General features: G+C 42.9%; 1 protein-coding gene across 5 annotated transcripts; it reads right to left on the reverse strand.

Annotated features, from left to right (window-relative positions):
• Positions 1-63,094: 63,094 nt before the first annotated feature.
• SNX19 (sorting nexin 19) lies at positions 63,095-103,073 on the reverse strand. 5 transcript variants are annotated; one of them, XM_037841974.1, is made up of 12 exons: positions 102,902-102,925; positions 100,829-100,962; positions 97,937-98,075; positions 96,800-96,900; positions 96,573-96,692; positions 94,577-94,707; positions 93,311-93,407; positions 92,647-92,827; positions 90,260-90,389; positions 66,758-66,942; positions 65,772-65,859; positions 63,095-64,735 (listed from the first exon to the last, which is right to left on the reverse strand). In XM_037841974.1, exons 4-12 carry the CDS (start codon positions 96,851-96,853, stop codon positions 64,603-64,605), a joined length of 1,119 nt encoding a protein of 372 aa, XP_037697902.1. In that variant the 5' UTR covers positions 96,854-96,900; positions 97,937-98,075; positions 100,829-100,962; positions 102,902-102,925; the 3' UTR covers positions 63,095-64,602. The 5 variants fall into 5 exon arrangements, with proteins under 5 accessions (XP_037697902.1, XP_037697899.1, XP_037697901.1 ...); XM_037841971.1 differs by having other exon boundaries at positions 100,829-103,073; XM_037841973.1 differs by lacking the exons at positions 97,937-98,075; positions 100,829-100,962 and having other exon boundaries at positions 102,902-103,073.
• Between the last annotated feature and the right edge of the window lie 41,106 nt (positions 103,074-144,179).

The following is a 144,179-nucleotide window of genomic DNA, read 5'->3' on the forward strand; positions in this document are numbered from 1 at the left end:
ACACAGGTCAGGCCAGCTCAGGAGAAGGACCAGGTGAAGGCCAGGAGGGAAAAGGGTTAAGCAGAGAAGGCTATTAATAAAAATTGTGAGGAAGAGGTAACTTGTTTTTCCAGTGGCCTCTCCTTTTCTGAGCATCCAATAGTTATATGATTTTCTCTTGCCATACTCTATTCCCTCCTCAATCACAACCCCTCCACACTCATAGAAACCCAAAGCTAAAAACCAAGCCAGCAAGCAACAAACACAATAAAAAAAATTCTGCTTTGAGGAAAGATTGGGTCAGTTGTGCGTAACTGTGAGTTTAATTCAGCATTCCTCTCTCAGGACACTTATCTTTAAAGTTTCATCTTGACTTATGGAATGCAATGCTTTGTGCCAGTTTGGCTGTATTATGTCCCCCAAAACACCATTATCTGTAATGCAATCTTGTGGGAGCAGGCTTATTAGTGTTGATTTAGGTTGAAACCTATTGGTTCAGTGTTTCCATGGAGATATGACTCAAGCAACTGTGGGCGAGATCTTTCATTGGATTATTTCCATGGAGGTGTTACCCCTCTCATTCAGGGTGGGTCTTTATTGGATCACTAAAGTACTTTAAAAAGAGCCACACAGGTCCAGAATCAGAGCAGCTGTGAGTGACATTTTGGAGAGCAACTTAGAGTGACCTTTTGAAGAGAAGCTAAAGCTAAGAGAGGACAAAACGCCCCAAGAGCAACACTTTGGAGAATGCCATTTTGAAACCCAGCCTGGGAGCAAGTGGACGCCAGCCACATGCCTTCCCAGCTAACAGAGGTTTTCCGGATACCATTGGCCATCCTCCAGTGAAGGTATCCGATTGTGGATGCCTTACCTTGGACACTTTATGGCCTTCTGACTGTAACTTTGTAACCAAATAAACCCCTTTTATAAAAGCCAATCCATGTCTGGTGTTTTGCAAAACGGCAGCATTAGCAAACTGGGACATGCCTTATATTCTGAGAGAAATCCTAGGTGCAGGGAGTCTGTTTCCTCCCTTCAGTCATATCAGGTGCTGCAGTCAGGCAGGTCCTGGTACTGGGGGGAGGTCAGGTGAGGGTGGGCAGGGAGAGAGGGGCCCATGAAGACCACTAGAGAGTGGAGAGTGGGGCAGCAGGAACCCTGTGCTCGGACCTTTGAGCCACACACCCTGGCCTCTGGGATGCTAGGTCAGAGGTCACTGAAAATCTAGGTGGAATAGCATTTCTTCCCTGGATAAGAAATCAAGGTCAGTAAAGCCTCTGGATGACACTGGTCAGCTGAGGCTGGGGGGCAGAGTGGCATGACATTGGGAGTCGCTCCTGCAAAATCAAAGCAGGTTTGGGGAAGAGGGAGGGAGAAGAACTAAAGGAGGCTGAGTGATAAGGCAGAAAGGAAAAACCTTGCCTCATCCCCCCAAAACCCACTGACATCTTGATTTTGTGTCATCTACTTCCTGTTCCCCAAAGAATGCCTCCTACCTCCCCATACCAAGCAGGAATGGATTGGTTGGCTTTCCTGAACAGAAGGGCCAGCTCCTCTCCTCTGGGGCTTGTGCAGTCAAGCTGCTGACAGTTTTTCCTCTACTGAAGCAGGCTGCAGAGTACTGGTTGTGGTACCAGCATCCAGGTTAGGAGTGAGGGGCTTGAGGAGTGGGCTCTTCCCTGGAGAGAGGTCCGTGGGGCACCCAGGGCTGACCCCCTCTCAGCTCCCTCCTTTTGAAAGTGGCCCCAGGGGATTCTTTCCACAGGCAGTGGCTGTGGGGGTGCGAGTTGACCGAAACCAACCCTGCTATCTGGGTCACAGTTGAATCCAGAATAGAATTTTACTCAACAGTGCAAAATTGCAACGTGTAAACCAATCGAATTCTCTGTTGGGAAGTGGGAGCGTGTGAAGCACCCAGAGAGGGTGGGTCGGTTCAGCCCAGACTCTATCTCAAACAGCAGCAGGATATTCTTCCGGTTCTGCAGGAACTGCTCACCCCAGGCGTGGGAAAGCTGAAGCCAGAGGATTTACAGATGCTCCGAGGCCCTTCCCTGCCTCTCCAGTGCCTCCTGTCTCCACACAATAAACCCTCCTCCCCTCCTCTATGCAGAGTTCACTCATACGATCTTTCTTTTTTTTTCCCCCTGAAATTTCTACTGTGAGGTTGCATTCAGCCCTTGTAGCTTCTTGAGATCACCCTCCTCTGTGTACATATGCCTGTCTTGTCAGCTGTATCAGCTTCTAGAACGCTATCTTAGCTTTAACATCTTAAATATTTTTTTTAAACTATGGTGAGGAGCTGGAGCAGAAATGCTGGGTAACATTCTCCTCCATTCTCTCCAACTAGTGGTTTTTTTTCAGAGAACTGCCATCTTTTTGACAAGGAACCCAATCAGGCTTGGATCCCCCCCTCTCTCCTGAATGAGAGGCTGTGGAGAAGCTGTGTTCCCCTCACCTTACCTTGCCCGCCCCCGAGGTGGTGAGCAAGTGGGTTTGACCTCCAGAAGGCCCTCATATTTGTGCTCTTGGCCCAAATTTACCTTGATGTGACTTAGCCACACGTACTGTGGGAAAAAAAGTTTGTCCTTGTGGGAAAGCCCACCAGGGGTGGAAACTGAAGTGGTTTACTCTGAGAGCTAGTCTGGTGGGATCTCTGTTACTGGTTTGGATGCAGGTGGTAGACCCCCAGGGCTACTTTCCCCTCATGCTCCTCCTCTTGTGCCCATCAGGGAGGAAAACAAAAATTTTGCCCATATTTATGCAATATACAAATCACATTCAAAGCCATAAGTCTAGGACATATGACTAGAATAACAGAGTTAGCAAAGAAATGCCAATTATTATGAACTGTGGTCATGATGTGGGCTTCTAAAGATCATTTCATCCATTCCCCTGTCTCTACCTATCCTAAGATTCCCACAGAGAGACAGTGAATAGAAATAATCATGATTTTTTTTAAAAAATATCACAGTTTATAAAATGAAGACTCTCTAAGTCTTTTTGATAAGACTTTAAAAGAAGGATTTGTGTTTATATTAATTATGCAGAGAGGAATTTTAATAACGGAGAGGCAGTGGGAGATGATGGAGGCTGAGAACATGACTCAGAGAGCAAAAGGCTTCTAGGAGGGATTAGAGGGGAATTCTCCCGGTCACAAGAAAGCACTACCCGTACAGGAGTTCTCTACCAAATTCATGTACAGGCATTGCGCAGTTAATAAAGAATCCATTGCTCTTCCACTGATAATAATAGAAATCTGAACAGCTATGAATCCCCGCCTTGCTGGATTTCTAATTTGATTAGATCAGCATTTCTCAACCTTGACTCTACTGACATTTTGGGTTGGATGGACCATTCTCGTTCATGGGTAGCTGTCCTGGGTGTGGCAGAATGTTGAGCAGCATCTCGGGTCCCCAGTACATCCCAGTACTACCCCCAGTAGTGACAGTTGAAAATGTCTCCAGATATTGACACATGTACCCTGGGGGCCAACCCCTCCCACCCAGCCCCCCTCCCTGTTGGGAGGCACTGATGGAGAGAAAGGACATCTTTACTCTCTAATGCTTCCCAACAGTTAAGTTGGCTCTTGGGGGGGTTGCAGAGGGACAGAAGATGTCATTTCCAATAATGCTAATCCCCAGCAGGCTAAAGGAAGAGGGAAAGTGCTAACTATGTGTGTGCCTTGAGTTAGTGGTTCCAGAGTGGGCTGGAGAGGCCAAAGGTCGTCATGGCAACAGTGAACCCCAACCCCCACCCCAAGACCAACCCTGACCTCGTAGCAAGTGGGCGGGGCCTTACCGAGCCTCTGAGTCCTGCTGAGGCTTCAAGAAAACATGAAGTCTGGCTTCAAAACATTAAAACAACTCTGGCAACAGGCAATGACTAGAGCAGAGATGAATAACAACACTGTCCTTCTAGAAGAACCTCTCTTATTTTTGTAGGAAAGAAATCTCCATAAGCTGAGGTAGAGGCAGGGGGGAAAATGCTGTCTACAAAATGCTCACTATACATGACGTTATCCCAGGGGCTCTGAATAGTGGGATATAAAACAAAACAAAACAAAACAAACAACGAAAATCTCTGGGCTATTTAGAAATAGCTGGTGTATGCTCTACATGTGAAAAAAAAATGCTTCTGTGGCCAGTAACAACTGAATGTTGTTAGATGAGGTAACCCCAGTTGCCAAGGAGACATGTTTTCCAGTAGTGCCTGCATCACGGAGCGTCTCTGAATTGCCTCTTCTCTGCAACTGAATGCCTAGATATTGAGGGAGGAGGGTCAAGCACAAAACTAAGGCACACCCCAAAAGAGGACAAAGCTGTTGCAACAATGGCAAGGGCTTGCAACCCAGCCCTTTCTTTCCAAGGATCCCAAGATTTGTATGTAAGAGGACCAATTTGGAGATAGAAGTGGTTATTGAGCATGCAGCAAAGGTGAGGCAAAGACAGGGTAGAAGAAGACATGCATGAAACTTGGGCATGTGAGACTCCTCCCATCTATTGTCCAAGTTCAAAGAAGCATCTCTTTTGGACACTCTTTCTTTGAAGTGGAAGCTGGCTACCAATGCCTCACCTTGCATTCTTCCCAGAAGAGGAGAGACTTTTATTGCCACAAATAGACTAGAAAATACTCTGGAGGATAATATTTGGCTGGATTAATCAAGTCTGAATTCTACTAGAATACATTTCATAAGCCATGAGAACATGGAGTGAGACATAGAGATATCAGGCAAATTATGCTAGGACCCAGTATGGGGAATTTTCACCAGAAGCTCAGGTGACATGGGAAACGTGCCCACACATTTTCAGGTAAAATTCAGGCTTCTGTTCCCAGTGACTTTCTCTCCAAGGATGGACTCGCATCCAGAAGAGGCTGAGATCAGTCTTCAACAAGTAATGCCTCATGATTGATGAATCTGTTTCCAATAAAGCCAAGTTTTACAGTCTGCCAGTGGGATGACTGTAGTCATAAAGGTTGATCTCATAAAAGAGAAACATGAGTGGTTGACACATTGTATCTGTTGACATGAGTGGAAGGACAAATTGTATCTGAGCCAGTCTTTGCTCAGAGAGCAGGACTGGCCTTGACTTTCTGAAAAGGAAGTGACGGGGAAGTGTAACAGTTGGATTTTAATTATAGTAGGGAATTCTCCACCTCATGGGCTTTGGAGGGCTAAGACTATTGTGCAACCTCTGGTTTCCAGGGAGTTATATTTTTCTCTGTCACAGCTAAGACATACCTGGTAAATGTTCCCAAAATGAATACTACAGAATGGAATGGCTTCTGGCTTCTTTAATAACTACAGTGAGAACTAATAAGATAATTGAAGGAAACAATAATGGAGGCAATGAAATAACCTCAAACTAACACAATTTAAGAACTTGAGATTTCATCTAATCACAATGTTTGTCTGAAAAATATTTGAACCTCACTTTAACTTTATCATATGTCTAGTTGCTGGAGGAAGTAGAGAAAAAAGAGCTCATCTCAAAAATAAAAAATACCATTGTGACTATCCACCCCATTTGAGGTCCCACCTCTCTGCTACCACTCCAGGAAATCTTCTCATCCCTTGTTACTCTGCTTCTTTTCAAGATTACTCTACCTAATGTTCTAGCTAGGAATGAAAAGGAGAGAGTCATGTGTACACCCAGATGTGGAGACAGAGCTGCCCACAAACTGATGCATGGACTGAACCATGTATAACCTGAAGAGGAGCCAGACCTTCCATTCCTGGTGAGTGGCAGAACCATCCATTAGCTGGAAAGGGGCAGGTTGGGTCAGACCATCTAGAGCTTAAAGAGAAAGGGAATTAGTCATAAACTTTCACGTGAATGGGAAAGTCATCAGGTACCTGTCACCTCTGCTTGTCTGCTCTTTTCTCCTCTTTCTCTGCCAGCTGTCCCCTCTCTCTCAGTTCCCACAGCACCAATTTGAACCTGACTCTTGCTTGTCCTGGCTCTGACATAGCCTCGTGACTCCCTTTCACCTCCATCTGTGCTGCTAATGCCTCAATCTGTAGTCCCCCCACACCCTGCCAGTTGACCACTTTCCCAGCTCACCTTTCCAAGCCCACTGGAGGTCTTTGTCATCTTTTAGAATGGCTGCTGTAGGTCCTTTGCCTGCCCCTCAGTGTAGTCAGTATGGGGGTGGCACTGCAGAACCAGGAAGCAGTCAGGCCCCTGTGGCAACTCCTCTTTCTTCCTTAGCCCATTGGATACAATCCAAGATCTTAAATGTAACACTCAATCCATTCCATGATTCAGTTCTAACTTACTTCTCCAACTTTCTTTCTGGCCCAAATGAAATACTTGCCAGTCCTTTACATACCCTTTAGGCTCCCTTGCTTCTGTGGCTTGCTCATGCTCTTTTCAAATTTTGTAAACCTGCTACATGTCCCAGTCTTGGACACCTTGCAAGGTCCATCCTCTACAATAAACTTTCTGTTTGCAAAAAAATAAAATTAAATTAAAAAAGCCAGAAAGTCCTCCCATCCCTCCTTGCATGTCTGTTTGCAATGTGATATTGTAGTTCTTCCCAACAAACAGTGGAGTCTGATTCTCCATTCCTTGAATCTTGGGCTTTACCATGTGGCTTGGCCATTTTGGCCAATGGAACATGACCAAATGTGACCATATTAGTCAGGGTTCTCTAGCAAAACAGAACCAACAGGAGATATCTGTAAATATTACGAGATTTAATAAAAATTGTCTCACACAACTGCGGGGATGCGCAAGTCCCAATTCCGTAGGGGAGGCTGCAAGCTGGCAACACTGATGAAGGTTTATGGTGAATTCCCTAGGAGAAGCTGGCTGGCTGAAGGAGAGATGGAAATTCTCTCTTCTGACTGCTGAAATCATCACTGCTCCTTTTAAAGCCTTCAACTGATTGGATGAGATACTTCTCCTCATTTGATTGTAGATGTAATCAGTCATAGATGCAATCAACTGACGAATGATTTAAGTCCACAAAATGTCCTCACAGTAACAATGAGGCCAGGGTTTGCTTGACCAAACAACTGGACACCATCTCTTGGCCAGGTTGACACATGAACCTAACCATCACAGTGACACAGGCAGGGGCTTTAAAGGTGTTTGTGCATTGGGGCTGCTCTCTTTCTGTGAGGAAACCTCTGCCACCATGTGAGCAAGACTAGACTATCTTTCTGGGGGATGACAGACCAAATGGAAAGAAGTCCCAGCCTCGCAACCATCTCAACCGTTCCACACATGTGCATGAGGCCACCATAGATCATCCAGCCCAGTGAGCCAACCCCAACAGAACTAACCTGCCAACCGCAGAATTGTGAGAGATAATAAATATCTGTTGTTTTAAGCCACCAAATTTTGTTTTGGTGCTTTGTTACGCAGTGACTTGTTATGCAGCAAAAACTAACCAATACACCATCCTTTCCCATTCCCCCTTGTTGGAATCTTTCTCCTTTCTTAAATCCCATAATATTTTACTAGTACCCCTCATTAAGCCTCCATCGTTTTCTACTTTTTCTTATGGCCATTCATGGAAACACCTAACTTCTATGGGAGAATAAATCCCTTGAGGGGTGAACTCATGTTTGATTCTCTTTTGTATTTCTTCCCATCTCCAGTCCCACAGAATCTCATGTGATCCCTGGCATGGAGCAAGCCCTCAAAAGTATTTGTGGGGTGAATCAGTGAACGAGAAGTAACATAGAACAGTGATTACAAACACAGATTTGGGATCTCCTGCTTTAACAGAGTTGTTTGTTGAATAAATCAGTGAGAGTCTCCCAGCTATGTTCAGCCTATCTAGCATGTGAAGCTACTCTAAACATGTTTCCATTCTCCAGTGCCACCAAATGTCACTAATATAATAATCTAGTGTATGAAAAGATGGCTGCACTCTTCAGCACTCTTCCCACTTTGCAGCAAGTGCACACAGCTGGGCAGCCCCACGACTGCAGACTCGACTCCATTCAGCCATGACGTTGATCCATCCTAAGCCAGCCCAGGGCCAATGCAAATGCCCCCAAAGCAAGAAAAACTCTTCTTTTATAGTTTCTTCTTCTTCTTGTTTGGCTTTCTTTGGAATTTGTGTCTGAGAGGACTATCTTGGGAATTCTATAGATGAGGCTTGTGGAATATGACCTTGGGGAGAGATGGAGAAAGAGGATAAGGAAATGGGAAGAGGGTCATTTGCGTAAGATGAGGAGGCAGTGATAGTTTAATAGATGATGAAGAATTAAAATGGGATGGTGTTTACAGCTGGGGGTGAAACTCGAACTTGGAGCCTGGTTTGTTGGATTTGGGTGGGCTCTGGGATGGGGCAGGGATTCAGTACATTGGAGGCAAAGATTTCTCACTACAGGAGTGTTTCCCTCTGCACCTGACCCCAGCTTGCTTTCACCTGTTCCTCTATTCATTCAATCTCTATCGAGCATTTGTGGTGTACCAACTTCCGAGCATCCAGCAGTATGAGAGGCAGGCTCATGCCTTCTCCCCTTGGGGCTTTCTGTGTGGTACCATCGCCATCACCTCTCTGAGGAAAGGTGATGGGAACCTGCTGAATCATTCTGCTCCTGGAATCGAAATTCACCACTACGATCTGATGAAGCTGCCAGGTGGAGAGGGTGCTTGTCGATGCTCACAATGACTGTGGGGCCCCAAGGAAGGCAGGATGGATGGTTCTGGAGAATGCACAGCAACAGACAGGGGCCCTGCCAAAAGCTGGCCTTAAATGGAAAAGACCCAGGCAGCCAGTGTCTTTTTAAATTGAGGTGTTTGACAAACCAAGAAATCTAGCCCGAAGAAGGGCAGATGTGAGGTGGGCCTGGCATGTTAAGTGCTGCCATCAAATATCTGAAGGGATGCCATAGGGAAAAAGAAGTGGATGGATTTATAGTGGCTCCAGCAGACAGAGTTTGCGATGCTGGCTGGAAATTATAGGAAAATTAATTTCGGCTCAATGTAAGGAAAAATTATCTAAAAAAATAGAACTGCCAAAAAAAGCATGATCTGCCCCACAAGGTAAATTATACTCAGTCTTCAGAGGGGACAAGCAGCATCTGACAACCTGGTTCTGAGGCTGCACTGGAAAGAAGGTACATCTCAAGGATCTCCAGTGTCCTGCTAATCTTTTTTTTTTTTTCTAAATCATTTTTATTGAGATTGTTCAGATACCATACAATTATCCAAAGATCCAAAGTGTACAATCACTTGCCCCTGGGTACCCTCATACAGCTGTGCATCCATCATACTTAATTTTTGTTCAATTTTTAGAAACTTTTCATTACTCCAGACAAGAAATAAAGTGAAAGATGAAAAATGAAAAAAAGAAAAGGAAACTCTAATCCTCCCCATCCCTAACCAACCCCCCTCAATTGTTGACTCATAGTATTGATATAGTATATTTGTTACTGTTTATGAAAAAATGTTGAAATACTACTAACTGTAGTATATATTTTGTAATAGGTATATAGTTCTTCCCTATATGCCCCTCTATTATAAACTTCTAATTGTATTGCCATACATTTGTTCTGGTTCATGGAAGTGATTTCTAGTATTTGTACAGTTGATCATGGACATTGCCCACCATAGGATTCAGTTTCATACATTTCCATCTTTTGACCTCCAACTTTCCTTCTGGTGACATATATGACTCTGAGCTTCCCCTTTCCACCTCATTCACACACCATTCGGCGCTGTTAGTTATTCTCACATCTTGCTACCAACACCCCTGTTCATTTCCAAACATTTAAGTCATCTTAATTGAACATTCTGCTCATACTAAGCAACCACTCCCCATTCTTAAGCCTTGTCCTATATCTTGGTACCTTATATTTCATGTCTATGAGTTTACATATTATAATTAGTTCCTATCAGTGAGACCCTGCAATAATTGTCCTAATGTGTCTGGCTTATTTCGCTCAGTATATTGCCCTCGAGGTTTTGTCATCAACCCATTTTTTTTAATATGGTTTTGTTCACTCACCATACATTCCATCCCAAGTAAATAATCGATGGTTTTCTGCATGGTCATACATTTATGTGTTCACCACCTTCACCACTATCTATGTAAGGGCATCTACATTTCTTCCACAAGGCAGGAGGGAGAGTCAAAGAAGGTAGAGAGGCAAAAGAAAGAAGAAAAAAAAAATGACAGCTAGGAAGCAGCAAAAGGAAAAATAACCTTAAATCAAAGTAGAATAAAGAATCAGACAATACCACCAATGTCAAGTGTCTAACATGCCTCCCCTATCCCCCCCTCTTATCTGCATTCACCTTGGTATATCACCTTTGTTACATTAAAGGAAGCATAATACAATGATTCTATTAGTTACAGTCTCTAGTTTATGCTGATTGCATCCCTCCCCCAATGCCTCCCCATTTTTAACACCTTGCAAGGTTGACATTTGCTTGTTCTCCCTCATAAAAGAACATATTTGTACATTTTATCACAATTGTTGAATACTCTAGATTTCACCAAGTTACACAGTCCCAGTCGTTATCTTTCCTCCTTTCTTGTGGTGTCTCACATGCTCCCCATCTTTCTCTCTCAACCATATTCATAGTTATCTTTGTTCAGTGTACTTACATTGTTGTGCTACCATTCCCAAAATTGTGTTCCAAACCACACACTCCTGTCTTCTATCGCCCTGTAGTGCTCCCTTTAGTATTTCCTGTAGGGCAGGTGTCTTGTTCACAAAGTCTCTCATTGTCTGTTTGTCAGAAAATATTTTGAGCTCTCCCTCATATTTGAAGGACAGCTTTGCTGGATACAGGATTCTTGGTTGGTGGTTTTTCTCTTTCAGTATCTTAAATACATCACACCACTTCCTTCTTGCCTCCATGGTTTCTGCTGAGAGATCCGCACATAGTTTTATTAAGCTTCCTTTGTATGTAATGGATTGCTTTTCTCTTGCTGCTTTCAGGATTCTCTCTTTGTCTTTGACATTTGATAATCTGATTATTGAGTGTCTTGGCGTAGGCCTCTTCATATCTCTTCTGTTTGGAGTACGCTGCGCTTCTTGGATCTGTAATTTTATGTCTTTCATAAGAGATGGGAAGTTTTCATTAATTATTTCCTCTATTATTGCTTCTGCCCCCTTTCCCTTCTCTTCTCCTTCTGGGACACCAATGATACGTACATTATTGTACTTTGTTTCATCCTTGAGTCCCCGGAGACGTTGCTCATATTTTTTCATTCTTTTCTCCATCTGCTCCTTTGCGTGTAGGCTTTCAGGTGTTTTGTTCTCCAGTTCCTGAGTGTTTTCTTCTGCCTCTTGAGATCTGCTGTTGTATGTTTCCATTGTGTCTTTCATCTCTTGTGTTGTGCCTTTCATTTCCATAGATTCTACTGGCAGGTTTTTTGAACTTTTGATTTCTGCCATATACATGACCAGTTCTTCGTTTACAGCCTCTATCTCTTTTGCAATATCTTCTCTAAACTTTTTGAATTGATTTAGCATTAGTTGTTTAAATTCCTGTATCTCAGTTGAAGTGTACGTTTGTTCCTTTGACTGGGCCATAACTTTGTTTTTCTTAGTGTAGGTTGTAATTTTCTGTTGTCTAGGCATGGTTTCCTTGGTTATCCAAATCAGGTTTTCTCAGACCAGAACAGGCTCAGGTCCCAGAGGGAAGAAATATTCAGTATCTGGTTTCCCTGCGGGTGTGTCTTAGAAAATTACTCCACCCTTTGATGCCTTGGGTCACTGTGCTTTTCTGCCCAGCAGGTGATGCCTGTTAGCCTATAATTCTTGACTGGTGTGAGGAGGTATGGCCGTGTTCCCCCAGGCTCTGGGGTCTGGTTCTGAATGGAAAGGGCCCCACCCCTTTCCTCCTAGAGAAGACAGACCCCTCAGGTGGAGGTCATTAGCATTTCAGTGGTCTTGCTTTCTGCTTGTGCTGTCTCCGCCCTTCCCTGAGTCACAGCCCTGGAAACTGAAAATGACTGGGGCTTTCTCCACTGAGCCAAAAAAGAAACAGATAGTCCCCTTCAGACCCAGTCCAAGGCGACCCTCCGGCTTTCCCAGGTCAGTCGTCACCCAAAGCCTCTGTCTGTTTTCTGGGGATGCGTACCTGTAGTGAGCAGTTCACACTCGCTACTTAAAACCCCAGTTGGAGCTCAGCTGAGCTGTATTCACTTGCTGGGAGAGAGCATCTCTGTGGCACCACGCGGCTCCGCAGCTCGGGCTATGGGGGAGGGGGTCTCACGACTTGGATCCGCGGGTTTTACTTACTGATTTTATGCTGTGTTCTCGGGCATTCCTTCCAATTCAGGTTGGTGTTTGATGAGTGGATGGTCTCATTTGTCCCCCCGCAGTTATTCTGAATTATTTGCTAGTTGTTTCTGGTTTTTTGTAGTTGTTCCAGGGGGACTACTTAGCTTCCACTCCTCTCTATGCCGCCATCTTGCCCGAGTCTGTCCTGCTAATCTTAATGCTTTGTTAGTCTATGAACTATTGAGCAACTTTACTTTAAAAGCCACAACAACTTATTTTCACTTTGGGGATTCCTTTTACCATAGATTTTATGTAGGGTGGGGAAAAATTTTTCCAAGGTCCTTCCCTATTTTGCTGCCTCTGAAAAACCATCCCAGGGCAGGTTTTTACTTGAGTGCTCTACCCTAGCAGCTCGGGGCAAACAGGTCCAATGCTTTATCAATATCAGGACATCATGCTGGCTTCTGGGATCCTGGAAAGCACTTACTATCCTTATCCATGTTTATGGTTCATTTTTAGAAGGTACTCCGAAGTTGAATAAATTCGGTCTTCCCTTTCTCAGTGTGAAAAGGCAGGAATTAAATGGCAGAGGGTGGGTTGCAAGAAGAAGGCTGTAACCTTGGACTCTGGGAAGGTTGCATGGATCAGAGTGACAACTAAAATTGTGTGCAGAAAGGGGATCCCCGTGTGGGTCTTTAGAGAGTGGGTTGGGCGATGCCTACACGGCAGCCCTACCAGCAGGGATGTGATGCCCTGGAGTCCAGCCTAGCCTGGCTTCCTGGTAGAACGATGTGCTTGTCTATTAACACTGCAGAATGCCACCTCTGAGCTCCTTGGAAGAAGGAGCTCTTCACACACTGGGGGTTTGCTGTCTGTTTTGGCTTAGCTGTGGCCGAGGCATTTGACCTTCCATCCTCCAGGCATCCTCTGTGCAGCAAGCTGGGAACCCTCCTGGCTGTAACTGCTGGTGGTTGGACAAGGTGCTTGTTCCCAGGCCTGTGTGCTGGGGTGGGGCCAGGGGGCGGGGCAGATCCTACTCAGAAACTACGCTCAGCTGCCACCTCCTGGAACTTGTCATCGCCCAAGCAGCTGCCAGATCCTAGGCTTTTCTTGTGATGGCAGGGATGGAGGGGAGGGGGAAGGGAGGGAGTGGGTGTCTTTGATGGCACGCTGTCATGTGCTCTGGGAGCCCCACGCTGGAGGTTGTTTAGCTCTGGGTGGCTCTAGCGGTTCATGCCAGCTTGGCTTTGCCCTGGCTTGCTCTTCTCCTCAAACAGACCTGAACCACCTTGCAGGTTTGTAAAACAAAGCCCAATGGCAGGAAAGGGCATGTCCTTACTGTCACCTTGAACTTTCCATGCCTCTCCTTCTCATGCACACCGTGGTCCAAGTTGCTAAAAACCTCTTCGTTTTTCCATGCAGATTTTTCTCTCTGTTTTGGAGCAGAGGTACTGCTGTGGCTGCTTGTGAGAGGTCCCTGTATTTGCCCCCGTGCCCTGGTATCTTGACGTACATGCCTGCAATAGAAAAGGGGAGACACTCAGAGACACTGGCCCATTATAAAGACTCTGAGTCTCTCTGGAGCCAGAATTGTACAGCTGGATGGACCAAGGTCACCCTCTCCAACTCCCTGTCTCCAAAAATGTAACTGTTAATGGTCCCCCAAGGATGGCGATCGGACTCTTAGTAAACATCCTGGATTGGCATCTGGCAGCCCCCACTGGCAGTCCCAATGCTTCCGGGCATCGAGCTTTCTTCTAACCCTATTTGACTCCACCTTTGTTGGGGATCAAATCATGCCCCCCACAAAGACCTGCTCAAGCCTTAACCTGCATTTCTGTGGGTGGGAACCCACTGGCAAACAGGACCTTGAGGATGCTGCTATTAGTTAAGGTGTGGACAAATTGAGTGAGGCTGGGTTAATCCAGTATGGCTGAAATCCTTATGAGCAAAGGAAATTGGGCACAGAATTAGAAGCCAGAAGTCAGCAGAAACCAGAGTTGCAGGCACAAGGAGAGAGAGATGGAGGATTGCCAGACAACTGCAGATCCTTGGAGAAATCATGGTGTATCAAGTCCTTTGTGTTGGACTCCTAGCCTCCAAAGCCATGAGACCATTGATTCTGGTTGTTTAAGCCAACCAGTGTGTGTTATCTGTCATTGAAGCCCTGGCAAACTCAGGCAGCCTTGATTGGAGCCTTAGCACTCAAGCTCTTAGTGAAATCCTCTCCTTGACTTTTGTTAGTTTATGATGCATCAACAAAGCCTGTGGGGACCCAGAGCGACCTGGTTTTTGCACCAAACACCAAAGCACCATCCCCAAAGCCTACAGGCCAGTGCTGCTAGAAGCCTCTAGAATGCCAAGTGACCTGCTTGCAAACAGGCAGCCAAGAGTGACTTTCCTAGCTGACACTGCTGAGGGGGCTTGCCATGAAGTAATGTATTCTGTTGTTCTGCTATTGACCTGGTTCACACTTGGCTGGGGGCTGAGCCCAGGCAGTAGGGCACACTCATCTCTGTCCCCTGGCCTCAGCCCAAGATGTCCGTCATGAAGTGGGGCAAGGGATTGCTTAATTCTTTCTCTTACTTCAGGGTAATGGTTGGGTGGGGAAGGAGTGATCTCTGGCCAGCCTATGGGGAGGGAAAAGTTTGAGGCTTATAAGAGATGGTTTCAGCAGCTGTGCAGGCAACCAAGAGCTTGATGTACAGGGAAAGGAGAGAAGTCAGCCCAGCTTCTAAGATCAAAGACTCAAAGACACATACAGCAGTTAAGGAGTCAGCAGGGGCAGAGGGATTTCTGCAGGACAGCCTGGAGAGACTGCCTAAGTCTTATCAGTAGAGTCTTATAGATGGTCAGCTCTCCCCCAGGACACTGAGCACCTCATATATTTGCTAGAAAAACCCTCCTGTAACATAGCACAGTACTTTACCCACAGCATGATGATCAGGAGAAGGCAGCCTGGAGCCAGTCACCCTGCTTCTTAGCTGGGCGACTTGGACAAGCTAAAGACCCTCTCTGAGCCATGGCATCCTCATCTGTTAAATGGGGACAATAATAGTATTTACCTTGTAGATTGTTGCAAGGATTAAATGAGATGACTGATTAAAACAGTGTCTGGCACATTAACTAGTATTATTGTGCACTCACTAGGCACTGCTGCATGAATGAATGAAGTTCAGGTGAAATTGTACTGTAGGATGGCTAAATCCCTAATCTACAGTGTTTAGCCTCATCCTGGTATTTGATAAGTATTTTATAGACTGGGGAGTTTTAAAAAAAATTTTGTTTTAATCGTGTAACCAAGATAGCTCAGCAGAAACTAGCACATACATTGAAAACTCTCCAAATGGGAAGCTGTTAGCTTGGACCAGGTGTGCTCAGGACAAATGGACGTTCAGGACAGGTGCAGTGCTTTGCAGTTGTTGGAGGTGTTGATGCTGGGTAGTGGGCTTCAAGCTCTTTGCCAACACCAAGGAGGGTGGGCTGCATGGCTCAGTCCGATGCTACACTGGCTGTTTCCACAGCAGAAGCAGCCTTCATCAGGCCGTCGTCAGCATCTGAGTGCCCACCCTCCCTGGGGCCTCACTGTGAAATGAGGCCCATTTATCCCCTCAGAGTTTGAGCGTAGCCTTGGCCTTACTGTCCCTGTGCTCTGGCCACCTGATACAGAGGGCCCTGGATGGCAGGAAATCATCAGTTATGTTGCAGTTCTGGTATCCAGGGCAGGCTTCAGGACTGGGCGGGTTGGGAGGCAGCCTGGGCTGTAAGAACGGAAGGGCCGAAAGGGGATTGTCAGCAGCCCCTCCTCCCAAAGCTCCCACCAACCCAAATCACCAAGAAGTGGCCCCACGATGGTGCTCTCTCCTCCCTCCTTCCCTGCGCTGAGCTCATCACAGCTCAGGCTTGGCCTCCAAGTTCCGCTGCCAAGTCCCTTGGCTTCACCGAGCCCTCAGCTGGCTGTGGGATACGGGTGGAATGGTCACCATCCCAGCTGTAAGGAATCATTTTGAGGATGAAAACAATTAAACTGGACAAGAAGCTCACGCCGAATCCTGTCCCCACTTTCCTACCCTCAGTCCGTTGTTCTCCTTTCATCCCTTTCCTGGTTACCTTTCTGTCCATCTTCAGAAAGTCGGAGCATGTCAGCCACCATTGCACGGGGGCCTGCTTAGCCCTGTGAGTTTGGAGATCATGGGGAGGGGTAACTTGATCCTGGGGATCAGGCCAGATCTAGCCAGGGTCCCAGCCATCCGTGAAAGGCATGGCATTGCCAACTGCGGGCCCTCCTGGAGCTATCCTCCTTGCTTTCTGGGCAGTGGCACTCTCGGCACTCAGGTGACAGATGTGGAAACTGAGGCACAGCCACGGGAGACTGTGAGCTGCTGAGCCACCCACCCCAGGCAGGGATGCTCACAGCTGCTTCTAAAGAAGCTCCTCGGAGAGTCTGGACCCTCCCTGCAGGGCAGGACAAGCCAGAGCAGGATCTGGAGTGAGAGAGGCTCCTGGGGTTTGGGACTTGGGCTGGAGGAGCCAGCAGAGGGGAAGACAAGGTCACCTGTGATCCCTTTTGGTGCGCTGCTTTTGGTGCCAGTGTCCCCACCCCTCCAGAATTCCTCTGAGCAACGTCTTTGGCTCCCCCGGCTCCTACTTTTCCCACCCTGTGTCCCCAGAGCCATGCCTGGCTCACAGTGAGGGCTCCGCTAAGTGTGTCTGAACAAGGGACCACAGCGCCCCCTTCTGCTGCCTTCGCTGGGGCAGGCGCAGTGTGGGGCTTTTGCAGCTGCAGGGTCCTTTCTGCTCCAGTTCCAGGACGGCCCTGGGGGTGGGAGGGAGACATGCGAGGGGAATGCAGTTTGTCTCCAAGGTTCTCAGCCCCACTCCCACTATCTCCCTGCCTACCCCCGTGGTCACGGAGACTGCCCGCTTCCCTCTCCTCTCTGAGCTCTTCTTCAGGTTAAGATGGTCATGTTCATTCTTTGCCTTATTTGTACCAAGGGCTTAAGCTGAAGAAACAAAACTCGAAGCTGGTATTTCAGGCATGAAGAAGGGAGAAGATCCGTCTTGGGGTGCCAGGGGACAGTGAGGCCTTCCGGGGCATAGAAATCCCCGTGAGATGCAGCTCTCAGCTGGCCTCACCCAGCACCCCTTTCACCTCTGAGGTGCTGGGGAAGGGATTCAGAGTCTGCAAGATAGTTCCCAGCAAGGCCCTTCCTTGAGTGTGAGACCGACGACAGGGGTATGGGGGAGCTGAAAAAAAGCAGCCCAGCAGCTCATTCCTTCTCAGTGTATCACCTTACACAGCCGTTCCACTCTGTCAGTCAGGGGGGCCACCGAGCCGCCCCATTCCCAGCTGCTGGGTGGGGCCTGTGGGGGTGGGGGAGGCAGGGCAGCATGAACAGATGATTTCAATTTAATGCAGCATTTGGGGAGAATACTGTTCCACTTGCTCATTTTTCTTAGTCCACCCCCCTCCCACAGCCCCCAAACTTTATTCCATCAGTGGTGGATGAGAAAAGCCTGTTTCCATAGCAACCCCACTGTGCAAGGAAAATCAGCAACCCAGGACTGGCTGGGTTTGCATCTGGAGATGTTCAGGTGGGTAAAGACACAGGGGCCCAGCAAACTCCAAGATGCTCCTAGTCTGCCAGGCTCCTGGATCCTCAACCTGCCTGCCCCACTGTGGGACCTCAGCACCCAAGAAGGCATGGAGCACAGGGCAGCAGAGAAGCTGATACATCCAGAGAACACATCTGCTCCCTGCCTGGGTTCCATCAGAGCAGCCTGCTCTTTTTGGGCCCTAGGCCTGCTGGCCTGTATTTATTTTCATGGCTGATGTAACCCACCCAAACGGATGTGTCTGAATCTTTCTCTTTTTCTCATGATGTTTCCTGTTTAGTTGAATGTGGTCTGTATCTCTGTGCATACACATTCCCACCTGACACTGCCAAAGAAGCCCATGCTCACTATTTCATCTGCCTTGGACCCCGATCCGTTGATGGGGATACATGACTTGTATGTCATTCGTAGTCAAAGGGCTCAACCCAAAGTGGGGGGATTTGGGGAAAGATTGAGGGCTTCTGTTCAACATTCTGTGCACTTTTTGGGTTGCTGAAGTTGGGTTTCTGCAGAAGAAATTGTTGGCTGGATGTGGGGTCTTAGCTTCAGGCTAGAATGAGATGTCCAGGAAAGGTGTTTCTAGGAGGCACGCTGCTCTGAAATTTCCAAATCTGGCTTGAGGATTTGGGATAAAGTGACCCTTATACCTCTCTGAGGTTCTCACCCTGCTGGTTTCCTTGGAGATCCATATACCAGCCTAGCTCTGGCCAGAACTAATGGTCCTGGGTCTGGAAAACTCTCCAAATATAACCTCCTCTATGGGTTTAGCCCTCACTCCAAACTCCACTGGGTCTTTTAAAGTACATTGAATCCATATGTTTCTGATTCATTTACACTTAACTCATCAGAATGATCCCTTTTTTATGAGTGATGTGTTGTCTTACGATTTCTTTGCAGTCTTGTTTATAGGCCTATCTTTTCCCCTTAGAAACAAGATACCATGCCTTGTCAAAGGATTTGGGGTGGTGGTAAAAACCTTACAACTTCAGCTCTGAGTCTTGTTTTGGTTCAGAAGAGGAAATGCAATGTTCCAGAAGAGCTGCTTGGTTTGAGTGTCAAAATATTTCTCTTGCTCTGAGTGTGGGATTGAGAGCAGACACCTATGCCCCACCTCTTAGGTGGGAAACACAGCAAGTGCTATCACTGACAGGCAGCGTAACCTGGGGCAATTTACTTCATCTCTATGGTCCCCAAGGTCTTCATCTGTAAAATGGGGATGATAACACACCCTACCTTACAGGGCTGTTGTAGTAATAATGCTTCTGAAATTGTCATAAAAAACATGACTCATATTGCATTAAAGTTCCTCTCTGTGGGTCTGAGCCAAGGTTTTGCTCTTCTTTTCATTCTCTATTTCTCTAGTACCTTAATTCAAATTAATCCTTCAAGACTCAACCTTAAGTTCAAACATTACCTATTCTAAGGATTTCCCTGCCTACAGCCTTGAACCCCAAGGACTCTCCATCAGTCTCTCCTTTGTCCCTGCAACATCTTGTTCATATCTCCATTGTCAGATCATCACCTATTAGCTATTCGTTTCTATGTCTGATTTTATGCCTGTCGCTCCATTGTATGTTGGGAGCTGGTAACTTGTTCTCTAGGTTTCACAGGCCCATAGATGGAGAGGAATTTTGCCCTAGGATGGACCATGCCCATGACTGATTAAAATACAATTTTGATCTTAGACATGTCACTGAAATGACTTAAGGCTTTTGGGATGTTGAAATGGGGTGGGAAGAATGTGTCTTTTTGGCGTCCAAAGGGCAAACTGTTGTAGATTGAATCATTTTGCCCATTCAAGCCTTAACCCTCAGTCCTGTGGGTGTGAACTCGTCTGTAAATAGCATCTTCAAAGAGCCAATTAAGATGAGGCCAAACTGAATTAGGGTGGGCCCTAATCGAATATGACTGAAGTCCTTATAAGGAGAGGGAACTCAGATGCAGTCAGTAGATACAATCCACAAGAAGAGAAGGAGAGAGACAGATAGCCATGGGACAGAGGCAGAAATTGAGCTTTGGCGTGCCGGCAAACCACCACCAGAATGCTACAGACTTCAGGGAAAGCATGGCCTTGCTGATACCTTCTAGCCTCCAAAACTGTGAGCCAACACGTTTCTGCTCTTTTAGCCAAGCAGTTTGTGGTACTTTGTTTAGCAGCCCTAGCAAATCAGACATATTCCTATCTCCTCTGTATGAAACTGAGAGCTCCTTGAGGGAGCTTGGTGCTTCCAAGACCCATGGCAGAGTCTAACTCATAGGAGATTCTCAATAATAGTTTGAAATTGAGAAGATACAGACAAAACAAACAGGGCTCAGTGTCACCCATTCTTTTTGGATTCAGGATGAATCCAGTTAACTCTACCTGGTCTTCTAAGAAAGTGAAGCTGAACTAAAAGTGATTAGTGAGATTCTCTTTTTACTCTGAGCATTATTACGTTAATATAAATTAGAGAATAGCTTCCAAAAATCACAAACAGACATGCGTTTCTTCACCGTTTCAGCTCCTTTGGTCACTCCCAATCTTTTGAGACAAAACTAGGGATTCCCAACACACAGGACCAGATATAGTGATAAATATCAAAGTCCTATGGTAGAACTCAAGCTCTTCCTCTCGTTAAGGTTTATCAGGTGTAACAGGTAAGAGGAAAGTCCTTTCCCAATTTATAAAGAATTTTATCATTGGCGCTGACCCTCTCTCCTCCACCTCAATTCACATCCTATAGGCAAAACTATCTGTACAAGGGGTGACAGCGTGATTGTGAAAACCTTGTGGATCACACTCCCTTTATCCAGTGTATGGATGGATGAGTAGAAAAATGAGGACAAAAACTAATAAAAAATAGGGTGGGATGGGGGAGATGACTTGGGTATTCTTTTTTATTTTTATTTTCTATTCTTATTCTGAATCTTTCTGGTGTAAGGAAAATGTTCAAAAATAGATTGGGGTGATGAATGCACAACTATATGATGGTACTGTGAACAGTTGATGGTATACCATGGATGATTGCATGGTATGTGAATATATCTCAATAAAACTGAATTTTTAAAAAGTAACTATCTATTAGGTATCATCAACAGTCATTGAATGTCAGATATGTGGGAAGTAAGGTAAAGGGCATTGAAAAAGTCACTGCCTTCCAGGAGTGTTTGAGACAAAGGATCAGGATGCACAACAATCTGCACAACAAAAAATAGGGCGATAATTGCTACTACCAAGGCACAAAGGATAAGAATAGAAGAGGGAGAAATAAACTATGAAGTGTGTGTTCTGGGAAAGCTCCACGGAGGATAAGGCCAACATGGGACCAGCAATCTCCAGCCAGGGGACAGCCTGAGTGTACTTCATGGGGGGCCCTGTACACACAAGACTATGAACAGTGAACAGACCAGTGGAGCCTGGAGGCACACGGTGAGAAATAAGTGCAGGAAGGCAAACTTGAGCTCTGAAGCAAGACTCTTTTCTTTAAACAACAGGGAACCGCTCTTTCTGATCATGGTGTGAGCTTATAAGGACTATAGCTTAGAGAGAACTGGCTGCAATGTAATAATAATAGTCAACCTTGACTGAATTCCTGCAATGTTCATTTCATCCTCATTTCAATCCACACGCTAAGGACAATTATAGTCCCCTTGACATGTGAGAAAATGAGGCACAGAGATGCTAGGTGACCCACCCCAGGTCAAGCCTCCAGCATACAACAGAACTAGGATTCAGATCTTCATTTTTAGCTCCAGAACCCTGCCTCTTAGCACTTAGTAACCTCACAGGAAAGAAGCAGGAAGCGGGCAGCTCAGTTGGTAGGCTGGTATCCAAGGGAGAAATTCCAAGGGCCAGATGGGAGCAGGGCTTAAGGGATATAAAGGAGACAAATCATGCAGTGGTGGCCTGTCCTCAGTCTGAATGCCTGGGAGACAGTAAGGGCAAGAAAGGAGTTGGAGAAGACTTGGCAGCTTGGGATTTGAACCTCAAGAGACGAAGCTGGTTTGCTGGGGTAGGTGGAGAGTTCAGTTATGGACATGTGGAAATGACACTCATGTCAAAACATCCTGTGGCCTGGAGATAGGTTGGACTTACAGGTGTGGAAACACTGAGGTGAACATCGAAGCTAGAGTAGATCACAACATCTGGAGAGAGCGGGGTCCCATTCAGGTCTTGGCACACAAACTGTCAGCCATTGCCATTTGGATGACTCCTTCTGGCAGCCTCTGGCTGCTGGAGGTCCTTGAGAGACCAAAAGGCAGGCAAAGCAGAGGTGAAGTCTGTGTTCCCTCTCACCGTTATGTGTTATCATGAAGGACTTCCTCAGTGAGCAGCAGGAGCTATGAACAGTTACTGCATGTGAAACAGAGACCTCGGGCAGGCCAGTTTTGCCAACCCTAACTGCTGTTCCCAAAGAGCAAACAAGCCCACCTTGCAGTGGGTTAGTTCCAAAGCATGTCTCCCTCTGGACAGCAGCTATGGGAACACTGACTGCCTTGCCTTAGGACCCTGAAAGCTGAGCCTCAGATAGAGGCACTTATGCAGGTACTTGACTTGAGAGGTGATTCCAGGTTGCAAATATGAGGAATGAGAGAGAGTAAGAAACAGAAGGAAAAGTCAATGTTAAGTGTTACATAGATGCTGCCTCTGTGGACACTGGGGCTTGATTTTGCATCTGGAATTGTTAGTCCCCAGAAATTGCTCCCAGGAAGGCTCTTGTCCCAAGTGGTTTGCCCTTGGGGTATCAACTCTTCCCTGCATCCCAGCTCCGAGCTGCATTTGCTCTCTGGGAGAGTGAGCACCTCTCTGTCTTTGAGGTATTATCCTGCAAGCAGGCAGCAAGGGCTCTGCTGCTGTTTAAGGGTGTGTGTGAGCTGGCTTAGCAGTATTCTGAGAGGCTAGGATGTCAATGAATGGTGGGCAGTGGCAAGGAGCCCACAACATGGCAGTCTCGTAGCTATATGTGCGTGTTGCTTTGCTCCAAAGAACCCATCTCTTGTCTTCTCCTCTCTCTTTCCCTTCTCTCCTGTTCCCTTGTCAAATTTCATCTCTTTAAAGAGTCCCAGTGCCATAATAATGCAGAAGTGAACCCCATGTTTTTCCAAGTCACAGCCACTGTAGAAGTCCCCTTATTTTCTTAGTTTCCTGGTAATCAGAGGTATATACATCTCAATTCCACAGGAAAGTCCTTAGCGTATTCTTGGGCTTTTCAGGGTTCCTTTTTGTGTGTGTGGAGGAGGCAGGCAGTCAGATCTGGCTGGTGAGTCGGCACTGGTTTGCATCAGCCTCTGTATGGGAAATGCAATCCAAAGTGGGCTGCCCAGCAACCCTGCACGGGAAGTGCAGCCATTCATTCTGACGACTCTCCCTGAGGGTTTCTCTTGGCTGAACAGCAAGCTCTTGGGGCTCTGCAACCAGAGAACATCCCTAACATCACATCAGCGCTGGGCAGCTGCTGGAAGCTGGACATGGCCCATGACGAACAGCTGTGCGAGGACTGACCTTGGAGAAATGCTGCAGCAAATCCCACTGCCACAGGCTGATTTCCATTTGGATTTAGTGCAAATGGGGCATCTCACAGGGGGAGGAAATTAAAAAGACATTTCATTTGGGGTAATGAGAGGGGATAGAAGAGAGAAGGGATTTTATGGATGACAGTAGAGAGGACCTCTTCTAGAAAGTTAGGGGCATAAAGTATAATGAGTTGTTACTCTTAGGAGATTAGGGACCTTCACATTCTCCTTTACTAGTGCTGTACTGTTCAAGTGAATTTGGTTCCCACAAACATGTAATGCTTCTCTAGCCCACTCCTTATAGAACACAGAAACGACTCTGTCGCTGTAAAAGTGTGGCTTAATGACAGGAGAGGGGTTTACAGGAGGCCACCATTCCTAAGACAACTGGGGACATGGGCTAGAGTTTGGAATGTTTGTTTGAAATGGATATTTTGTGGTCTACATCTAGGCTAAGATGTTCTGGGAAAGGCTTTCAGGACCTGGGGCTTGAAAAGTTCTTGGGAGAAGACTTTTATAAAAAAATTTGAGATTCCCCAGAAATTGCTTATATCACTATAATACAAGGAACAACAACAAAAAGTTGACACAAAAACATTAATCATAGGAGGTTGGAAAGGCAAACACATTAGTGGCCATGGATAATTATAAATAAATTTTGGTTGCCGTCTTTAAGCAATGCCAGCTGTGGGACTGCTTTTCTCAAACCAAGATGGACTCTAAGAGAAAAAAGGTTTCCCCCAAGACTGCTAGTATGTCTTGGATGAGGCCACTACATCCTATTATTTTCTATTCCTGCAATCACTGATGTTGTGCTTGGCTCATAGTAATGGGGCAATAAATGTTCAACTAAAAATCTCAATGACCAAATGTCTACTTGAAGTAAGCAAATTAAAGTCATGTTCAATTTTCCTAGTGAAGTTGAATTCTGTGACTTTACTAAGCTTTCCCACTGTCTTTAAAAAGAGTTTCTAAGAGAAGTTTACCCAAAGGCTTTAAGAAGCAAACATGTGTGTTCTATGCCATAGCTTAGTGATAGAAAGTGTGAGAGCTGGTGTCAGATTGGCGCGGCAGTTTCCACCATTTACTGTTTTTTTCTGGGAAAATTGCTTAGCTGCCTTGAAGCTCTGTTTCCTCAGTTACCAAATGGGCATAACTGTCCCCAATCTATGGAATTATGGAGAAGATTGACTGAGCTAATCTTCACAGAATACCTAGCTCAGCAACTTGCACAAAGAAAGCAATCAGTGTCAGTTGTACTTGATCCACACCCTCTTCCTCCTACTTCCCCTTCTCTTACTCCATCTCATCAAAAACAGGGGTGGATAAACCATGGCCATCACCATTTCTTTTTAATTGTGGTGAAATATATAGAACATAAAATTTACCATTTTAACCAAGCTTAAATGTACCAATCAGTGACATTTAAGTATGTTCACAACATTGTGTAACCGTCACCATTATTTACAGAACATTTTCATCACCTCAAACAAAAACTCTGTACCCATTAAGCAGTAACTCCCCATTTCCCCCTTTTGCCTGCATTTTATAACCTGTAATCTACTTTCTGGCCCTGAGTTTGCCTATTTTAGATGCCTCATACAACTGGAATTATATAATATTTCTCCTTCTGTATCTAGTTGACTTCACGTAGCATAATGTTTTCAAGATTCATCCCTGTTGTAGTGTGGATCATAACTTTATTCCTTTTAGGGCTGAATAATATCCCATTGTGTGAATGTACCACATTTTGTTGATCCATTATTCATCTGCCGATAGACACTTGAGTTGTTTCCATCTTTTGGCCATTGTGAACAATGTTGCTATGAACAGTGGTGTGCAAATATCTGTTTGAGTCTCTGCTTTCAATTATTTGGGGTATATTCCTAGGCATGGAATTGCTGGATCACATGGTAATTCTAGGTTTAACTTTTTCAGGAACCATCAGATTGGTTTTCACGTTGACTGCACCATTTTACATCCTATCAGCAATGCTAGCCAGCACTTTTTTCATTTTTTAAATAATAGCCATCCTGGTAGATGTGGAGCAGAATCTTGTTATGGCTTTGATTTTCATTTCCCCAATGGCTAATAATCGTGTGCATCTTTTCACCTGCTTATTGGCCAATTGTCTATTTTCTTTGGAGAAATATCTATTCAAGTCCTTTGCCTATTTTTTAAATTGGATTGTGGGTCTTCTTATTGTTGAGTTGCAGGAATTCTTTATATATACTCTAGATGTTAAACCTTTGTTTGATATATGATTTGCAAATATTTTCTGTGGGTTGTCTCTCCACTTTCTTGATAGTGGCCTTTGATGTACAAAGTTTTGAATTTTGATAAAGTCCTATTTATCTATTTTTCTTTTGTTGCCTGTGCTTTTGGTGTCATATTGAAGAAACTATTGCCAAATCCAAGGTCATGAAGATTTTCCTTTATGTTTTCTCCTAAGAGTTTTTATAGTTACAGCCCTTAAATCAGGTCTTTGATTAATTTTGAGTTATTTTTGGTACATGGTGTGACGTAGGGTACAACTTCATTCTCTTCATGTGGATAGAGAATTGTCCCAGCACCATTTGTATTAGTCAGGGTTCTCTAGGGAAACAGAACCAACAGGAGACATCTGTAAATATGAGATTTATAAAAGTGTCTCATGCAACTGTGGAGATGCACAAGTCCAAATTCCACAGGGCAGGATGCATGAGTCCAAGTTCCATAGGGCAGGCTGTGAGCTGCCAACTGCAGCTGGAGAAGAAGTGCAAGTTCTCTTCTTCCTTAAAAGTCTTCAACTGATTGAATTAAATCCAACTGATTGGATTCTCTCATTGTGAAAGACACTCCCTTAGTTGATTGTAGATTTAATCAGCCACAGATGCAATCAACTGACTGATGATAACAAAACCAATCTTCTGGTTTATTAACCAGCCATGAAATGTCCTTGCAGTAACAGTTAGGCCAGTGCTTGCTTGTTCAGACAACTGGGCACCATCACCTGGCCAAGTTGACACATGAACCTAACAATCACACCATTTGTTGAAATCAGCATCAGTTTTTGTCAATAAAGTTTTATTAGAACACAGTTTGTTTGTTTACATATTATCTATAGTGGCATTCATTCTACCACCTCACACTTGAGTAGTTGTGACAGAGACTGTATGGTCCACAAAGCCTGAAATACGTATCATCTAGCCCTTTAAAGGAAAATTTTGCTGACCCCTCTAGAAGCAAGAAAATCTAGGGAGGTGTGGATACCTTCCTTAAGGTTAAATTGCTGGGAAGTGACAGCTCTGACTGGGAGAAACCAGATGAGTTTTAATGCTCCCTTAAGTCAAAAGAATATTATGCTCTCATCATAGATTTCCAAAATATATTTTGAGGCAGAGATGAACAAATGCTGAGAGAAAGGTGGTACTTAAAGAGAAAGAACAGAGGTAGAATCTTCTGGCTTAAAAGAAAAGCTACAGAAGCAAGCAGAAAAAACTCTAATGAGTTAGGGGAAAATTATTTCCATGAGCTTTGATCATGTCATAAGTTATTTCATTAAAATAGAAATTCCTATTTCTGAGTCCAGAAGTATAAATAGAGAAGGGAGTAGAGCACGTGTAGCAGGGAAGTATTTGATATATTAACAGATATAGTTTTGGTTCCCAGTAATTCTTTTCTTTAAACTCAAGAGTAACAGCCAAATATAGAGTAGGGTAGAGTCCTGGTCTTTAATTGTAAAATGAGTTCTTTAGACTCGTAGCAGAGAAAATAATCTTAAAAGTCACTTGGAAGAAAGGAATGGCTATAGTTTATACCTTAACAGAAACACCAAAAAGCAGCACCTCAAAGGTTAGCTAAAAACTGGGTCATGTGGGTCAGTGGGAGAGGGACAGAAATAGAGGTGACTTGTTCAGGGGAGGGGTTGGTATGGCTCAAAATGAGAGACCAGACCAGGAGGGATCACAAGGACAGGGAGACGGTTGGCTTCAGGAATCTGCCGAGCCTCAGCCCCAAGCACTGATCTTCACCTGGGTAAGGGAGTCCTGAGAGTTAAGTCCAGATCCCACCGCCCTTTGGTGAGTATGCACAACTCTTGTTCCAACAAGCTGTATTAGAAGACCTTCTTGAGTCCCATTAATTATCCAGCAGGAATGATGGGTACCCTTTGAAACCCTGAAATTTTGCTCATCTCTCTTTTTTTTTTTAAAGGAAACCATATATAACACAAAATTTGCTATTTTAGCCATTTTTAGATGTGCAACTCAGTGACATTAGTTCCTTTACAATATTGTGCAACTGTCAACACTATTTCCAAAACTTAAAAAAAAAAATTAACAGCTTTGTTGAGTTATGACTAATGTAAAAGAAACTGCCTCTAGAGTGTACATTTTTATCAGTTTAGGCACTTAGACACACCCATGAAATCATCAGCCCAATCAATAGAATAAACACATCCATCACTGTGAGAAGTTCCCTTGTACACCTTGGTAATAAACTTTCCAATTTTCATCTCCCTACCTCACCTCTGTCACTGTCCCTTTTGTCCCCAGGAAACAAATGACCTGTTTTCTGTCACTATAGATTAGTTTACATTTTCTAGAATTTTGTATAAATGGAGTCATACAGTATATACTTTTGGGGTCTGGTTCCTTTCACTTTTGCTCATCTCTTTTCAAATGACTCCATAAGTTCCCCAATTTTAAAGGTAAGGACCTGGCTGAACAAAGGATGGGGCGCTGGCCACTGGAGGACAGGAAGTGGGAATGAAAGAAAGGACCCAGGTCTGCCCTGGGACGGGGGGGTTATGGGGAGAGTAGAGTTGACATCAGCTCTAGGTCCCCCTCAAAACTAAGACTGTGGAGTAACATATCCCTGGGGGCACAAGCGATTGCTAGAAAGTCATTTGGAGATGGATAAACAAAGGTTGCAGTGTATTTTTCCCTTTAGTCTATTAGAGTGTTCTACGGTGTATAATAGTAATGAAAGTGCTGAGACAAGTGCTCAATAAATGGCAGCTGTGATTATTTGCATTGTTGAAACCACACTCTAGAAACTCTGTTTTTTTCTGTTTAATAAAGAAATTCTTTTAGTTTTTCATTAAAACAAACAAAAAGTTTATAGCCTGAAAAGTTGGAGTAGATGTCAGATTCTCACCTCTGAAAATGTCCTTGTCCTAATTGCACCTTCTCCCTCACTCGATGACAAATCCCCTATGTGGTTTATAGACGACAATTGCTCAGGATTATCTGTGAGCTAAGCGTGAACTACCTCTAATCTGCTTTTTGTTCCTAATTCCTGAAAGAGCAACATAAAATCCCCCAAGTGATAGCATTTAGCAACTCCTTCCATCAGCTCTCTCTTTTCCAGAAACACCATGCTTGCTCTTTTGTATGTTTGCGGAATAAAAGAAATGCAAACCTTTAAATGACAGTGTATTTTAAAAGCCATAATGGGGTTAGTTTGGGTAAAACAACCCATCTCATATAATCTGCAGAAGAAATTTAATAAGTTTTGGAGTTTGTTGGGGAACTAGAGAATATTCAATTTTATGAGAGGATTTAGTTTTTATTGAATTACGTCTTTATTCAAGGCTCTTTGGTTCATATGCTGAAATGGGAAGTTTAACTCAGTGACCCTTGGGCTAGCAGAATTCAAACCATGATGAGACTTTTGTTGAATCGATTATTTTAGCAAAGACCCTGTTGGGACTTGAGGATGTTCGTAGGAGAAGAGTAGAGGATGCTGTTGGCCTTTAACAAATTGCCAAAGCAAATGTGCTCAGTGCCCTTAAGTGACCCAAGGATAGGGGACTGAAGAGCACAAGAGGACTCAGGAGAACCAGGTTCTAGTTATGGTTTTGGCACTAATAGTTGAGGCCCCCAAACTTCGCTGGACTCTTAATTTTATACTGTGTAAAAATAAGTGTATAAGACTATTGATGATTCCAAAATACTGATCTGGTGTCAAGCTGGTTACTTAACACTTACCCAGAGGATGTTGTTAAAAATACACATTTCTTAGCGAAAATCTGGAAACAACCTAAGTGTCCATTGGTGAGGGACTGTTTAAATAACTTATGGTGTATCCAACCATCATTGCACTTTAAAAAGAATGAGGCACATTATATGGATATTTCTTTTTAGCATCTAGTGTTTTAGAATAGTCAGAAGGAAATATCTGAAGTAGTAGAACTGTAATCCAGTAGCCCTGATCTTTGATAATGATTGTATAACCATAGAGAAAAAAAAAAAAAAATCAGTTGCCCGTGTTTGTATGTATCTACTTCTGGATGTTTCGTTCTGTTCCACTGATCTATACTTCTATCTCTGACAATACTATACTATCTTAGTTAACCCACCTCTGTTGTAAGTCTTAAAATTGGGTAGAGTACAATACTAGTGGTCAATAAGAGGGAAGGGTAAGGGATATGGGATATTTGGGGTCTTCTTTTATCTTTTCATTTTTTTTTCTGGAGTAATGCAAATGTTCTAAAAATGGTCATGACGATGAATACACAAATATATGATGATAGTGTGAACCATTGTTTGTATACTTTGGATGGACTGTATGGTGTGTGAATACATCTCAATAGAATTATGTTTAAAAAAAAAGAATGAGGTAGATTTGTACAGAAAGATCTCTGAGGAATATAATTAAGTGAAAAAAGCAAAGTGCAGACTAAAATGCAAGGAAAAATTCCTCTTGTGTAAGTAAAAATTCAAATATATTTGTATATACACATAGGCATTGACTTATTTTTGTTTTTCTTCTTTTACTGAAGGATATACAAGAAGCCGTTCATGGTGTCTTATCTTTGTAAATTCTAAGAACTCTACATATTTAAAGTATTACTAAGAATATTAGCAATTATGTTATTAGTTAATCAGGGAAGGGTTGATTCAGCTCACCTGTTTTTGATGTCATCTTTACTTTGTACCCTTCAATATTTATCTACTAATATGTGATAATAACAAAGAACAATGGGTGAGCAGCAGGTGGAGCTGAGTTTAAATCCTACACAGGTTGAGTGACCTTGTGCAAGTAACTTCACTTCTCTGGATTTCAGTGTCCTCGTTTTTAAAATGTAAAATTTGTGGTTTTATTTTAATTTGCACATGGTGTTTATAATCTGTTTGGGGAGACCCAGACACACAGAAACATACACATGCATTCACACAAACATTGACAGATGGGTAAGGAGCATGTACTAACTCTCAGTAAATACATTAAAGTACTTTCTTTGCTAGACACCATGGGGAACAGAGAAGAGACAACCTCTGTCCTTGAGAAATATTATGATCTCACATAGGAGACAAAACACATTTGCACAAAACAACTAGGAGACAATATCAGGCCACATATAAACATTCTCATGGAGCTAATATTTTACCCCTCTCCTAAAACTAAAGAAACCCAACTCAGCAATTAAAGTAAGACCCCAGTCCCTTGACCACATTTGCATTGATCTGTAAAATAAAGGGCTGGGCAGACAATCACTCAATTCCTCTGCTGTGATAAGATTCTCTGAGTCTACCATCTCTGAAAGCAGGGCCAAACTAAAGCATTTTTTTCCCCCTGAAACCAAAGTCATCCCTGTTCAGTAGGATCTCCATGTCCAACGTGGGACTTTGACACCCCCAAACAACAACTGTGCACAAAATTCCCCAAAGATAAAGCCAAGGAGAAGGCCATACATTAAGATTAGGTCAGCCCCATTGTCTGCATGGGAGTGTCTCTCTCGGCCTTGCCCTGTCTGGGCCGTGCAGTGGGAGAGGGGGTAGCTGGGGCTGTCAGCTGGCTGTCTGGCGTGCCGAGTCACAAAGGCTCCTGTGAGTGCAGAGGCCAGCCCTGGGCAGGAGCACTGGGCAGGTCAGACTTGACGCCTAACTTGACCCCACAGGCAGCCAGAGTCTGATAAAGACATGATTGAGTTGGGGATTTCTTTCCGACAGCTTAATGGATGGCTATAATTAGGGGGCCTGCTCCAAGGGCGTGGAGATATATAGACTCTATTGTATGCAGACTAAATGCTATAATAAAGGTCAAGGCCAAAATATGTTATGAAAGAAGCTCAAAGTTTTCCAATTGGTAGGGGAGTGGGTCTGCAAGGAAATGCGTTTACTGAGCATGATCCAGCACACCCATTTCCTGGTTCCTGAGCCTGTGAGTCTTCACCGACGGCAGGTCTCTGTGGCAGAATCTCAAACCCTGAGGTTTTGCCTACAGAGACTAGCACCATAAAGGTGGAGCAGAGAAGGTAAACTTCCAGCCAAAGAGGTTGTATGTGGAAGATCTCAGAAACCAACTGACCTTCTTTTCTTCTCCGAGAACCCTCGCCCCCTACTAATAAAAACAATACCCAAAATGCATGCATAGATTTTCTTAATGTTAAATCTAATCAGTATCTTTCTGATCAGTTTATGTTTCATTGTCTAAATGGTGATTAATGAAAGTGGCTTGAAGCCCAAAGACAGTTTCTGGGACTTTTATTTTTTATTTTTTTTTTTGAGGCCTTTTTCTTAGAAGCAAGAAGTCGCAATGTGCCAGCCCTAATGAGATCCAACTTACAATGATCAAAACTGCAGTGAGTAATGGCAAGAATGTTCTCAGAAAGGAAAACAACAGCTCACGATTTGGACAGAAACCCAGAGAGTTAGTGAACCTCCCGTCCATGGAGGGGTTAGAGGCTGGACTTGGAAATAACTCTTACCTGGTTCCAGTACTAGCGAGTTCACTTCCTGGTTAACTTGGTAAAGTAGACCTCTTGAGGGAGAGTCATTAATCAAAGAACTAGATACCCTCAGGTCAGAAGGGATTTCAGAGGCCATGGAGTCCAACGCTTGAGTGGCTCTCCAATACTACTGCCAAGTAACTGACCCCTTCTATTGTAAGTCTTCTGCTGTGGGAAACTCTACCTCCTTACATGCCCTATTCCCTTTTGGGCAGACATGAATTTAAAAAAAATCTGCCTGATATTGAGCTAAAATCTGTTCCTTTCTACCTCATAATGGTTGGTCCTTGTTCTACCCCTTGGGGGACACACAGTACCTGACTAAATCCCTCTTATACATGCAACCAGGACAGGCTATATAATTTGTGCAGCCCAGTGCAAAATGAAAATGTGGAAATTGTTAGAATTTGTTTAGAAATTGTTAAGAATTTCAAGATGGCGACAGCAGAGCACTAAGCCAAGCGTGGGTTCCTTCTAAATGCATGGCACTGTGTGATTGCACAGGGAGCAGGTCTTTGGAGTTGGCCCTGGAGGTAATTTTTTTTTTGTTTTGGAATGGACCAGATTTGGTAGAGTGCAAAAGGAAAGGAACTTTGTTTTTCTTCCACTTTTTGATAAACTCCTTTTCAATTCCTTCTTCCCTCCTGTAGATCCCACAGAATATTCTGAGCATTTTCAGATATTAAAGGTCCAGTGCAGTTTTTTTTTTTGTAAATCAAACCTCAAGCTCTCATTTAATCACTGTTTTTGCCCTTCCCCAGCTAGGACCTGGTTGAGTCTGGGAAACCTGCAGAGATCTGCTCTTTCTCTCTTTGTCCTCCTTGCTCTTGAGCCTTCCTCCTCACTCTTTATGTTGACTCGGCTCCTTCAGGGCTGTCTGAGGGCAGGAGGGTGAGAGGCAACAGGCAAATGGTCTTTCTTTCTTGACTGGTACAGATGTGATCTGGTACATGTGTTTTCTGTGTTGAGGATACCCAAGTGCTGCCTCTTTCAATCATGGGTTCCTCTGAAATGCCCTCACCGGGAAATTTCAGCCATAGCTTTCTGTTGTGGTTGTTGCATTCTTAGCTGGTGGTTCACCTCAGTGATCCCACTGGGATCCCCCACCTCTCGCCCCCCACTTCAGGCAGTCCCCTTGGATGGAGAGATTTTCAAGCTGTTTCATATCTGGTCTCTTCTGCAGAGTCCATATTTGGATCCTAGGAAACATATATTTTTGTCCTGCCTTTGGTACAACTCACTTCAACACAGCTTTCTCTTCCTTCTGCCATCATTGCATCCCCACCCCACCCCCCAAGACTTATCCTCTCTCCTTCAGACAAGTGTGAGACAGACACCAGTTCCAGCATCTTCCCAATACCAAGGGACATATGCCAAACCCACTTGGAGTTTCTCTGAAGCTCCCCTCAGCTGGTCAGATTGGTGGAGATGAGGAGCTCACTTTAGCACCAGACCTCTTTCCAGAGAAACCTCCTCTTCATGGATCCTTAGTCTTCTCTTCTGTTACCTGGAGGTGGGCAATAGGCTAATGAAACAGGAAAAATTCTTGGCCTAGCACCTTTCTTTAAACTGGGGGGATGTTGACAACGAGTTATTGCACTTAGTGCCAGAGTTTTAGCACAAATTGCAATGATAGGAGAAGCTCCACATTAACACCCTGTTAAACAAACGATGGCTCATGGAGTATTAGGTTAACCGCCATGCACTTTCCTGAGTCTTGCCTTTTGTAAGTTGGGTGTCTTCTGTTCCTTTAACCTTCCTCAGCAGGACCAGAATTTGACTGCTCTCCTCCCGGAGGGGCTCTCACTTGTTTACGTTGAGGATGGAGTCGCACCTTTCACAGGGTTTATGTGCCCATGTTGGGAAAGTTGTGTTGAGTCAACTTAACCTTGAAAATCTCTTAGATTGCTCATAAAATAGGAATGTACAATATGAAGATAAGGTGATGAGGATGTGCTGGGTACATAAATACATAACTAAGCTTACTCTCTTGTCAACATGATTTTTCTCTTTTGCTAAGGTTGTAGAGAATTTGGGCAAGATACATGTGCTTTTGATGCAATGTAACTGTGGTGCCAACCCTCAGTGGTGTCAGCTCGTAATGTACTATACCAAGGTGGTCTGATGAGTCAAGGTGAACAGGATGCTAGCAGGCTGCAGCTTGGCAAAGGTTTCCTGAAGCTGTGTAGACTCTCTTGGCCTAAATCCATCCTGCTGACTCACTCACCTGGTGGCTCATTTTCTCGATTTTAGCTGTAATTCTACATGTTTTAAAATGCAAGTGCAGAACTTACACTTACACCCTTTGTTTCAGTTTGCTAAAGCTGCCGTCATGCAAAATACCAGAAATGGATTGACTTTTATAAAGGGGATTTATTGGTTACAGATTTACAGTTCTAAGGCCATAAACGTGTCCAAACCAGGGTGTCAACAAGAAGATACCTTCAATGAGGAAAGGTCAATGGCATCTGGAAAACCTCTGTCAGCTGGGAAGGCATGTGGCTGGCGTCTGCAGGTCTTTTGCTCCTGGGTTGTGTTTCAAAATGGCTTTCTCCAAAATGTTTCTGGCTTCTCTCTTAGCTTCTCTTGGCTCTCTGCTTGGTTCTCCCAGTACATTTCTCTCTAAGCATCAGGGGGTCCTCTCAGCTTCTCCAGGACAAACTCTGGACTTCATCTTTCAGCTGAGCATCTCCAAACGTCCTTCTGTCTGCATCTCTCAGTATCTCCAAGCATCTGGGGCTGTGTCAGCTCTTAAGTTCCCTTAAGTACTCCAGTGAATTATGCAAGACCCACCCTGAATGGGCAGGATCCACACATCCATGGAAATAATTTAATGAAAGTTCTCACCCACTGTTGGGTGGGTCACATCTCCATGGAAATATTCAATCAAAAGTTTCCACCCAACTAGATTGGGTTAAAAGATCATGGCTCTTCTGGGGTCCATAAAAGCTTCAAACAGGCATATCCTTTTAATTATCTTTTCTTCAGATTTAGCCCTCTCTTCCAACATTCATTTATTTATTCAAAAATATGTAGTGATTTTAAAGTGACTCCTCACAAAATAATTATTAATTTCAGAGGGAAAAAGTACTAAGTTGACAGTTGGGAACGCTGGCAGTCCCCATCTTAACCAAGCGGCCAACGTTGGCACCACCAGTGATAAGCGACATGGCACCATGTACAACCAACGTGATGTACTGAGAAAGACTCAGCATCATGTCTGTCACATTCTTGCCAAAAATGAGCAGCCACGATCTAACCACGAGAAAACTTCGGGCAGACCCAAAGTGAGGAACATTCTAGAAGACAACTGACCAGTACTCTTCAAAAGTGTCCAGGTCATGAAAGACAAAGAAAGAAGAGGAACCACAGATGGGAGGAGACAACAGAGACATGACAACTGAGTACCACGTGCCATCCTGGACTGGATTGGGAACAGAAAGAGGACGTTAGTGGGGGAGTTGAGGATATTGTATCCATGTTGCTCTCCAAGTTTCAATAACTGTACTATGGTCTTGTAAGATCTTAACATAAGGGGAAGCTGGGTGAAGTATATATGGGAACTTAGTACTATTTTGCAAGTTTTCTTTGCATCTATCATTATTTCTAATTAAAAGTTGACACAATGCATTTGTCGAGGGTTTCTTTGGTGCCATTCTCTGTGTTGGGGAGATAGCAGTGAACCAGACACAGACCTGGCTGACAGTCTGGTCAGATAGAAGGACGAGTAAGCATGCATTTTTAGTAGAGCCATCAAATTATGATAGGTTTATGGAGATGATACAGTGAAGGAGCACCTAATAGGGGCACCTGGCCCAATTGTGAGGGTTAAAGAAAGCTGGAGTTAATGTCTAAGCTGAATCTCGAAAATTGGGTAGAAACTATCCAGATAAAGGAAAGGCTTCTGGAAGGAAGATATGGGGAGCTGCTTAAACAGAGGGGATGAGTTTGTACCAAGGCCAGAACCATCTGGGGAAGTGTAAGTCTTCAGTGAGCTGGTGAGCAGGAAGGGTGGGTGGGTGGGAGTGTTGGGGGGGAAGAGGCAAACGATATCTGCTCGTGACAGCGGAGATGAGGGTGGAGCAGTGGCCATCCATGCAAGGCCCCCTAGAGCCGTGCCTGGGAGCTGAGGACGGGGATCCCCTGGAGGGTTCCAAAGGGTTCTGAAATGAGGTTTATGATTTAGCAAAAGCACTCTGGCTGCTGAGTGCCCTTTTTTAGAAGGTGCAAGGGAGGACCAGAGAGACGAGAAGGGGATATGGAAGCCATCCAGGTGTGTGGACAGTGACCTGAACTGGCGGTAGAACTCAGCAGATAAATCTGTGTCATTGTGAACCCCACTTCCATCCTGAAGAGGAGAGAAATTAACCTGAGTCCAGTTCTACACTGGACTCAATGCTCATCATTTCACTTAGGTGCCTACAGAAACCATAGGAGAGGCAAAGGTGTCCTCATTCAATCTGGAGGTCTCAGTGGTTGACCCTGGTCATAGAGGAGCAAAGAACAGAACTGAGACTTAAAACCAGGTCTATATGACTCCAGAGCTCACCGGCTCTTTACTGTAAAACATCACAGAAGATCTGACCTTCTACCATTCCCTGCTAGCTTCATGTCACTGGCAAATTGTCATGTGTAAGATTTACAACTGATAATTCCCTTTTTAGTCCAGCTAGACTATAAATACACAACGGGCAGGAGTCTGTTATTCCTTTGGGACCCCTGAGTTTACCTGGCTCCGTGCTGGCCACACACTCATCCTGCGTAGCCGGCTCTCATTTACGGAGACGACAGCATCATCCTTCTCTGCACCCCTTTATTTTGCTTCTTAGGGCTCCAAGCCTCTAGAGGAGACAAGCTTTGAAAATGTGTTCTGCTCCTTTCACATATTGTTCCAGTTATGGTTTTATTGAATTGCTGTAAATTATTTCTCATTTGGATTTGTGGCATCATCATTCTTTTTCACACACAGCTGTGTTTTCATCTTCAACTTAAATCTGAGTTCAAAGAATTTCACAAGATAGTCTTGGATTATGAACTAAAGAGACCAAAAAGGCAGGAACATTCAAAACAAATTAGGCTCAAATTACATAATTTCATGTCATCACTAAGTCTATAAATATATCCTCAGGTGGCCTTTCCTTTTGGGGGTCACCATAATATCTCCTCGGTTTCTTAAAAGTGAGTTCTGGATATTTATTGTCAAGACTCTCTCTTTGAGTTCCAACCCCTTACCACTCCCTCCCCACAAAGAAACCACTCTTCCCCTCTAATCCTTTCATCCTCTCCTCCAGGCTGCATCACTTTCTAAATCTTTTCCTTACTGACCCTTCCATAGGTCCGTGGTCACCTCTTTCTATTAAAATGCTCCAACTTCCTCCCACATCTCCCACTGCCCACTGACTCTAAGAGAGGAACTCACTTCTCACAGAAAGATTTAAGTGCAAGCTTAGGGAATCCATTTAACCCTAGGTGGCCATTAGGGACAGGCAGAGGTAATTTGGGTTCTATCCTGCACTGCAACAATTCTTAGAACTTAGCCTTCTTGAGAAGACGGGATTCTGTTCCCTCTCCTCCCCACCGCAATCCAACAACAAAGCCTCTATCTCAGCTCTTTTGGGGCCAAGCCATGTATAAAGAGAATGCCCTGGAGAACATTTTTAACCTCATAATTGAGATATTTATCATCTAGAAGCATAGCCATTCCTATGTTGCGAGGTTCTTTGGACTATTTGATCAGATCTCAGTGCTGGGGTGATTATTATGAATTCTTAGACTGGTCATTTGTATTTGTAACAGCATTAGATTTTATAGAACAGTCTGGGTAGGTCCCAGGCAAGAGGAGAAATGTGTTTTAACCCAAAGGATTGGATTTTTAATGGTAGGAAACCTTGTGCAGGAAGCTACTCCTTTCAAGTATTTCCATTTTGCCCTGGTGTGATATGACCTTCAGAATTTTCTATCATGTCCGTGTGATTTGGTACAGGCTGAAATACAGCAAGTAATTTTTGACATTTAGTTGTGAATAAAATATGGTTTTCTCAAAATTCCTTTCATTCCTCTGTTCATTCATTCATTTAATCAGCAAATATTTCTTTACTTGTGTAACAGAGATTCAAACATGAAAAAATAAGGCTCCTGCCTTTGAGGATTGTACATGTTATCAGAGAGAAATGCATTTTAGTGGTTAACACATAATGACAATACAACTCATTAAGTGCTATTGCTGAGTTAGGTAACATTTGTCATGAGAACATAGAGACGAGAGCACCTGCTGCTTGAGGGATCATAGAGGGCTTCCTGGAGGAGGTTGCTTTTGAACCAGCAGTTTGAAGCCTTCACCAAGAGATAAAGTGGGAGGTGAGACATGGGAGGAGAGCATTTCAGGCAGAAGAGGAGTGACCAGCTGTTCTGATTTGTCCACGACTGAGATGTTTCCCGGTGCACGATGTTCAGTGCTAAAATTAAGACAGTCTCAAACAAACCTGGACAGGTGATCACCTAAAGAGGGGAAAACATATACCCAGCACCAAAGTGATCTGGCCTTATTTTTTATTATAATGGTCTGATCTATATCTCCAATGTTCTTTTACTCTTCAGGACAATTTTATTTTATTTTTCTGGGCTAGACAGAATTTAGCAAATTACGGGATATTTATAGTGACAGTTCAAGATCTGCTTTCTATAACTAAATATGCTTCCTTTGCTCTTCTAAACATATAGAAATAAAAACTTGAGACCTGTTATTACCTCTCGCCCTTCTGTTCCCCTTCTCCCTTTTATCTGCTCTTTTACTTCTTTGACCCGGTCCCCTCCCCAGTTTCCACCACTTTCTTCAGCACCATCTACCTTCTAACATTTTTTTCTGGAGAAGCAGAGAAGAAGCCATTCTAATCCAGAGATCTCACTCCTGGGTTTTGGAAGCAGTGATGCAAGAATTAGCCAAATAGGCATCAGATGAACCCATTTAGACTCTCCAGAGGGAAATATCTAACAGTAGAATAAGAATAATGACAATATTTTGCTTTCTTCAGAAGCACTCCAGTTGCTTTACCCACATGAGCTAATCTTGCATGGTAAGGAGGCACAAATACATCCAGCCCAGCGGTTTATTTTCAAAAATCATCTGCCCACAAGAATCCTATTTGGTCACAGTATTTATAGTGGTTCCTTTTCAGTGTCCTAGTGCCTGCATCTTCCTCTTTATGATTCCCACTGTTGGTGAAAATACATGTATACCCTCCCTCTTTCAAAAACTAAATAGAGTTGAAACAGAGGGTCTCTTAGTTCCAGGAGCCCATTTTCACATTTATGAAATCCTATCTCTATGCTGCATCCCCAGATGAATATTCCTGTCGCTGCACCTTTCAAACAACCTATGAAACAGCTGCTTGAATGAGTAGGGCTCTGGACGGATAAGGAACGGCACCACACAGACGTTCAAAAGTCATGCCAAATATTAGGAATAATAGGAGGTGGAGCTGGGGTTGACCTTAGTTCACCTGACTTGAGGCATGAGCCTCACAGCAAACACCTGTCCCATCATCCTTAGCAGGTAAAGGCCATTTCCTATAGGAGAAGTCGGAGAGGTCACCCCTTAACATCAGGGTGTGGCTGCTGGATTCACCAAGGTGCCCAGCGTCCGGCTCCTGGTAGGCACACACTAGATAGCTGCTGCCTTAGTGGTTGACGAATCTGAAATAAGAAAGAATCAAAGCAAAAATCAAGTGTTCTAGCTCCCCCCGAAGTGAAGCTATGAACTGGGAGAATGGCATCTTTAGCACACGTCCCTCCTATATACCAGTGCTTTGCATCCATTTCCCCAGAAAACCAGTTTCCTCTTCACTCCTCTTGACTCCCCAGAGCTCAAACTCGTGGTACTTTACAGAGCTTCTGTCTACCAGGAAACAGCTGGTATTCCCACTTTCTTACTACTTATGTGCTCAATAAAGGGATGGCAGAGAGAGTAAAAGTAGGGAAAAGTTGTGGGTTCTAGCATCAGACAGGCTTGGGTTTCACACATGGTTCTGTCACTCACCAGGTGTATGATCTTGGGCAAATCATATAACATTTCTCAGCCTATTTCTTCATCTGTAAAACAATGATAGCACTAACTACTTCAAAAGATTACTGCACCGATAGATGGAGCACGTGTATATCAGTCAGAATAGGCGAGGCTGTGCAGCAGTAACAAGCAATCCTAAAATCTCACAAGCCTGAATGTGTAAGCCACACATTCACTGTGGTTTGGGTGGACCTGTCTGGGGCTCTGCGGCTGCTCTCCTCATCGTTGCTCAGAGAATCAGGCTGACAGAGTAGCCGCCACCTCAAAGCTTGCCCACTGGCTGAGCCAAAAGGAAAAGAGAGCTCCAAAGGGTCTTTCATTAGCACTTTAAATGGGTAACAAGTCCACTTACATCTGATCAGGTAGAACTAGTCCCATGATGCCACCCAGTTGCAAAGGGTCTGGGAAGTACAATTCTCAAAGGTGCCAGGAAGGCAGAGAGCTGGAAGTATTTGGCAATCAGTACCATGTGCCAAAGACCTAGCACTAAAACTAGCATGTGCTAAGTGCCTAAAATGTGCTAGCTGTATTTTAGTTTGAGTCTTATATATAAAATGTTGTAAAGACACTATCTTTAGTATATTTAAATTGATAATAATTGACAATTAGATTATTAATGTATTATGTCCTCCCTTTCAGAAGTACCTACAGTTTAACAGAAGATTCTCAGAGACATGATATGAAAACCCAAGGAATGATGATTGACCAGTATTCTGGTTTGCTAAAGCCATTGAAAATGCAAAATACCAGAGATGGATTGGCTTTTATAAAGGGGATTTATTAGGTTACAAATTTACAGTCCTAAGGCCATAAAAGTGTCCCAACTAAGGAATCAACAAGAGGATACCTTCACTGAAGAAAGGCGTATGGTGCCCCGGGGTTCCTCTGCCATGTGGGAAGGCACATGGTGACATCTGCTGGTCCTTCTCTCCTGGGCTCCGGTTTCAAAATGGCTGTCTCCAAAATGTTTCTGGGAGCTTTTTCTCTAAGCATCTCTCTGCTGTCTTCAAAATGTCTCTGCCTTTTATCCTCTCATAGAGGATGCCAGTAAACTAATCAAAACCCACCTTGAATGGGCGGGGTCATATTTTCATGGAAACAATAATCAAAAGATCCCACCCACAATAAGCCTGCACCCACAAGAGTAGATTAATAGAACATAGACTTTTCTGGGGTATGGCACAGCCAGTAACTCAGATGGTGGAAGGATGTGGATGGTTTCACAGAGAAGGTAGGCTCTGGCTTGGATTTGGGCAGGGAGCATCTCTATAATGAGTAGTAAGGGAGGCTCTCCAGCACATGGCACTAAGTATCTGAGCTCTTAGCTTTGTGTTTGGGAGTTTTTTATTTGCTCATTTGTTTATTTACATCTTCATCAAATATTTACTGTGTCAGATGCTGGGACATACCAGTGAAGAAAGCAAAGACTCTGCCTTCAGGGAGCTTACATTTCCATAGGAAAAGACACTAAACAAACAAATGAGTAAACTTCTGGTGAGTAGATGGTGATATCTGTTATAGATGCATAAAGCAGAGGAGGGAGACATAGGACATACCTGGGCTGCAGGGGGTCAGAGGGTGTCGCTATTTTAATTAGGGTGGTCAGAAAAGAAATTGAGAAGGAATTGAGGGAGTAGACTCTGTGGATGTTTAGGAGAAGAACATTCCAGACAGAGGGACTAGCAAGGGCCCTCTTTGAGGAAAGAACGGAATGGTGGACGGAGCAGGGACTGAAGCCTGGGATGCTTGGGTTTTAGTTCCGGCTCTGCTACTGATTTGCTTTGCTACTTGGAGCTGGGCAACAGAGCAAAGTGGTTACAAACATGGGCTTGGAGACTAGCATGGCTGGATTTGAATCCCAGCTTTATCCCTTCCTAGCTGGATCACTCTGGGCAAGTAACTTAACCTCTCTGAGCTTCATTTTACCCATCTGTAATGATGGAGGGACCTCCTACCTCAGGCAATCTTTGTGCGAGAGTAAATGAGCTAATTCACATAAAGCATTGCTACTGGGGCTGGACACATTGTGAGACCTCTTTAATATTAATTATTTCTGTCAGAGCAAGTTGCTTCACCTCTCTGAGATGCAGTATTCTCATCCACTCATTTTGAGCTTTGTAGAAATGTTCTCTTTAGGCCTTCTCAACTCAAAGATTCTTTGGAAAAATGATGCTAATTTATACTCTATTCTGCAGACAACTTGCATGTCATTTGTTTCTTCCTCATGAACTTCCCCCTACTATTTTTTTTTTTTCATGGTCTATTCCCCATCACAGACCTCTCCCTGGATCTAACTTCTTTCCAGTGAAGTCAAGTATAGGTCCTTCACTTGTCTTTGCTAAATGTCCATGTCCCTCTGCTTCAGTGGTGATCTTTATTCCTTCCCAGAACTTTGCACATCACTCCAGTGCACTGTGTGGATTAAAAACACTCTCCATAAACTTCAATGCACTGGCAATGGATCTTGTAGCAGAAACTGTAAAAAACGAAGTGGCAGGCTGTTTTCGGTTTGGGACCGAGTGTCTGGAAAAGATGTCATTTCTAACTAAGGGTACACCAAGCCACAGCTACTTGCCATGGTCCATAACACCATCACAAATACCAACAGGGCACTGAACCACCAGCTTGCTCTAGGCTCTACCATGATGCCCTGGCGACTGGTCTTATAAAGTAGTGCACTTGGAAGTCTGCTGTTGCTTTAAAACCCACGATACACAGTGTGACCTATCAGTGTCCAGGACCAATTGAAGTGCATTTCGGATTCACAGGGGATCAGCATGAAAACGGAAACCAGAGATCCGACATGTCTCCTCTCTGTGAAGATCGGCACTCTGCGTGGGACGCCAGCCTCTATCTTTATGCCCAGCAGGCACACAGTGCAGGGTCTTTCACAGGATGGGTGAGTGTACCCGGTACCAGTGATACTCCATTTCCCTTCCTCAGCTGGTTTGCAAACTCTGCAAGGATTCAGCCAGAGGGTGAAGCGGCCTGGTATGCACTGAAGGCGGTGCTCGAGTCAGAACATCCAATCCAGGTCCCAGCTCCGCCATAATCTAACTGCGTTTCCTCGGGCAAGTCACGTACGTGCTCTGAGTCTCAAATTCCTTCTCTCTAAAACGTGGGGACACACCTTTGTCCCGATGAATAAATGAGAATATATGCCTTTATAAATCAAATTGTAGAGCTCTCTATTAATGCTGGGGACTTATCTTGCATAACCAATAGACATACTTCTCTGGCTAAATATATGGCTTTTTTTTTTTATTTTTTTATTTTTTTTAATTTTAGTTCTTAACAAATTTACGTCGTGTCACAAGTTTGCTGTACCCTTGGCCAGGGAAGACAGAGAGAGAAACAGCCCATAGTGACGAATCCAAGTCAAGGTCAAACTTAGCCCAAAGTGGCCGTTGCTTAAATGCTCCTCCAGTTCTCCTTCACCCTTGGAGATTATTTCTTTATCTCCAAATAAGTATAGATTTATGCACCTATAAACAAATGCATCTATTAGTGACCACATTGCTCTGTGTAGTCCTACTTGTTTCAAAGCATGTTGACCACAATTATTTATCTCCTGTAAAACTTGTAAAGGAACATTGAACATGGCCTGCCAACACCCCCCTCCCCTACCCCGTTTCTGCCTCCTCCCGCAGCTCTGCTTCTTACTGCCCTCTTCCGTGAGAATCTCTCCCCACCACCGGTGCCATTCCTCTCCTCACTGCCTGTGCTCCGGCTGTCCTGCCGCCACTCTATTTTCCACGGTGACTCCTACTCAGCTTTTGAAACTCCAGCCGGAATCACCACCTCTCCAGGAAGCCTCTATTGACCATATCCGTGCTCCCCGACCCCCGGGCTGGGTTAGTGCTGGTCCTGTGTGCTCCTGCGCTTGTCTCCATCCTTTCACCTCCCTCCCTCCCTCGACTGCACGTTTCCAATCCTGTGCCGCCCCCACTCCCTAACCCCCACCCATTCTGGAGGGCTGTGAGTTCACCCAGGGAAGGGTTAGTTCCTGACTCCCAAGCCCACCTGGTGCTACAAAGCACAGTCTTTAATTTACCTCTGGTGAACACATAGAAGGTCAAGGGAGCTGTGGGAGAGAAAGGTCAAGGGAGCTGTGGGGGAGAAAGAATAAATGATCTCCTTCAAGGTCTCCTAGCAAAGCAGCAGTGCAGCCAGAAGTGGAACCCAACCCCCTGCTTCCCTGCTAGCTCTTTCCCCTGACGAGGCTTCTCGGGGCGGGGCGGCGACTGTCTGGCAGCCTCTCCTCTGGGACCATGTCCAGCCCGCGGGGATACTGCGGTCGCCAGGATGCTGCCTGTACCCAGCACGCAGGGATGCGCCGGTCCCCAGCCTGGCCGCTCGCTTCCCCACCCCGCCGCCTTCCTGATGGCTGAGCCAACAGCGCCACCCTCTGGCCTCAGCGCCGCCCGGTGCAGCCTGATGGCGCGATCCCGGGCGCCCTCTGGTGGGTTGATGAAAAATGACGTGCCAAGCGACTTGGTTATCACCAAGCCACAGATGAAAATGATTCTCCCGGACTTCCACCTTTTCTGTTTGCGTTATTCTGTGGGCCCGCGCACTGGAACCAAGCCTAGAGACTATGACAACTGAGGGGGAAGTGGATCATCAGGCGGACAGCTGGCATGCCATGCTCTCTGGTGACAAAATGCCCAGATACTTCCTCCAGGTGGCAAATACAGTCAGGAGAATGGCCGGAGGTAGTGAGGAAAGTATTATGGAGATTGATGGAAAGGAGTTGAGGAGTGAAAAGAAGTGGAGGGAAAAGTAAAGGGATGTTACTCTGACCCACACACCCTGCCTCCCGGACATTTAAGAGCAGCGTGCTGGAGCAGAAACAAGATTTTCCCAGAAGGAGTTCTGTGGCATTTCCAGTTATACGTGTTTGAACCCTCCAGGAACTGCTCAGCCCCGAATCATCCCTCGACTCCTAGTTATTGGCCATCCTTCGAGGTCTTTGGCTCTGGCTCAACCTCTGCTCCTGTGTCAGCCAGGTAAGAATCTCCACATCTTGGGAACACGACTTGACTTGAAATGCACTTCCCTGCAAGGCTTATTTTGTTTTGGGACAAGTCTCATGCCAGTCTGTCCTGCCAAGAGATTACTGCTTTTAAACTGTAGTTTTTCAGTGCTGTCAAACCAACCTTACGAGGGGAGCAAGGGGGTGCTCAGCCTCGAGGGCCAACTAGGAAGGAGGGCTTTGCCTGAGTGGAACCCTCTGGAGAATTAAAAAAAAGAGGAACACCTAGAAGGCTAGATGAACTCAAACTGTGGGAAAATGGCCTTTCCTTAACTTGAGGTTACTTTTAAAATCTGGACCAAAAGAAAAGGAATATTCGATGGGACTTGAGATGACGCCAACTCCAAAGAAGGCTTCACTGAAGAGACAATGCATTTTAAGATTAAAAAGAATCTTGTCAGATTCTATTAACACTTAATAGTCATTCATGCAGAAGTGTATACAACAGAACACTGTTCTTTTTTATTTTATTTGTCCTTTTTGGCCTGGGATATTGGTTTTAAATGGATATTGTCTGTACCAGCTTCACTAAAATAAGCAAAACATTTGTGAAAACCACCCACAGACCTGCTGAACCACTGGCCAGTAGCGTACTGAATGGGAGTGGTCCATCTTCAACAACCACCGTCAGTGTTTCACCTGCACTCATGGGGAAGGGACTGGAATTACAGGCCAGGTGAGGAGCCCCAACTGGAGCTTAGCTGTGGGCACGTGCTTGGACTTCCTCTCTTCCAAACACAGACAGTCTCCACAGTCCTGCCCCACACACAAATGACTGGAAGAACAAAGAGTATCTGGAAATGCCACAGAACTCCTCTTTCCCAGGAGGAGTTCCGTGGCCTTTCCCGCTTGTTTCTGCTCCAGCCCGCTGCTCTTAAATGGCCCGGAGGTGGGATGTGTGTGTCAGAAGAAGCAGTGTTTGTGCAGACGGAGCCTACGGAAGGAATGCTGCCCCAAATCAGTGTAGTTGCTTCCTCTTCAGTAATGCTTCAGTAGTCTGTCCTCTTTGCATTACAACAAGGAGAATGTGTAGGCTACTGGCTGTGTTCTTATTTGTTCTGCCTTTGATTATGAGAAAAATTATTTTAATGCAAAACCAGTAGGGGATTGGTAACTTGGAATCCGTCCAGATGAATTGTCATGTTGGACCATGCTCTAAGAAGAGTTAACTAGTTAGAAGCCACAGTGTTCATTTCCATTCATTTTCCCTCCTTGGGATTCAGTTTCCTTCTCTATTGACATTTATAGTTCTAATGTTCTTTGGTTCTTTGAACCATCCTGTGGTTGACTGCCTGGTGCATTATCACACATGGTGTGATAACTTTACAGAGAGACATCTGTGTTTGTTTGTTTGTTTGTTCATTTATCCATCCATTCATCCAACAATAGTGAACACCTACAATATCCTGACACTGCAGTAGGCGCTGAGGATAAGCCATAAATAAAGCAAGGTCTTGCCCCTCATGGATATTGCATTCTTATGGGGTTCATACAATATAAAAAATTTTTAAATATATAATGGAGTATATATATTATATAACATAATATATAATGTAATAAAATATAATGTAAGGGAATATAAGTCAATTCATAGCAAGTGCTTTGAAGAGAAATACACCAGGACGAGGTGGAGAGGTCATTTTTTCAGATGGGTGGCCAGACAAGTCCTCTCTGGTGACACCTCAGTGTGAGGGAGGGAGAGACACATCTGGCAGAGAGAAGAGCAAGTGCAAGGGACAGGCATGTGCTTGCTGTGTTGCTGGAAGGAAAGGAGACTAGTGTGGCTAGAGCCCAGGTGAGAGTTAGGAGATGAGGCTTCATCAGCAGGATTCCATCTTCTGTTTTGGCTCCCAGTGTGATGCAAGGGTGTGTGCAGAGCAGGAGCTTTCCGAAGAGTGAGTGTTGTGTGCAGGGCCCTTTGCTGAGAACTGGGAGTACAAAGAGGTAACGTACGGTCTCTGGCCCCAGGGGACCCTACTCACAAACAGGCACTAATCTGGAAGCGTGCTGGTGAGTGAGGGTGGAAGGAGGGTTACGGCAAGTCTCAAACGTAGGGTGCGGACACTCCATTCTGGGATACCCGAGGTGCCATGCCGAGCAGGTCAGAGTTAATCAGCACCTTGAAGGAAGGGCAGGACAAACTGAGAAGAGGCAGGAGGCCTTTTCAGTCAAGGAAGGGGTGAGCATGGGAAGAAGCAGGAGTGAGCATGTCCTGTTTGGCCAGTGCCTTGGCTGGGATGAAAGTGTCTCATGGGAAAGCAATGGGAGCTAGGTGGTAACCACAAGGAGGAGAAGAAGGGACCTCCCCTCTTTCTAGGGCTGAATAAGAAGGTTCTTCTCTTAATTCCAAAGGAAGTTTCATGATCAGAATTGTTAGGTCTCTGTTGCTCTCTGAGAGAGAGAACTGGGCTGAAAAGGATGGTTACCTCTTAAGCCACTGGCCCCCACTGCCCTCTGGATAAAGCAGTCCACCCCCAGGGGCTCAGCCAAGGGAGGCAGGCAGCTCAGCTGAACCCCATGCCCTGGCCGGGGATGGGTGCTCTCTGTACCTGACCCCGCAGCTCAGGCCTCTAGAGCAGGGATCACCTTTCTGCAGACCTATGCAACTTGTCCAGAAATGGGCCCGTCTCCATCTCAGCCTGGGCTTCCTGGGTATGAAGACTTGCAAGACCCCAGTTCACCGGGGCACGGTGAGAGCCCGACCCCAGGCTGTGCCCCCATCCATGAGATAACGTCTCTCCATTTGGGGACTGTGACATAGTCACATCAGACCTCAATGGCCAGTGTTCACATTCCAGGCCTGCGAGCAGTGGGACGGCAGAGAAACCTGAGCCACGAGGGACATTCTCAGGCTCGGAAATCACAAACCCGACAGGGAAAGGAATTTGATCAGAAAACAACACCATTCAGGTTATTTTAATGCCCTGGATTTGAGCTGCCCTTTACGCAAAGCCCCTTCTGCCTCAGGCCTTGGCACATGGCTTTCGCTTGTTTTTAACTGTAGGACAAGGTTACGTTGGTTCGGGTGCTCGCGATGGGGTGCAGACTTTAGGCAGGAGGAAGACGCTGGTTCTGGGATGTATTTTTCTGTGCACAATCTTCAGTCCCACGGGGGCAGGGATGAGGCTTTGAGGCTTTTTAGCAGATGACAAGTATGAGTGCAAGTAGCACTTCTCTCCTCCTACCAGAAGTTTCTCCTGAAACTTCTATCTTTGTTCAGGCACCAGGGGGCTGAATCCCATTTAAGCACGTTCTTCCATCATTCTGAACTTGCAGCTAAGAGACAGGGCCAACTGTTAACTATTCTGAAAGGTCTCTTTCGGTCCATTAAACATTCAAGTCACGATCAGGAAATATCAAGAAATATTTATGAACCTACTATTTACCAAGCATTTTGCTACGTGCAATGGGAATATGAACCAACCTATGAATAGTCTATATTCTCAAGGAGTGCATGACGAAGGTTCAAAACGCAGGGCTCAGACTCAGGAAGCCATAAACAAATGGTCAACTAGTCAATGGTCTGGTACTGACAATCATTGCAATAGGATGGAAAAGAAGGGAGACCCTACCAGGGGAAAAATAGCATGTGAAAAAGCTGCACGTAGTAAAAAGCATGTGCCCAGAGAAATGAGTCACCCCTAAGCCCTTCTAACTCCAAAGAGCCGAGGTAAGAGCCTTTCCCCAGGAGTGTGGGAGAGGCAGACTTTTTGCTGGCAGTAATGTTGGGCGAGAACACCTGGTTTATAAATTTTAAAAATTTAAGAGGGTTGACACCTTGTACAGGGCAATGGAGGGCTGCCTGGTTTAACGGTGAGAGGACTAAATGGAGAACCAGGCAACCGCAGTTCAAGACGTGATTAATTGAAAGACTGGCTCGCTGTGCATTTAAACTTGGAAGACTTGAGGTTCTCATCTGTGCATGGAGGATGACACTGGCGTGGGCAGCAGAAACCTCACTGAGCTAAAAGTTGGAAGACCCGGGCTCTTTGCCATTAATGATAGCAAACACTTATTACACAGTATGTGCTAGAGGTTGTTCTAAGGATCTTATATATTAACTCATTTAGTCCCCCCCCTCAACCCCCTCCCATCTCTGTGAGGAGAGACCATCCTTATTCCTACTTAATGGACTAGGAAACCGAGGCATAGGGATTTCAAATCACTTACCTGAGATGCAGGGCTGGATTCACACCTGGTCGTCTGCAGAGCCCATGTTCTTGATCCTTTGCTGTCTCCCTATAAACTGGGCAAGTGACCTTGGCCAAGAGACAAACTCTGCATTTCAGTCTCCTCATCAGTAAAAGGAAGACATCACTTAAAAAGTGATTGTAACAGGAGTCGGGCAAGATGGTGGCATAGAGAGGAGTGGAAGCTAAGTAGTCCCCCTGGAACAACTACAAAAAACCAGAAACAACTAGTAAATAATCCAGAATAACTGTGGGGGGACAAACGAGACCATCCACTCATCATACACCAACCTGAATTGGGAGGAATGCCCGAGAACACAGCATAAAATCTGTAAGTAAAACCTGCCGAACCAAGTCGTGAGACCCCCTCCCCCATAGCCTGAGCTGCGGAGCCTCGTGGTGCCACAGAGAAGCTCTCTCCCAGCAAGTGAATACAGCTCAGCTGAGCTCCAACTGAGGTTTTAAGTAGCGAGTGTGAACTGCTCACTACAGGTACGCAGCCCTAAAAAACAGACAGAGGCTTTGGGTGACGACTGACCTGGGAGAGTCGGAGGGTTGCCTTGGACTGGGTCTGAAGGGGACTATCTGTTTCTTTTTCGGCTCAGTGGAGAAAGCCCCAGTCATTTTAAGTTTCCAGGGCTGTGACTCGGGGAAGGGCGGAGACACCACAAGCAGAGAGCGAGACCATTGAAATGCTAATGACCTCCACCTGGGGGCTCTGTCTTCTCTAGGAGGAAAGGGGTGGGGCCCTTTCCATTCAGAACCAGACCCCAGAGCCTGGGGGAACACGGCCATACCTCCTCACACCAGTCAAGAATTATAGGCTAACAGGCGTCACCTGCTGGGCAGAAAAGCACAGTGACCCGAGGCATCAAAGGGTGGAGCAATTTTCTAAGACACACCCGCAGGGAAACCAGATACTGAATATTTCTTCCCTCTGGGACCTGAGCCTGTTCTGGTCTGAGAAAACCTGATTTGGATAACCAAGGAAACCATGCCTAGACAACAGAAAATTACAACCTACACTAAGAAAAACAAAGTTATAGCCCAGTCAAAGGAACAAACGTACACTTCAACTGAGATACAGGAATTTAAACAACTAATGCTAAATCAATTCAAAAAGTTTAGAGAAGATATTGCAAAAGAGATAGAGGCTATAAACGAAGAACTGGTCATGTATATGGCAGAAATCAAAAGTTCAAAAAACCTGCTAGTAGAATCTATGGAAATGAAAGGCACAACACAAGAGATGAAAGACACAATGGAAACATACAACAGCAGATCTCAAGAGGCAGAAGAAAACACTCAGGAACTGGAGAACAAAACACCTGAAAGCCTACACGCAAAGGAGCAGATGGAGAAAAGAATGAAAAAATATGAGCAACGTCTCCGGGGACTCAAGGATGAAACAAAGTACAATAATGTACGTATCATTGGTGTCCCAGAAGGAGAAGAGAAGGGAAAGGGGGCAGAAGCAATAATAGAGGAAATAATTAATGAAAACTTCCCATCTCTTATGAAAGACATAAAATTACAGATCCAAGAAGCGCAGCGTACTCCAAACAGAAGAGATATGAAGAGGCCTACGCCAAGACACTCAATAATCAGATTATCAAATGTCAAAGACAAAGAGAGAATCCTGAAAGCAGCAAGAGAAAAGCAATCCATTACATACAAAGGAAGCTTAATAAAACTATGTGCGGATCTCTCAGCAGAAACCATGGAGGCAAGAAGGAAGTGGTGTGATGTATTTAAGATACTGAAAGAGAAAAACCACCAACCAAGAATCCTGTATCCAGCAAAGCTGTCCTTCAAATATGAGGGAGAGCTCAAAATATTTTCTGACAAACAGACAATGAGAGACTTTGTGAACAAGACACCTGCCCTACAGGAAATACTAAAGGGAGCACTACAGGGCGATAGAAGACAGGAGTGTGTGGTTTGGAACACAATTTTGGGAGATGGTAGCACAACAATGTAAGTACACTGAACAAAGATAACTATGAATATGGTTGAGAGAGAAAGATGGGGAGCATGTGAGACACCACAAGAAAGGAGGAAAGATAACGACTGGGACTGTGTAACTTGGTGAAATCTAGAGTATTCAACAATTGTGATAAAATGTACAAATATGTTCTTTTATGAGGGAGAACAAGCAAATGTCAACCTTGCAAGGTGTTAAAAATGGGGAGGCATTGGGGGAGGGATGCAATTAGCATAAACTAGAGACTGTAACTAATAGAATCATTGTATTATGCTTCCTTTAATGTAACAAAGGTGATATACCAAGGTGAATGCATATAAGAAGGAGGGATAGGGGAGGCATGTTAGACACTTGACATTGGTGGTATCGTCTGATTCTTTACTCTACTTTGATTTAAGGTTATTTTTCCTTTTGCTGCTTCCTAGCTGTCATTTTTTTTGTTTCCTCTTTCTTTTGCCTCTCTACCTTCTTTGACTCTCCCTCCTGCCTTGTGGAAGGAATGTAGATGCTCTTGCTTAGTATGAGCAGAATGTTCAATTAGGATGAACTTAAACGTTTGGAAATGAACAGGGGTGTTGGTAGCAAGATGTGAGAATAACTAACAGCGCCGAATGGTGTGTGAATGAGGTGGAAAGGGGAAGCTCAGAGTCATATATGTCACCAGAAGGAAAGTTGGAGGTCAAAAGATGGAAATGTATAAAACTGAATCCTATGGTGGGCAATGTCCATGATCAACTGTACAAATACTAGAAATCACTTCATGAACCAGAACAAATGTATGACAATACAATTAGAAGTTAATACTAGAGGGGCATATAGGGAAGAACTATATACCTATTACAAACTATATACTACAGTTAGTAGTATTTCAACATTTTTTCATAAACAGTAAAAAACGTACTATATCAATACTAGGAGTCAACAATTGAGGGGGGTTGGTTAGGGATAGGGGAGGATTAGAGTTTCCTTTTCTTTTTTTCTTTTTTCATCTTTCACTTTATTTCTTGTCTGGAGTAATGAAAAGTTTCTAAAAATTGAACAAAAATTAAGTGTGATGGATGCACAGCTGTATGAGGGTACCCAGGGGCAAGTGATTGTACACTTTGGATCTTTGGATAATTGTATGGTATCTGAACAATCTCAATAAAAATGGAAAAAAAAAAAAGTGATTGTAACATCCCAGAGTAATTTGGGCAGATAAAAAATATATTTACAGCCTCCCCCTCCCCAGCCCCGAGGATCTGGGGGAAGGTGTGGATGTGTTGGACATCCTCACCTGGACTGGTGTTGATGTTGTCACAAACATTGGGACTGGTGGTTAAATATGTGCTGAGCCCTCGATCATGGGTCTTGCCCTTATGAAGCTCGTTACTGCAAAGGAGAGTCTAAACTTGCATGTAATTGTGCCTAAGAGTCTCCCCCTGAGTACCTCTTTGTTGCTCAGATGTGGCCCTCTCTCTCTCTAACTGAGCCATCTCGACAGGTGAACTCGCTGCCCTCCCCGCTACGTGGACTGAGAGTATATTCTTGACCAAAAGGGGGATGCAAAATGAGATGAAATAGTTTCAGTGGCTGAGAGATTTCAAATGGAGTCGAGACGTCACTCTGGCGGACATTCTTATGCACTATATAGATAACACCTCTTAGGCTTTAATGTATTGGAATAGCTAGAAGTAAATACCTGAAACTACCAAACTCCAACCCAGCAGTCTGGACTCCTGAAGACAATTATATAATAATGTAGATTACAAGGGGTGACAGTGTGATTGTGAAGACCTTGTGGATCACACCCCCTTTATCTAGTGTATGGATGAGTAGAAAAATGGGGATAAAAACTAAAGGACAAATGGGGTGGGATGGAGGAATGATTTGGGTGTTCTTTTTTCACTTTTATTTTTTATTCTTGTTCTGGTTCTTTCTGATGTAAGGAAAATGTTCAGAGATAGATTGTGGTGATGAACGCATAACTATGTTATCATACTGTGAACAGTGGATTGTACACCATGGATGATTGTATGGTATGTGAATGTATTTCAATAAAACTGAGTTTAATTAAAAAAAAAGTGATTGTCAAGTTCTAAATAAGATATTAGCTATGAAATACTTTCTAATTTAGAAAGTCCTATACATATAGTGTGTATATAATATACATTATATAGTATATATGTAAAGTTTTATATTCCTCAGAGAAATGATGGCATGATAAAATGAGATGGCTGTTGGAAAATCCTCTGGAAAATGGGAAATGGAAGTGTTTATCAATTCCACCACCATCCTTGGAAAGGCTAATGGAGGGAGACAGGTTCTTGGACTGCATGGGGGTTTGGGGCCATTACTTATTCTTCTAATCTGGATGGCATCCTCAATCAACTTGATCTGGCGGGTTTAAAGAGAGAAAATATAGGAGAGGAATGTTTAATCCTAGGAGCCCAGAGAAAGGGAAGGAATATCCTTCCCTCCTGCCTCTCTTACCTCATGCTTCCTTCCTTCCTTCCTCAAAGTGAGACCCAAATGAGGTGGAAGCAAATCTTTGAGATAAAAGTTGAGATGCAACATCCCTTTGTTCATGTTCACGATAAATATTCAAGCACGGTCTCTGTTCCAGAAACTGTCCAGAAACTGGAAGACACAGTCTCTGCTCTCTAACTGATGTCATAAAGCTGGAGAGGGTCTTATCCATTATGCAGTCCAGCCTCCTGTATGGAAGGAAATACACCGAAACCCAGGGAAGCGAAGAGATCTGCCCACGATACTCTTGACCCAAGACTAGAAGCCAGCTCTTCCGATGCCCAGGAAAATGAGCATTTCTCCCCAATCCCTTGCTTCCTTTAGGGGTGGGTTTGGAGTGAGTGGGAATTTGTTCAATAGCCATATTGTGCCCCTGTGACAATTCCAAGCATGAAATTATATATACACACACACACACACATATATACATATACATATAATTTTTTTTTTTTGAGCTCATCTCTGAAATGGTTCCATCTCTGACTTTCCATTGCCTGGAGAGTTAGATAGGCACACTCTCTGTAGGGGTCTCCTTTTCATTATGGGAAGGAGGTGTGTCCCTTTCAGATTGAAATCACTACCCATTCATAGGGTTGTGGGTTAATGTTCCTGTGAGTGGGGCAATCAATTACAACCAGTAAATGTCAACAAATCCCAAGAAGTTAACTCACTCTACCCCTAACCCCCCACCCCAACACCACCACCTGCCTTCCATTTGCACCCACTGGCGGCAGAGGCTCTCCCCTATTGACAGGAAGGCAACTCAAACCTTTTGGTATTGTCCCTCCCTCCCACTTGAGCTCAGCGTTTCAAACCACACAATATTTAAAAAAGAAAAGAAAAGAAAAGAAAAAAAAAGCCCTCTCACCAAGGGTTGTGCTGGGGATTGGAGTATGTTTGTGGAGGGTGAAAGAATCCCCTTTTCAGAACTCAGAATTCATCAGATTCCCCCTGTGGAGATAAAGAGGCCCCTTCACCCCAGCAACCAAGAGGCTGCAGCTGGATATGTGCTTGGGAGGCAGGTCAGAGCTGAGAGCTGCCCATCTGAGGTCAGCTTCAGGGGATGCTTCTTCTTCAGCTTAGGCAGTCTCTGTAGGCATTAGAGCCAGGAGCTGGCTGGTTACTGGGCAACAGGCTGCGAGAGCATCACAACTTTCAGAGAAAGGCTGCTGCAGCTATGAAACTTGGCCCCGGCTACCCTCCCTCGGGCTTTCTTCTCAGTTTGAGGTTAAGTGGCCCCCCGGTATGTTTTCACAGCAGAGGGGTGGTCTGGGGTGACAAAAGCCTTTGGTTTCACCTTTGCTCACTTGGAGCTTAGTCTTCTCGCTATCGTCTGGTTTAGTCGAAGGGGTTGGGAGGGGTGTGGGCTCTGCTGTGTGTACAGAAAGGCAGGAGGAAAATTGCCAGATGGCCATGAGTTCTCTGAGCCCATCAGCAGAAGAGTTACAGGACACTCACGCCACAAAGCTGCCAACTTCATCTGTAGGGCAAAATCTGTGTGCAGGTAGTCTGTCACCAGCCTGTCCCTGGCTTCCGTGGAGAGAACAGGGGGCTGCTACGGCATCAGGGATTGTGGGAGGTGGCAGAATATAACAGGAGGAAGCAGTGAGGTGGCAAGGCATAGTGCCAGAGAAAATACAGCCAGCAAGACTGTTTGCCTTCAAGGGTTGACATAACCAGGCAGGTCTTGAGGGGCAGGTTGGGATGAAGCTTGACCACATGAGGTGCTTCCGAACAGAGGCAGCTGTGAATTTCTCTAGCATGTGTTGCTAAATCTGCCAATTTAAGCTATACTTTCATTTGATCAAATTTTATTAAAAAAAAGTAACCTCTTTATTACAGATTGCCATCAGTGCAGGTTACATAAAAGGCATGGAGGACTATGAACAGATGCAATTACAAACAGTGTGGTTTTTTTGTGTGTGTTTACACATATCTTTCCTACGGGAGCATCAATTATTCAGCATTTTCTCATTAGCCTTCTCTAGAAGGCCAAACATGTAGAGGTGATTTGGAGGAGAGGGAAGGTTTAACAGTATCTAGAATCTGTTTTCTATTTTCTAATGGCTGGACTGTTTTTATCGCAGATATTCCACGGAAAGATATTCTGAACTCTCCGAGTCTCAGAATCCTGACTTAAAAATCAGGGGAAGAGATTTACATGGCTGAACTGTCTAGTCATGTGGATTGTGTGACATGTGAAGAGTTTATCAAAATGCTTAATCTCAAGGTTGGTGGCTATGCTGATTTCACAGATGGGAACACCAGGTCAAACTTCTCAGAATCTCTGACGTAGAGTCAAATACAGGAAATAGCATGTATTTATAGCTTACGGAGACCCTTATGTTGATGTCCGTATTAATTTAACTATCAAAAAGACAATTAGACCTGTAGGGTGGCCAAGTCATCCATGAAGACTGCTGAGCTGACGTAGGGAAGGAAATAACAGGGATAAAGAGAAGACAGTTTTGGAGCTGCACAAGGAAAAGAAGTGATAGAGATATGAAGAATTTTTAAAAAAGAATATTTTTCTGGTGCTGTTTATTTAGTTTTGTTTTTTAGAAAAGCGTTTCAGAAATGAACATACAGAAGGAATTGAGTGAGGGGAATTATTGGTCCAAGGCTGCTGCTATGAAAGAAACTAGATCAGGAAACTAGATCTATCCCTTGTGGAAAATCCTATAAAGAACTCAGGTCAATCCACTCCGACAGTGTGTGTTCTTCCGTGTCTGAATTCTTGGTAGGTGGAGCTTACTGAAACACAAGCTCTTGCCTCAATACTCTCCCGACTCCTACAAGGAGGTACATAATCCTGCTCTTGCGAACATAAAGGCCACAGATATTATTACTGTATTCATCCACTCATGTTTATTTGCCCTTGTCTTCCCAGATGAGTGCTTTATCTGTAAATACTGACATCCTATGCAAGGCGCACACCTGTACACGGGACTTGGATCTTGTGCACAGACATTACGACCACAGATTTCTCTAGTTCCTCCAAACAGAACCACTGGAAAGGACTTCTGGGGTCCTCATCCATAGGCAGGATGCACAGAGCTGTGGGGAAGCCATCTGGTATTAATTGCTCAGCGCTCTACCCTGGAATAAGTGGTTAATCCCAAGGCAGTTTCCACTGGAGGCCAAACAGCCTGCCCCAGGGTGGATATAGAATCAGTCTTGGCTCAAGAGTCTATTCCACATCATGTGTTGTGCAAATGTGCACTGGCACAAGTAAAGGACTCCAGTCCACAGCAGATGGGATCCTTCTAAGGAAGGCTGCTCTAAAAAGGAGGTGTGGCTCAAGCACCAAAGTGTCTCGAGTTCCTTCTTTTCATGACATGCATCATTGCTTTAATTCCCAGGCTGATCTGCTTCCTCCTTTGCTCCTCTGCCTGTTCTTGCCTCTTTCCCACCTGGCCTGGGGGCCTCAGCTGTGGGCCCAGAAACAACAGGCAATGCTATCCCCAGGGGGCCAGGCTGACCTGCAGCTAATCCAAATGTCTGAAATTTCTCAGTTTTCGTTCTTACGCCAGCTGCCCATTTTTCATGTTGGGTTTTGGCATATAATTGTAGCAGCAAAAGCAGTGGGGGAAGATAGCAGGTATCTTATAGAAGTGAGGTATTGATACTAGCCTTTCTTTTTGAAGAGTTTTCCTTATAGTATCCAAGACACGGCTTAGCGACTGTTAGAGAAGGTGTGAAATAAAAATTTAATTTATAAGCCTGGGACCAAACAAATTCAAGGATAACTTTAAAGAAGTCAGAGAGCAAGTAGAAGAGAGAATTGTCTTTACGTTCTCTTCATGGTAATTGCATTCCTTACGAATCTGTGTCTGGGGCAGGAGGGAGATGAGAATACTTTTTGCAGGCAGATTTTTTTTTTTTTGCTTTCTGAACCCAGTGAAATGAAAAGTAGGTGAAGATGCATAATTGGAAAGTATACAGAGTACATTGGGAATTTGTTGTGACTGGATGATTTTGAAAACCATTTTAAAATCAGGAGCAACTTTCTTTAAAAAAAAAACTTCAAGATTTTTTAGACTCCTGTAGTCCAGTACTTGGATTGCAAACAGTACTGTTAGGAAATCGTGTGGTTTTTGGCCTAGGAAATATAAAAACAAACTTTGTTCATTTGATATTTTCTGTTGAATGAAGATACAATATGGTTGTAAAGATGAAAATTTACCGCCCCACCTCCATTCTTCTATCTTCTGTCTTCAGCAAACTGTGATTCCATTGGATTTATTCACGTATGTTCCTCTTAAAAGTTAGTAAGCATCATTTTTCTTAAATTAATGAAATTCAGTATTTGTTTTGCACCTACCATGCACTAGGGAAGGTGGCACAATGCGAGTAAGAGAGATACAAGATATGTTCCTTGTTCTTTTGGAATTATAGACTCTTACTGAAGACCCCATATATATGCACACTGACCTGAATGACAGTGTGAATAACTCAGGGAAGGAGAGAGAGTTTGGGCTACTATGATCAGATAAAGCTTCATGGAGAAGCTGGACCTTGAGCAGGCCCTGGCCGATGAAGGGTAGGCGCATGTGCACAGCTTGGGGAGGAAGGTGATTAATCTCCCTGGTGGAAACGCCAGCGTGAGCCAAAGGACCGAAGCAGGAAAGAGTATGGTGGGTTGGGTTCCTAAGTTTTATGAAATGATTCTGTTCAACTTCCTGCCTCAACCTGCTCCATGATCCATCCTGTCCCCAAGGAAAAATCCTACTGCCAACCAAGCCCATGTGATCCCCCTAGAGCCATATGAGGCCTTAACAAAAGGTGCCCTCACTGTTCTTAAAAGAATCATTTACATTTATAGATAATAGTAGGCAAACTTTCAACACAAACTGCACAAAGCTGGAAAGGAACTGGCCTGCCATCATCACTGTTGAATTTGGATGCCATATGAGCAGCATTTGTAAAGGTTGCAAACTCCAAAAGGGAATTTTTTTTTCCTTAATGAGGTCTATCCTCCCGAATGGCAAGATATGAAATACAGCCATCCTGCTAAATCGTGGTTCATCTTTTTGATGGTGAGAGGGGCACCAGCAAAGGCTATCACCTGGGCTCATGGGTCACCAAGTCCAGCTGCGCCTAGTACAGCCAAGGCATTGCTTCTGCAGACATGCTAGGCCCTTTATCTGCAATCAGATTTCTGTTTATCTAGCTTAGTCTTCCCCCTCATAGATTAATCCAAGTCTCTAGAAGTAATTATATGTATATAGTAATTATAATAACAGGGTAGAGCAGTGACATGGAACATAAAGGGGAAAAAGCCAAAGTGTAGACTACTTATATACTGACATCACAGCACCTTAATAGTCAAGTTTGTTTTCTAAACAAACACTGACTATTGGCAAAGACATCTGCTTTGGGTTAAAAAAGTAGATGATGCCACTTCAAGACATGTTTTCTAATTTTAAGTTTGTATCTTGATACTGTTACTTTCTCTTTGTTTTTCTTTCGTTCTTCCCTGGCAATCTTCCATGTCCTAAAAACTATGCTGGTGACTTGATACAGAAGCCCTTTTAGGTAAGGTTCGAAGATTCAAGACGTGGGGAGAAAGCAGATTTTGTCACGTTGTGACTAGACATCAAAGCCAGGAGTGGTTCTCTGTATCCTGTCACATGCTTGCTTCCGCTCCAAGAAAGCAGAGTTAAATTGTGCGTTCAGACCAGGGACAGGTGAGAAGTGATAGGGAGGCGGCAAGAAGGCTCAGTGAGTCTGAGAATAGCACAGTTTATCTGCCAAGGTGACGTGGGTGCCCAAAGGTTGTTCATCACTTCAGAGTGGCCTCTGCTTCACACACTCTTGCTGCTGGGGTCACAGCAGTGAAAAGGGTCTGACATTTTCACTTGTTTCTTCCTTGACACTTAATCGTCTTTGTGTACTAAGCAATACCAGGCAGGTCATAGGGTGTGGAAGTAACGTTTGGGCTGTGTCTGCCCTCCGTGGCTTCTCCTGAGAAATTCTATCTGGTGTGTGTGCTGCAGCGTCTCCTGTCTTTACTACCACAAGAGTGATGAAGTATTGCTAACTGAAACCCATTCCTCAATGATTTCATTCTCTTGTACACAAAGGCAGAATGAGCAACTGCTGCCCTGTGATTTCTGGCAGCCCCAGTGGAAAGGAACCCAAGGTGCCAAGTTGTGGCAGAGCTTGCCCAGTTGGGCCTTGAATGACGGCATCACGGTTTCCCTTCCCCTCCCGTGACCACTCCTTCCCTGCTTCCTGTGCCCTCTCACGTCCAGCAGGGCTGGCTGGCCTTCCTTTCCTCATCCTGCTCCAGCGCAGAGGAAGCCTGGGGTCTACAGCAGGCTCCGAGGGGACTGTGGGACCTGAGGCTTGCTGCATGACTGCTTGGCCGAGTGGGGTTCTTGAAGCAAGTCGTTGCCACTGGCTCCCTCAGCACAGGAGCGGGATGATGGTACCGTTATCATCTCCATAGCACAGCACTTGGATTTCCTAAAATCTGCTCATATACCTATCATCTCATTGTAATGTGGGGTTTTGTCTCATTTTCTAAGAGATAAACTAAGTCTCAATGAAGTTCGGTCACCCATCTATATCCTCATGGCTGGTTAAAGTGGCAGAGCTTGGATTTCAATCAGGGTTTTCTCATTTCAAGTTCATTGTATTCTCCAGACCCCTAAAGCCACCTTGCCTATGATACTGTGAATATGCTTGAAGAGCCTAAGGGGGAACCAAGTACCCAGGAGGCTAAGAAAGGCTGTCTACACGTGTGACCCAATGCCCTTGTTTCCTACAAATGGGAACTGTCAACCGTGATGATAGACACTTCCTCAGGAAGATTCTTCAACAGTTTCCCACTGTGTAGAGGGAAACAATTCCAGGTTTTCTGAGCAGGCCACGTGGATAGGTCCATCTCTGACCTGCCCCAATGTGGCTTTCCAGCCTCGCCTCTCACCGCTCCCTGGCTGCCATGCTTCTGCACTGGACCACTGCAGTTCTCTACGTCTTCACACACATTGTTTCTCTGCCCAGATGTCCTCCTCGTTTCCCCTGGCTAATTCTTAGGAACTCTTTAGGCGTTAACTCAAGTTATCACCATGGCAGAATTTTCCATGGTTCCCCCAGTCTCAAAAGAGTGTCCTTTCTGTGTATTAAGTAACACATTATTTGTAAACAGTTGGAACAGTCTGTGTTCTAACTCTTTGCTACTCCAAGTGTGGTCCATGACCGGCAACATCACTGGCCTACAGCTGGAAGCTGGTTCAAAATGCAGCTGTTCAGGCCTGACCCTACACTTAGGCAAAATCTACATTTTAACAAAATACAAGGTGAAGTTTTGAGAAGCAGTTCTATCTCAGTAGATAAGAACTTGACAAGCTACAGTCCATGGGCCACATCTAGTCTGTGCCTGTTTTCCTAGTAATGGTGGACGGGACTCAGCCACGTTCATTTGTTTACATATTGTCTATGGCTGCTCTAATGCTACAATATTACAGTTGAGTAGTTACTAAAGAGGCTGTGCGGTTGCAAAGCCTGGCCCTTAACCGAAACTTTGCAGACTCTTATTCTTGACTATAGCTCCTGAAAAGTGGGACCCTAGTCTTATTTTACTTTCTAAGGCAGAAAGGCAGCTTAGTATTGTGGTTATGCAAGCAGGCTCAGAGGCAGATGAACAAGATTTGTAGCTGGGTTCTGCCACTTCCTTGCAGGTGACTATGAGCAAGTCAACCTCTCCATGCCTCAGACTCCCCATTTATAAAAAGGGAATATGCATGTCATGTAATAGAACCTATCTTACGGGGTTGATGTACAGGTTAAATAAGTTAATACATTCAAAGTGCTTCAAATTATGCCCCCAGTAACTGTTAACTGCTAGCTGGTACCAGGTATTTTTAAGAGTGCTGGAGGGGATGTGCTGAATGCTGACAGAACAAGCCCTGAGCAGGCACTATCAACACCCATCCTTTGCTTCTTCTTGGCTAACGTCTTATTACTTTTCCAGGTAGCTAACCCTCCACGGAGGGTTACCTTGCCCAAAGGACAAATGCTACTTCAAGCCAGTCGTGGCCACACCATTCTGAATGCCAATGAGTTGCTTAGGGGTGGGCACTTCTGGCCAAGGAGCTGTTAGAGGAGGATTCTTGAAAGGCTTCTAGGAAAAGGTTTCCTTATTCTTTAAAAGAAAACATGGGAGAGATGCCCCTATTCTTTCATGGATGCTATGTCTGGATTAGATGCCTGCAACTGCAGCCTATGAGGCCAGTGGTCTGAGGACAGGGCTACCATGCTTAGAATGGCAAAGCAGGAAGACGGACAAATCGAGGCCCTTTATGAGAACAGAGTTACTGAAATCAATCCACCCCTGGGACTCACCTATCCATGTATTAATTTGATGGAACAAAATAAAGTTTTCCTAGTAGTTTAAGTTTCAGTCCCAAAGCATCCTAACACACAGCCAGGGCTGATGTTTACACATATTTTTACTCTACCCATGACCTAACAACTACTACTGGATGCTTTGACCAAATGAACTGTGGCAGTTGGAAATAAATAGGTGGGCAAGGCAAAGGAAGAGTCAAGAATGTTCTGTGTTAGTGCAGGTCCAATTCTTCATTGCCTTTTCCCACCCCTTCTCAGCAGAGTTACCTTTTCCTGATAACCTGTGGCATCTCTCCCAAATGCTGATTTCCCTTGTTGTCTGAACCTATCCAAACTTGGCAGATGGTTTCTCAAGGCCTGATGGGTTTTGATTGTTTCCTTGGTGATATCTATTATTTCCCTCCTGGGCAGAAGGAGGGTCTGAGAACAACTTATCTTTTTGGAGGCAGGTGGAGCAGAAATGGGGTCTCTTATATAACATGAAATATAGGAAGTTTTCTTTGGGTTGGAAGGGTCAAAAACATTCCTTACAATTTTTAGCCACAGGGAGATTATGCTATGTTAGTTCCTTACTGGTTCTGTGCCACATATGAGCAGAACTGGTACCAGACATATGGAACAATATAGGTGACCTTGAGGGTAAAGTATGGGGCAAGAATGACGGCAGGAAACAGGGCTGGCCACCCCACCTCAACAACACAGCGAGCTGGCCCCAGCTGAGGTAGCTAAAGGATCAGCCCCAATGAGTCAGCGTGGACTCCTGCAAGCCCATGCCTCCACAAGCACTCACCAAAGGCAGAGCTCCTGCTGCCTGGGAAAATCTAGGGTAGGAGATGTTTTGAGAGCCTGTGGAGTCATAAAGTCACTATACTAATCACTTTTAAGGCTGGAAGGGGCCATGAAATAATATCTCACTTATCTTCTTGCCTCTGGGCAATAATTACACACCTAAAGTATCAAAAATACAACAGAACACGTTTTGTGGTTAAAAGCTTCCAGAAGACAAAAAAGCAAAAAGATTTCACAACTTTCTTCCACAACCAGTTTACTGTGTGCTCATTACCGACTCCAGAGTCTAAGGGAATCTTGATGCTTATTCCAGCCCCAGCCTGTTCTCAGCAGCCTAGCTCCAAGCCCTTCCTCCAGGTGGGGGGTGCCTAACCCAGCAGAAGCAGGGCTGTCAGGCAAGGCAGAAACTAAAGTGCAGAGGGGAGAGCAGAGGCCTCCCAGCGGTGCCTGTTAGCCCACCTTCCTCGACTGTTCACACGTGTTTAACTCGTACCACTTTCCCGTGATACTCCTCTGCCTCCTTTCCTACCAACTCCTTCTGATTGTTCCATCTTTCTAACAGACACTGTGGCCTGACACGGAGCCTTTGCCTTCATTGCTGGCATTCTTAAAAATTAATTAGACCCTAAGAAATAGTGAGTAGAAAGTTTTTTTGTGGGTAACCAATTCCCTGCAGGTTTGCTAATATTTTCTGTTCTGAGTAAAAGTTCCGTGCCAGGACTGGTGAAGACAGCACACCTCACTCATTCCCCTGGGGTGCATACTGTTTGGGTATTCTCAGCCATGGGCAAGTGTTTTTTCCTTCTTTGGAAGGGCAGAGGTGGAGTATGCCACTTGTCATGAAATTTTGTTGAAGACACACAGAGAGAAGGTCATAAAGGCAAAAACTCAATTGCTCCTGGGAAGGGGGTCAGGAAAAAAGCTAATGAATAAAATCTGTGATGCAACTCCCTTTCAGGAAAGGGTGTGAAGGGTGGGGTGCATTTACCAGAAGCTTTGGCAGGCTTGTTTGAAGTCTTCTGGGCAGGAAAAGTGTAACCACCCAGGGAAGCAGCCTTCACGGCATCCTCCATAAGGCTGATGGGTTGGAAAAGAGCCAACAAGCAAAGAGGAGTCCCTGGAGAAATCTCTCCCCCCAACCACCTTCTCTTGGAACTGTTGGGAAACCAGGTAGGACCCAGCGGATTGGCTGTTGAGGGTGGACCTGAAGAAACCTGCAGTTCCCTGGTGGGAGCAGAGAGCTCAGAAGACTGTCTTCTCCCCCAAGCACCTAGTGATAGTTTTTCCTGTTCTATCTCAAGTTTATGTGTTGGTGGGTCAGGCCCATGTGTACATAGGGCCAGGTTACAGGAAGACCACTATCTTAGGGAAGGGGGTGATGGGAAAGGCAAAAGAGGGCTCATTTCTTTAACTCACAGTGTCCTGTTCCACAGGAAACAGGATCTACCCACCAGCAACAATTTGGACACCTCAAAAACACTATGGAAATGGATATACATGAAGTGGTACACATATCCCTCCTGTGGCCTGCTACAGATGGAGTGGAGCTGGGGGAGATCCCAGGCATTCTCAGAGGCAGCCCCGTCCCCCAGGGTACAGGCTTTCTGACTGCTTTCTGGGTGGCTAAATAACCGTCTTCCCTGACGTTTCTAGGATGTGTGAACAGCCCAGAGCTAAGGGGAGACACCCACACTCCTGGGGTTGCCTGGGGAATCAGCGGCAGAGGTGGCTGTGGTAGACTCCTCAGCAGAGGCAGAGAGATCCAAGAATTCCAGGATGATGTCCCAAAGGCAGTAAATCAAATGCCTGAAACAAATGACAGAACAGCTCAGAGGAGGGTCTGGCCCAGTCAAGAGACACCAGATCATCTTTGCAACATTTCCTTTTCCCTCTTCCCTCCCCCGCCTCAGTGGACCCTAATCTTGGCTTGACCAAGGCTCTGTCATGAAATAAATGTCTGTTGAACAGATAAAGGCTACAAACCCCATAGCAGCAGAAACAGTACTTGAGACTAGATTTTAGCAAATTCCATTTCCCATTTACAGTTAATTAGCCAACTGGCACTACTCTGAAGAACTGCGAGGGGAAATCCCTGTGATGTCAGGTTATTGGGAATTTTCAGAGTTTCTGACAACTGCTCTCTCTCATCATCAGTTGCTGCAGGCACTAAGGCAAATCCCCGGGCCCTCGAGAGCGGGAGTTAATAGATGCAGTCTACTCGGGGAGAGGGTTTGAGAGAGGAATGGAAGAGCATGCAACAACTTCCAACAGCATGCCACCCCGAGGTCCCAGCCAGAGAAGTATCTACCACTTCTGGATTGTTCTCAGAGTCCTAAGCCAGCATTTACCTTGTCCTCCTCATACTAACCCAGCGTCATTACCTTGTCCTCCTCATACTAATAAAGCAGACAACCCCTGATCATTGCACTAATAAGGGCTTTGTTGGCCAGGCCATAAGCCCAGGCTGACCCTCATTATAAGGCCTGTACTACAAAGGGCCAGGTGCGCTCAGTGTTCACAGGAGCTGATGTGGAAAAGGACACTAAAAAGCCCTGAAGATAAGGCATTTTCATAGCTCACGCAAGAGCCTGCATCGAGTTCTCCCCAGTACAAGCAGTGGCTGGTAGATGGTCACTGCCTGCCTCGCGGCCCTGCTTGAGCCTGGCAGTGCGGGTTTCACTTGGTGTGGATGGACCTGGCCGTCGGAGGCTCAGCGGTGGAAGAGACTTCAATCCCTTCCTTTGGAAGGTGGATTTTTCACTTAGAAACCTGGGATGCCTCTGAGACTGGAGGCAGCTCCAGCTGTGCTGAGGCTGATGCTATGCACACATTTTCAGCCTACCTGTTGATGAGGGGTTGCTGTAGTGACTCCAGGACGAGACCCCAGCTTAGCCGACATTTGTTCACCCCAAGGATTTCTACCACAATATCTGAGGAGGGGAAAACAGAAGGGAGTAAAGGGTTATCAAGCCTTAAGCCTCTCCTCCAAGCCCCAGGTTCCAAGGAGACCACCTCCCTAGATATCTGCCGTCTTTGCACAGATGGGGTATTTCTGGCATATAAGGCCACACAACTAAACTACAATCCTCATCAAACAGGGAAAACTTAGAAAAGTATGTTTCGTAAGTTGTGTCTAAATTAGAATGGACCTCAAGACAGTGCAGCTACCTCTTCTAATGTAACAGTTTAGGCTGGAGATCAGAGGTTATTAAGAGTAAAAACTGAAAGGAGAAACCTAAAATTGACTCTCCAGAGCTAAGAGTGCACTACCGTCCTTGCTCACCACCGCCATAGGCAACCAAGTGCCTTTCCTGCCCTCTATAAAGCAATAGAAAGCAAAGAACAGACCCTCCTTAGGCTGGTTTTACTATTGCCAAGGACCATGAACCTTACTAAGGGGCCTCTTCATCAAGTCTCAGCTTCTGCAGGATGTACTGTTTTCTTTCCCGGTCCTGAAACGCCATGATGGCAGAGACTCTGCAGTCTTCATTTGGTGGGAATGGCTCCGAGGCCTGCCCCTGTAGGGCTGCCAGAGCATCCCCAAATCTTCCCCAAAGTTATTTTCTCAAGTATCTGCAGGATTCTCACCTAGAATTTGGGGTCTGGCCATAGTGATCCCTTCCATTCCCTCAGCATCCTGAGTGAAGGATATAAAAATCCCAGCTCTGACCATTTTCCTATGGGCCTGAGAGATGGTGGGTCAAACAGGTGAGTCTGAGCCATATGCAGCGTCCTTTGATTAAAAGGTTCGGAAGCATGTGGGGTGAGGATGGCAAAGCAGGATGGAAGGGAAGAGTCACCAGCCTGCCCGTCTCATTGTCTGCTCACCTGGCAGGACCCCCATGAGGCTCTGCAGGGCCTGCTTCTCAGCAGCCGCCCGCTGCTCCTGGGTCCTCACAGGCCGTGGTGCCTCAGGAAGAGACCCGCCGGGCCAGATGGCCTCCTGAAGGAGCCGCAGGTACTGCACCCAGCGCTGTGGACATGTTAGATTAGCAACCTGCACCTCTAGCCACCTGTGGTAGAGGAGAAAGAGAGCTCAGATAAGCCTGCAGGAAAGGGCATACAAGGTGCAGATCGTGTGTGCAATCAGAACAGAGCAATACAAAGTTAGCACGAACACTCGGAACTGAAACCAAGCTGATTCAACAACTTGGGGTCACAGAATTTGAGGCTGAGTGATGGTAAGAGTAGTGTTATTTACTAAGTATCCACTGCAAGACCCAGCTGGTGCCAGGCAGGCTACGGAACAGAACACCCTGTCTCTGGACGAAGCCGTGCCTGGCCCTTTGCAGCTCTCCCCAGGGGGAGCTTTATAACCTTCTTGGTGAGGCATCTGCACAGCCTTCACGGTTAAGGTTGGGTAATTTTGTACAGGCCCCCTCCCTCACCACCCCGACCCCGCACAGTTGGCCTTCTAGTTCCCGTGATCCGTCCCAAGGATTTCCTCCAGCTGCCCTTTGCTCATAACAGTTCTCTCACCAACAAGGCTGGCTCCTCTCCATCTTGCTGAAGTCTGTCCTTCTGGAAAGACCTGCTTAATCCCCACCCCTCCCCGAGGTCCTCCTGATCACACCAGCTGGAGGTGCGCTCCCTCCTCTAGTTCTATGGCACGGATTTGGGACTATTTTACCATAGAATATGTGCTTTTCGCTTGTGTTTATTTAGGGAGTAGGAACTGTGTCTCACACTTGGTGTCGTATATATTGATGCACAACAAATGTTTGTTGACTGGCAACTGAATGAAATTTTCCCCTCTGTTTTACTTTCAAAAATAAGTGAATAACTCTAGGAGGCAGATACATCAAATGTGAAGTCCCTGGAAGATCACTGGGTTTCAAAGCTGTTTATTCTTTACCTGTCCCTGACTGTTTTTCAGTGATACACTCACTGGTTGAGTGTGAGGCTTCCGCCAAATGCACTGTGCCGGGGTGGGATGGTGACGCGGGTCACGGATGGCTCACTTGGTCAACCGTGTCTACGCATGCGTGAAGACTCCCTCAGGTGCCCCGCCACGCAGCAGGGCATGCCGCCACTCCTACACTGAGGTGCCTGCTGCCCATCCAAGAGCAGAGGGGGCTGCCAAGGCTAACTTTATTTAACCTCCACTCTGCCAGACAGTCTGCATTCCACTCCAGCTGGGCTGTAGTACCCTGAGCCCAGGACTCACGAATGATTCTAAGAATAGGGAGTCAGAAAGGTAACAGCAGGGCAGGAATGGCAGACGTCTTTGGAGATCAAGGGCGGCACAAAGCTGCTCTTGCCCAAAATAGCCATCGCCATCGTATCCGTTATTATTAGGGCTGTGTCGCCTTTTCATAGGGCTTTTCATTCAGCGAGCCTAAGACACCTAATGAAAGGGATCCATTAGCAAGAATTCCTGTCCCTGTTTATAGAAGAGGGTAACCAAAGGGAGGCAGATGCAGTGACCTGACTGGGCCTCTGCAGGGAATTAAGTGACCCAACTCTCCTAGTCCAAGCTCTCCCTTCCTCACTTCTGCGACTTCTGCTGAGGTGAATGATGGGTCCCAGGTGCTCGACTAAGGGACTTGAGGGGAAGAGACAAGGTCTTGCAAACCCAAAATTTTAAGTCTTCCAAGAGCCTGGAGAATTGCAGAACAAGAAAGAAACCTTGTGCTAGAATTAGTTCTAGCTCAGTTTCTCATTCACATTTGCATATAATACACTGATCTGTCCTTATTTCTGTCCTCTGAAGCTAATAATGCCTGGGACTCAAACTCTTCAAAGGTATCTCAGAGTCTAGTCAATCCTTCCTGGATAAAGTATAATACACAATAGCAAATCTGGGTACATCAACCATGTTCTGGGTATGTCTTACAATCTGATTGTTTGGAATTCATGTTAAATCATCCAGTGGGAATGGACCTCATGCTGCATCACAGCAAGGATGTCCTTTGTTCTCCTCACGGTGATTTGGCATCTCATGGACATACGATGGGAGCAAAATGGATTTTTGCATATGGTAAAATACAAATTCTTAAATTTACACAAATCTATAAGATTACAGCTATCAAACTCTAAAGGGGAATACTGAGAAGAAGAATCAAAGTTTAAAAAACAAAAATAAGCACTTGCTGATGAGGATGAGTCAGTGAATCAAATAAAGGTGTGGGAGTGGAGCACAATGAATTGTCAAAGAGGCCTCAAGTCTCCAAGTAAAATATCAACTGCTCGTAAAACAAAGATGCTGCCAATCACTGTAAACCCTGAGGCATAGAATTGATCAACAGAAGGTCCTGGAAGAGGCAGTCCCAGGAAGAGGACTTGTACAAACTGGCAGAAATAAAACAAACTTCAGTTCTAAAAAGAGGGATATAGATCAGAAAGTGGCTTCTCTTTGGTAGGTGCTGCAGAGTTTTGGTTTTCCTTATTCTTCATCATACCCCAAAGATAAAAGACATAAACCACACGTACCTGCACCACACATGATTTAAAATCCACTTTCTTCAGGAATCTTGTCTTGGCCCATTTCTTCCTAGCTCTCTTCTAAGAAAACCGAGGTGAAACTTCTAGACATTTGGGATTAGCCAGGTTTCATCTTGTAGTCTCAGGCAACCCATGGGGAAAACTAAGGGCTGCAAAACCTTTCTGTTCACAGAACTTCTGAGGTATGGTGACTGTCATGAATAACAAGTATCCCGATCTGGGAAGGAAAAGTAAGAAAGCCCCAGCCAAGAAAACCACCACCACCACTACTGCCACCAGCCAAACAGTCCTGCTCCTCACAAACGCAGCCTCTAAAATCTGTGAGCTGTCATACAATTTCTAAGACTTGATGATTATACACAATGCCTTTCTTAAATTGTAAACGGCCAGATTCAGGGATTTGGTAGAATGTGCCTTGCCTAATACCTGGCAGAGAACCAAATGGCAAACCGTTCGTGATAATGACGAAGAGGATGGAGATTTCTTCATCCAGGTTCTTTTCTCTCCTTGACATCTCCATCTTCCTATCCTTTTATTCTATCATCCTTCTCTACAGTGAAGCTCTGTATATACTGCCATTGTTTTATATAACTTTTACATTCCCTCGGACCTTCTCAGTGTATTCTGAAGGCCAACGGATTAGGGGCATGGGCAGTAAAAGACTGACCCCTTGGCTCCCCCTCATTAATTCCCTTCATCTCTTTATTTCACATATGTCATCAAACAGGAAAGTTAAAAAGAAATCTGCATCCTGATAGCTCTCTTGAAGCAAAGGGAATGGAATTTATGTGTCTGAAATCTAATATATCACTGAAGCTTTTCCAGCACCAATGCCTGGAATTTTGTTAGTCCTCCTTACTATTATGTTAATAGAAATCTAAAGTTTCAAGGTAGACACACACACATCTCCCCTCACCATTTATTATAAATTATTTATAACAGATCATTTACTAAGCATAAATGCTATTGCTTATGTAATATAAGAGGCATGAGGTAAGTATGTTAAAATAAATATGGCAGCTTATAGCTTCAAATAGCATTGGTTTTATTTTCCACCACTATTCTGATATTTCATTTAGAGATACTCCCTTCTACCATCCTCCCTTCATCCCAAAGAAAAGAAAATAATAAGAAAAAACAAACAAGCCAGGTCTGTTCCATCAGACCATCTCTGAATGATGCAAAGCACATAAAGTCTGACAAGGGGGCTCAAAGTAGCTAAAAAAAAAAGGAAAAAAACAACAACAGACTGACACTGAGACATTCAAGAGCTTCTCTGATGCCAGGTGTGGAGGAAGGGAGGATGAGGTGCTTGGGGCAGGGGAGGGGAGGGTCACTGCACTGGAGTGCACATCCACTCCACTGTAAGGGAATCTGGTCTGAAATAGCTGCAGAGAGAGGAATGAAGTAGTGGCTAAAAGGAGATGGTTTAATACTAGGGCTTAAGATGGCACTCCAAGGCCAGCAGAAGGTCACTTCCCATCAAAACAGCAGTATCAAGAAATTTCACGAATAAGAGAAGGCTTTAGGGACCATGTCTAATCCAATTGGCCAAATTTCCTTCACCACTTCTTTTCCAAGAGAGCTGCTATGGCTGAGGAAGGAAGAGTCCTGTACAGCTCAGCAGTAGGACAGGAGGAGAAGGATAGTGAAATTATAAAAGAGAAACTATTCAAGGGAGCTGTAACAGTATTCTAACAATAACGCCTGGTGCGGTCTAAATGAAAGAAAAGAACAGCCTCTTTCCTCACGGTCTTTCTGTTTATACCCTGTAGACTGAACTTCTACAGACAACCCAAAGGCGATTATGCTCCACCCTCAACTGTACAAGTAGAATTCAAAGATAAAGGAAGAGAAAAGGAAGATTGTGTTCAAGTTTCTATCACTCTAAATGGATCTACAGCAGATTAGAAGTGTGGACTCATTTTCTACACTTAGAGCATGGTTTCTTAACCTTGCCACTATGGACATTTTGGATGGTAATTCTTTGTTTGGAGCTCATCCTGGGCATTGTAGGATGTTGAGTGGCATCCCTGGCCCCTACCTACTATATGTCAGTAGCACTCCCCCTAGTGTGACAATCAAAAATATCTCCAGACATTGCCAAATGAACCCTGGGGGTAAAATCACTGCTGGCTGAGAACTACTGACTTTGGCCCAGGGTCTTTTGGACACAGCACTTCGGGCCACTTGCATAGTCATTTTACACCTGGTGGTTACAGCATAGTATTTTTCAAATTGTGGGCTGCACATCATTAGAGGTCATGCAATCAGTTTTATTTAACAAAATCTAAACAGAAAATAGATTAGAATAGAAAATACACAAGCTTCTTGTTCTGGGACACTTGTTTCTATCTATCTTTATATTTGCATATATATCAGCTATGCATTTGTGTGTGTGCTCCTGTGATCACAATGGGTCACAATGGGAAATGCATACTTAGCATGGGTTGAAGGTTAAATAAGTTAGAACACTGATACAGTGTAAGGAATGAGGAATTCTATTCAAGAGAAGTGGGGGAAGCCCGAACAACATTTTTAGCTTTCTGGAATCCCTGACCTCCGGGACTCTGCAAAACATTCACAATGGCATAAACCATGACTACCTGTTCTGTACCCCGAGTCCTCCTTGCACATTATTATGAGTATTTGCTCATCCAATCAACAGGCCCAATCAACAGGGGGAGAGAGAAAGGAAGGCTCTGGGGTGAAGTTGTTTTTGCTAGTTTCACACCTGATAAAAGTCACACTTCTCTTCCCCCTAGTTCCTTTCCCAGGCCTCTGCCTTCCTGTGCATGGCCCCTTCTTGTGTTCACAGTAGTTCCTCCTGTCAGCTTTCAGCTCTCGGCTTCTCAGCCCTGTAACTAGCCAGACCCAAGTTACTCAGCTGTGCCTGAGAAAGTTCAACACTGTTGCCCTCAGACTGTAGTCAGGAGTCCACTAGGCAAGTATCATGCATCATGGTAAAGGGAATTAAAAGACCTTCCCCTGGTACCAGCTAGATAATTAGCTTTCATTTCATATTTACCCCTTTCTTCCCAAGACAGAACTTATTGATGGAAAAAAAAATGAAAATTCAATCTTGAGTCCCACATCCTCAAGTGTTTTATCAAAACCCAAAATTATTAGAGATACAGTCTCTGCTTCTTTAGGTGTCATCTATTTTTACACAAATCAAAAGGAGATAATTTATTGATTTAATAAGCAATGAGATTTTTAATCATAACTCAGATATATTGTTAGAAAGTTACTAAACCCTATTAGTTATGTTCCTCAATCCACAAGGTAAAAAACTATGAGTCATTCTTGATTTCTCCTTTTTTTCAGACTCTAAACCATCCCCCACCACATAATCAAACAATTACCTAATGTAGTTGATTCTATCTCCTCCATATTTCAAGAATCTTCAATCCTTCCATCCCTTACAATCCTGAGAGAAGTTATCTTGGTTTAGGTCCTCATCACCTTCCATCTGTATCAATGCAACTCCTTCCTAATTTGTCTTCCTGGTTCCAATTTTATTTCCTCCAGTGAATCCTCCACAGCTCTATTTAAGTGATTTTTCTAAATTACAAGTTTGATCATGTCATCACCTGTTGGAATTTTTTCAAAGTCTTCCCACCAAATGAGGACCAAACTCTGTGTTCTCTGAGTAGGCTCTCAGTAAATTCTTCAGGATTACCTTCTGCCTCTCTTCTTCTACACTGTGTATTCTTAATTATGTTCAACTTCTTTGAGGATCCCAGACATGCTATGCTGTTTTACTGCTCTACCTTGAAGGCCCTATCCTCTGTCTGCCAGCCAACTCCCCCTCATGCTTGAAGTCCCATCTTAGCAGGATTTCCTCTCCAAGGTCATCTCCTCCATGAGCCTTCTGTGAACCCCTCAGAATTGACTGCTTGGTTTCTTTTCTGAATCCTATAGGGAGTTTTTTTTAAAGCCCTAATTTTACACTAGAACTCCTTATTCGTTAAGGTAGGGATTTTGGGTCTTTTTTACATTTTGATCACTTAACGTTGTGCCTGGCACAGAGTATGTTATCGATAAATATTAGTTAAATGAATTAATATGGCATATGGGACTAATGCTGGTCTTAAAATATGGAAAAGAGCCCAATGTTTAAAGCAGCAAATTAATAGTAAGCTCTTAATTATTTGTGCGTATAGAGGACAATAATAGATAAAGAAAGAGTGGACAATATAGCAATCACTTGTATTTGTTATTTTATATGTATTTATATGAATATTTGGCAGACTCACCTTCCCAACAATCTTTTGTTTAGGCTAATATTAAAACTAAACTGTGTGCCAACACACCACAACCACCATAGGGTGGATGTTGTAAAGAGCATGCTGGCTAGCAAGTAAGCTCATCTAGAATTGAGAGTTCATCATGAATAATCCATGACAATGGGTAATTCACACATGGTTATACATCCCCCAGGAAGGAGACAGAGGGGAAAGGCAAGGAAGGGGGCCAGCCATGCTTCACTTCTGGGATACTATGAATCCCGGAGAAGAAAGGTAGCTACCAGCAGCGTATGTTCTGGTCACTTCTCCTGGAAAACAGCCCACAAGGTGTCCTGGTGGATCGAAAGCATCAAATTGATTCCAACCTGTTACTCAAACTAGTAAGAGTAAAAGAAGAAAGGAAGGCAGCAAAATGTTTAGGCAAAAATGAACAAAAACCAAGCTCTGGTTCATTCTCTAACAAATAGAGAATGAGAGGGAGACACTTGGGGGCTCTTTGTTCTTGCAGAGGGAGAGCTCTAGAAATTTCTTCTAGATTTGCGTCCTGTGACAACCTCAGGATTCGTCTGGATATTTATTATCCAAATCCAGTCACTATCCTCAGATCCACTTTCTCCAGCCCTACACCTGTTGCTATCAATGCACCTTAATCTGACTCTGAGAAATTCAGGGCTGGACAAAATCAAAGGCATGCTTTTTGAATGACTGCCTACTATGTGATTCATGTAAAGGAGCAACAGGAAACTTTATCACAACCACCAGCTCAGAGTCCCTTTGGAACAGTCAGTGCCTCTGCTCCAGGCCTGTAATCCAGACAGATGCCTCTGCTAGGAAGAGGCCACCATTGCTTTCTTCCCAACATTATGCATAAAAAGTAGTTCATGCACTTTCTCTGGGGAAAAGATGATGGCTGGCAGCCAGAAGAGCTATGAAGGCTTCACAGAGGCAGTGTGTTATAATAAGTGAAAACAACACTGAAAAGCCACAGGTGGGTTGGAGTCTGCCTTGACCACTTAGAAGGTAAAAGAATGTTCTGAGTCCTGGCTTCCTTCTTCATAAAACTGGCTAATTCTCACCTTGCCTTCTTCACTAAGTTATCAAAGTCAAATGAGAAAAATGAAAATATTTTTTTCAAATGCTTGTGTGTTTCTGCATGTGTCAGAGAAAAAGACCCCTATGAATCTCAAATTCTACCAGGTCCAGGGAAATAAACGATGGCAGGATCTCAAGTGAGCTTTGCATTTCATACCTCAGTATTCTCTTTTGTAAAACTTAAAGTCTCCTCCAGGCATGCTCAGGGAAGTAGACACTGGAACAGTGAACCATTTTAGTACTGAAGGTTTAAGACCAGGGAGGGATCCCACTGGGTTGTGGGCAATTTGAAGGCTGTATTTCTGAATCCGTCTTAAAACTAGAGCTCTATACACTAAACAATGAAACTTTTGCTCCAGAAACTGGAGGATCCTAAATGTCTCCTGCTTTCCTTGTCCCGTGTGAACAGCAAGCCTGGCTCATTCTCAGCCTCCAGGTAGTTATCTTGACCCTTTCCCTTCTCAGCACCTAGGGTAGGGAATCGGGATGGAGAATGGGAAAGCTAATTAAAATGGCCACCCGTTCAGAAGAAAATTGAGTCTGGTGGAGGGCAAAGGGCAGAGAGGAAGAGAAGCTGTTCCAGTTGGAGCAGTGGGAAGAAAGGCAAGACACAAAGGAGGGGTGAAGGCAGTAATTTAGTGGTTGTCTTGACAACCAGAGTCCCTACTGTTCAGGTGACTTGACCTCACAGGGTGCTCTCCTCGCTCTGATTTGGCTATAGAACCACCACTGCAGGAGAGGAGGATGGGAAGGAAAGGGCTGGTGGAGGGAGAAATGATGGGTAATTGTGGGCTCTCTACTTAGATGGTGCTGACCCCCAAACTTGTACAAATTTTATAGATAACAGATGTCAAGTATGCTCAGCCATAATTTGGAAAAGAAGAATTAGGGACTGTAACTAAATAAACAGACATGGGGAGGCTCCACATTATATTGTGAAAATGGCTAGAAAAAGCTGGAAAACACTAGCTTCAGAGAGAACAAAGGATGAAGAGGAGAAGCAGATGACAGAGTTAAGAAAACAGGAAAAATATTGGTGGGGGGAAGTATAATGGGAAAGAAGAAAAAGTGATTATAATGAAGAGTCATCATCATTGGGGTAGAAGAGCTATCCTGCTCAAAGGTATTTTTTTCCCAGTCTCCTGCCTAAAGGCTGAAATTTAAAACCTTTCTGTTCCAGTTTGCTAATGCTGCTGTTAAGCAAAATACCAGAAATGGATTGGCTTTTATAAAGGGGGTTTATTTGGTTTCAAAGTTACAGTCTGAAGGCCATGAAGTGCCCAAGATAAGGCATCAATAATGGGTACTTTCATTGGAGAGAGGCCATTGGCAGCAGGAAAACCTCTGTTAGCTGGGAAGGAACGTGGCTGGCGTCCGCTTGCTCCCAGGTTGTTTCACAACGGCATTCTCCAAAATGTTGCTATTGGGGTGTTTTGTCCTCTCTTAGCTGCAGCTCCTCTTCAAAATGTCACTCTTAGCTGCTTTGAGGTCCTTGTCTGTGAACTCCTTTATACAACTCCAGTGATCCAATTTACACCCACCCTGAATGGGTGGGGTAGCACCTCTATGGAAATTATCCAATCAAACGTTTCACTCACAGTTGACTGAGTCACATCTCCATGGAAACACTCAATCAAGGAATTCCAATCTAATCAACACGAATATATCTGCCCCACAAGATTGTATCAAAGATAACGGTGTTTTGGGGGACATAATACATCTAAAATGGCACACTTTCCAAGTAGAAGGCTCTCCTCCTGATACTAAGAATATAAGGCTAGAGCTGTGGCAACTTCAGAATCTCACGCAGTAGGGACTTTGGGGGAACCAGTTGTGGTTAGAAAACCTGGGCTGTTAAGGGCCTTATCTTGAAGCTGCAATTACACAATGAGTATAGCATTTACATAGAATGTATACTTACTAATACCGAGTATACAGTGTTTACATAGAATGTGTATTTACCAGAGGACGGCAGGCTAATCCACCCCCTCAAAAAATCTTTTGGTGCTGTGATTACATCAGAGATAGACTAACACATATTTCTCACCAACTCACCCCTATGTCCTCCCTGCTCCAGTCCCAAATGGTGAAGACTCTACCTGAGAATAGAGGTAAAGATCAAATTTGAGGCATTAAAATATAGTTGCTTCTCAAAAACCAAGTTAATAGGAGAGAGTCAAATGATCTCCATCCATGGCTGAAAACAGGAGGAAATGTCCTTCAGTATGTAAGAAATTATAAGATTTCCCAAATCAGGGAAAACTACCATTGCCAATCTCTACCTAGTGAATGGGCAACAACTAGGGATTAGGGTACAAAAAGGCTTAGAGTAGAGCCCCAACCAGCTTAGAGTCCCAACCAGCTTAGACAGTAGAGTCCCAGTTAGCTTGGAGAGTAGGGCACCAACTAGCTTAGAGAGTACTGACAACATTCTTCCCACTTCAGATGCCCAGCTGGTTTTATCACCACCAAGGACTCTTTGGTCCAGCCTGTGTTCCTGGGTCAAAACTGCTGTTAATGGATCAGCTCCAGAACTGAATACCTGAGGGATGGAATGCACTGAAAGGGCCCACATCTGGCAGTACCCATAGTTCAGAGACGCCTGATCAGAATGGGGGGGAGAAGAGTAATCTATGAAAGAAACCGGGCTCATCTAAACATCAGTGGATGAAGGAGAGAGCAGATGCGTGGCCCCTGCATCCTGGAGCAACTAGCAAATGGCTTCGATCCACTGTTACCACCAAAGCAGGGGACTGAGAAATGCAAAATAAACCTGTCTCCCTCCAAGGTAAATGGGACTGTTTACCCTGCAGCACCACCTGGTGCCCAGAGAGAGAACATTCTCTACCCTAAACCACTCTAAAGGATACCTATTTTACAAGGTCTAGCTTTGCAATGAGGAAGCCTTCCCTACATACCCCCCCACAACCCCAAGAATCCTTCCTCTAAATTTCTTACTGTGTTCCTGGCCTGCTCTGTGTCATTTGGCCTCATGCTGTCATATATTTCTAATTGATTTGTGTGAATTATCTCTGCTCTTACACAGAAAGGGGCTTACAGTAGTAAGTGCCAGCCTAGAGACCTAAGCACAAAGTAGGTACTTAATAAATGTATGATAACCCCAAAGGATACATACTGTATGATCTCCCTAATACGAAAATATTAGAATAAGCAAATTCACAAAGTCAAGAAACTACATACAGGTTACCAGGAGCTGGGGTGGGGGCGAGGAATGGAGAGTTAATGCTTAATGGGTACAGTTTGTTTGAGGTGATGGAAAAATTTTGGTAATGGATGGTGGTGACAGCAGCACATTGCGAATGCAGCAAACACCACTGAATTGTATACCTGAAGGTGGCTACAAAAAAGTGGTTCAGTTCATTAATCTCCCTTTGCCTCAATTACTATATTCTCCAAATGGGAATAACAGCACCTAGCTCATGAAGTTGTTTCCTGAGAAACTCTGAGTTTAACTCTGACAATGTTTTCTCTGATTGGGAAGAGGAAATGGAGTAGGGATACCTAAGGGATATTATACACTCTCCGGCCCAGGAGTGCTTTAACAGTAAGATCAGACCATGCAGACAGGGTGAAGTTACGAGCTCTGGAAGATAAGTATGTCCCTGGGCCCAGGCAAGAGAGATGAGACAGGAATAAGGGACAGGGACTTTCCAGTGAGGCCAATTTTAGTGGCCACTGCTTAGTGAAAACTCTTGTCCAGTGGGGAGGCACAGCAGAATGGGAGAAAGTGCATGGGCTTTGAGGCCAGGATGACTTCAGTGGAATCCTGGGTGTCTCACTTACTAGCTTTATGTTCCTGGGAAAGTTATTTAATCTGAATATCATTTTCTTCACCTGTAATATGTGGAAACTTCTGTCTATCTCATAGAATCCACATTAGTACACAAAGTACAGAGCTGCCTGCCTGGTATTGTCAGTATTTAGTAAATGTTAGGTCCTTTTCTGTTGCAATTACTTGTTCCCTTTTGGTGGTGGGCCTGGAGTTGCCCTTAAGAAATAACCAAAGTTACCCAGCTTCTACTGAGACATGCCAACCAAGAAAGTGGCCCTTGGTGAGTGGTGTTCTGCCTAGGGAACACCTACGATTTTAGGGTGACACAGGGAACAGGGGAGGCGGGAGAGCTAAGGCCAACGGCTCCTAACTGTCCAGGAAGGGGGTGAACAACCCCACCTTACAGCCCACTGCTCTCCAATAAAGTCCCAGCCTCTCTGCCTGGACCTTCCCCTGACCTTTGTGGGAGATGGTACATATGGGGAACTCTTTTTTAAGAAAACTCTTCTATGGCCTGGCCCTTAAATTTTCTCCAGGGTCCACTGCTTGCTGAGCTCCCTGAACCTGCCTTGTTCTTTCTTTTCTCCTTCCACCATGTATCTTTCATGACTTTACATATTTTTCTACTCTTCTGCCCACAGATCACAGAACATTCTCCTCTCTTCCATTCTCTTTCTGAAGGCTACTCCGATCCCATGTACCCCCAACACACACGTATCCACACTCATGCATACAGACATGTGCACTCTTTAAGAAATCCTGATGCAGATGCACTCGTGCCAGGAATGTGTCTGCTGTCCTTTTGACACAGGATCTGGTGCCATCTTCAGGGCCATGGGGAGGGCAGAACCACAAGATGTGGCATCTGTGTACTCTGCTGCTGGCTTGGCTTATATTTATATCATGGCATTGCTTGAGGCGTCCAGGTAGGGAGCTGGTCCAGCTTCTTTGCATTCCTTCACTCAGCATCAGGCCTCATTGTTATAGCCTCCCTCCTTCCCTGGACTGGATCCTCCTGCCAAAACCTCCCACCATCAATGGAGCAGTTATCTCCCCTCTTTGCCTTCAGCCCAGACTCTCTCTGACCACGTGTCCAATTCCCTAAACCTGACTCTGATGTATGCAGGGATGCTGACTAGTTTCTTCTGTTTTCGGACATAAGCAGAGTTTACACAAGATGGATTTGCTCTCCGGCTTCAACTGCTACTCCCGCTCCTCTTCCCCTCCCTTTTGTTTCTGCCTCCAAAAAAGGAGGGCTTCTCATTACATAATTGAATGTTACCAGCACAGAAGCTGACATAGGAGGCCAGGCGTGCAGGCGTGCAAGGCTTCCCTTTGACTTAACTATGCCTTTTTTGGGCATCTAACTACTCTTAGCTCCCCTACCCTACTCCCTCTGCACTATCAACAATCAACGGAGATTTATGGAGCCTCGCTCAGAACAGAACTCTTCCAACCTTGGCTTAGAAGAAGGGTCAGAAGGTTGAATTTACTCTTTTTTTGTCCCTTGCACACTGGAGAGCGAGCTTACAATTTGGCAGAAGTCCCTGGAGTCCAAGGCAGTTATGTATATAGGTCTTTTAAGGGAGCAAGGAGAGTAAAAGGAGCTGGAAGCAGAAGAAATAAGCTTATCTACTTGGAGATAATGCTGGAGGATGGAAAATGAGGATGCTTTTAGGAGATGCACCTCAATCTAGGTGGCTGTGCCATCCCTGAGGCCCAAACTGCAACGTGTCCAAGAGAACCAGGAGGAGAAGTGGCGGCAGTCCCTGCTCTTTCAAGCACATGGCTGTAAGGGGAGAATCCAAGTATCCTGCATGCACAAGGATATGGCTCAGACACCCATGGTTTCAGAGCGAATGGCACGCTGCCTCCTGGGCAGCAGAAGGGGACAGTCTCGGTGAGGGCAACACTGAACAGGGAGGGACCTCATTTCATAACTGTCATGGAGGTGGGAGTTGAGGGAGCGGTTGCAGTTTTGGGGAGATATCCAGTTTCCAGCTTTTTTGTTTACCAAAGCAAAGAAATCCAAAAACTACAGCATTGCCTAAGCCTCTTCAAAAACACAGGGGCCAAGTAGCATGGCTGCCTTCAGGAGGCTGCGTGTGCACATCCAGAGACAGTCAGGGTTCTACAGGCTGCCCAATAATCTCTCAAAGAAGGTCTACTACTCAGAACAAAGTATTTTCGTTTGGCTTTTCTCCCTCCAAACCACAGGGCAAATACAGGAACTTTCTGTTCCTGGAAGTTAGAGAGTCATCATAGCTCAGTATTCAGTACCACTAGCTCTGGAAAACAGACAAACAGGGGGTTCAAATTCAGCTTGTGATACTTATTAGCTCTGTAATCTTGACAGAATAACCAAAATGCCTGATAAGACTCAGCTTTCTCACCTTGGAAATGGGTTCACAATACCTGGCTCACAGGGTTTTTGAGAGCATTAAATGATCTAAGGTGCCTGCAGGTGTCTGTACCAAGTGAACGTGCAAGAACTGTTTGTCGGGTAGTGAAGGTAAGTTACCTAGACAAAGAGTTTCCCAAAAGTTACCTGGCCACAAAATTCTGTTCTTGCACAATATTCATGTTAGTTTTATTCAAATTCACCATACACATTCAGAATTTCCTCCCCTTCCTATATAAAGATGCCGTTCCATTAAAAAAAAAATGGTGAAGAGAAAAGAAAGTCAAGGGCAATTCAGCTGAGCCCTCTCTCTGATTTGTTATGGTATGAGCTACATATGGTTTTGCTAGTTTTCATTTGCCAGACAGCTATCCATCTGGCTAACCAGAGGCATAGTTCTGGTGGAAGTGTCAAAGGAAGGAAGGGGGTGGTCAGGGGATGGAAAGGTGAGGAACTCAGCTTGATATGAGCTCTTTCCATTCAGATTGGAGCCATCTGATTCCAGCAGCTCTCCCTACCCATGTTACCAGGAGCTCCAGTAACCTGGAGGACACTAGTGAGCTCTGCACTTAACCTGTGCTGGAAAAAGGGCACAGAGATGGGCATGTTCTGGCTGCTGCTGTAACAACCTCCTGGCACAAAGTCACCTTGACAGGCCTCACAAAGCCTTTATTGTTCAGAAGCCCTCAGAGAGAGGCACGATAAGGGTGGTGGCAGCTGGCAGAAGGAGGCTGGTATGGGGTGGGTCATCCTGAAGATGTAAAAAGGGGAAGTGATTTCCACTAGCTGGAGGCAGTAGGAACTTAGCCTGCCTGTTCTGAAGAGCAAATATTAAGACCTAACCTTCAAAGAACAGGTTCAATGCACCTAAAGAGATAGACACTATTACTATTCCTAATTTATACATGAGGACACCAACGCTCAGTGAGGTTAAATACGGTATTGTGATAGTATACAGTTGTGGACAAGAACTGGGGGGCTGGAGTCTATCTACCTGGGTTTGAATTCTGGCTGTACCACAACTTAGTTTTATGATCATGGATGAGGTCCTATGGACCTTGCATTTCAATTCTCACCCCCATTAAACTACAGAATATGCAAAAGAGTCTGTTTTGCTCCCTACTGACCATCCCTTAATAACGTTTATTTTAATGAATAAAGAATAAGACCAAGATGAATCTGTAGTGGATAGAGAGATACTAGCATTTTCAGGTAAAATGGGATGAATGCTACAAAACAGCCTGAGAAAATTTCTACCAGTCATGTCAAGAAATAACTTAGGAGGGGAAAGGGATGTTTTGGATATTCTTTTTTATTTTAATTTTCATTTTATTTTTTGGAGTAATGAAAATGTTCAAAGTTTAATTGTGGTGATGAAAGCACAACTATATGACGATACAGTGAAAACTGTACACTTTGAATGATTGTATGTTATGTGATTATATCTCAATAAAATTGCATTAAAAAAAAGAAATAACTTAGGGAGACTTCTGGGGTAGAGTAGGGGGCTCCAGGACTCAGTCCTTCCTCCAAAACTGCTAGTAAATAGGCAAGAACTGTCTGAAACAAATGTTCTGAGGCTCCAGAGGCCAGGAGAGCACTTTACAGCATCCAGGAACGAGCAGGAGGAAGAAGCTGCTAAATTAATATAAAAGACTATAAGTAGTTCTATCCATTAAGCAGCTGCTGATGCCCACCCCCCACTCTTGCCACCTTGGATCCTATCCCTGGCTAGCTACTACTGACAATAAGGGACATACAAGAGACATACAAATCCTCTTCACCAAGAGCAGCCAGGGGGTGGGGGTGGGAGGAGAAGACACTAGAGGCACACAACAGCAGACTTGAACAGTCAGAAGAAAGAATCAGTGAACTATGAACTATAAGACAGGTCAATCGAAATTTTACAGACAGAAGAGCAGACAAAGAAAAGAATGGAAAAATTAAGCAGGGTTTCAGGAATTTGGAAGACAGAATGAACAGCACAAACATACATATCACTGGTGTCCCTGAAGGAGAAGAGAAGGGAAAGGGAGTACAAAGAATACTTGAGGATGTAATGGCCCAAAATTTCCCAATTCTTATGAAAAGTGTAACTATACACATCCAGAAAGTGCAATGTATCCAAACAGAATAAATCCTAACAGACCTAATCTGAGACACATACTAATCAGAGGGTCAAATGACAAAGGTAAAGACAGAATACTGAAAGCAGCAAGAGAAACGTGATTCATCATATACAAGGAATCCACAATAAAATTAAGTGCCGATTTCTCATCAGAAAGAAAGGCTGAAAGGAAGACAGGAGATAGAGTCTTGGAGGAGACTGAAGAAATGAAGATTATCAGTAAGGGTAACTAAAATGATAAAGAGAGACCAAAAAAAAAAAAAAAAAAAGATCTAACAAATAAAAACCAAAGGTTAAAATGGCTGATATAATTACTGGATTTATGGTAATTACATTGAATGTTAATGGATTAAACCCCCTAATCAAAAGACAGAGATTGGCAGTATGGGTAAAACAGTATGATACAATGATATGCTGTTTACAAGAGACTTACCCTAGACCCAAAGACACATATAGGCTGAAAGTGAAAGGTCAGAAAAAGATATTCCACACAAATAGCAACCAATAAAGAGCTGAGGCTGCTATTCTAATATCAGACAAAATAGACTTGAAATACAAAACTGTCATAAGAGACAAAGAAGGACACTAAATATTAATAAAAGGGAGAGTACACCAAAAAAAGAAATACCAATCATAAATATTTATGCACCTAAACAAGGGTTTCCCAAAATACAAGAGGCCAACACTAGCAAAACTGAAAACAGACGTCTCTACAATAATATTTGGAGACTTCAATACACCAATCTCATTAATGGACAGAGGATCAATAAGGAAACAGAGAACCTGAATATGATAAATGAACTAGATCTACTAAACATATATATAGAACACTATACTCCCAAACAGCAGAATATACATTCTTCTCAAGTGCTCATGAAACATTCTCCAGGATAGATCACATGTTGGGTCATAAAACAAATCTCAATAAATTTAAAAGGACTGAAAATATACAAGGCACTTTCTCTGACCATAATGGAATGAAGCCAGAAATCAATAACAGGCAGAGAACTGGAAAATTCACAAATATATGGAAGTTAAACAATATTCTCTTAATCAATGGGTCACAGAAGAAATTGTAAGACAAATCAGTAAATACTTTGAGACAAATGAAAATTAGAAAACAACAAATCAAAACTTACATGATGCAGCAAAGGCAGTGATGAGAAGGAAATTTATAGCCCTAAATGCTTACATTAAAAAGAAAGAGCTAAAATCAAAGACCTCACTGCACTTCTGGAGGAACTAGAGAAAGAACAGCAAACTAATCCCAAAGCAAGCAGAAAGAAAGAAATATCAAGACTAGAGCATAAATAAATGAAATTGAGAATAAAAAAATAATAGAGGGAATTAAAAAGACCACAAGTTGGTTCTCTGTCCCTTAGCTAGACTGACAAAGAAAAAAAGAGAGAAGACGCAAATAAATAAAATCAGAATTAAAGGGGGGGGGGGCATTACTACTGACCCCACAGAAATAAAAAAAGATCATAAGAGGATACTGTGAACAAGTGTATGCCAACAAGTCAGACAACTTAGATGAAAGGACAGATTCCAAGAAACACACGAACCTACACTGACTTGAGAAGAAACAGAAGACCTAAGCAGAACAATCAACAATTGCAAGAAAAAAATAATGAAGAAAAAAAATTCCATTTATAATAGCAACAAACAGAATCAAATATCCAGGAATAAATCTAACCAAGGATGTAAAGGACTTGTACAGAGAAAACTACAAAATGTTGCTAAAAGAAACCAAAGAGGACCTGAATAATTGGAAGGGCATTCTATGTTCATGGATTGGAAGATATTATTAAGATGTCAATTCTATCCAAATTGATTTACAGATTCAAAGCAATCCCAATCAAAATTCCAACAGCCAATTGGAAATGCCAATTATCAAATTTATTTGTAAAGGTGAGGTGCCCCAAATAGTCAAAGACATCTTGAAAAAGAGGAATGAAGTTGGAGGACTCAGTGGTACCAACAGTACAGTACTGGCCTAAGGATAGATACACTGACAAACGGAGTTGAATTAAGAGTTCAGAAATAGACCCTCACATCTATAGCCAACTGATATTTGACAAAACTGCCAAGTCCATTCAATTGGGAAACAAGAGTTTCTTCAACAAATGGTATTGGGAGAACAGGATATCAATATGAAAAAGAATGAAAGAGGACCCCTATCTTACACCATATATAAAAATTAACTCAAAATGGATCAAAGATAAAAGAACCAGGACTATAATACTTCTAGAAGAAAATGTGGAGAAGCATCAAGATCTTGTGGCAGGCAAAGGTTTCATAGACTTTACACTCAAAGCACAAGCAACAAAAGAAAAAATAAATGGGAACTCATCAAAATTAAAAACTTCTGCACATGAAAGGACTTGGCAAGAAAGTGAAAAGAAAACTTAGTCATTGTGAGAAAATATTTGGAAACCACCTTTCTGGTAAAGGTTTAATACCCAGAATATATGAAGAAATCCTATAACTCAACAGTAAAAGATAATACAACTTTAAAAAGGGTAAAAGACTTGAATAGACACTTCTCCGAAGAGGATATACAAATGGCTAAAAAGCACATGCAAAGATGCTTACCATCACTAGCTATTAGGCAATGCAAATCAAAACCACAATGAAATATATCATTTCCCACCTACTAGAATGGCCACTATTAAAAAAACAGAAAATATAAGTGTTGGAGAGGATGTGGAGAAACAGGAACACTCATTTATTGCAGGTGGGAATCTAAAATGGTGCAGTCACTGTGGAATACAGTTTGGCAATTCCTCAGGGAGCTAAGTATAGAATTACCCATATGATCTGGCAATCCCACTACTAGGAATATACCCAGAAGAACTGAAAGCAGGGACTCAAACAGGTATTTTCACATTGATATTCACAGTGGCATTATTCAAAATTGCCAAAAGACGGAAACAACCCAAGTGTCCATCACCCATGAATGGATAAACAAAACGTGGTACATACATAAAACAGAATATTAACTGGCTGTAAAAAGGAATGAAGTCCTGATGCATGTGACAACATGGCTAAACCCTGAGGACATTATGTTGAGTCAAATAAGATAGACACGAAAGGACAAATACTGTATGATAACACTATTCAGAATTAATTATAATAAAAAAACTCATAGAGTTAGAATCTAGAATATAGGTAAGCGGGAGACAGATTTGGAATAGAGAATGCAGAGTTGATGCTTAATTCCTACGGATTTTCTGCTTTGGCTTATGGTAAAGGTATGGAAATGGATGGTGATGACGACGGTACATTATTGTGAGTATAGTCAACAGCATTGAACAGTATAGGTGAATGTGATTAAAAGAGGAAACTTTAGGATGTATGTATTACTAGAATAAAACTTAAAAACAGGATTGTACAACAGTGAACCCTATTGTTATACAATAGTAATATAACTATATACTATTTATATTAACTAAAGAGTATATAGTTAATATAACTATTAACTATAGTTAACAGTACAAGAATGTTCTTTCATGATTGTAATAACTGTACAGTACTAATACAAGGTGGCAACAATAGGGTGGCATATGGGAAAAAGATACACCTAATGTAAATAATGGACAATAGACAGAACTATTTTAATAATCTTTCATCAACTGTTAACAAAGGTAACTACTGTTAAAAAAAAAGTATAATTATAAAAAAAGTGCTATCATCAATAGTTACAAATGTTCCACACCAATGCAAGGTATTGGTGGTGAGTTGGTACATAAGAATACTGTATTTTATGCATGATTGTTTCGTAAACTCACAACTTCTTTAGAAAAAAGAAAGAATTTAGACACCAGAGCACAGCAGAATTACTTCTTTGCATCCCCTTCCCTACACCTTATTCTTGTCTCTTCCCCATCAGTAGAGAATTTATAACCATTGCCCACAGAGGTAAAGCAACCTGGCTTGGAATTCTCATAGCCAGCACATCCCTTGCATCAACTATTCCTGACTTAGCCCTCCAAGGACCACAGCCATGGGAAATGGCACTTAGCTTTCTTCCTTTCACTCCCAAATACATCTCTTGCTCCTTTATCTGCTGGTTCAAGCCCTTAACTATTCTAATTTATTCAAACATAGGTAAACTTCTTTGTACCTTTTTATATAAGGATTTCAACTTTTAAAAAATTTCTCCTGACTCATCTGTACTTTCCTACTCCTGCTGAGTACTTTCTTGTATCCTGAAACCAATTCATCACATACATGACTCCAAGGAAGAGGGGATAATTAATTACCACAAACTAGCTAGTTTCAGGATCTTCTCATTTTTGAAAGCACTTAGAAGATCAGCAAAGGTAAGCCCAATAGAGGGAGAAGAGAAATGAAGGCCTAATCAGCAATACTCACAAGTGACTGAATAAAATCTAAGATTATACTTTCAAGTACTTTCTCAAGTACTGAGAAGGAAAATGTTTATTTTTCAAATATTCAATGAGCATCAAACTATGTCCTAGGACTTGGATAAGATGCTGGGATATAAAGCCAAGTCTGGCCCTCAAAGGGCTTCTACTGCAGGGCAGGGCTTCTCAACCTTGGCCCTACTGACATTTTGGGCAGGACAGTTCACTGTTGAGGCAGGAGTGGGGTGAAGGGTGGGGAGTGGGGGCTGTCCTGGCATTGTAGGATATTTAGCAATATCTCTGCCCTTTACCCACTTAATGCCAAGAGCATTCTTCCCCTCTCCACCCTCCAAAAATGTCTCCATATATGGTCAAAAGTCCCCTGGAGGCAAAATTCCCTCCTGGTTGAGGACCACTGGTCTAGGAAAGAGGCCAATAAGTTACAATACATTGAGGTAAGTAGCATTATAAAAACTGGGAGTAAAGATTAATTCTGAGCGAAAGTAGGAGAGGATGCCATAGAAGGTTCCAGAGAATAAATCGCATTTAATGCTCAGTCTTTGAAGTTTAGTGATAGACCAAGGAGATAAGGGTGAAAGTTAGGGACAAAGGGAGGGAACAGAGAAAGGCCTTTTAGTTTGAGACAACAGAATGTGCAAAGGCCTGGAGGAAGAGAGACTACAGAATGTTCAGGCAAGGATGGAGAGTTTGAACGGGGAGACTGGGGCCAAGAAAGAAAGAAGGTGGAATCTTATCGTCTAAGCAAGTCCCTTTAGGCGTGTGTGTGTGAGTGTGTGTGTGTCTATTTTTAACACAGTGGACCCCCTCTTTCAAATAAAACCTTATCTAGATTCCTAGTCTATTAAAATAAACAGAACGGATTTACTTTGTTTGGATCATGGTATACACAGTTTCTCCCTCAGCCTCTAAACTGGCTTCAGAAGCACCTCTGTGGAATCCTAGAACTCTGGGAAACATATTGGAGAAATCACTTTTGTAGGCAGTAGGGTACCACTGGAGGATTTTAAGTGGAGAATATATGTTCATATTTGCTTTTCAGAAAAAGCACTCTGGTGGCAGGGCAGCAGATGGATTAGGGACAAGGGGGGAAAGCCTGAAGGCACAGAGACCAGTAAGCACTGTACTTGTGTGTCTCACTCAGAGACTATTCTTAGGGAGAAAGTACATTGGCTTTGGAATCTATTGGGGATTGAATCATGTCCTCACCAAAGACACATTCAAGTCCTAAGACCTGGTCCTGGGTGTGTGAGCCCATTTGTAAATAGGACCTTTGAAGATGTTATGAGTAGTAAGGTGTGGACTCATTTGTGAATGAGATCTTCAAAGATCCTATTTAGATGAAGCCAAACTGAATCAGGCTGGGCCTTAATCCATGCCTGAAAACCTTACAAGTAAGGGAAATTGAACAAGTAGAAACCAGAAGTCAGAATATGCCAGAAATCAGAGAATGAAGCAGACTACCATGTGACAAAGGCAGAGATGCAAGCCAAGGAACCCAAAGATTATGGCAAGCCAGCCGACTCCATGAGAAAGCACAGCCTTTTGAGACCTTGATTTTGGACTTTTAGCTTCCAAAACAGTGAGATAATAAATTTCCACTATATAAGCCAACCCACTGTGTGGTTTGTCATAGCAGCCCTGGCAAACTAAGACAGAGTTAAACCCAGCTTCAAATTCAGTTGTGTTACCATGACCTTTGGCATGTTTGTTGACCTTTCCAAGCTCTATTTTCCTATTCTCTAAAGTGGGGATATCTACCCTACTGGGGTATTAAAAAAAAAAAAAAAAGTAAAAAGAGGCCCCATGCTGGGATACGATAAGCATTCAGCAAATAGAAATGCGCATCTTCTTCTTTCACTTAGTCTCTTTATGATTAAAGCTATTTAGCCTCCCTGATCCTAAGTAACTTTGAACGTGGGAAGGGAGACTTAAATGCTTGTTGTTAATGGCTTTTTATACATGCTGTTCCTAGATTATGGACAGATACATCATTATTTTCTTAAAAGAAGATATTTTTTGAGTGACCTGTTAGCACTGGCCACATGTTAATGAAAGAGGTCAGGATCTGCCGGCTTCTTACTTTGGGATCTGCTAGGGTGTCTCACAAGGAGAGGGAGATCAGGCAAGAGTGGCTGAAGCCCAAGCACCTGTGTGTCTGCCTGTTCAGAGACTGTCTCAGGCCTTCTTCAGTCTACTAAAGCCTACATCTACTTTAGCTGTTAGAGTTAACAGCTAGAAACTCCTGTGCACAGAACTCTCAGGAGATCACAACATCTGGATTAAAGTCTAAATTTCAAAACCAAGTATCCTTTTATTCTTTTCATCCTGTGTTAGTAAGTCTTCCTTCAGTTGTGAATATTTATGTACGCCATCCCCCCAAGAAACAATCTTTATTTCAGTAACATTGATCTGTTTTAACCTTGTCTTTTCTACTGTTTATTATTATAATAGCTATATATTCTCAGTTAATAGAAAAAAACATCCATGGTAAAAAGGTGAAGGGTAGAGGGCTGGGGGTATAATTGGTTGGAGAACTGGTCCTGGTACAGAAGAGGTTCCCCTAAAGTACTTTAAGACCACAAGCACTGTCTGTAACAATAGCGGGTATGCCCGAAGTCTGAAAGAACTAGCCATATTCAAACCTTAGACAACAAGGCGGTTAGTGAAAGCTCTCTGACACCTGCCAGGCAGTCTGCACCTCCAAAACAGAGGACCTCATGTCACAGGTCCCCTGGACTCTACACTTAGCCTTCCCAGGGAAAAATTCAGTGTCACATCCAATTCCTGTCCAATTTTAGACTCTAATGTGGAGGAGAACTCAGTAGTCTTACCTCTGAATTAGGGTCCCAAAGACAAGATGAAGAACTTTCTGCATGTTTTCAGTACACAGCCACCTCCACTGTTCCATCAGCACCAAGAGGAGCAGATCCAGGGCTGTGTCAGCTAACTCTGTCTCTGTCCCTGGAGACAAACAGGCAGCAAAGGGAGCCAGAAGAGACCACAACTTGAGGGATGTATTTCAGTGCACACAGTGGCACCCAGTCTTCTCTATCTTGGACTTTTATAACCCTTCTGATACAAATCAAGTTCAGTGCTAGGCTCTGTTTTTCTTTATATTTTTTTCTGTTCATGTTCCTGATATTCTGTCACTTAGAAAATATTTTAATCTTTTTAAAAGATCTGCATATAACTATTTTGCCTTGCTGGCTCCTCTTTCTTCTGTATTTCCTTGGGAAATACAGATATTTTGTTCCAAGTAAGTGTTCATCGTGGGTGACTAACCAGAATTGGCAAGGCCAAATCTCTTCCACCCTCCCATTCCACTCAACCCCACAAAGCATCGTGGAAATGCCGACGGCAGAAAATTTGGACTTCACTCTTGGGTAAAAACTTACACTGAAAGCACCTTCATTTCAGATTGTTGGGTCAAGATTCAGGAGGCTTCAGTTTGATTTGGGGATAGCATGTGGTTCTACCAGACTGCTGTTAAAATGCCTTGACAATTACTGATCTGTCTCCTGTTTAGTGAGCTCACCCATGACAATCTTAATTTTCCTGAAGGGATGTATTTTATAGATGGAAGCACCTGTTCTTTAACCCTGTTCAGAGGGGCCAACATCACCTCTGATTTGCTTCCCAGGTGACTTCCCCAGAAGTACAGAATGTTATAGAATGAATCTGAGATAGCTGGTGCTATTGCTGTAATGAATATCGTAATTAATGATCAATAATAATTTTGCCAGTCTAGGACCAATGGGTACTCTCTGGGCCTGCCCTCCCCAACCTCTCCTCAAGAGTTCTTTAAATCATGAATAACTTCAGATTTGATGGATTTGCTAGAACTGAATTCAGCTTCCCTCTTCATCCTGTCCAATATAGATTTTCTTTATCTGCACTGGATATCAAGGAGGCATAGGAGCTAACACGTTTGCTTTCCAGTTATGTGCTCAATGGTAGGCTATTCAGTGCCTTGGGAAATATCAGCACCTGGTGCCTGAGCCATCCTCCTCAATTCCATTATTTTCTCAGGGCTCACATGTGCCCGGAGCTGCCACCATGTGGTGACAATAAGTCATAGCAGTAAAAATAAGAAAGCAAAAGACACCAAGTCCTCTTGGAAGACCTTCCCCTTCTTATGAATACTGTAAGCCTTCAAGTCTCTCCACACTGGCGGAAGGGCTCAGGCATAAACCATCCTTTCAGAGATATGACGGTTTGAGTTCCAGGCCTGATTTTTGGCTGGAATGGTATTATTTTACCCATCTTCTTTATATTTAAAATTCTCTGGTACATCTGCCACCAGACCACTTTATTTACTCTCCAATGAGATGTGTTAAGGAATGGGGCTAACCCTTTGTTCCACATCATTACACTGAGGTCCCATGGAGGAGAGATCAGGCGATCTGTTCATGGGCACCTACAGACAATGGTGAAATTGGCTTTATTTTTCCCTTCTGAGCCCAGGATTTTGTGATCTTCCATTCCCAGCTGGATTCTTTTGGTCTGGTTTAAAAAAGAAAAAAGTTGTTCTTCCAGGTCCTACTTCAGAAACCACACTGGTTAATATCTCGGGCTCTCATTTTTTTCCTTTGTAGAACACATCTGCGTATCTCCTGGGAAGCCAACAAACCTGATCTCCCTCAAATGCTTATAAGGAAGACAGAGGCATTCTCATCTCCTCTACCTCCCTGTTCTACTGTCGGTAGCTAGGTAGTGTCATTTGCATGGCAGTAGGCAGTAAATAAGGAAGAAGGAATAGATCTGAGGAAAAAGATGAATTCCATGCTGACCATGTTGTATTTGAGTTGCCCTACGGGATATGCAAGTGGAGATTTCCAGTAAGCTATTGTGTATATACACAGGGATGAAGACATATAGGCATCATAGAAGATGCGATCACCCGGGGAATGTGTGGAGAGTAAGAAGAGAGAGCCAGCAGTGAAGCTCTGGAAGGCAAAAACAGGGAGCTAACAAAGGAGACTGAGAAGGGACCACAAGAGAGTCCAAAAGTAAACCAGGGCAGTGGTATCACAGACACAGGCAAGGGAGGAAGTTTCTAGATAAAGGGAGTGGTCCATTGATAGGCCAACATATGCCAAAGGCGATAACACTGGTGCTCAACATGTGTCTTGCTTTGTTGAAGAAAACTGAGATGGAAGCCCCAAGTGAACTGGACCCTGGATCCCTTCTCTGGGAGAGCAGAGACTCTGTCACTTACCTGGATCACTGTTGCTGAGGTCTTGGGCAGGTGCAGGTGCACCTGAGAAGCCGTGATCCACACATCCTTTGGGGATTTGTTCAGGATCTTTTTCTGGGGCTTCCTCTGGCTGTGTTTCTAGTAACTTGCTCTGGTTTTCAATAAAGGATTCCATTCCAGACAGGGATAGGATCTCTGGCTCCTGAAGAAATAGCCAGTGTCACATCACATAAAGAATGCAGTAAGTAGGAGAGCACATGCAGTACTCCAGGTTCCTCCCCTGCAAAAGTGTCATGGGTATAGAACCCAGTTGATGACAGAACCACCTGAGGAAAGTTTTTATCCTTTACCCAAGTCGCAAGTAAAACAAGCCTGTTTTAGACTATCACTTGCAGCTATCAATTTTGAGTCATCTGTGCTCTTCCAAGGATTGCCTTTCTCATCCTGTCATCCATTATCCCAATCTCACTACCCTTGAGAAGCCAACTGGCCAACCCAGAACTAGCAGGAATTCCAAATCACTCAGGGAAAATCTTTTTAGCATAAACATTAGCAATCCAGATGTTGGTGAAGTCCTTTAGCAGAGCACCTAAGTCCTTTCTGGCTTTGGAGAATGTGTACCTGCCTACAACTGCAGGATCTACATCTATTAATTCCTAAAGTTCTCCAGGTGTGGGGCTCTTACCACATTGCCTTCTCGGAAACAATAGAGAACCTTCTCATGTGCTTCAGTCGTATTCAGGGCTGGAGCAATTTTACTGGATGAGAACCTCAGTCTGGACCTGGTACAGAAACAGAGAGCAGGAATAGAACATAATTCATGGTTTTGGTCCCTGCAAAAAGGGCTGACAAGAATTAAACATTGAAACAAGAACACCCATTCTTATTCTTGGGAGCTTACTGTGGTTACGGTTGCCAGGGGAGACTTGGCCCTGAAATCTCCCCTAAAATGTATATCGGGCAACTCCACACAGTTCTAGTACTAAGCTCTATCTCTATAATGCATTTGTGAAAGGGCTTTTGCCAGCATAAAGAAGGGACCAGCCTGTCATAGGTGTATCCCTACAGGGATAGAAGAGTGGTTGGCACATAGTAGACACTCATTAAATATCTGGTGAAGAGACAAGTGGCATGGATCAAGGATTTATTAATTTTTCTTTATTGGTACCATTTCTGCACCTCTATTTATTACCCTAGTGCTCCACATGAAACCAGAAAAGGGATTACCAGTTTCAAGGAAGAGTGTTCTCATAAGCAAAGGCATTATTGTCACACTTCAAAATACGGGCCCGTTAAGAAAAATCTAAGAACTGTTGAGTCAGTTATTGCTGGTCCATGAAACATGAACACAGAGACAAATAGACAGAAACACACACACAAACACACTTTCCCTCTCTCTTTGTAATGGCCCAGATACAGATGAAGTTTCCAGAATAAGTGAGTGTGGTGATCTTCCACACATTGGCTTTGAATGCTGCTGGGAACATCTGGGCTTGAGTGCGAGAAAGAGTAGCAACAACCAACCTGTTACAAAACTAGGCCCTGTAGGTTTCCAATCTAGTCCTTTCCTGTTTGTTGCTAGTATATGCAATTTCTGAGCCAAGATTTCCAGAAATGATGGCAAACAGAGATGAAGTATAAGCTTTAATTCTTAATAGGAAAGAAACAACTCAATTCCCCAGGAAAACAGAGAAGTGGGAATATCCAGATTCTAGGAATTTTCCTTCTAGTCAAAAATCCCTGGCCATTTTGGGCCCTGGGTTCCCTGGCAAGAGCAAACACTCAGCACTGCTATGCAGCATCACAGGCTCCTTTGGGTTTGCATAAACACTGGTACAAATGACTCGCCTCCTCCCTCAAGGGCCTGAGAGTGGGGAGAAGCTTTGGCTGGGGGCTGGGGATCAACTTGAGAATTGGGAAAGGGTCGCTGGGCGATGGAGGGGCTTCTCACTTGTTAGCCTTCTTGCCTTCTGCGTGAGGCTTGCTTTCTGTCTCAGCCTCACTCAGCTCCTCGGTGGGACTCTGGGGTTCAGAGCGAGGAAATGCTGTCTTCAGGGTGTCCACGATAGCACTCACCACCATCTGCAGAGGCCAGAGGTGAAGGATCAGTAAGGCCCTTTGTCCCCCTAGAGAGGAACAGCTGGACAAGCAGTGACTTCATGGATCCTTGTACCATCAGGACAAAGAGAGTCATGCGAGCCACCAGAAAAGTCAAAGTGACCAGCCACTGACTTAGGGGCAACTATCCTCCCCCTTTTTTTGTGGCCTCCCCAAACAAGACAAATGACACTACGGGAAAAGAAGCCAGAATGAAGAGGGAGATAATTAAAGACCAAGGCATTCTGTAGGCTGGGAAAGTACTTTGCATTTTCGACTTCTTTTTATGTAAAAGCCTGGTTTTCAGTTCTTAAACTCATAATACCTTCACCAAGATTTGAATAAGTAGAATTAATAAAGGCAAAAGTATATGAAAAAAGGGAAGAGTGAAGATGATTAAAACTAAGAAATACAGTCTAGTGGCATATATAGTAAAACATGCTCAGAGTAATTCACACAGAGTAAGAATTTGTTGTTTTGTCTTCCAGTTAATTCAATTTCTCTTCTTTAGGTACAGAACACAAAAATCACTCAGATGAAAATTAAGGTATCTGGAATTGTTATAACACTTCTCTACTCATAAAGACCAAAGCCTTTTTAAGCCAAATAAAATAATCCTCACTAAAGAAGACAATTATCTTTATTTCTCAGAATAGGAAAATGACATAGAGATATTTGCTAAAAAGGAAAATATACCAAAAAACACTCTAACACATCAAAGAAACAGAAGGAAACGTTTCTTTGTCCTTTGGTGTCTCTCATCAATGAGGGCTGCTGGCCTCTGAACAGCTCCGCCCCTTCTCTAAATCCTTCCATGCTAATTCTTGCTGTGTTGCATGGCTGGCACAGCTAAGACAAGGCTGAAACAGCCAATTCAGTCCTTAGTGAAGTCTAAGAGAAAACAGTCAAGGAGAAAACAACAGAGGAAAGTAAGAATGTAGATTATGAGGCTTAGAAAACAGAACCTGCTCTCTAGACTGACAGGATTGCAGTTTTTGCACTTCTTGAGGGGAGGGACTTGCCCACCTTGCTCCCTGCTGTATCAACAGCAACTAGTACAGTGTCTGGTACAAAACAGGCCTCCAGCAAACAGATGTTGACAGAATCAAGGAATGAAATGATCTGTACAGGACCCTGGGGATTTTACTGAGTCCAATGCTTTCCAGTTTGCAGCTTTTCCCACATAATACAGCACACCTACCATGGGAAATTCCAATTTATTCCCTGAAGTCTAGAGGTGAGATAGGCCCTTCTCCTGCCAATGAGCCAATGTTTTCCAACCTCTTAGAACACATGCCATCTTTTGATAAACCTCATCCTTCAGCTCTGGAGACTGATATATGGTTAGTAATAACTGCCTACAGGCTCTTTAATATGCTACACAAATGCCCTTCTCCTACTTCCAAAGGTTCTGAGACACCCTCTTAGGTGTCTCTAGCAGAGAATCACTACATTGCTCAAATCCAGCTTCATTTCCTGTCTTAGGGTTCTCTTTCTCAGTAACCAACACTAGGGATGACCTTCACCTCCAGAAGACTCTCCTGCCCCCACCTATCTGTGGAGGGACAGCGTGATCCTGACAGGCATCTACTAGAATAACACAGGCTCGACATCCCCATGAGGTGTGTGTACAAGGAGAGCATCAAGACCACTGTTTCCCAACAATATCTCACTGTAATTCAGCAAGTTGGTGACCTAACCAGTATTTGGTCTTGAAAATTCTAGGCCATGATCTGTGAGCAACTCTCTGCTGCTTCTCCAACCCCCAACCATGCATCCCCCCATTCTGGAGAATGGATTCCATCTTTATGGATACAAACTAAAGATGGGCGTGCTGGCCCCGCTGGTACCTTGTCTATTCTGGAGACCACGAACGGTTTCTTGACAAAAGCAATTCGAGCATCTGTATTCAGAGCAAGGAACTCTTGCATCTCCTCACTGTTAGCAATCTCAGGAATAGCACATAGTTGCTGCAAAAGTAGGACATAAGAAGAACTTGAGAGAGAAATTACAGTGCCCACACCTCCCCACCTTGGTTGTGGTTAGAATGTGAGCAGAGCCAAGGAAGGACACCGACTTTTAGGAATGATTCTAGGAGGCTCTTCCGGGCTTCTACTCTGTCACTATCCATGTTTCCAAATGGAAGGTCTGGAAAGAGTTTCTTAGGACCTTTCACATCTGAAAAAAAACAAAAACACAATAAAAAGTTTTTTTGCTTAGCATTTACTGAGTGGTATTCCACATAAAACACAGAATACATAGAAAGAAAGCAGAACTGGGATTTTTTTAATTTTAGGAGTTCCAAAAATGCCCCAGGGATATAATATATACATCCTACTCTTACTATTAATGTCAATACTGAGGTATAAGAGGCCACACAGTACAGTTTCTATGAGAGGGGGCTCTCCAGTCCAACTGCCTGAGTTTAATTTTGGCTTCACGCCCTAATAACATAATAACTTTAGGCAAGTTACTAAATCTTTCTTTGACTTCATTTTTTTCTGTAAAATAAGAATACTGATCGTATCTATCTCATAGGCCTTTATGAGAATTTAATGAGCTAAACCACGTAAAGTGCTTAGAAGAGAACCTGGTACATTTATTCAAGTCTGGCTCAATATTGGCTATTGTTATTAGGAAAGAAAACATACCTGAAATTCACAATATATGCCAAAAATTATTATAATGTTTATTTGGGTGTTCATGAGAACAATTTTTCTTTTTTTTAGTAAATAGCATTTACTAGCTTAATTCCTGAGTTAGATTTTATCACATTCTCTTATCTTCCCTGTGTCCTACAGGTGTCAAATAGCAGAAAAAAAAGCCAGGTTGTTAAAAGAAAGAAGTGGACAAAGGATTTCTGGATACTATTTTAATATTTAAGAGAGAGCAATCTATGGAATGGAAAAGTTAATGTATCTCTTCGCACTACTTCATGGATATATATAGAGATTCAAAAGCTTCTTTCGTAAGTCCAAATACATGGGGCTCCAGAATCAAGCATCTAGTGGCATACTCCTCAGAAAGGATAGGATCAGTGCTGTCCAGACTGAAGCCCAAAACTCCTGAAGCAAACCAGGAGCACAGGACTTTCGAGAATGTGCTTCCACCCCCTCTACCCCTCTCCACAAACCACTAGGCCACCAAGCTCTCAGATGAGAGTGGCTAGATGTAAAAAGCAAACAGGCAGTCTAGAACTGGGGAAATTCCTGACTTTTGATGAACTTTCGTAGCTCTGGTTTCTCCTCCAGACGGGTCTGCAGATTCAAGAACTCCCGGTAGCGGCGATTCACGGTGTGGTAGGCCAACTGTTGCAGGCCGCTATTGTTCTCACTGTCCAGGGCTGTCTCATACTGTCGAATGAAGAAATTTGTTGGTTGAGTAAACCAGGTTTAGGCAGTCTTCTCTTCTGGTTTTAATGCCTGTTTGCTCAATGGGCACACAGTAAGAGGAGAGTAAGGGTACAGGGAGGGGAGATTTTCCTCTTCTGTTCTGGAACCTACTATATCTGATTGCTGCCCTTGGGATGTAATGAATAACTCAAATTCCAAGGGTGGCTGAATTAAAGAATGAGATGCACTCCTTATGTTTGTGGCCCAGAGTCAGAAATGAGTTTTACTGCTCCCCACTCCTACTTCTACTCCCAAAGCTCATTCTCTTAGATATTTTCTTTTACTTATAAAAATGGCTACATAACTATTGCTTTTCAAACCCCAATGGCAGAGTATAAAACAGAAGGCATAAAATCTATAAAAAGTAATCCCACCTCTTTCACCCCTAAATTACAGAGGATATAACATTGTAAGAGGCTAACCATTTGACATTACACTCAATCACTTACTATATTACTTGAGGGAAGAACAAATAATCCAAAATACCAGATGAATAAAAATCATTTGTGCCTGGAATGCATAAAGGATATGTGTTTTTGCCTTGCAGATCAATCTTCCTAATTGCTATTCTTAGAGCTAAACTTATTTTTCCCCCTAAGTATACAATATTTGTATGATCAAAAGTCACATGAGTATTGTAAGGGGTCAAAGTTGGCTGTCTTCCTATATTTGGAAGACTAGTATGTGGGAAGAGATGACTGTACTGCACGTCCCTGAAGAAGACGGCAAACATCTGACAAGCACAAGGGCCCCAACTCAATATATGGGAACACTTTTTGAAAGAGCAGTTCAAAAATAAGAAAATGCTGGGAGAGAACTACATGTGTGCTCACTCTTAGTAAGAGTAGGTTATAGTTACTGGTTGAATGAGGTATTGTACTGTGGGCAAAGGATGGAAAAAAAAACTGTCTCCTTGTTGGTGGGACTTGCTTTACACTTTTTTTAGAGCCAGAGAAGGTGAGGTTTTCATTCTGTGTTGCTGTGAGGGAGTGATCCCTCTGGCCAGTACTGAGAAGAAGGTAAGAGAGATGGGTGGAATGCAGAGGAGGGGGGCTCTCAGACTCAAACTGGGAATTAAGATCCTTTCCGTGGAATACTGTGCTCCTTGAGGGATTCATTCAGTACTGGGGGCTTCACTTCCATCCTAAAAACTACAAATATGTTTTACCATCAAAAAGTGTGATAACACAGATGTACAATTTAAAATCACAGTTATAGTATGTCCACATAAAAATCTAAACCCAGTCTCTCTCACATCACACCCAACTGGATGTATTATTTTGTTGCTCACTTTTCACTTTGCCTTTTCTAATGCTTACTTGGAGATGAGTTACAGCAGGTATCAAAATTTAGCAGCAACAACAAAAAGAATAAAGAGAACGACTATGAACTTAAAAAATTCTACCCAAAGAATCATTTTTTTTTCCCTAATGAGGGAAAAACTGCTGTTTAATGTCAGTGTTGGAACATGTCACAAATAGGAGATAAAATAACTAGGACGATAACACACGTGAGAAAAGTGCCTGTCATACGGAAACCCAGAGTTAGGGAGGACAAAAAGCCAGGCAAAATGTTAACAAAGTTATCCCAGACCTTTGAGGCTAGACTGAGTTGTTGTATGGCCAGACATCAATATTTCAAAACTTGTCTATTTTATAAGGAGTTTGTGTCCATGTGTATATGCATTTTTCTAATTATTTCCATTTTCTCTTCTACTTGACAAATTCATAACATTACTTTTCAAAATGCCAGCTTCATGCTCCAGCTGTGTTAACATCAAGAAAATGACCTTTTTCCTTGTACTTCAACTGGTATTTAATGAGAAGCATGGAACTGAGGCTTGTGCATGCTGGTAGTTTCTGGACTCAAGAGTAAGAAAAATTCAAAGGGAAGGCAAGTAAAATCTAATGGATAGTTTCTTGCCCAGAAATTCTCTTCCCCAAATTCTTCCCTGACAATTTTTTTTTCTTTTCAAAAATTCTATTCAAACTAATATCATCTGTACTTTTTGCTAGGAAGGTAAGTTATTTACCCATATACACCACAGAAAGTAGTGAGTTCCTCATTTCTAGAGGCATTTAAACCATTTAAGCACAGTTGTGGGAACCATTTGGCAGAGATAATCTGAAAGTGGTTTAAGTACCAGGAGTTGGTTAGACCAGAACAGAAGTTTCCCAAAACTGGCCTTAGGACAGGCTGCCTCCAAGTCTCCTGGAGAGTTGCTTTTTGTTTTGTTTTGTTTTGTTTTTTTAAATTTAGAATCCTGAGACCCCAGCCTTCAAAATTCTCATCAGAATCTGTATATCTCACAACTATATGATGATTCTATGAGCCACTGATAGTATACTTTGGATGGATTATATGGTATGTGAATACATCTCAATAAAATTGCATTTAAAAATAAATAAATAAAATCTATAAGAATAAAAAAAAGGCAGCCCAAATGATTCTGAGGTATAGCCAGGTTTGGGAATCACTGAAAAATATGCCCTTGAGTATCCTAACAACCCTGAGATTCTAGGATTGTTTGTGTGGGTATAGGATAAGAGCTTACTCTGCCTTACAAATTAGCTTCAAGCTATGCACAGACAGACACTTGTTAATTAAATATAGCAAATTTAGTCTCTCTCCCTGAGACCATTAGCTTCAGGGTTCTCTGCTTTTCAAACCCCTTCCCAGCCCACAGCTGGTGACTGCAACTCTAATCCTGTTACCTTCACGGTGTACAGCGTATATGGGTGGAATCCAGTGCCACTGTGCTCCCGGGCAGTAATGGTGCCAGTGATACGAAGATTCTGGATGATGACTGGGCCATCTGGACTGCTGAGGGACTCAAAGCTGAAGGTGGCTGAATGGAGAGAACCAGTTGGAGAGGAGGAGAGCAGAACCTGTGACAGATTAGGATCTAGAGAGCTCACACCATCAGAGAGATCCTTCTCTAAGCATGAAGGTCGTGGGGGACAGGTCCTTTCTGGACCCTCTAGCAAAGCTGTCAAAGGGGTGACAGTTCCTTTTTCTACCTCCTTATCCGTTGTGTCGATCTGGATCTCTGGGCAGGATTTTGGCAGGGAGACCATAAGGCATTTCTCTGTTTCTGTCCCTGGCCCCTCCTCAGCCTCTGCTCCCTCAATTCCTTCAGATGTCTCACTGTCCTTAGGCCCCAGAGCCTGGGACTCCCCAAGGGCACATAGGGCATCCTGGAGCCTGTCAGAGAGGAAGTTACCTGGGGCCATGAGCATGATGGTTTCTCTGCCCAGTTCAGATAGTGGAGACTCCAGCTCTGAGTCTTCACATATGAACAGGGGGCCTCGAGTGTCCGGCTGTAGGAAATGAGATGGGTTGCTTCCTACTTTTCTTTCTTCTGGCACCCCACTCAAATCTTCCTCTATAGCTTCATGGCCTTCTTCCACCTCTGGGGAGTGGCCAGAAGGGCTGTCCGGCTCACTGCAGGTTAGGAGCACTGGGGCTGCTACCAGAGGAGCGGCTCTCACATCTGGCAGACTCTCCACCTGAACAGGCAGTGGCAGAGATTTGGGCACTGAAGGCTGTTCCAGGGCACTGGCTGAGCAGAGTGGTTCAGCCTTTTGTGCTGGACCATCTCTGGTCTTGGAAAAGATGCCCACGAGTGCAAGGTGTACCCAGTCAGGATCAGACAGCCTGCTGGTCAGTGGCAAGATTACATTGCAAGTGATGAGTTCAACCACTACGTGGCGTCCAGTCCGGGTCTCCAAGTGGGGTTTGGGAACTAGTTCTTGCAGCAACAAATTCACAATGCCACGGGTATAGGCCACCTCAGCCGTGGGGCTCTGAACAGCGGGATGTGGGGCAGTAACTCGACAGTAGGCCTCCCAGAGCTGCGAGGGCTCAACTGGACCACTCTGTTTCCCTGCAGTGGCCTCCTTGGCCTGAATGTAGCTCTGCAGATGACAACCACAGAGAGTGAGGACTCTCTGGGCAAGAGCATGATTGTCCACCACACCCATCCTCTTCCTGAGCTCCTGGACCAACCCTTTCATGGCTGCTTCCATCTCTTCCTCAAAGGCTGGCTCCTGGCTCACTAAGCGATACCAGGATGACACAAAGTCCCGAATAATCATCTGGATGGTACGGTTGATCTCCTGTTCCAGCTGCCCCTCTGCCTCAGGGTTGGGAGGGCAGACGGTCACTGGGATGAAACGTTCCAAGTGCAGTCGGCCTGAAGCCCCCAAGATGGCATTTGGGCCAAGCCAGCCTCCCAGCACCACTAGCAATGCACACAGAAGGCAGAGAAGCCACACATTGACCAGGAGGTGGATGACAAGTAGCCAGCCGAGCACGACTCCCACAGCCATCAGCTTCCGGCTACTCAATAGATTATTAAGGCTACTGGCGGACCCGGCTGGGGAGTCCTGGCATGGTGGCACTGTCTCTGCCTTCATGGCTGAGAGAACCAAGTGGTTCCCCGAGACGACTGCCCTCTTTCTATTTTACGGGAATCCTCGGCACTTACTGTCTAGGAACTTCAGGACTAGGGGCAGAGGCATTAGGCTATGTAGTGGCTGTGAGGAAACCCGGATGCTATTCGGATAAGGAGGCCGGTGCTTCTGGCTCTCAAAGTCCTACAGGAACTGCAAAGCTAGAGGCAACTGTCTCACCTCTACCCTACCGCCGACATCGCCCTCAAACTAAGTGCCTCCGGCAGAGACGCTATTTTCAAGAACAAGCCTGCACCTTCATAGCACCGGTCGGACGCCGCTCAGCTGCCCCGGCGAGGGCGGCGCAGGGACCTTCAGGCCCCCCACACTTACAGAAGCCCGAAGGCCGCTGCAGGCCGGGACCGCTCGGAGCCCGGCGTGGGGGCGGGAGCCAAGACCGAACCCCCGACGCTGGACGCCCGCATTTGGTGTCCGCCCGCCTGGCCGCGGCGCACAAGCGTCAGCGGACAGAGGACGGCCCCAGCAATCCGCTTCCGGTCGGCACTGCCAGCCAGCCCGCTGCAGCCGACGGCTTCCGGGCAACGTCACCAGGAGAGAGGCATGCTGGGAGAGCGGGGTTAGCACACAGGCGCGGCTCCGCCGGGCGCCCCCTAGTGCTGAAGGGCTGCGTGACATCACAGGCACAAGCTGATTCTGAGCCTGCGCAAAGGAAGAACGGCAGGTGGCGGGGGCTAGGGGTGGGGGAGGGGGGTTAGAACCTGCGGGGGGATGGGTAGAACCTTCGAGGGGTGGGGGAGAACCTGCGAACCTGCGGAGTTTGATAGAACCTGAGGGGTATGTGCTGGGAGGTGGGGAAGTATTACCTGCAGTGCGTGTGAAGGATTGATCCTGCCCTGCGTGGGGGTTAGAACCTGTGGGGGAGGCAGAGCCTGCAGGGGTGTAGAATCTGCAGGGGGTGGGGGGCGGGATAGAACCTGTAGGAGTCTGCAGAACCTGCAGGGGGTAGAGCATGTGTTTGCCAAAGGGCAGAGGGGCAGGATGGCAGAAGTTCCCAAAGTGACATCAAACCAGGAGCAGCCTTGCACTAGTGCTCTTAAAAGACTCAGACTTCCAGCTTCTTTAGGAGATCTTAAAACATGTTCCAGGCTCTTATTAATAAATGAAATCTGCAAACACCTCTTACTACTTAGGCAAACTCTTAATAATCCAGTTTATTTAAATCCATGTGGGCATTTTTTCATTGAAAAATTATAACTCACTTCACTTCTCCCAAGGACCTCCCAGCCCCCAAATACAAAGCCCACCCAACTTGTTCTCAGGAACTGCAAAATACAAGCCATACAACAATATAGATGAATGCACAACTGTATGATGATACCATGAACCACTGATTGTACACTTTGGATGATTATCTGGTTATGTGAATATATCTCAATAAAATTACACTAAAAATACAGAGATAAAATTATTCTTTAAATTTTATTAATGTATCACAAAATCAAATTTGTGAGTTGGGGCTTATTTACTAATGGCGTTACCCAAGTAATCAAATATTTTGAGCATCTGCTATCTTTGAGTACTGTGATAGGGAGTGTGGAGAAATATGAAGCAGTCCTTGTCTTCAAGGAACCTGTAGCTAATTGGGGATTATATATATAATTGGGGCTTATATATAATTGTACTATATAATTGTATAATCATGACAAGAGATCTAATAATAGTAAAATGCAAAATGTTGTAGATACTAAGGGGAAGGAAAGATCACTGTGGGTTTCATGTTTACAGGGAGCACTCTCCTGAGTGAGAGTTACTGTCCACCTCTATTTCTTCTTCCTTTCTCTCTCCCAAATATACAGAAAAGGAAGGCTAGGTAGAGATGTGTTTTCAGATAAGCCTCTTATAATTTGCTTTGGAATATGTTCTATGTTTGTTTTCAGTTTTAGCATATTTGGCTTATTTGTAGGAAGAGTAACTATCTGACAGTAGCACCCACTGTGTATAAGAGTATTGGTGCCAGTTTTGGATTAAGCCAGCTCCTCTCCAACCATGGTCCCTAGGAGCTCTGTCTGCAATGCAGCAATCCTCTTTTTTGGGCAGAGACATTTATCATTTGCGTAGAACTGCTCATGGTTGTCCTTTTTCAGCATTTTCTACACTGCAAGCAGCCTTTGATCATTACAGTATTACTCCCCTGATGTTTAAAGGAATCTTCAGGCAAATTGCAACAAAATCTGCACCAACAGGATGTGTATTGCAGCTTCCTCTCTCATCTTCAGTGCAAAGATTTCTTTTGTGCAAAGGGAATTATTTAGATATGAGGCATAGTTTATGGCTAATCACTCCTAAAGCAAACAGCTTGATTTAGGAACAAAATGCCCACCAAGCAGACTGTACACTTCCCTTAAAAAACCCAAGATATTAGTCAGTGTTTCCTTGGGACAGGCTACTTCACCACTGCTCTCTTTCCCACAGTAGAGAAACACAGGAAGTGTACACTGCCCCTCTTTGTCCTCCCACACTGCTCTGATTGTCCTCAGGGGCAGTTAGGAGTTCACAGCGATGCTCTGGGGGAAATATCCCTGCCACCCAGATGGGGACTCAAATAGAAAAGTGGATAATGCCAGTACTAAAGATAATTTTGAAGACTTCCCAGTGTCAGTTCAGAGAGAAAGTTAACTCTGCAGCATAATCTGGAATGTCCGGGTGGTAAGAAGCTGACCTTGTATGTGGGCACGGTGCCATGTAGCCAGATGGTCTGAAACACTGAGGCAGCCAAGAGTGCCTTCTTGATTCTTGAGTGAGTTTGATGAAGCAGGATTCTCAGATGGACATACTAATGCACTTGTCATTTTGACTAGTGTGAGCGTCTGCCTAGGAACCTGGGGCAGCCCTTGGATGCCAAAGAGATTAATCACCCAGATGGTGGTAGTGTGTGTTTGTGATGGGGGAGTTGGTTGAGTGGCCCCTACTTATCATCTTGTGGGGTCCTTTCTTCTTTCTTACTGTTTTTCCAAACATGATAGCCATAGTGCTTGAGCGTTGAAGATAATAAGACAACTAAGACATGGTGAATCTCCCCAAGGGACTCTCAGCCTAGTCCAAGGGGAAGAGAAGCCTAAATAGATAAACGGAATAAAATGTTATCAACCATGTTATGATAGTCGCAATTGAAGCATGTATCATAAATGTGATCAATTGGGGAAATGGGTGGTGCCAGTAAAGTCTTCATAGAAAAGCTTGCTCTTAAGTTGGAAAAATAAAGAGAAATCAGTGTATTCTAGGTGAATGTAGGGTATAGACAGCAGAGAGAAGAGCAAGGCAATGTCCTTCAGGCAGATGAGCAAGGCAATGTCCTTCAGGCAGATGCGCAATGCAAAGGTACATGTGAGAAACAAACTAAGACATTGTGAGCAAGGGGGCTTGCTGCAGGCCAGGCCCCAGTCAGCTCATGCAACACCCCAGTTGTCTCTCAGAAATAGAGACAACAGGACTTACTAAAGAGAGGAGCAGAGATGGGGCAGGAACCTAGAAGAGGAGATGGTTTTGAAGGATTGCTGAGACAAATAGAAGAAGGAGTTGGTGGGGGTTATGCCAAAGAATAAAGAATGCCTGAGAAACTACTGCAGTTGGAGAAGGTGTGGCACCAAGTCATATCACTGAGTTATTTTTTCTCCTGAGATAGTCAGTAACTTCAGTATTGGAGAGACAAAAGCAGGATGTGAGTCTGTTTCAAGGTTGAGGGTATCAGGGGAGATGAGGATAAGTGGATAGGACCTTGACAGTCCTCAGAAGGTAGTTGTTAAAATTTAAAGTCATGGTGTCTAAGTATATAGGAAAGGGAATGAAGCCAATGGAGAGATAATCAACTGTATGAATAGTGTTAGGTATACTGGGAGAAAGAGATTGAGTGAGCCACAAGAACAAACACTTTGGTCAAAGATTGGTCTGTTGGAGCCTGTATTAGTTTCCTATTGCTGCTATAACAAGTCACCACAAATTTAATGACTTCAGCAACAGTTCTGAAGGACGTGAAGTTTCTAATGGCTCAGCAGGGCTATGTTCCTTCTGGAAGCTCTAGTTGGGGGAATCTGTTTTCTTGCCTTTTCTAGCTTCTAGAGGTTGCTTGCTTTCCTTGGCTGATGGCCTTGACTCTATCTCTATCCTCATAGCTCCTTCTCTCTCTCTAAACCTCCTGATGCCCTCTTGTAAGGACCCTTGTGATTGCATTGGGCCCACCCAGATAGTCTAGGGTAATCTCGAGATCCTTAACTTAGTCACATCTGCACAGGGCCTTTTGCCATGTAAGCGCACATATTGGTGGGTTCTGGGGATTAGGACGTGGGCATCTTGCTATTTGGCTTACCACAGAGCCTAAGTATCTGGAGATGAAAATGTTTTTGTGGTGTTGAAGTAAGGGGTGTGACTAAGTAATAAGTTTGTGAAGTAGGGCATGGATAATGTGTTAGGGTTGAGGAAAAAAAAATTTTGAGTCTAAGTCATTGAGAGGAAGTGGCTTATAATGATGGCAGAGTTGGAGTAGAGAGAAGGGCTATGATCCTGGTACAAAAGCTCTCAATAATTGAGGAGGTTGATAGATGACGTGATAAAGGTAGAGTACCATAGTACCAAAATAGGAGGAGGAGGTTTTGCATAAATTGGAAAATGAGTCATCTAAAAGCCAACTGTATCTGCACATCCTGCCTTAGATGCAGTGTTGGAGAATAAATACCCACCAGAGGGCAGCAGAGAGCATGGCATCCTAAGGAGCAATAATAACACCGTTTCATTCATTTGTCATTCATATATCCATCCCTTCATCCATCAGGCATTAACATGAACTTCATATGGTGCTATTCTTAAAGAATTTGCCATCTCGTACAAGAGACAGATATTGATACAATGTAAGTGATGCTATAATAGAAATATGTCAAAATATGGGACTGCAGAGAATTGGGAAAAGTTTCACAGAAACTGTCCTTGAAGGATGGGTTAAATTTCCTATGAAGATGAGAGGAACAGATCATTCCAGAAAAAAGGAAAGCACAAGGAGTACTGAGTAAGCTCTCTTCTCCCTCCCAGATATATGAATGGTCACTTTTCTTTTTAGAATAGGAAGCACTTAAGTTATTATTGCTTCTACAGCAAGATTCACATGTGTAGAAAAAGATTGGAGTACAATTTGAGAATATAAATAAGTTTTGTGACTTCTTAACATACTTGATACTAGAAGTACGTTTCTAATCATTAAAGGGTCTTTTTGAATTAAATAACACAGAGAATTAGAGTTAAGTAGAAATAGCTCACTGTAGTTCACTAGATGTCAAGCTTGAAGGCTCATCAGAATCAGGTGAAGAACCTGAAAAAATACATATATAAATGCTTGAGGGTTTTATTTGAAAATGCTGCAATAATTGTCAGCATTATTATTTTTTTTGAAACTTAAGTGTGTTTATTTGATGTTATTCTTCAATAGTATTTTAATGCAGTTTTATTGAGATATACTCACACTCCGTATAATCCATACAAAGTAAACTGTCAGTGGCTCACAGTATCATCATATGGTTGTGCATTCATCATCACAATCAATTTTAGAACATTTTCATTACTCCAAAATAAAGGAAAAAACTAAAAATAAAAAAGAACCCCCAAACCATCCCATACCCCTTATCCTGCTCTATTATTTATATATATTTTGATATTCTATTATTTATATATATTTTGATATTATTTTATTACTGATCTGCCCAAACATTGGATAAAGGGAGCGTCAGTCACCAGGTTTTCACAATCACATGATCCCATGATAAAAGCTGTTTAGTTATACTATTATCCTCAAGAATCAAGTTTACTGGATTACAGTTCAACAGATTCAGGTAATTCTACCTATTTGAATACACTAGAAACTAAAAAGGAGTATCTATATAATGCATAAAAATAAACTCCAAATGACTTTTTGACTCTGTTTGGAATCTCTCAGCCACTGAAGCTTTATTTTGTTTCATTTCTTTCCCCCTTTTGGTCAAGAAGATGTTCTCAATCCCATGATGCCAGGGCCAGGCTCATCCCTGGGAGTCATGTCCCTCATTGCGAGGGAGACTTATACCCCTGGAAGTCATGTCCCATGTAGTGGGGAGGGTAGTGAGTTTATTTGCAGTGTTGGCTGAGAGAGAGAGGCCACATCTGAGCAACAAAAGAGGTTCTCTGGGGGTGACTCTTAGGCATAATTATAAGCAGGCTTAACTTCTCCTTTGCAGGAATAAGTTTCATAAGGGCAAGCCCCGAGATCAAGGGCTTGACTTATTAAATTGGGATTCCCTAATGCTGGTGGGAATATGAGGAATTCCCCATGTGAGGAAGTTTAATATTTCCACATTTTTCCCCAGTCCCTCAAGGAGACTTTGCAAATGCTTTTTTGTTTTTTGCCCAAAATACTCTGGGATGCATGAATGATCACTTTTTGAGTCTCAGGATACTGAAAAGGAGGAAGATAATTTTGATAATTCCCAAGATTTGTTTTTTTTTTGTGTATGAAAATGGAAATTACACTGAACTACAAGTTAAAGAGATCTAGGCTTAACTCCCACACCTGGTTGTATAGAGTACTAAGTGCTTTGATAGACCCTCCCACTGTGGAATAACTAGATCCTGAATAGGACACACTTAAAAAAAATTAACCAAGAGTAGTTTTAATCTTTTTTAAGAGAAGTTGTAGGTTTATGGAAAAATCATATAAAAAATATAGAATTACCATGTATCCCCCTATTGTTGACACTTTGCATTACTGTTGTACCTTTGTTACAATTGAAGAAAGAATATTAGAATTGTAGTATTAATTATAGTCCATTGTTTACAGTAGGGTTTACTGTTCCACAGTCCCATGTTTTATCTTTTAATTTTTATTCTAGTAATATATACATCCTAAATACAGTTTGTTGCTATTGATTACACTCACAATATTATGCTATCATCATCCATTTCCAAAATTTACACTCAACTTAAATAGAAATCTGTACAAATTGGGCAGTAAGTCCCCATTCTCTATACTCAACCCAGCCCCTGGTAACCTATATTCTAGATTCTAACTCCATGAGTTTGCTTATTCGAATTATTCATATCAATGAGATTATACAATATTTGTCCTTTTGCATCTGGCTTATTTCACTTAATGTCTTCAAGATTCATCCATGTTGTTGCATGTATCAGGACTTCATTCCTTTTTATAGCTGAATAATATTCCATTGTATGCACATATCATATTTTGTTTACCCATGGCCACTTGGTTTGCTTCCATCTTTCAGCAATTGTGAATAAAGCCGCTATGAACATCAGTGTGCTCACTAATAGTTTATAGAAACTACTGATTTTTTTGCATGTTGATCCTGTACCCCACCACTTTGCTGAATTCCTTTATTAGCTCTAGTAGCTTCGTTGTCAATTTTTCGGTATTTTCTGTATATGGGATCTTGTCATCTGCAAATAGTGAAAAGTTTTATTTCTTCCTTTCCAATTTGGATGCCCTTTAATTTGTTTTCTTGCCTAATTGCTCTGGCTAGAACTTCTAGTACCATGTTGAATAACAGTGGTGACAGTGGGCATCGTTTTCTTGTTCCAGATTTTAAAGGAAAAGTTGCAGTATTTCACCATTAAGTATGAGGTTAGCTGTGGGATTTTTATATATGCCCTTTATCATGTTGAGGAGGTTTCCTTCTGTTCCTATATTTCAAAATATTTTTTTCAGGAAAGGATGCTGGATTTTGTCAAAGGCCTTTTCTGCAGCAATTGAGATGATCATATGTTTTTCGTTCATTTTTAAAATTGATTTTGTTACGTTAAACCACCCTTGCATACCTGGGATAAAATCCACTTGCTTATGGTGTATAATTCTTTTAATGTGCTGTTGGATTTGATTTGCAAGAATTTTGTTGTGGATTTTTTCATTTATATTCATAAGAGAAATTGGTCTCTAATTTTCTTTACTTGTAGTATGTTTATCTGGCCTTTGTGTTATGGTGATGTTGGCCTCATAGAATGAATTAGGTAGTGTTCCCTCCTCTTCAATTTTTTGGAAGAGTTTTAGCAGGATTGGCGTTAATTCTTCTTGGGATGATTGGTGGAATTCTCCTGTGAAGCCATCTGGTCCTGGGCTTTTCCTTGTTGGTAAGTTTTTAATGACTGATTCATTCATCTGTTGAGGTCTTCTGTTTCTTTTAGAGGCAGTGTAGGTTGTTTGCGTGTTTCTAGGAATTTGTCCATTTCATATTGGATGTCTAATTTGCTGGTATATATTTGTTCATAGTATCCTCCTGCAATCCTTTTTATTACTATGGGGTCAATAGTAATGTCTCCCCTCTCATTTCTGATTGTATTTATTTGTGCCTTCTCTCTTTTTTCTTTTTCAGTCTAGCTAAGAGTTTGCCAATTTGATCTTTTCAAAGAACCAGCTTTTACGGGTTTTGTTTTTTTGATGAATTAAAAAGCTCACAAGAGGACAAGGTGGGAGTCCAGGGTACACTATCCATTGCCCCTCCAAAAACAAAAAACAAAAACAAAACCCAGAAAACAAATTCTAAGATGAAGGTGGAATGGGGAACATGAGAGGGGAAAGGTTACTCCAAAGACAGATCCTGAGAACTGTGGCCCTGGGCTGAGCTGTGCTCTGACAGGAAGCAGCTGGAACTGAGCCTCAGCCCTCAAGGAGAGTTTGAAGGGATTCCAAGTGAAAAATATCTCTTAGCTCCCAGAAGATGCAGATCCAATACCTTTCTGGAAGAAAACATTCTCACAGGTACTCTATTTTTTCCATTTTTTTTGTGTGTCTGTGTTTTATTTTGAATAGTTTCTATTCCTCTGTCTTCAAATGCACTGGTATTTTTTTCTGCAATATATAATAGGCTGTAAATCTCCTCCAGTGTGTTTTCCCTCTCAGACATAATAATCATCATTGTAGTTCTTTTGGGGACTTAAATTATTTTCCCTTACCTCTATTTAACATGTTAAATCTTTCCTCTAGTTTCTGAACTTATGGAATATATACAATAACTGTATTAATATATTTATCTACCAGTTATATGATCTATATAATTTTGGGGTTGATTTTGATTGATATTCATTTTTCTCTTTTTTACAAGTCATATTTCCCTGCTTCTTTTTATGCCTGTTAATTTTTTTTATTGGCTGGTAAAAATGGTAAATTTTACCTTGTTGGAGGCTGGATATTTTTCATTCTTGCAAATATTCTTGAGCTTTGTTCTGGTACACAGTCAAATGACTTGGAAACAGCTGATCCCTTTGGGTTTTTGTATTTTAGAATTGTTAGGTGGGATGAGAGCAATGTTTAGTTCAGGGCTAAATTTGCCCACATTGCTTAGGCAAAACCCTTCCGGACACTCCATGAGGTCCCTTGAAGTGAATTTTCTAGTCTGACTGGTAGGAAGCAGCATCATTCCCCTTCCCATGTCAGGGCTGAGTGCTCTCCCCTCTAATCCTGCTGAGTCCCTTCCCCCCTCCTTCCCCCATGCCCCTGGCCTTGGGTAGTTTCCTCCCTTGCTTGCATTGCTCAGTATTCAGTTGAGGATTTTAGGGGACCCTCTGCAGATGCTCGGAGTTCTTTGTTGAGCTTTCTCCTCTGCACCTTGGCCTGCAGCTGTTCAGTGCTGACTTCTCCACTGCGGGGTTGCCTGGTTCTGCCTGGGCTCCCCTCCCTGCAGCATGGCCTGGGAATTCTCTCCAGACCATTAGCAGGGCAATCATGGACTCACCTTTGCTATTGTCTCTCAGAGAATGACTTTCTATTGTTGTCTAATTCCCAAGTCCTGAAAAGCATGGTTTCCTTTCTGTTCCTGGGTTTATAGGGACAGTAGATAAGATCCCTAGCTATTAGGTAGGCTGGTCCCAACTAAAATTCACAGTGTTCTATTACTAAAAAGAAGAAGGAGGGAAGGAGAGAATATATATTGGTACAGTTAGCAGTCTCTGCCATACATATGGATTAGAAATGAGAACCAAAACTTTGTTTACACAGAAACCTCAATTAATCTACTGACAAACTATTAGAAACAATGAGAGGGCATATCTAAGTGACTGGTTTAAGAGCAATACATAGAAATTGAATATATACATTTCTAAATATTAGCAATAGAACATTAGAAAAACTATTAAAAATAAAATGTACAAGGGCAAAAACATGATACTTAGATATAAAACCATTCAGAAGTGTTAGAACTTTGTGGAGCTTATAAAACTTGATTGAAAGACATTGATATACAATGTTCATATAAAGGATGGCCCAATGCTATAAAGATATCAATTCTCCCAAATTGATTTATAATGCAATTCCAATAAAAAGTCCTCCTGGACATGCCCTTATGAAGCTCGTTACTGCAAAGGAGAGGCTAAACTTGCATATAATTGTGACTAAGAGTCTCCCCCTGAGTACCTTTTTGTTGCTCAGATGTGGCCCTCTCTCTCTGTAACTGAGCCATCTTGACAGGTGAACTTGCTGCCCTCCCCTCTACGTGGGACCTGACTCCCAGGGTTGTAAATCTCCCTGGCAATGCAGAATGTGACTCCCAGGGATGAATGTGGACCCAGCATCGTGGGACTGAGAGTATCTTCTTGACCAAAAGGGGGATGCAAAATGAGATGAAATAGTTTCAGTGTCTGAGAGATTTCAAATGGAGTCGAGAGGTCAGTCTGGTGGACATTCTTATGCACTATATAGATAACACATCTTAGGTTTTAATGTATTGGAATAGCTAGAAGTAAATACCTGAAACTACCAAACTCCAACCCAGCAGTCTGGACTCCTGAAGACAATTATATAATAATGTAGGTTACAACGGGTGACAGTGTGATTGTGAAGACCTTGTGGATCACACCCCCTTTATCTAGTGTATGGATGAGTAGAAAAATGGGGATAAAAACTAAAGGACAAATGGGGTGGGATGTGGGGGATGATTTGGGTGTTCTTTTTTCACTTTTATTTTTTATTCTTGTTCTGGTTCTTTCTGATGTAAGGAAAATGTTCAGAGATAGATTGTGGTGATGAACACATAACTATGTTATCATACTGTGGACAGTGGATTGTATACCATGGATGATTGTATGGTGTGTGAATGTATTTCAATAAAACTGAATTTAATTAAAAAAAAAAAAAGTCCCCCTAGTGTTTTGAGTGGAATTTGACATATTGATTGAATAATTTATGTGGGGATTGAAAGGGCCAAGGAGTGCCAAAATACTAAGGGAAAAGAGAGTAAAATGGAAGGACTTGCCCTATAAGATATCAAGTCTTATTTTAAAGTGTGGCGGTGCTTAAGACTATGTGGTACTGGTGCTGGGATAGACAAATTGTCCAGAGAAATAAGATATAAGAGCCAAGAAACAGATTGATGAATATATATGACCTGAGAGGCTTTCAGATCAACTGGAAGAAAGAGGGAACTATTTGTTAATGGGTCTGGGACAACAGATTTTCCATATTCAAAAAAATGGTGTGTTCCTACTGTACAAAGAGCACAAAAATCAGTCCCATATGGATTAAAGACTTAAAGCAAAACTTTAAAACTGTTAGAAGAAAATGTGGGAGAATATATTTCAGATCTCAGGGTAGAGAAATATTTCTTTAGAAATGACAAAAATCACTAACCATGACAGAAATATTAACATATTTTATTACAGTAAAACTTAAGAACTTTTGTTCATTGTAAGTCACCTTGAAGAAAGTGGAAAGACAGGCGATATAGTAGCAGAAGTTATTTGCAACACATGTAATTGAAAACTCATTCATATCTATAAATATAAAAAGCTACAAATCAATCAGATAGAAACAAATAACCCAATGGATAAACTGGCTAACTAAATGAATAGGCATTACACAGTATAGGAAATATGAATAGGGAACAAATATTTACAATGATTTTCAAACTCACTAATAAATCAGAAGATATAAATCAAGATATAATAAGATGCCTCCATTAGATAACCCCAAATCAAGAAGTCTGACAATAGTAAGTGTTAGAGAAGATGTAAATTAATAGAAACTCTTACAAACTCTGGTGGGAAAATGAATTTTAAAGTATTTTGGAAAAAATTTGGCATTGTAAAGTTGAATGTTTACATAATTCATTTTCCATAAATCCCACTGCCAGGTATATATCCTACAAAAACTCTTTACCTGTGCACCAGGAGACATACGAGATTGGTCATAGCAGTATTTTTTGTAATGTCAAAAAAAAAAAAAAATACACAAAAACCTGGAAACAACCTAAATACACATTCATAAAACTAGACCTACATGCAACAACTTAGATAAATCTCAGTGACAGAACAATTCTTTAGAACAGTATGTCTCAAACATTAATTGCAGGAATCTTGTTAAAATGAAAATTCCAATTTAGGGGTCCCAGATTCCACTTTTCTAACATGCTTTCGTGTGATACTGCTGCTGATCCATGGACTGCATTTCAAGTAGCACGTTTCTAAGACTACATACAGTAATAATAGATATTTTCTTTATGGTGCTCAGAAACAAGTTAAAGCAAACAATGTATTTATTATTAGGTCTATAGTATATATATATGTGTACATAGTTTATAGGATAGACTGACAAGAAAGATAATCATAAGATTTGTGTGGTTTCCCAGGTATAGGTGGATGCAAGGTTTTGGTAATATTGTAGTTCTCAAGTTGTATGGTGGACCATGGGTTTATTACTAAACTTTATAACTTATGTTAAGTATACTTTATGCATTAACTATTAAGTTAAAACATAAAACAGGGAAAAGAAAGGCATCTTGACTACATGCCTAGTTCTCAAATTAACTAACTGTGCAATCTTGACCCCATCCTTTTGGTGCTCATCCATAATCAGTGAAAAGGCAGAAGGAGGTGAGTAGGCGTTTTTAGTCCTCACAATGCATCCAGATCACCGGTGGAGCTTTTAAAAACTCCAAAGCCTGGCTCCAGTCTCCAGAGCTTCTGATTTACCTGGTCTGGGTGTTGACTGAAGTTTGTCCCACAGTGTTGATATGCCCTGTAACTGAGCCCCTCTAGGTCCGTCTGCACACCGGTAGTCTATAATTTGAACATACAAATTTTATTTTTCTTATTCATTGGACTTCTTGGGAATGGGATGACCTGGTTTGGCTTAAATATCATGTTCTGCAGTAATTAAAAGAAGGACTTTTCAGCTTTACTCTTTGTGGCCACAGAGTCTGTGTGTGTCTGGCTCACTACTGTCTGCCTGGTATCCAGGACAGCGCCCAGGATGGCTGTCACCTGATCACATATGAAGGTTGGAATGAGTGATGGGTAACTGGGCAGCCCTGAACAGAAGGCATCTCCACGCCAATTTTCATCTCTCCTCTGTGCTCCCACAGCAATTTGCATGCACTCTATTCTCAGTGCAATTCTTTATTTGCAGGCCCCTCCCTCCCCTGCACCCCAACTTCTCAGGCCCTAGTCAGTATTATATTCTTCGTAGGTGCCCACAGGCTTCACCCAGTATCTCACCCCAAGGAGACATCCAATAACTGTTTAGGGCAGTCATAAATAAAAGATTCTTAGAAAATTTTCTCCCATGTCATGACCCTCTGCTGCTTCAATCCCAGATATAATTGACACCTTCTTCATGCATCAGGACTGCAGAAGCGCCCGTCTGTAGAGAGGTCCTGGCTGTTCTCTCTCTGCAGATTCACATAGGCTAAGAGATGCCTTACATTTATTTTAAGCTCAAGATGCATCACGGATTTTTCTTAAGTCTCTGATATCAGTCTGAAATCTGACTATTTGCCTCTTTTTTTTGTAAATGGAGAAAAGAAACAATAAATCTAGTTAATAGAGGATTTAGGCTAACACTGCCCTGGCTGATGGAGGCTTTGCTATCTTTACTTTGGCAGGCTGATGATATGTCCAGTGCTTCCCCATCCATTACATGTGGGTAGAAAACTGCCACCTGTCACATGCACAGCGTCTTCGTGCCTGATCCCACCCCCTCTCTGCTTTTAGCTGGCCAGACTACCAATGGCCAAAACCCTGATTGAATAAGAGGGAAGATGGGGTCCCCTCCCTCCCTCTCCCACATTTCCCTAGACGTCCACAACAACTGATAACCACAGAGATAGTGATGAGCACGCTCAGATATAGAAACGTAGACTCGGCTCATCAAAGAGACAAGTGGCACTGGACAATCCCTCCTTATAAAACTAGCAAAACTCGATGGATGAAAGACTTCCTTGGAACTTATAAGAAAGGGAGACAGAGTTAGATGGACAGAGAGATTGGGAGACAGAGGGAGACAGAGAGTGACAGAGACACACGGAGACAGAGAGACAAAGACAGAGAGAGACAGAGAAGAGGGGGAGAGAGAGGGAGAGATTGAGAGAGAGAGCGCGCGCTTTTGAGTGTGTCCAGCTTTCACAGCCTGGGGATTCCTGGAAAACGAGAAAGGACCAGCCGATGTAAATTCCTTATGAAGGTAAATTCTTAAAATGATGGGCAGGCAAGAGGCTGTGGACCTTGGCTCTGTTTTGGGTCTGCACGGTGACTGCACCCAGGCAAACAGCTATGAGAAATTTTCTTGATGAAATTCAGCCTTGGCTTGTAGAGGGGAGCCTCAGGCTTGGGCATGTCTTCTGGGTTTCTTCAGGAAGCAGAAGAAATGACCAAGTCTCAGAGAGCAAAGTGAAAGGGTCTTGTGAGGACAGTTTCAGGTTTCAGGGAGAAGACTGAACAGTTCTTGTCTGTCCCTCCTGCCTCCTTGCCTTTTAAGTTTTTATTCTGAAGCTTGTTCTCCCCCCTCCTCTATCTTCTTGCTCTTCCCGGCATGACCCTGTGCTGTGATCTCCCTCCTCGCTGTCCTGACCTGCGGGATGCCTTCCCTTTTGGTTCCTCGCTTCTGCATTCGCCTTTTACCCCTTCCTTGCTCCCTCTTGTTCCTTCCCTAATTTCACCCAAAGGGAATTAAAGAACACACGCCTAATAGAAAAAAAAGAAAGATGCATGTGTGTTCCTTTTTAATATCTGGAAAACAGCTTTAAACTAAAGCTGGAAGAGGAAGTGGGAATTTATTGTCTTCTACCCTTAGGCAGAATTTTACTGAAACCATTGCCAGAAACACCCAGCTCTAAGAATACATCCTCTAGAAATTCAGTAAAATATGCAGTTTTAAGAGAGGACCCTTAGTCTGCTGGTTGAGAGCCCAGACCCAGGCCCAGGTACCCGAGACCCCATTCCAGAAATGAGTTCCTTTGGACAGACCAACTAACCCCATAGCATCTCCATTGTCTTGTAAGGGATATGGATAGCATTTGCTTCCCAAGTTAATAAATGATAAGAAACTACTTTATACTTACCAGTGTGATAGAACCTGGTATATAGTATTCATTATATAAATATGTGTATTATTTTTAATGCAAAGCTAAAATTTTGATTTTTCACCCGACATCATTTTTCAGGCTCTTGGCAATCTTTACGTGTTAAAACTCACTTCCAAACATCCGTGTCTGGTGTTCAGGCCATGGCAGATATTGAATGTAGAAGGCTGCTAATGGCTATCAACAGGTTCCCTAGGAATTTCCTCCCCTCTCCATCATCCGTGCAAAACCAATTTCGTACTGCAAGCCGTGGCTCAGGTTTGTCTTCTGCAGCTGTCTCCAGTAGGGACTTGTCAGGGGTGAAATGAAAAATTTTATCGTTACTTCTGATTTTTCTCGATGTCTCAGTCATTGACAATGTTCAGGGCCATTTGGGTGTCATCAAAGCATAGGGCTTAGAGAGGAAAGATGATGAATCATGAATGTTTATGAGGAAACGGCAGCAATTATGATGATAGTAATGAAGAGTGAAGTCAGAAGATGGGCCCACTGGGAGGGCTCTCCTGAGCCCAGGGCAAAGCAGGAAAGTTCTCGAACGGACTTGGACATTACCACCGAATCAAGACGGATGGAGCTTCTTATCCCACAACCTCTCCGGATTCATTATTTTTTTAGAAATATTCATTGTGGAACAAGATCTGCGAGTTTTGCATTGAGTGAACAGCTATTTCTTATGTTAAGTTATTTCAGCTGTAGAATAGAGAATTGTTGAAATAAATGGCTGGAGAATTCAAATTGCATTCATTCTTGATGTTGGAACTGACAAATAGCTTCATTCCCTGCTGAAATGGAAAATTTATTACTCTGAGATGCAGGTAGGTTTGAGGGAGAGAAGGTGTCTGTATGTTATTTTACTGCAACCCTTCTAGAGGCTCTGATAGAGTAAAATAAAATGCTTTTCTGAAATCCTACTGGGAACCATCCCTCACTCCATTCTCCACATTTGACTGGAAATAAAACCAATTAAAACAGATTGATTTATAGCCAGTGGAAACCCCAATCGGAATGCTGGTTATTGTGGCATAAGCAGGGCATTCTCTGGGGGCATGGAGTTGGCAGGTAGAGGAGGTTGCAGGTGAAACCCCCGTGTCCTGACAGGCGGAGCTGGATATCGATTGGTGCTGGGGACCAACTTTTTGAATCTGGATGACAGTTTCACCCAAGCCCTGGACACTATTCATATGAAAATTACAGATTTCTCCTTGACATTTCCTAGGCGTTGGATGCCTCCTGCCTCCCCTGCCAACTGGGACCAGCGCAGAGAGAGGTGCAGTGAGAGTGGAAATCAGGGAAGCCGTGAGCACATGGAGACATAGGGAAGCTGCAGGCTTGCAGGGCTGTGGGGCTGCGAGGCTAGACTCACCTCCTTGCTGGTGCTGTGAAGCCAGCCTCTTCCTTCTGATCATGTCCTTGGAGGATGTGGGACGCAGCTGCTCAGCCTCCCCGCACCATCCCTTCACACTCTGGAAGTCCTTGATCATCACACCTCCCCATCTTTTCTTTTCAAACTTGTCAGAGGCCTGCAAATCTAACAGGCTTAGATGTGGAGACGTGTCCACCCTGGAGGACAGCCACCCCACCAGCTCTGTTAACTAATGCTGATGACAAATTTATAAAATCCTGATGAAAGGGCCTCCTGAGCCCTGACTTTTGTCCATATGGAAATTACTGATTTCTTCCATCACCTGTCTCTCGTTCTCCCTGTGACCCAGCAGGTCTCGCAGATGCAGGAGTTGGGGATGGTGGGGTAGGGGGAGGACAGGTTGGTGTAGCCTTACACGTGGCAGAGCCGTGAGTGTGTCTGACCACTTTCAAGTCGTGAACTATGAGAGCTGAGATTGAGGTCAGGGAGCAGGTCAGATCCTGGGAGGGGTTATCCCACAACCCCTCCGGATTCATTATTTTTTTAGAAATATGCATTGTGGAACAAGGTCTGTGAGTTGGAGCCAAACCTTGGCCCTGACCACACCAGTGCAACTTAGCCCAGGGCTTCTGAGCCCCCCTCTTCCACATGGCTGAGAGAAGACCCCTGCGTGCCTGGATACCAAGAAAGCACCTGCTCAGAGGATCACAGGCATGCCCAGCTCATTTAAGGAAAGCAGTTTCCTAGGTCAGCTCACCTCAGTCCCTCAATGGTCTCCGAACTAGAACTGGTGCTGGTTTCTTGCACAAGTTCTAGAATCTTACCAGCGGTGATAGTGTCACCCTTCTGATGACATTGCAGATAAAATTAGAGCAGCAGTGGCAGCTCTACTCAGAAGGTCCCAGCCCCAGCCCATCCTGATACTCCCCAGTGTAATTCCTTTATCCGTATCAGCCTTGCTCCAAAGCCCGTGTGTTTTCTTATTATCTCTTAATAGGAGAGCACCAGGAAGTCTATGGTCAAAGAAAGAATAGCTGTGAAGGAAAGAACCGTCTGAGACTGGGACCAAATAGACATTTTGCAATTGTTCATTAGGTGTGAGCCAGAGCACAAAGGCATGACTTTGGGTATTGCAGAAGCAGCTAGTGTGAATACATCCCAGATGTATGCATCAAAACTGGGTCTAGAGAGGGGGAGAATTGGGCATGTGGGGTAGATACAGTTTGTCTCCTCCCAAGAGTGGTCTGAATGTTGTTTTGTTTACGAACCTTAATGCATCTATGGGCTAGGTGTTGTAATGTTGATAACATGGGATAATGTCATGAATTGACTTTCTCGAGTTGCCCAGCTACTGCAGCTAAAGATAGTGGTCATCACTTTAGAGCATTGGCTAGGTGTCAGACAATACACCAAGCACTTTAATATTTCATTTATTCAATCTTCATGTGGTTTAGGTTTCCTCCACCCCCACATTCAGTGCATAGACTGGATCAACCCCGCTCTTGTATACACCTTGGTTTGACTTGCTCTAGGCTGAGTAAAGATATGGCAGCTGGATATGTTGGTTGTCAATCCCAGTCTAAAAATCAACAAGGAGAAAAGAAATTTAAGCTCTGTTGGTTTGCCAGTAACATGAGAGGCATAACTCAGCTTTCCTGCTAAAGCAGAGGAATGAGCTGTTTGCTAGCATCCATTGTCTGTTGGATACTGCTGGCTTATCCTTACACAGCAATCTTTATCTACTGGTTATTTGCATTTTTCTCATTATCAATGAGCTGTGAACATGGTGGAGCAGCTCCCATAAGAAGTTAGGTATGTACACTCCAGAACCAAACACAAATTCTTCAGCCTAATGGGTGAGGTCAGGGTCCATCCCAAAAGAGTGCTTCACTCCACTTTGACAGTTCTATTCTGTCCCTTGGACATGCCTTACATTTTCTTGTCTTCTACATCTTTGGATATTGTTCCTCTGTCCCTGAATGGTCTTGGTTCCTCATATCTGATTTCTGATTTTTACTGTGACCCTTATAAACTCTTCCTAATCTGTTAAACCTTTCAGCCTCAACTCAGACTTCCTCTCTCCCTTCCTCCCTCTCTCTCTCTCTCTTTCTTCATTCCCTCTCTTTCATTCTTGTCTCTACCATTACTTGTTTGATCCTATTGCCAGAGGCAGTTCAGCCTAGCAGCTAGGTGTGGAAGCAAGTGGGCTTTGTAGCGAGACTGTCTGGGTTTAAAACCCAACTCTTCTGTTTACTAGCTATGTGAACACAGGGCAGCGCCTTAACTTCTCAGTATGTTAATTTCCTCATCCGTAAATAGGGTTGGCATTCAAAGTACTTATCTCACAGATTTTACATTAATATTAAGTAGGTTATTAGGAAGAAGCACTTAGAATTTTGCTTTGCATATAGTAAGCTCACAATATCAACCGCTATTATTATGCTATTACTTTCTGTGTTTAGGTTGCAATGCAGTGAGGCTCATTCAGGTTATTGTAAGCAAAAGACAGTCTCTGCAGGGGATGTGCATTGGGAAGGAATTGGGATGCTGAAGCATTTTAAGGACTGGCTCCTCTCTCTAGCTAGCTCTCTGGGCATGGCTTTTCTCTTTGATTCACATTACTGATCAACTAAAGATCTCCATATTGTCTAGTGTTAGCTTTACAGAAAGATAGTCCAATGGGTTGGCCTAATTGTCATCAGGGCTTCTGGGCAGATCTCTTCACTGCAGGCCTCCTTAGTATCACCTGAGATCAGGTGACACTTGGAAATGGCACACATCAGGGAGACGCACATGTCTCAGAGACCAAAGGGAATGTGTGCAGTCTGTCAAGTTGAAGTAAGCCTCCATGGAAAATCCCACTGGCGTGTTTCCAAGTTTCAGAGGGTGTGAAGTAGTCTCCATTTCTCAGGTGGCACTTATGTCTTACCTCTCCCTGACCTACCTAACTAAGTGCAGTCACATTCTTCAACTATACAAATTCACACCATTGTGCTACACATACCTAGTAATGTTGCTAACCATGGGGCATAGGGCTAAAACATCCTGGAGGCGAGATTTCAGCCCAGTGCTTTTTAAAAGTAAAGGGTACAAGTCTTTTGTCGCTATCTGCATAGAGATCAAGAGATCAAATGTCAGTTTTGGCAACAGATTCTCAGTGGTTTCAAATACAAAATCGGTGCTAAATATAGAGGCATTCTCACTGCAATCCTTGTGAATTTGATGACAGTGAATTATCTGAAATTAGTTCCAGAACTCTAATAGGAAAGTCTATTACATTTTAAATGTCAATACTATTAAGGAATTTTCTAGAATGCTGAGAGTGCTAAGGCCAGGGTCTTGGGGTCAGAGTCCTTACGGTGCTAGAAAAAGTCAAGGCTGCTTATTCCACTTTGCCCAGGGTACCCAGGTATGATTAAGCTTGCACTCCAGTGTTCTGTTTAGCCATTGACAGGAGATTAATTTTGAGGTTTCAGAAATAAAGTTTCTGCAGTTCTCTTGCCTTCCTGAAGTTTGTATTTATTTTACAACCTTTTCATGTTCAGCTTAAATCTTTTTTTTTTTGAAACTGTTCACATACCATACAATTATCTAAAGATCCAAAGTGTACAATCAATTGCCCATGGTACCATCATACATCTGTGCATCCATCACCACAGTTAATTTTTTTTCAATTTTTAAAACATTTTCATTACTCCAGAAAAGAAATAAAGACATGCAAAAAAAGGAAACTCAAATCCTCCCATATTCCTAACCACCCCCCCATTATTGATTCATGTTGTGGTATAGTACATTTGTTACTGTTGATGAAAGAATGTTAAAATATTACTAACTGTAGTATATAGTTTGCAATAGGTATATATTTTTACCTATATGCCCTTCTATTATTAACTTCTAGTTATAGTGTCATACATTTGTTCTAGTTCATGAGAGAGATTTCTAATATTTGTACAGTTAATCATGGACATTGTCCACCACAAGAGTCACTGTTTTATACATTCCCATCTTTTAACCTCCAACTTTCCTTCTGGTGACATACGTGACTCTGAGCTTCCCCTTTCCACCACCTTCACACACCGTTCAGCACTGTTAGTTATTCTCACAATGTGCTACCATCACCTCTGTCCATTCCAAATGTTAAAGTTCAATCTAGTTGAACATTCTGCTCATAATAAGCAACTGCTCCCCATTCTTTATCCTCATTCTATGTCCTGGTAACTCATATTTCATGTCTATGAATTTACATATTATAATTAGTTCGTATCAGTGAGACCCTACAATATTTGTCCTTGTGTGTCTGTCTTATTTCACTCAATATACTGCCCTCAGGGTTTCTTCATCAACCCATTTTTTAAAAGATGGTTTTGTTCACACACCATACATTCCATCCTAATTAAGCAATCAGTGGTTCCCTGTATAATCATGTATTTATGTATTCACCACCATCGCCACTATCTGTATATGGACATCTCCATTTCTTCCACAAAGAGGGAGGAAGAGTCAAAGAAGGAGAAGAGACAAAAGGAAAAAAAAAAAAAAGAGAAAAAAAAATGACAGCTAGGAAGCAACAAAAGGAAAGATAACATTAAACTCAAGTAGAATAAAGAGTCAGTCAACATCACCAATGCCAAAAGTCCCATACCCTTCCCTTATGCCCCCCCACCCTGTATGCATTTAGCTTTGCTGTGTTGCCTATGTTATATTAAAGGAAGCATAATACAATGGTTCTGTTAACTATAGTCTCTAGTTTGCATTGATTGTATTTTCCTCCAATCCCACCCCATTTTAAACACCTTGCAATGTTGACATTCATTTGTTCTACCTCATGTAAAAACATATTTGTACCCTTTATCACAATTGTTGGGCACCCTATGTTTCACTCAGTTATACAGTCCCAGTCTTTATCTTTCCTCTTTCCTTCTGGTATCCCACATGCTCCTCACCTTCCTCTTTCAACCATACTCACAGTCATCTTTGTTCAGTTTACTTACATTGCTGTGCTACTATCTCCCAAAATTGTGTTCCAAACCTCTCACTCCTGTCTTTTCCTTTCTGTCTGTAGCGTGCCCTTTAGTGTTTCCTGTAGAGCAGGTATCTTGTTCACAAACTCTGTCATTGTCTGTTTGCCAGAGAATATTTTAAGCTCTCCCTCATATTTGAAGGACAGTTTTGCCAGATATAGGATTCTTGTTCAGTGGTTTTTCTCTTTAAGTGTCCTAAATATATCACCCCACTTCCTTATTGCCTCCATGGTTTTTATTGAGAAATCCTCACATAATCTTATCAAGCTTCCTTTGTATGTATGAATCACTTTTCTCTTGCTACTTTCAGGATTCTCTTTTTATCTTTGATGTTTGATAATCTGATTATTAAGTGTCTTGGCATAGGCCTATTCAGATCTATTCTGTCTGGGGTACGCTGTGCTTCTTGGATCCATAATTTTTTTCTCTTTCATAAGAGATGGGAAATTTTCATTGATTATTTCCTCTATTATTGCTTCTGCCCCTTTTCCCTTCTCTTCTCCTTCTGGGACACCAATGACACGTACATTCCTGCATCTTGTTTTGTCCTTAAGTTCATGGAGATGTTGCTAATATTTTTTCATTCTTTCCTCTATCTGTTATTTTGTGTGTGGGCTTTCAGGTGTTTTGTTCTCCAGCTCCTGAGTGTTTTCCTCTGCCTCTTGAGATCTGCTGCTGTATATCTTCATTGTGCCCTTCATCTTGTGTGTTATGCATTTCATTTCCATAGATTCTGTCAGTTGTTTTTTCAAATTTTCAATTTCTACCTTATGTATGCCCAGTGTTTTCATTATACACTTCATCTCTTTTGCCATATCTTCCCTAAACTTTCAGAATTGATCCAGCACTCATTGTTTAAATTCCTGTATCTCAGTTGAAGTGTAAATTTGTTCCTTTGACTGGGCCATAACTTCATTTTTCTTAGTGTAGGTTGTAGTTTTCTGTTGTCTAGGCACCTGGCCTCCTTGGTTACCCCAATCAAGTTTTCCTAGACCAGAACGGGCTCAGGTCTTGGAAGGAGGCAATAGTTTCAGGTATCCCTGAGGGTGTGTCTTAGAAGATTGGTACACCCTGTGAGGCCTCAAGTCACTTTGCTTTTCTGCCCAGCAAGTAGTGCCTGTCAGCCTGTCACTCCTGACTGGTATAAAGAGGTGTGGGCCATGGCTGTTTTCCCACAGGCTCTGGGGTCTGGTTCTGAAAGGAAGGTGGGTAGTAGAGCTTGGCACTGCCTCTTTCCTCTTAGGGAAGAGGTCATTTGCATTTGAATAGTCTCTGACTCTGCTATCTCCACCCTTGTCTGGGTCTGAGCCCTGGGGATTGAAAATGGCTGAGGCTTTCTCCACTGAGCCAAAAAAGGGACAGAAAGACCCCCTTCAGGGCCAGTCCGTGGCCCCCCTCAGTTTCACCCTTCAGCCAGAGACAGTACCAGTCCTCTGAGCTCCCCCTCCCTCCCAGAGAATTCCTCCAACTCTCCAAGGTCAGTCGTCACCAAAAGTCTCTGCTTGTTGGGGATTCATGGCTTGTATTGAGCAGTCTACGTTTGCTAATTAAAATCCCAGTTGGAGCTCAGCTGAGCTATATTCACTTGCTGGGAGAGTGCCGGTCTCTAGCACAGCGAGCCTTTGCAGTTTGGAAGAGAACTGCCCTCTAGCACTGTGAGGCTTTGCAGTTCAGGCCATGGGGAAAGGGGCTCCTGGCTTGGATCCACAGCTTTTACTTACAGATTTTATGCCGTGATCTTGGGCATTCCTCCCAATTCAGGTTGGTGTATGATGAGTGGATGGTCACATTTGTCCCCCCAACTCTGACACATGCAGTTTTTCCAGATTATTTACTGTTTGTTTCTGGTTGTTTACTAGTTGTTCCAGGGGGACTCACTAGTTTCCACTTCTCTCTATGCTGCCATCTTCTTCCATCTGCCTCTTAAATCTGTTTTAAAAGTCACATACGCTTGAACTTATAACTGGAAAAGGGACATGTCATCTTTGCAAAGCAAGATGAACCATGAACACTGTCAGGGAGCTGCAATTTTCGTGTTTGAAAGAAAACTTAAGTAATGTATTGGAATTCCTCAAAGTTGATAGGAATTATATATAGGGTGTGGGGTGGGGGGATTTAGGGGAAGAGCAAGTGGTTGGCTTTCCCTCTGTCCAAACAAACATGCACAAGAAGGGATTTCTGTAGTCATGACCTGGGTTAGAACATTATTATTTTTTTTTATATTTTGGAATTTTGGCTGTGACAGTAGGCTGAAGGAGATTCCCTGCTGACTGATTGGTAAAGCTGCTGGAGGTGTTATGAAGGTAAAGGGAGAAAGAAAAGAAGAATTAGGATAGATGTTATGAGTCTATGTATTTGCTCAGGGAAGATGGAAAAACCCAAAGAAAGCAGGGACATAAAATTGTTGAAGGTAATAGGATTAACTGAGGGAGTGTTTTGTATACTTCAAACCCATCCAAGGCACAGTGGATTTATATTAGAGACTAAGGTCAAATGGATCTCTAAGGTTAAGAAAATAGAGAAGAATGAAATGTTAAGGAAGATTAAAATAGATTTTTTTCCCAGGGAATACAAGATGCTTTTTTTTTTTTTTTGAATGAGAACAATTCTATGAAATTAACAAATTGAGTAATCACTCTATTCTTTTCTATTAAGGTAATTTGTTGGTATGTGAATGACAGTAATGATATCTGAATCTAATCAGAATTGTGTAATCAACTGGCTAAAGGCAGACTTTTAGATTATAAGAAAGAAATAAAACCCATGCTTAAGAGTTCTCCATCCTCCTTAGATGAAAATGAAGACTTACCGAGCGGAAACTAGAGAAATGAATTATTGCTGTCTGCTTGCTACAGATACCCTTGAGTTCTTGAGGCAAGGCAAGACTTCCCACCAGGGAGCTTCTACCTTTATTCATCCTATTAAAGTATGGGGAGGAGAGAGAAGTATTTGAAGACAATATTCACTCCTGTCCCCTCTCCTTCCTACCTAGATGGCACCATCATTCTCTTAACAGGATTCCATTCCAGCCTTCTATAACCTGGGTCTCAGAGTGCTTAGGAGAGGATCCTCAGCAACAATCTTTTAAAGTTATGCATTCTTGTCAGGAGAATTAGAGGCTCCATAGAAGAAAAACTGCGGAGAGAAAACTAATGAAAATGCTGCAAACCCAGAATTGTGCATCTACCCACAGAGGGACTTTTAACTGAAGTATACAGACTTTGCTGAACTGAAGAAATTATTCAGCTCAAGTCTGCAGGGAAAATCATAGGTAGATTAAGCAATGATTGACAAATTAAGTGAGTAATTATTTCTACTCTTTAGTTTTTTTTTTTTTTTTTTTTTTGCTTTAATTGCACTTCCCTTTAAATACATGAGGTAGAAATATTATGCTGGGTTCAGACAAGTCATTGCAGGTATGGCAAAGTAGTAAAGAGTCTACCAGATGTTCCTCGGAGTGAGAAACTAGACACTCCCAGGAGGGTGCTCATCCTTAGAGAAAGGGAGCCTCAGGGTCGGAAAAGGAGAGTGATGAGTACAATGTGGTGACTGCTGCTCAGATTCCTGCTAGCACAGAGCACCAACCCCCACCCCGATTTCTGTTCTGGGTCCTCGGAAAGGAAGTGAGTGTACAGAATTGGAAGCAGAAGGGCCCATCTCACTTACAATTCTTTAAGACTTTGGAGCCCCAGCAGCATGGCTTTGGTATCTCTTATCAAATCTACACCAAAATGGGGGTGGAGGCTCACTTGCCACACAGCCTTGGACCACTTTGCAGCATTAGTGTTTTAAAAGACAGTTTCTTTAGCTCATTACTGCAAAGGAGAGGCTAAACCTGCTTATAATTGTGCCTAAGAGTCTCCCCCTGAGTACCTGTTTGTTGCTCAGATGTGGCCCTCTCTCTCTCTAACTGAGCCACCTTGAACAGGTGATCTCACTGCCCTCCCCCCCCATGTAGGACCTGACTCCCAGGGGTGTAAATCTCCCTGGCAATGCAGGATATGACTCCCGGGGATGAATCTGGCCCCGGCATTGTGAGATTGAAAACATCTTCTTGACCAAAAGGGGGATGCAAAATGAAATGAAATAAAGTTTCAGTGGCTGAGAGATTTCAAATCGAGTCCAGAGGTCACTCTGGTGGACATTCTTATGTGCTATATAGATAACCCTTTTTAGGTTTTAATGCATTGGAATAGCTAGAAGTAAATACCTGAAACTATCAAACTCCAGCCTAGTAGCCTTGACTCTTGAAGACTGTTGTATAACAATGTAGCTTACATGGGGTGACTGTGATTGTGAAAACCTTGTAGATCGTGCGCCCTTTATCCAATGTATGAATGGATGAGTAGATAAATGGGGACAAAAACTAAATGAAAAATAGGGTGGGAGTTGGGGGATGATTTGGGTGTTCTTTTTACTTTTATTTTTTATTCTTTTTACTTTTTCTGGTATAAGAAAAATGTTCAAAAAATAGATTGGGATGATGAATGCACAACTATATGATGGTACTGTGGACAGTTGATTGTACACCGTGGATGACTGTATGATATGTGAATATATCTCAGTAAAACTGAATTTTAAAAAAATGGTGCTAGGAAAACTGGATATCTAAAATGCAAAAGGATGAAGGTGGACCCCCCCCCCACACACACACCATATACAGAAATCAACTCAAAATGGATGTGGGAGTGATTTGGGTGTTTTTACTTTTATTTTTTATTCTTATTCTTATTCTTTTTGGTGTAAGGAAAATGGTCAAAAATAGATTGGGGTGATGAATGCACAACTATATGAAGATACTGTGAACAGTTGATTGTACAGCATGGATGATTGTATGGTATCTGAATATATCTCAATAAAACTGAACTAAAAAAAAGACAGTTTCTTTGATGTATAATTCACATATCATAGACTGTATATACTTTGAGATTAATTTGATAAGATTTTATTTTATTTCATATACCCGTGAAACTCCCCACAATGATGATAATGGACATAGCCATCACCCTAAAAGTTTCCTATGCCCCACTGTAATCTCTCCCTCCCACCCCTCCCTGAACTCCCCATCCTCAGACTATCAACAATCTGCTTTCTGTAATTATAGATGAGTTTGCAGTTTCTAGAATTGTACATAAATGAAATGATACAATATCTTTTTTCTGGATTTTTTTTCTTAAGCATAATTACTTTGCAATTCATCCATGTTGTTGAAAGTATCAAGTGTCTTTTTCTGTTTTGATTTCACTGATTTCCACTCAATTTGTTATTTCATTTCTTCTGAATACTTGAGGTTTTATTTGCACTCCTTTTTTTTAAGGTAGAACCTGAAGTCATTGATTTGAGACCTTTCTTATTTTCTGAAATAAGTGATAGGTAGTGCTATAAATTTCTCTCTAACTACTCTATTAATTGCATTCCACATTTTAATGTATTGAATTTTCATTTTGATTCAGTTCAAAATACTTTGAGTATGCTATTGATTTCTTCTTGACCAATGTGCTACTTAATCTGATATTTTATTTAAAATATTTGTGATTTTCCATAGATCTTTTGTATGACTTATTTCTAGTTTGCTTTCATTGTGGCCAGAAAACATATATGTGCATGACTTGAATAATTTTAAATTTATTGTATTAAGGTTCAGAATATGGTATCTCTTGGTATATGTTATATGTGTACTTGAAAAGAATGTAGATTCTGCTGTTGTTGGGTGGAATGTCCTACGAATGCAAACTGGGTCAAATTGGTTGATTGTATGGTTCATGTCTTCTATCCTCACTTATTTTCTTTGCATTTAATCTGTAAATTATGGAGAGGGCAGTGTTGATATCTCTAACTATACTTGTGGATTTGCCTAATTCTCCTTGCAGTTTTCTCCATATTGTTCTTTATGTTTTTTGAAGTTCTTTTTATTAAGTGCATTAACCATTAAGATTATGTCTTCTTGACAAATTAATCCATTTATCATTATGAAATGACCTATTTAATCATGCTGATATTATTTACTCTGAAATCTATTTTGTTTGACATTAATATTACCACTCCATCTTTTAAAAAAAAATTAGTGTTGATGTGGCATATCTTTTCTCATCCTCTTACTTTAAATCTATTTTTGTTTTTATATTTAAAATGTATTTCTTATAGGCAATATAATATGTTGTTTTCTTGGTTATATTAAAAAGAGGATTTATTTTTTAATTGAGGCTGTTTAGAACATTTACATTTAATGTGATTTTTGATATGACTGACCTTAAATCTACGATCTTGCTATTTCTTTTCTATTTTTCTGTCTATTTTTGTTCACATTTTCATATTTTCTGCCTTCCTTTGAATTAATTGAGTATTTTACAATTCAATTTTATCTCTTTGTTAGCTTATTAGCTATCTTTGTTGAGTTAATTTTGTTGTTGAAATACAGTATACGCATTTAATTTGCCACAATCCACCTTTCAGTGAGGTTTTATTACTTCAATTATAGCATAAGAATCTTGCGACAGTTTACTTCCATATCTTTCTTCCTGGTCTTTGAACTATTTTTTTTTTTTTATACTTTTAACTTCAATATGTGGTATGAAAGTCACAATGTATTTTAGTTTTTCTTTAATCAGCCAATTATCTTTTAAAGATATTTAGATAATAAGATAAGTAAACCTTTATATATTTACCTACATAATTTCCATTTCTGGTGTTCTTTATTCCTTTGATAGATCAAGACTATGATACGGAATTACTTTTCTACTGCTTAAAGAACTTCTTTTAATATTTCTTCTAAAGCACCTCTAGTTTTGTTCTGGATGCACTGAAATGTCTTGGAAACAATTTGATCTTCTTTGGTCTCCCTTTTAAACTCTGCTAAGTGGTACTAGAGAAGCATTTAGTCTGAAGCTGATTACTTTCACCTCTGCCCAATGCCCTGTCAATTGTGAGGTTTTCCACTACTGCTGGTGGGAATAGACATTGCTCTGAGCCCTGTGTGGGTGCCATGTTCTGTTCTCTCTCATCCTTTTGGTTGGTTCTCTGCCTGCCTTAGGTGGCTTTCTTCCATGTGTGTGTCGATTGTATTCAGCTGAATATTTTACAGGGATTCCCTGTAGATCCCTGGAGTCTGTCTGTGCAACTCACTCTTTTCCGGTACTCTGCTTTGATCTCCCAGGACTCCCGGATACATCTCCTTAACCCAGGGAGGGTTCTGGGCTCTGCCTGGGTTCCACCTCACTGTGCCAGGACCTGAGAACTCCCTCCAGGCACTGTCCTGGGGCCATTATAGGGCTACTCTTACTCTTTCCCATGTCTCTGCAATCACTGCCCCTTGATGCCTGATATCTAATGTCTTCAGAACCAGTATTTCATGCATTTGTTTAGTTTTTTTGTTGGTTTCAGTGGGAGGCTATATTCAGTCCTTTTACATCACCCTGGCCCCGTGCTCATGTTTTGAGTGTCCCGAGGCACTGGTAGAAGTGCAAGGCGGGGGACTGCCTTGTCTGAAATTCGTGCCTCAAGATTACCAAGTCTGCTCTTTCCTCTGCAGAGGTCACTGTTAACCATGTTGTACTCTTGTTGACTGCTCTAAGCCCTCCAAGCCTCAGTCTAAACATGATCTTGTCCAGAAGCCTGTCCCGAGCGTCTGTCCTTTGTTAATATCCCCTTTTACATGATCCCATGTTATTCCATCCTTCCCTTTTTGACACATTCCTCCACAGTTAAAATTTCTTTTCCTTGTCTTTCTTCACTGCAAGGTTACTATCTCTATGCGAACAGAGCTACATCTGCTGTGTTCCCTGCTGGCTCTAAGTAGGTGTTTCTTGAATGAATACATAGGAGAAGGTGAAGTCGGTTGTATATAGCTGGGGGAATGGTGTCTGCTGGGTGATAGATTTTCAGAATAAACATTAATTCTGCTTGGCATGAACCACGTGGTAGCTGCCTGAAATTACTGAATGTACTTATCTACAAACATATGGGAGATATATCCTAAAAATTCCAGAAATAGCTCAGGTTTGGGGACGGGGAAACCCTACATGGAAATGAGGTTCTTCGTGGATAAATTGATGGGGCAGGGGAATCAGTAAAGTCTGGCTTATTGATTTGGTGACTCTATCTGTATTTATAGGGTGGTGGTGCTTGGGGATAGTCAGGCTATAATTTTTTCTATTTTTCATAACATAATATTATATAGGGTGAATATGTATTTTTTTATTTGTTGCTTGTTTCATCCTCTTTTCCCCTCAACCCCCATATGTAAGCTCTATGAAGTCAGGTACTTGGTTTGTCATGTTCTTTGCTCCGTTCTGATTCTAGGACAATGTTTGTCACAAAATAGGCACTCAATAAATACTGGTTAATGAATGACTAAGATATTCACTACAACATTCTATTTTAATTCTGATTAAATAGTTTGCTAAACCACTCCTCTGTTTCTTCTTGTTTAATTTTTTTAAGGATGATTCAGTGAAAAATAAACTACATCCTCTCTTCACTTTTTCATGCCTATGGGGAGTCTGGCTACTGAGATTAAAATGGTTTCATGAAGGCTCCAGTGTCTGCCTGGTGGCGGCTTAACTTAATCGCAGTCAAATCACCCCAGGAAATTCAGAGCTTTCCAGGAGCTGAGCCTGACAACTCACCGTCACAGGGGCCCCAGGGTGCCTGCGTGTCCACCCTGTACCTGGCTCTGGAGACAAGAGCAGCTCCACAGCAAGCAGGAGGGAGACATCATCGAGATTATGCTAAGCTTCCTGGCAGGGCCAAAAAAATCTCTGCTGAGAGAAGGCCAAAGTCCTGCCAGAAACATCGCTGCTTTTTTTTTTTTTCTTATTACACATTTCTGGTGGTTTGCATTCCCAAATCAAAACTAGAGAAAGTATTATTGCCTCAACATGAAGGCTGGCAGGGCAAAACCTAGGATGTGCAGGGTGGAGTGTTAGAAAAGCAGCAAGTGAGCCAGGAATTGTGCAATTCCAAGAAGTGGAGTATTGGGGGCAGCCAGGGCCAAGTACTGTTTAGGATGAGAGCTGACCCTGGGAGGCATCTGAGATGTGGCTGAGAAGGGAAACTTTGGATCAGAAGTTTGGCACAGCATGCGCAGCCCCTGGTGATGAAGGCAAAGTGAGCTGTTTGCAGGGGGATCTTACTTACAGCAATAGGACAGCATCTTTCCCCAGAGCTGCTTTTAATGAAAGGCCAAGCACATGCCAGCTACTGTTGCCTGGATGTGGGTACCACCTGGCCCACTCCATGGCTATCTTGGCTCATGATAACAGAGTAAGTTCCAGATGGGAAGGGCTTGAATCTATCTAGGTACTGGAATTTGATGTGTCTATTAGGGCAAGGCAAAAAAAAAAAAAAAGAAACAAGACAAAATCAAACACCAGTGCCGTTCTTTAGCCACTGTTGTTGTCAGGGTTCAATGCAAGAAAACAAACAACTCTGGATATCTTTAGCAGAAAGGTACTTAATTTGAAAAATCAGGTGTTTCCAAATAATTGGAATTACTACAGGAGTGGAGTCATTGATTTCAGGACACAATTCTACAGCTGCAACCCAGGGATCAGATAGCCACTGCCTTTTGCCAAAATGCCACTTGACAACCAGGAAGTCTGGGGACTGGACACTGGAATGCTGCATCTGACTGGCACTACTGCTTCTCAATTCTCACATCATTGGTTTTTCACCTGTCAGCATAAACAACTTTCATCTTCAAAGTATTGCTCAAGTGCATCCAATTGGCAGAAACTAAACTGCATGCAGAATCTGAAAGACTGGTCAATGTGGTATTTTCTTTACAATTTTAGTGTTTCATTCTCTAGCAAGGCCAGGACTACGGTAAGGCAAGAGAGCTGCTCACTTTCAGGGTCAGGCAAGTGCAGGGTGCCCAGCTCACAGAGGTATTGTGATAATGACATGAGATAAAGCTTTCACAGTGCATTGTACATTGTTCAATACATAGTGAGTGCTCAATAATTGCCAGTAAATAGTTTTTAGCTGTAGGGAGGGAAAAAATGACATCACTTTCTGTGCTCCCACTGCTTTAGTTTGCTAAAGCTCCAGAATACAATATACCAGAAATGGGTTGGCTTTTTCAATGGGGATTTATCTGTTTACAAATTTATAGTTCATTATATTTCTAAAATGAAATGAAAAAAAAACATTTTATTTTCTAATGAAAATGTCCAAATTAAGGCATCAAGAGGAAGACACGTTCTCTGAGAAAAGGCTGCTGGCATTTGGGATTCCTCTGTCACATGGGAAGGCACATGGTGACACCTGCTGGTCCTTCTCTCCTGGGTTCTGGTTTCAATGGTTCTCTCCAAATGTTTCTGGCATTTCTCTCTCTGCTCTCTGGGCTTTTACTGTCTTTTATCCTCTTCACAAAGGAATCCAGTAAAGGATCAAGACCCACCTTGAATGGGACGGGCCATAGCCCAATTGAAATAGCCTAACCAAAAGGTCCCACCCACAATAGGTCTACCCCCACAAGAGTGGATTAAAAGAACATGGCCTTTTCAGGGGACAAAGCAGACCCAAACCAGCACACTCTACCCTCTGGACCCCCAAAAGACATGTTCTTTCCATATGCAAAATGCACTCATTCCATCACAATATCACAAAAGCCTTAAAAAATTTCAGTAACAATATTAAGTGTAATGTTTCATCAAAATCAGTTACATGTTTGGTCTATCCTAAAGCAAAATTCTTCTCTGGCTGTGAACCTATGGAACTTAGAACAAGTTATCTGCTTCCAATACACAAAGGAGGGACAGTCAGAGGATAAATGTTCCCATTTCTGTAGGGAGAAATTGGAAGGAAAATAGGGGTCATGGGTCCCAAACAGTTCCGAAAACCTGCAGGGCACATTTCATTAGACTTCAAGGTCTGAGAGTCATCCACAGAAAGATGTTTTATTCTCAGGGTGTTCTAGTTTGCTAATGCTGCCAGCATGCAAAACACCAGAGATGGATTGGCTTTATAAAGGGGGTTTATTTGGTTAGAAAATTACAGTCTTAAGGCCATAAAGTGCCCAAGGTAACGCATCAACAATCAGGTACCTTCACTGGAGGATGGCCAATGGTGTCTGGAGAACCTCTGTTAGCTGGGAAGGCACGTGGCTGGTGTCTGCTCCAAAGTTCTGGTTTCAAAATGGCTTTCTCCTAGGACGTTCCTCTCTAGGCTGCAGTTCCTCAAAAATGTCACTCTTAGTTGCTCTTGGGGCATTTTTCCTCTCTTAGCTTCTCAGGAGCAAAAGTCTGCTTTCAATGGCCATCTTCAAACTGTCTCTCATCTGCAGCTCCTCTCTCAGTTCCTGTGCATTCTTCAAAGTGTCCCTTTTGGCTGTAGCTCCTCTTCAAAATGTCCCTCTCAGTTGCTCTTCAAAATGTCACTCACAGCTGCACTGAGTTCCTTCTGTTTGTCAGTTCATTTATATGGTTCCAGTGATTTAATTTAGACACACCCTGAATGGGTGGGGTAACACCTCCATGGAAATTATCCAATTGGGTTCATCACCCACAGTTGGAGGGGGCACATTTCCATGCAAACAACCTAATCCAAATGTTCCAACTTAATCCCCACTAATGTGTCTGTCCCGCAAAATTGCATCAAAGAATATGGCTTTTTCTGGGGGACATAATACATTCAAACCAGCACACAGGGCTTGAGAGAACGGCAATCCCACCCATTCCAAAGGCTTTTGCAGCAGCCCTGCTCTCTCCAAACACTGGGGTGAGGGCTCCAACATCTCTAAGCTTTGGGGAGACCACCATGTTCTCAGCTCCAACCTCTTCTAGTGTTGGGGCAGCACCCAGGCTCTCTGCCATCTCTGGGGCACACTCTCAACTCCCTTAGAACAGTGGGGTGGTGGCTAGGCTCTCCCCAGTCTCTGGGTAATGTGCTTTACCCTCTCTGAGGCCTGGGCCGGCAGCATTCTTCCTGAACAACAGGACGGCCAAGTTCCCCTCAATTCGCCAGGCATCCGAGAGCCCTGGGGTGGTAACACTCTTCCTGAGCAACAGGGAGGAAGGCCCGCCCACCACAAACTCCAGGGCAGACCCACCCTCTCCACATGCAAGTGTGAGTCTGCTCTCCTGGCCCGAGGTTTCTTGACTCCAGATCTCAGCTTCTGTGGTTCTGCCTTTGAAGTCATTTTTCCTTCAATCTATGCCTTTTCTGTCCCTTTTAGTCCAGGCTGTCAATAGAACCATTTATGCAGATCCTGCAACAAACTTGTTGGTTTTGCATGCAGCACACAGGGGTCCCAACTGTCAGACAGCAGGGCTTTCCACAAATCCTTTCTGGATAACTCCATCTCTAATCCTGATTTGCACTGAGATAGCTGGTTAAATCCTCATTTGGGGCTCTATTCTCTGGGGACTTATATTCCAGAAACTCAGAATTTTCCAAACCATCAGTTTCTGGTTTCTTTGTACCCAAGAGTTCAGTTCTCAGCTTATCCCTTTCCTTTCACATTTTACTGTAAGCTGCAAGAAGCACGGCTGAATTTTCCAATATACCATAAATGGGTTGGTTTTTTCAATGGGGATTTATCAGTTTACAAATTACAGTTCTAAGGCCATGAAAATGTCCAAATTAAGGCATCAAGAAGAAGATACGTTCTCTGAGATAAGGCTGCTGGCATTCAAGTTTCCTTGGTCACATGGAAAGGTACATGGTGATATCCGCTGGCCAATTTCTCCTGGATTCTGGTTTCAATGGCTCTCTCCAAATGTCTCTGGGCATTTCTCTTTCTGCTATCTGGGATTGAACTGTCTTTTATCCTCTTCACAAAGGACTCCAGTAAAGGATCAAGATCCACCTTGAATGGGCTGGACCACGTGCCAATTGAAATAGCCCAACCAAAAGGTCTCACCCACAATATGTTTGCCTTCACAAGAACAGGTTAAAAGAATATGGTCTGTTCTGGGGTACATAACAGACTCAAACCAGCACACCTACAAATTCTCTTGAAAGGATCATCTGCTTCAGTGAATCTCTAGCCTGTTGTATATGGGCTTTTGTGGAAGATGGTCATAGGGCCAGTTTGGCTGTTTTGTAGCAAGTCCTGAGGGTCATGTGTAGCACCTCTCTAGCATAGATGGTCCTCTATCATCTGTTTCCTAAACTTTGAGACTTCAGCACAAGAAAAGACCCTTACTGTCTTGTCACACCCATCTAATTCTTATACATATAATGGCAGCTGCTTCAAAGTCTACCAGGGAGCAGCATCATTTTTTGTTTGTTTGTTTAATCATTCATTGTTTGAAATATAGACACCCATGGGAATGAAAAGTCTAGTCTATGACTATTGATACATTATATAAATGCAGAAAATATTTTTAAATGGAAAAGTAGTGAGAAGACAGGAAAAAGGAAAAGAAGAGGAAGAGGAGATGAAAAAATTAGAAGTTGGGTCAGTGGCCACCTGGGTCTGGTTATATTTATATGACCCCAGTAGAAACATTTCATCCTTTTGGATGTCAGTTTCCTGACCAATTAAATGATGCAAGAGAAGAGCCATGTGATTTTCAAACCTTTGTAGAAAGGGAGAATCTAACTCATACCACGTGCAAAATCAATTGCAGATAAATTTCAGATCTCAATGCAAAAGATAAAATAATAGGCTTTAAAGGATAACATAGGAGAATATCTTCATTCTTGAGGTAGGAAAATTTTCTTGAACAAGAGACAGAAATCATTTACTATAGAAAAAAAATTGTAAGTTGGACTATAGTAAAATTAGGAACTTCTGGTCATCAAAAGATACCATAAAAAGAGTGAAAAGGTAAGCCATTGAGTATAATATATATGAAATATATAATGATTGACATATCCAGAATCTATATATATGTCTAGATAAATCTTCTAGATAAAACTACTCTATAAGAAAGATACAGATAAGCTAATAGAAAAATGGGCAAGAGTCCTGAACAGGAATTTCAAAAACAATGATATCTAAATGCCTAAGAAACATATGAAAAGAAGTTCCTACCTCATTAGTCATCAGAGAAATGCAAATTAAAATCACAATGAGATAATAATATTATTATAAGTATCAGGTTTGATAAAATTACAAAGACTGATAATAACAAATGTTGGATATAAAGCAGTGGAAATTCTCATGCACTGCTGGTAGGTGTGTAAATTGATAAAACATTTTGGAAAATTATTTGGCATTAGCTACTTGAATTAAATTTTGTATACTTTATAACTACTAAACTTCTGTGTATCAAAATACATGTAAAAATGATCACAATTGCATTTGTAATAGTAAAAACTAGACACAACCAAAATTTCTGTTAAGAGTAACATGGATGAATGCATTTTAGTATAGTCATATACTAAAATTCTATATATCTATGAAAATGAACTAACTATTGTTTCACATACCACATGTATGGATCTCTGAATCTCACATATATGTTGAGCAAAAGGATCCTTCTGCATTCTATATTATTTCATTTATATACAGTTAAAAATAGATAATATTAATTTATGGTGTTAGAAGTCAAAAGAGTGTTTTTCTTTGGGGAGGAGAAAGTACCAGTAATTAGAAGAGGGCCTAAGGGGACTTCTCGGGTGCTGGTTATATTCTGATTTTATCTTATATAAATGAATATGTTCCCTTTATGATATATCATTAAGTCATACACTTATGATTTATGGCCTTTTCTGTATGTATGTTACATCTCAGTAAAAATGTAAACAAAAAAGAAAAAAAATGAATATGAAGAAAGAACCCCAATGGAAATATGGCATATTGTTATTAGAAATCATTTCCTATGTTAAAATCATCAATACTTACAAGGTTAAATAAGAAAAATAAGGCTATTTTAATTATCTGAAATCAGGGTTTATGCATAACATGAGCATAATTTTCTCAGTGACCTATTATTTTCTCCTCCCTCAAGAAATTCCTGAATCACACAGATAAGTAGTTCAAATGACATATATTTTAAAACAGCTCACCTTGAAGTTTCAAGACGGTGGTGTAGTAGATTGAATTAGACATCCTAACATAGACATGTTCCTTAATCTTAATCTGCATTCCTGTGAGTGTGAGCCCATTATATGTCGGACTTCTTGAAGATGCTGTTTTTAGTGAAAGTGTGGCCCAAACGAATGAGGATGGGTCTTAGTCCATATTACTGGAGGCCTTAAAAAGAGAAGAAACCAGTAACCAGAGTTGGAGAAGGACACAGGAAGAAGTTGGAGGCCAGCAGAAACCATCAGAGCAGGTATAAGGAGCAAGAGATCAATATGTGATGTGAGGCAGAGATGTGTGCCCAGGATCCCTGAGGACTGTGCCAAACCAGCACCAGAACGTTGGTCTGTGGGAAGAAAATATGGTCCTGCCAATGCCTTGGTTTTAGACTTCTAGCTTCAAAACCATGAGCTTTTAAGCCAAACCATACTGTATTATTTGTGACAGCAGCTCTTACAAACTAAGACAGTGGTAAAGCTTTCGACTGAGGTTTGCACAAAAGCTAGTGTTTTAGTTTACCTGATGCTAAAACAAATACCATGCTTTGGGTTGGCTTAAATGGTGAGAATTTATTAATGTCATCAAGGCAATGTTTTCTCCCAGAAGACTGTGGCATTCTGGGGCTGGCTGCCAGTGATCCTTGTTCCTTGGCTTTTCTGTCACATGACAGCACCCATGGCGGCCTCTCCTGGCTTCTCTGTGTTCCTTTGACCTCCAGCTCCTGTGGCTTTCTCTCTTTCTGTGGTCTTCCCTATAGGCCTTCAGTAATAGGATTAAGACCCATCCTCATTCATTTGGGCCACACCTTAACTGAAGCAATCTCATCAAAATGTCCTATTTACAAGGGTTCATACCATGGGAATGGATTACGTTTAAGAACATGTTTTTCTGAGGTACATAGCTCCAAGCCACCATAGCTAACTAGTATCATTTCACAAATTAATGCATTTGCTTATCTCCAATGCATTACAAACTGACAAAATGCATTTGTGTGTACACATTATTTTCTTTAATGTTTAATTATATATATGTATATTTATATTTATGTAATTTGAATCAAATATATAGAGTATCCCCACACAGTACACAATTTAGAAACCAGTCCTTCTAGCACTCATATTCTGTGTGTCCAGGAGAGGGTGGATGGGGATTGAACTTGTTTCCTGAGAGTAAGCTGCTTCGCTTGGATGTTTGCTTCTGAGGGTTATCTTGCCAAGATAGCAACCAAACTTTTACTAGCAGAACTTCTGGGTAAGATTTCCTGTTTTCCTTTGTAGGTAGAAAGCCATGGCAGAGGTTTGCTTTTTATTTGTAAACTGCCTGCTGTCCCCTCCTGGGGTAGGGTGGTGATTGAAGGGGCTGAAGAATGAATGCATTTGTTCTGTGGTGGGAAGGTGGAAAACACAGACTCCTGCTGTTTCATGTTCATAATTATGCTTGCTATACAGATACACAGTAACAGGAATGTCTCTACAAATTTCTTGAGATTCAAAGGGTTGAATGAAATTGTTGCTTTTTGTTTGCAGAATCAATTTTCATCTTACTTGAAATAGATTTGACAATAATTTGACATGGATGACCATGCCCTCCTTCTTGAAACACTCTTGGTTTCTGTAAAACTATAGTCACTCTGTGTTTTGTTTGCCTCTCTGGCTCTCAAATTTCTTTGATAATGTTTCTGCCTTTTCCTTGCCTTTAAGTATTAGAATTCCTGTAAGCTCTACCATAGTTCTCTTCTTGTCTCACTGTACATCCTCTCTCCCTAGGTGATGTCATCTATTCCCTTGGTTTTAAATATAATATATATGTCACCAACATTGAATTGTATCTGCAAGTCTGATCTTTTGTTCTGAGCACCGAAGGAAACTGATACTGTCAAAGAAATATGGGCTCTCAGACATACATGTAAACATGCATCTGTGTTACATAAGGATTAAAGAGAAAGATACACAGTACAGTAATTATTCCAGAGAAATAATTAATGGAGTATAGCAAATATAAATTTAAAACAAGGGGTCTGGAGGCAAGATGGCGGCATAGAGAGGAGTGGAAGCTAAGCAGTCCCCCTGGAACAACTACAAAAAACCAGAAACAACTAGTAAATAATCCAGAATAACTGCGGGGGGACAAACGAGACCATCCACTCATCATACACCAACCTGAATTGGGAGGAATGTCCGAGAACACAGCATAAAATCTGTAAGTAAAACCTGTGGAACCAGGTCGTGAGACCCCCTCCCCCATAGCCCGAGCTGCGGAGCCTCGTGGTGCCAGAGAGAAGCTCTCTCCCAGCAAGCGAATACGGCTCAGCTGAGCTCCAACTGGGGTTTTAAGTAGCGAGTGTGAACTGCTCACTACAGGTACGCAGCCCCAAAAAACAGACAGAGGCTTTGGGTGACGACTGACCTGGGAGAGCCGGAGGGTCGCCTTGACTGGGTCTGAAGGGGACTATCTGTTTCTTTTTCGGCTCAGTGGAGAAAGCCCCAGTCATTTTAAGTTTCCAGGGCTGTGACTCGGGGAAGGGCGGAGACACCACAAGCAGAGAGCGAGACCATTGAAATGCTAATGACCTCCACCTGGGGGCTCTGTCTTCTCTAGGAGGAAAGGGGTGGGGCCCTTTCCATTCAGAACCAGACCCCAGAGCCTGGGGGAACACGGCCATACCTCCTCACACCAGTCAAGAATTATAGGCTAACAGGCGTCACCTGCTGGGCAGAAAAGCACAGTGACCCGAGGCATCAAAGGGTGGAGCAATTTTCTAAGACACACCCGCAGGGAAACCAGATACTGAATATTTCTTCCCTCTGTTCTGGTCTGGGAAAACCTGATTTGGATAAACAAGGAAACCATGACTAGACAACAGAAAATTACAACCTACACTAAGAAAAACAAAGTTATGGCCCAGTCAAAGGAACAAACGTACACTTCAACTGAGATACAGGAATTTAAACAACTAATGCTAAATCAATTCAAAAAGTTTAGAGAAGATATTGCAAAAGAGATAGAGGCTGTAAAGGAAGCACTGGACCTGTATACGGCAGAAATCAAAAGTTCAAAAAACCTACTGGTAGAATCTATGGAAATGAAAGGCACAACACAAGAGATGAAAGACACAATGGAAACATACAACAACAGATCTCAAGAGGCAGAAGAAAACACTCAGGAACTGGAGAACAAGACACCTGAAAGCCTACACACAAAGGAGCAGATGGAGAAAAGAATGAAAAAATATGAGCAACGTCTCCGGGAACTCAAAGATGAAACAAAGTACAATAATGTACGTATCATTGGTGTCCCAGAAGGAGAAGAGAGGGGAAAGGGGGCAGAAGCAATAATAGAGGAAATAATTCATGAAAATTTCCCATCTCTTAAGAAAGACATAAAATTACAGATCCAAGAAGCGCAGCGTACTCCAAACAGAAGAGATATGAATAGGCCTACGCCAAGACACTTAATAATCAGATTATCAAATGTCAAAGACAAAGAGAGAATCCTGAAAGCAGCAAGAGAAAAGCAATCCATTACATACAAAGGAAGCTTAATAAGACTATGTGCGGATCTCTCAGTAGAAACCATGGAGGCAAGAAGGAAGTGGTGTGATATGTTTAAGATACTGAAAGAGAAAAACCACTAACCAAGAATCCTGTATCCAGCAAAGCTGTCCTTCAAATATGAGGGAGAGCTCAAAATATTTTCTGACAAACAGACAATGAGAGACTTTGTGAACAAGACACCTGCCCTACAGGAAATACTAAAGGGAGCACTACAGGGTGATAGAAGACAGGAGTGTGTGGTTTGGAACACAATTTTGGGAGATGGTAGCACAACAATGTAAGTACACTGAACAAAGGTAACTATGAATACGGTTGAGAGAGGAAGATGGGGAGCATGTGAGACACCACAAGAAAGGAGGAAAGATAATGACTGGGACTGTGTAACTTGGTGAAATCTAGAGTATTCAACAATTGTGAGAAAATGTACAAATATGTTCTTTTACGAGGGAGAACAAGCAAATGTCAACCTTGCAAGGTGTTATAAATGGGAAGGCATTGGGGGAGGGATGCAATCAGCATAAACTAGAGACTGTAACTAATAGAATCATTGTATTATGCTTCCTTTAATGTAACAAAGGTGATATACTAAGGTGAATGCAGATAAGAGGGGGGGATAGGAGAGGCATGTTAGACACTTGACATTGGTGGTATTGTCTGATTCTTTATGGTGGGTAATGTCCATGATCAACTGTACAAATACTAGAAATCACTTCATGAACCAGAACAAATGTATGACAATACAATTAGAAGTTAATAATAGAGGGGCATATAGGAAAGAACTATATACCTATTACAAACTATATACTACAGTTAGTAGTATTTCAACATTTTTTCATAAACAGTAACAAACGTACTATATCAATACTAGGAGTCAACAATTGAGGGGGGTTGGTTAGGGATAGGGGAGGATTAGAGTTTCCTTTTCTTTTTTTCTTTTTTCATCTTTCACTTTATTTCTTGTCTGGAGTAATGAAAAGTTTCTAAAAATTGAACAAAAATTAAGTGTGATGGATGCACAGCTGTATGAGGGTACCCAGGGGCAAGTGATTGTACACTTTGGTTCTTTGGATAATTGTATGGTATCTGAACAATCTCAATAAAAATGAAAAAAAAAAAAAAAAAAAAAAAAAAAAAAAAAAAAAAAAAACAAGCATAAGATGACTTTTCAAAGAGATAAAAGAAGATATTGGAACCATGAAGCAGAACTAAGCAGTTATTAAGAAAACACAGTGATGTCAGTGAAAATGATGGAGTAAAGACCTTCAAAAGTTCATCCCTTTATAAAAGCAATTGAAAAAATTGGCAAAATGGTCAAAATCAATTTTACTTTCAGAACTGTGGCAGTTAACCAAAGGCTTACAGCA

The sequence above is a fragment of the Choloepus didactylus genome, chromosome 6 (assembly GCF_015220235.1).
Source record: "Choloepus didactylus isolate mChoDid1 chromosome 6, mChoDid1.pri, whole genome shotgun sequence".
Lineage (NCBI taxonomy): Eukaryota > Metazoa > Chordata > Mammalia > Pilosa > Megalonychidae > Choloepus > Choloepus didactylus.

Bases quoted from the DNA above. Each gene is read 5' to 3' on its own strand.
- SNX19 (XM_037841971.1), bottom strand. From the start codon at position 102,532: ATGAAGGCAGAGACAGTGCCACCATGCCAGGACTCCCCAGCCGGGTCC. The intron at 98,076-100,828 runs GTAACAGGATTA...TTCATTCGACAG, and splicing joins ATACGCTGTACACCGTGAAG to TATGAGACAGCCCTGGACAG. The intron at 94,708-96,572 runs GTACCAGCGGGG...TGGCCTCTGCAG, and splicing joins TGGTCTCCAGAATAGACAAG to ATGGTGGTGAGTGCTATCGT.